The 144,179-nt window shown below is 32.7% G+C and overlaps 1 protein-coding gene across 1 annotated transcript; it reads right to left on the bottom strand.

Moving 5' to 3' along the window:
• Positions 1 to 140,418: 140,418 nt before the first annotated feature.
• Positions 140,419 to 141,591, bottom strand: LOC139890168 (uncharacterized mitochondrial protein AtMg00810-like). The gene has a single exon (XM_071873064.1). The coding sequence runs from the start codon at positions 141,589 to 141,591 to the stop codon at positions 140,419 to 140,421; it is 1,173 nt and encodes a 390-aa protein (XP_071729165.1).
• Positions 141,592 to 144,179: the final 2,588 nt, after the last annotated feature.

Genomic DNA, 144,179 nt, shown 5'->3' with positions numbered 1-144,179 from the left:
AGGTCGGTTGAAATGTGTTCAATTAGTCCTATGGCTCGTTACGACTCGATTAATATTGTGAGTCAAATTGTCAAGTTTCATGCAAGATATAAGTATAAATGCAAGTTAGAACGATTGCAAACGTATTTGGTTAAGTTTGACTAAAAGTCAAACTTGGTCAAAGTCAAAGTCAAAATCAATGGGGTCAGGTCGGGTTTCTGACCATCACAGATAAAAATGTAGTCATATATAAGCATGTTGGCAAAATTTCATGTTAAACGGAGTTGCGAGTAAGCGGGAACGAAACTTGAAAAATAAAAAAAAATTGGACAGAAATATGCTCGCTATAGCGAGATTTTGTGCACACTAGGGCTCGCTATAGCGAGGCCCCTGGTTTCAGGTGCTGCTGCTGAATTTTCAAGTGCACGAACCAAGCTTCTTTCAAACACAACTAATGAACCGTCAATATTCAAAACACGTATCTTATATCGTTGGAAAGGTAATTTAACGAGGGATACAACTAAACACATTTCATCAACCAAAAACATCATTTACAATAACCGAAATCTCGTCGAATGATCATTGGATGTTCATTATCAAAAGTTTAAAGTTCATAAACGCATAAGGTGATCCGGGAATCCAATTTACACATACTATATGCCGTTTCGAAGGTAATTACGCATACAATGCAACTAAACACTTACTAACAACGTTTCATAGCATTCAAAGCATCAAAAGTTCATTTTAAAGTTCATCAAACCCTAACCAAAAATCATGAATTCAACAATTTTGTAAATGGAGTTTTTCTAAATCAACCTACATACCAAAACGAAGCTAATGATGCTAGTAACACATTTAATACATGATCTTTAACATTTAAACAACATTTACTCAACCAAAATCAAGGATTAAACTAACTCATTTCAAGTGTTCATGCTAGTTACTCAAAACATCAAGAACAAGCAAACAAATCACATATTCATGTTATAAACGAGCCATAGACACTAACTAACACTATTTCAATTCTATAAAATGAATTAGAGAAATCTAAAGTTTTTATAAAGTTACCCAAAAGTGATGAAGTTAGTAACAAAATGTAGAGGACGAAGAGAGAATTCCAAATATGCAATCGAATTTGTTGTAAGCTTCCTATATGTGAAATAGATGATGAATCTTTGTTGAAGATGAAAAAGATGCAAAAAATAGAAGTATTATATGAAACAAAATGGAAAAGAGAAAAAGAAATGAAATGAATGGAGGAGATGAAGTGGTTGACTAGTTGACCTAGTCACCACTTTGGCCACTTGACAATATCAGTCCCTCAAGTTTAAAAGCGGGTGCGTGAATTTACCGAACGAATTATTTTAAACACGTGAGAGTAAACGGAAAATGTTATAATCCAATAACGGGAATATTAAGAACGTTAGTTAATCAAAGATACGAATTTAGATAACGAAAGATATTATAAAAAAAGACGGGCGTTAAAATAAATTAACGAAAAAATGCGGGTCATTACATTACCAACACCTTAAAAGAAATTTCGTCCCGAAATTTAGTTGGAAGTAGTAGTTGTTGATTCTTCCTCGAGACCTTGCGTTACCAATTCTATGAATAAGCGAAGGCACCTCCTTTGGCATTCCAACGAGCTTGACCATCGGGATTTTACGTTGTTTTAAAATTTTGATTTCACGATTCATAATTTCAACCGGTTCCCCTATGAGGTGGAGTTGGTGATCGATAATAAGCTCATCGAAAGGAATAACAAGTTCTTGTACCGCAAGACACTTCCTTAAGCTTGATGCATGGAATGTAGGATGAACGGAATTCGATTGAGTTGGGAGTTCGAAACGGTAAGCAACGGGTCTAATACGCTCTCAGATTTCAAAAGGATCAAAAATATCGTGGTTTAACTTTCTACGTTTCTCGAAACGGATTACACCTTTCCAAGGTGCGACTTTTAACATTACGCGATTTCCCACTAGGAATTTGAGGGGTTTACGTCTAACATCGGCATAGCTCTTTTGGCGACTACGAGCCGTCTTGAGCCTTTCTTGGGTTTGAACGATCTTAACGGTTATTTCATGAATGAGTTTGGGTCCAGTGGTTTGATTGTTGCTTACTTCGGCCCAACAATTTAAGAGAACGACATTTGCGGCCACATAAAGTTTTGAAAAGGTGCGGCGTTAATACTCGAATGATAACTATCATTGTGAGAGGAATCAATTAAAGGCAACAATACAATTTCGTGATATGTTTTTCTAAGATTTGAATCGTACGTTTGCTTGGTCCGTCGGTTTGTGGATGATACGCGGTACTCATGAATAATCTGGTTTCCAAGGTTTATTGTAAGGCAACCGAGAATCTAGGAGTGAAACGCGCATCTCGATTCAAAATGAGGTACATTCCTTTAAGATATATTTGACCAAGTTTGCTAGGAATTGGAAACGTTTGTTAGAACAAGTTTCTTATTGGTTTCTGAAAACGTTCATTAGGACTATTCACCCTCGTGGCGAATACTAGTATAACGTAAATAGTCTCTCTCTCCATTGAGAATTTAGAATAAAGATTTCCTTGTACGGAAGTACGAGTGTAATGCAAGAGAAATTTCCGCCTCGATGTGAGCATATCAAGCATATTGTAGTTCGTCGATAAAACTGTGCAAAAACGAGATAGTATACACATGTAACATATGTTTGAAGTTGAAAGAATTTGTCATTCATTCGGAAGCATAAATATGGTTTGGCAATAATCAAATGTGTGTCCTTGGTATGGTTGTTATCAATATTCTCGGAGTTTTCGGATGTCAAACAAGAAAAATGAAGTCATGTACATGGCACATGGTGGTGATTAGGTTGATCGAGTCCAATCACCATCACGAGTCATTAGAACTTTGGTATGACTTACCATAATATAACCACATTGATCGAGTGTCGTTATATTGCGCTAACTCATACCTCCATTCCCACATTACTCCATAGAATCAAGTTCGTGTAATCGTGAAGATTTAAAATGAACAAAGTGTAACGACGTCTCCAACGTGACTCGTATTGAATCGAAAGAATCAGTGCAACTCTGAAGAAGCGTTTCCCAAGGGAAGTATATAAATGGTTGTTCACTTCAATGCGGTTCAAGTCAAACAATAATGTCCTTGGGTACGAAAAGAGTAACAAATTATGATAACGAGTAGTACGCAACCGTAGTGGGAAGCAGTGATGACGATTGTGACGACCCATCCAAATCCATTTGGACGAATACATCATTCATTGATTTCATAGTGAGGTTTTGACCTCTATATGATACGTTTTGTAAACATTGCATTCTTTTAAAAAGGCACACCATAAATGAATATATAAATCCAAGGTTTTCGACGTGATTTCTACGTATAGATAATTACCGTATATAATAGTTTACAATACTACATCCGTTGAAAATGTAGTCAAAATAAGATACATGGTGATGATTTTGTGAATGCAAAGTTTTCTTGAATAAAGCATGTATGACTCCATGCACATAGCTTGTATAACGCATAAGCAAATAGCGAAAGACTTCTAGAAACCTGAGAATAAACATGATAAAAAGTGTCAACACAAAGGTTAGTGAGTTCATAGTTTTAATGTTGCGCATAATCTGTATATAAATGTGGATCACAAGATTTCAGTTATTTCATCCGAAACGTTTATCAAAAGATTCTACGAAATTGAGCACCCTGGTAACTAAACTTAACGTATATATAATTTATACCCTTTTTATAGTCATCTTAATAATACACGCAAACAAACGTGTACGCTTCTCAAATAGCATACATCCGTTAAAAGGCTAGTGCTCTAGCTCGGACGGGGATATCAAGCCCTATGGATCCATATACTACTACTCGCGCCCACCAGTTCTTATAACCGGCAGTTACTAGTTACCAAAGCTAAGGGATTTTAGGTTTTAAACTCAGTGTAGAATTTAGTATGTACTTGTATCCATTGTTTTTAAAATAAAGTGCATGTATTCTCAGCCCAAAAATATAGATTACAAAAGCAATTAAAAAGGGAGCAAATGAAACTCACCTTAGCAGCACATAAGGCCATTCACTGAAAAGCGACCGAAACTCGGAATGCAAAATAACCGTAGATCTCAACCTAGAGAACATATGTTGGTCAACACATGTCTAGCAAGCTAGGTCAGGTCATAATGTATTACAATCCTAATGCTCGAGACTGACATGTGAAAGTTAACAAAAGTCATTTCAAAAGTTAACCTAACCCAATATGATCTTTAAATCTATACATGTTTATTATATTAACATAGTATAAGTCTTGATAGTTGAATGAATTTATAGTTTATCAAACTCAAAACATTATTTATTTCAAGAGTTATATTGTATTTGAATGATCATGGCAATTGGATATATTTTAACAATTTATATAGTTTTCCAATACTTGTAAAACTTGATTATGGTGTTTATAAAGCTTTAAAACATGATAAGACAGTCAACTTTGACAGTTGATCAACAAAACAAAACGTACCTTATATAGAAATTCATTTACTCGATTCATAATATCAAAAAATCCACTTTATCAATCTCATAGACAAGTTGTTTAAATATTAATTTACAGTTTCAAACACAATTTCAATTAACGTCAACCATAATTCAGTTGACCATATCTTTTAATCCGTTTATCGAAATCACGCGATTTCTAAATGAAAAGTTAATAATTTTTCGCCAGCTTTCCAAAACATGCATATCATATACTTTATATCAGTAGCATATGTATCAAATTCGTGATTCATCATAAACTATCTAACGACAAAACTAAAGCATACAAGCATGCATAACATAAATACTCGAGCACTAGTCAGGGGTACACTATTAATATATAAAAGTTAAGATATGAATGCTCACGTATCAATATTGAGATTCAATATTGCAGGAAAGCACGTAGACGCAACGGAGATGATAAACGCTAGGTTGACCTCACGAGCTATACCCCTGAACCATACCCATAACCTCCATAGCTATAACCCATAATTTCCTTAGCTCTATTACTCTCGAAAAATACGTTTGAAATAACTCGCTCGTACCCTTGTCGTAGTATTTTATGTATAATACTAATAATAATAATAATAATAACAATAATAAGATTAATAATAATAATATTAATCTTAATAATAATAATAATAATAATAATAATAATAATAATATTAATAATAATAATAATAATAATATAAATAAGTAAATGATTACGGAGTATATGAAAATGAATGAGACCAGAGCAGAATTCGATCAATTTATAGAACCTGGCCTCACCAACCCTGCCATGCGATCGCATGGCTTGAAGGGGTAAATCCCATGCGATCGCATGGGTGCCCATGACAGCTCACATGTTTTTGTTTCATAGCTCGTCGACATATTATTAAATTATATATAATATATTTAATTTATATAATTAATTATATATTATATTATATTCACGTGCATAGTTGACTTGTAATTTTTGGTCCGATGACTCGTACGTTGTCACTCGACTTATGTTCTGATTCCGGTTTCTCGAATGCATTTTCGTACGCTTAGAAAACTAGTACTTTTCGTTACGCGACGTGTACCTTTATCAAAAATTAAACTTAATCATTGATAAACTATGTCACTCAAAGTGTAGCTTTAATCAATTAAGTGTTTTGGTTATTTGCTTCTATAAATCATCGTCTCGTAGTATATATACATATACATATATACATTTTTATTTTGAAATAGTGTTTTACTGTAGCAAATAGTGATTTTCGAAAACACTGTAGCTTTTCGGGTACTGTAGCAATTCGAAAATACTGTAGTAAATTAGCGTTTTACTGGTTCATCTTAAACGCTTTAGTTAACTTATCTACATATCAATCGAATCAATAAACGAATGTTACTATCGTTTACTAAATAACTTGAAATTATATATATGTATATATCTTTATTTAATATACATAAATCAGTTTTTAATACACATTGCAAGTTATTTATGGATAATTTTAATAATTAATATTCCAACTTATTGTAAAAATATATATATATATATATATATATATATTTTTACAAATAGATGTTCGTGAATCGTCAGTCAATAGTCAAAGGTTAACTGAATATATAACATTAGTTCAAAAATTTTGAGAATCAATATTACAGACTTTGCTTATCTTGTCGGAAGCATTAAATCATTTAAAGATAAATTTTAAATTTGATCAGAAATTTCCAGGTTGTCACAACGATACTCACCTAGAGTAGTGGTAGTAGTAACAAGAAGTGGTAGATAGTAAGAAACACTGGTGTAATATCGGTAGTGGTTAATGATTGTCATAGTGGTGGAAACTTTATAGCACTTGTGGATAGTAAGCTGGGACGGTGGTGAATAACAACATGGGAGACAGAGTTCCTAAACTAGTGTGACTAATGAAGTCGTCGTCATCCTTACGCGTATGAATCTTGAATTCACGTGTGTTACCAGAAAGTGGCAGAGTACGGGTTCGTATGATAAAAATTTGGTACCATTAAGGAGTTCACCTAAGAAGATTCAAGTATAAATGCACAAGTAGTCAAGTAAGTGCTATCTATAGCAAATGCAAGTTAGAATGTAATGATTAACTATTCGGTTGTAGTCTAGATTCACTAATGCATCCTAACGACCCTGTCAGACACACTAATGCACATCCTAGATCTCTACAACTAACGCTCTGATACCATCTGTAACGACCCGACAAAATCTTCATTGACGGTGTCGTTAACTTAGGTCCCGTTACGTGGTCATAGTCCCTAAATGAGACACGTTTGACCAAAATTATGTCGCATTCATTTGAAACGTGTAAGACTTGTAAAGTTTAAGTTACCAAACGGTTCGACAACAAGTTTAAGTTTACAAAAGTTGTAAAGTATAAATGAAATAACTTGCGACATAATATAAGTTGAAAATCACAAATGCTATCAATAGCGTTTGCATATAAACATTAAGTTTGGATCCAAAGGTGCTATCACTAGCGTATGCATGTATGCTTGACCCCAAGCAAGTAATCAAAGTGTGTGGAAGCATGTATCAAGTAGCCAAGTATGAACCTGAGAAACATATAGAAAACTGTCAACGAAAAACGTTGGTGAAATCATATGTGTATTTGTAAACGTATGTTTTTGAACCACAAGATTTTATATAGTTGATTATCCAAATCATTTGCATCCCAAAGTTGTTGTACGTTTGTGGAGCACCCAATTATCAAAACTTAACTGTTTACGAACCCCGTTATCATAGTGTTAGAACCTATACTATATACTCAAAAATATATTTCATCCGCTAACGGTAGCGAACCGTCCGAATGAGGGCTTGTCAAGCCCGTATGGATCCACACAACATAAGTTCACGTTTACACCCTGCAAGTGTAACTAATGATAATTGAATTGAGGCCTTTTTGTTCTAACCCCACGTGGAATGTTTGTTTTCATACTTGTGTTCAAAGCATAAAAGTATGATACGTATATGTTTCTCATCCCATAATTTAAAGAGTAAAAGTTGTTGAAAAGGTGGGACTATGATCTCACCGTAGTTGCATGCCAAAGTACTTGTAATTTAAACGTTGTACAATGAATATTGCTTAGCCTTGACCTAAACAAATAAGTTGTATCAATTACCGGTTACGACACAAGGTCGGTCAAAATGTGTTCAATTAGTCCTTTGGCTCGTTACGACTCGATTAATATAGCATGTGAGTTAAATTGTCAAGTTTCATGCAAGATATAAGTATAAACGCAAGTTAGAACAATTGCATACGTATTTGGTTAAGTTTGACTAAAAGTCAAACTTGGTCAAAGTCAACGTCAACGGGGTCGGGTCGGGTTTCCGACCATCATATATAAAAACGTAGTCATATATAAGCATGTTGGCAAAATTTCATGTTAAACGGAGTTGCGAGTAAGCGGGAACGAAACTTGAAAAATAAAAAAAAATTGGGACAGAAATATTCTCGCTATAGCGAAATTTTGTGCACACCAGGGCTCGCTAGAGCGAGGCCCCTGGTTTCAGGTGCTGTTGCTGAATTTTCAAGTGCACGAACCAAGCTTCTTTCAAACACAACTAATGAACCGTAAACATTCAAAACACGTATCTTATATCGTTGGAAAGGTAATTTAACGAGGAATACAACTAAACATATTTCATCAACCAAAAACATGATTTACAATAACCGAAATCTCATCGAATGATTGGATGTTCATTATCAAAAGTTCAAAGTTCATAAACGCATAAGGTGATTCGGGAATCCAATTTACACATATGATATGCCGTTTCGAAGGTAATTACGCATACAATGCAACTAAACACTTACTAACAACGTTCCATAGCATTCAAAGCATCAAAAGTTCATTTTAAAGTTCATCAAACCCTAACAAAAAATCATGAATTCAACAATTTTGTAAATGGAGTTTTTCTAAATCAACCTACATACCAAAACGAAGCTAATGATGCTAGTAACACATTTAATACATGAGCTTTAACATTTAAACAACATTTACTCAACCAAAATCAAGGATTAAACTAACCCATTTCAAGTGTTCATGCTAGTTACTCAAAACATCAAGAACAAGCAAACAAATCACATATTCATGTTATAAACGAGCCATAGACACTAACTAACACTTTTTTAAGTCTATAAAACGAATTAGAGAAATCTAGAGTTTTTAGAAAGTTACCCAAAAGTGATGAAGTTAGTAACAAAATGTAGAGGACGAAGAGAGAATTCCAAATATGCAATTGGATTTGTTGTAAGCTTCCTAGATGTGAAATAGATGATGAATCTTTGTTGAAGATGAAAAAGATGCAAAAAATAGAAGTATAATATGAAAGAAAATGGAAAAGAGAAAAAGAAATGAATTGAATGGAGGAGGTGAAGTGGTTGACTAGTTGAGCTAGTCACCACTTTGGCCACTTGGCAATATTAGTCCATCAAGTTTAAAAGCGGGTGCGTGAATTTACCGAACGAATTATTTTAAACACACGAGAGTAAAAGGAAAATGTTATATCCAATAACGGGGTTATTAAGAACGTTACTTAACGAAAGGTACGAATTTAGATAACGAAAGATATTATAAAAAAAGACGGACGTTAAAAAAATTAACGGAAAAAGGCGGGTCATTACATAAGGCCTGACAAACACTCATTTTAGTGCTTCACTATATTTCTGTTGAGTGCGCCGATGTTAGCATCTCTGAATCAGAACTTGCTCTTGATTTGCATTTCGGAATCACACCCTTTGACGAGAACTACTAAGTTAGAAACCTCGCATAGTCGTGAAGACAAAACACCCCCATCGAACACCTTCCTTTCCATTTTCACTCCAAGCCACCAAAATTCCATCCATTACTACCTATTCCATTCACTTCATAAATAAAGGATAAATCCCGTCATACTTTCAGAAAATTCTCTATAAAACCGCATTAGAAAATGCGAGCATCCAAGTCAAATATCAAAGAGACCGCCAATAAAAAGGAGACCTCGAAGAGAAAAGCAAAAGATGCTTGCTAATATATATATATATATATATATATATATATATATATATATATATATATATATATATATATATATATATATATATAGGTTCTGAGAAAAGGAGCAGAACCATAAAGTTTCGAGAAAAGAACTCCTGGCAGTAAAAAAGAAGGATGCTCAACCTGAAACTCCCGACAAAAATATGAAAGCATTTCAAAAATTGATCCTTAAAAGAACTCCTTTCTATTCAACCCTTTTTCACCCTTTACACCTCCAAAGCCACCATTGCTTCACGATATAAGCTGAGCCTCTACCTAAAAATTCTCTCAAATATGTGATGGAGATTTGAGTCTTGATCAAGCCTATGACGAAGAATGTAAATGAAATGTCCCGTTCTTATTGATTAAAAACGTTCCATATTAATTGATTTCGTTGCGAGGTTTTGACCTCTATATGAGACGTTTTTCAAAGACTGCATTCATTTTAAAACAAACCATAACCTTTATTTCATCAATAAAGGATTAAAAAGCTTTATGTAGATTATCAAATAATGATAATCTAAAATATCCTGTTTACACATGACCATTACATAATGGTTTACAATACAAATATGTTACAACAAAATAAGTTTCTTGAATGCAGTTTTTACACAATATCATAAAAGCATGGACTCTAAATCTCGTCCTTATTTAAGTATGCGACAGCGGAAGCTCTTAATAATCACCTGAGAATAAACATGCTTAAAACGTCAACAAAAATGTTGGTGAGTTATAGGTTTAACCTATATATATCAAATCATAATAATAGACCACAAGATTTCATATTTCAATACACATCCCATACATAGAGATAAAAGTCATTCATATGGTGAACACCTGGTAACCGACATTAACAAGATGCATATATAAGAATATCCCCATCATTCCGGGACATCCTTCGGATATGATATAAATTTCGAAGTACTAAAGCATCCGGTACTTTGGATGGGGTTTGTTAGGCCCAATAGATCTATCTTTAGGATTCGCGTCAATTAGGGTGTCTGTTCCCTAATTCTTAGATTACCAGACTTAATAAAAAGGGGCATATTCGATTTCGATAATTCAACCATAGAATGTAGTTTCATGCACTTGTGTCTATTTTGTAAATCATTTATAAAACCTGCATGTATTCTCATCCCAAAAATATTAGATTTTAAAAGTGGGACTATAACTCACTTTCACAGATTTTTACTTCGTCGGGAAGTAAGACTTGGCCACTGGTTGATTCACGAACCTATAACAATATATACATATATATCAAAGTATGTTCAAAATATATTTACAACACTTTTAATATATTTTGATGTTTTAAGTTTATTAAGTCAGCTGTCATCGTTAGTAACCTACAACTAGTTGTCCACAGTTAGATGTACAGAAATAAATCGATAAATATTATCTTGAATCAATCCACGACCCAGTGTATATGTATCTTAATATTGATCACAACTCAAACTATATATATTTTGGAATCAACCTCAACCCTGTATAGCTAACTCCAACATTCACATATAGAGTGTCTATGGTTGTTCCGAAATATATATAGATGTGTCGACATGATAGGTCGAAACATTGTATACGTGTCTATGGTATCTCAAGATTACATAATATACAATACAATTTGATTAAGTTATGGTTGGAATAGATTTGTTACCAATTTTTACATAGCTAAAATGAGAAAAATTATCCAATCTTGTTTTACCCATAACTTCTTCAATTTAAATCCGTTTTGAGTGAATCAAATTGCTATGATTTCATATTGAACTCTATTTTATGAATCTAAACATAAAAAGTATAGGTTTATAGTCGGAAAAATAAGTTACAAGTCATTTTTGTAAAGGTAGTCATTTCAGTCGAAAGAACGACGTCTAGATGACCATTTTAGAAAACATACTTCCACTTTGAGTTTAACCATAATTTTTGGATATAGTTTCATGTTCATAATAAAAATCATTTTTCCAGAATAACAACTTTTAAATCAAAGTTTATCATAGTTTTTAATTAACTAACCCAAAACAGCCCGCGGTGTTACTACGACGGCGTAAATCCGGTTTTACGGTGTTTTTCGTGTTTCCAGGTTTTAAATCATTAAGTTAGCATATCATATAGATATAGAACATGTGTTTAGTTGATTTTAAAAGTCAAGTTAGAAGGATTAACTTTTATTTGCGAACAAGTTTAGAATTAACTAAACTATGTTCTAGTGATTACAAGTTTAAACCTTCGAATAAGATAGCTTTATATGTATGAATCGAATGATGTTATGAACATCATTACTACCTAAAGTTCCTTGGATAAACCTACTGGAAATGAGAAAAATAGATCTAGCTTCAAAGGATCCTTGGATGGCTTGAAAGTTCTTGAAGCAGAATCATGACGCGAAAACAATTTCAAGTAAGATTTCCACTCGAAATAAGATTGTTATAGTTATAGAAATTGAATTATAGTTTGAATATGATTATTACCTTGTATTAGAAAGATAACCTACTGTAAGTAACAAAGGTTTCTTGATCTTGGATGATTACTTGGAATGGATTTAGAAAACTTGGAAGTAAACTTGCAATCTTGGAAGTATTCTTGATTTTATGAAACTAGAACTTTTGGAATTTATGAAGAACACTTAGAACTTGAAGATAGAACTTGAGAGAGATCAATTAGATGAAGAAAATTAAAGAATGAAAGTGTTTGTAGGTGTTTTTGGTCGTTGGTGTATGGATTAGATATAAAGGATATGTAATTTTGTTTTCATGTAAATAAGTCATGAATGATTACTCATATTTTTGTAATTTTATGAGATATTTCATGCTAGTTGCCAAATGATGGTTCCCACATATGTTAGGTGACTCACATGGGCTGCTAAGAGCTGATCGTTGGAGTGTATATAGCAATAGTACATACATCTAAAAGCTGTGTATTGTACGAGTACGAATACGGGTGCATACGAGTAGAATTGTTGATGAAACTGAATGAGGATGTAATTGTAAGCATTTTTGTTAAGTAGAAGTATTTTGATAAGTGTCTTGAAGTCTTTCAAAAGTGTATAAATACATATTAAAACACTACATGTATATACATTTTAACTGAGTCGTTAAGTCATCGTTAGTCGTTACATGTAAATGTTGTTTTGAAACCTTTAGGTTAACGATCTTGTTGAATGTTGTTAACCCATTGTTTATTATAACAAATGAGATTTTAAATTGTTATATTATCATGATATTATGATATATAATATATCTTAGTATGATATATATACAGTTAAATGTCGTTACAACGATAATCGTTACATATATGTCTCGTTTCGAAATCATTAAGTTAGTAGTCTTATTTTTACATATGTATTTCATTGTTAATACACTTAATAATATATTTACTTATCATTTAACATAATTAACCAAGTGTATCAATATCTTAATATGATTCATATGTACCTAGTAAGACGTTGTTATAACGATAATCGTTATATATATCATATTCGAGTTTCTTAAATTAATAGTCTCATCTTTATGTATATAACTCATTGTTAAAATACCTAATGAGATACATACTTATAATAAAATCATGTTAACTATATATATAACCATATATATGTCATCGCATAGTTTTTACAAGTTTTAACGTTCGTGAATCACCGGTCAACTTGGGTGGTCAATTGTCTATATGAAACCTATTTCAATTAATCAAGTCTTAACAAGTTTGATTGCTTAACATGTTGGAAACATTTAATCATGTAAATATCAATCTCAATTAATATATAGAAACATGGAAAAGTTTGGGTCACTACAGTACCTACCCGTTAAATAAATTTCGTCCCGAAATTTTAAGCTGTTGAAGGTGTTGACGAATCTTCTGGAAATAGATGCGGGTATTTCTTCTTCATCTGATCTTCATGCTCCCAGGTGAACTCGGGTCCTCTACGAGCATTCCGTCGAACCTTAACAATTGGTATCTTGTTTTGCTTAAGTCTTTTAACCTCACGATCCATTATTTCGACGGGTTCTTCGATGAATTGAAGTTTTTCGTTGATTTGGATTTCATCTAACGGAATAGTGAGATCTTCTTTAGCAAAACATTTCTTCAAATTCGAGATGTGGAAAGTGTTATGTACAGCCGCGAGTTGTTGAGGTAACTCAAGTCGGTAAGCTACTGGTCCGACACGATCAATAATCTTGAATGGTCCAATATACCTTGGATTTAATTTCCCTCGTTTACCAAATCGAACAACGCCTTTCCAAGGTGCAACTTTAAGCATGACCATCTCTCCAATTTCAAATTCCAGCGTAGCTCTTTTGTCGACTTTGGGCGGTTTTCAACCGTTGTTGAATTTGGATGATCTTCTCGGTAGTTTCTTGTATAATCTCCGGATCCGTAATCTGTCTATCCCCCACTTCACTCCAATAAATCGGAGACCTGCACTTTCTACCATAAAGTGCTTCAAACGGCGCCATCTCAATGCTTGAATGGTAGCTGTTGTTGTAGGAAAATTCTGCTAACGGTAGATGTCGATCCCAACTGTTTCCGAAATCAATAACACATGCTCGTAGCATGTCTTCAAGCGTTTGTACCTTCCTTTCGCTCTGCCCATCAGTTTGTGGATGATAGGCAGTACTCATGTCTAGACGAGTTCCTAATGCTTGCTGTAATGTCTGCCAGAAACTTGAAATAAATCTGCCATCCCTATCAGAGATAATAGAGATTGGTATTCCATGTCTGGAGACGACTTCCTTCAAATACAGTCGTGCTAACTTCTCCATCTTGTCATCTTCTCTTATTGGCAGGAAGTGTGCTGATTTGGTGAGACGATCAACTATTACCCAAATAGTATCAAAACCACTTGTAGTCCTTGGCAATTTAGTGATGAAATCCATGGTAATATTTTCCCATTTCCATTCCGGGATTTCGGGTTGTTGAAGTAGACCTGATGGTTTCTGATGCTCAGCTTTGACCTTAGAACACGTCAAACATTCTCCTACGTATTTAGCAACATCGGCTTTCATACCCGGCCACCAAAAATGTTTCTTGAGATCCTTGTACATCTTCCCCGTTCCAGGATGTATTGAGTATCTGGTTTTATGAGCTTCTCTAAGTACCATTTCTCTCATATCTCCAAATTTTGGTACCCAAATCCTTTCAGCCCTATACCGGGTTCCGTCTTCCCGAATATTAAGATGCTTCTCCGATCCTTTGGGTATTTCATCCTTTAAATTTCCCTCTTTTAAAACTCCTTGTTGCGCCTCCTTTATTTGAGTAGTAAGGTTATTATGAATCATTATATTCATAGATTTTACTCGAATGGGTTCTCTGTCCTTCCTGCTCAAGGCATCGGCTACCACATTTGCCTTCCCCGGGTGGTAACGAATCTCAAAGTCGTAATCATTCAATAATTTAATCCACCTACGCTGCCTCATATTCAGTTGTTTCTGATTAAATATGTGTTGAAGACTTTTGTGGTTGGTATATATAATACTTTTGACCCCATATAAGTAGTGCCTCCAAGTCTTTAATGCAAAAACAACCGCTCCTAATTCCAAATCATGCGTCGTATAATTTTGTTCGTGAATCTTAAATTGTCTAGACGCATAAGCAATTACCTTCGTTCGTTGCATTAATACACAACCGAGACCTTGCTTTGATGCGTCACAATAAATCACAAAATCATCATTCCCTTCAGGCAATGACAATATAGGTGCCGTAGTTAGCTTTTTCTTCAATAACTGAAACGCTTTCTCTTGTTCATCATTCCATTCAAATTTCTCCCCTTTATGCGTTAATGCAGTCAAGGGTTTTGCTATTCTGGAAAAGTCTTGGATGAACCTTATGTAGTAACCAGCTAGTCCTAAAAACTGGCGTATGTGTTTTGGAGTTTTCGGAGTTTCCCACTTTTCAACAGTTTCTATCTTTGCCGGATCCACCTTAATACCTTCTTTGTTCACTATGTGACCGAGGAATTGAACTTCTTCCAACCAAAATGCACACTTTGAAAACTTAGCTTACAATTCTTCCTTCCTCAATACTTCTAACACCTTTCTCAAATGTTCACCGTGTTCTTGGTCATTCTTTGAGTAAATAAGTATGTCATCAATGAAAACAATGACAAACTTGTCAAGGTATGGTCCACACACTCAATTCATAAGGTCCATGAACACAGCTGGTGCATTAGTTAAACCAAACGGCATGACCATAAACTCGTAATGATCGTAATGTGTTCTGAAAGCAGTATTTGGAATATCATCTTCTTTCACCCGCATTTGATGATACCCGGAACGTAAGTCAATCTTTGAATAAACAGGCGAGACTTGTAGTTGATCAAATAAGTCGTCGATTCTCAGTAGTGGGTAGCGGTTCTTGATGGTAAGTTTGTTCAACTCTCGGTAGTCGATACACAACCTGAATGTACCATCTTTCTTCTTGACAAACAAAACAGGAGCTCCCCACGTTGATGTGCTTGGTCGAATGAAACCACGCTCTAAAAGTTCTTGTAATTGGCTTTGCAGTTCTTTCATCTCGCTGGGTGCGAGTCTGTAAGGAGCACGAGCTATTGGTGCAGCTCTTGGTACAAGATCTATTTGAAATTCAACGGATCGATGTGGGGGTAATCCCGGTAATTCTTTCGAAAATACATCGGGAAATTCTTTTGCAATGGGAACATCATTGATGCTCTTTTCTTCAGTTTGTACTTTCTCGACGTGTGCTAGAATAGCATAGCAACCTTTTCTTATTAGTTTTTGTGCCTTCAAATTACTAATAAGATGTAGCTTCGTGTTGCCCTTTTCTCCGTACACCATTAAGGGTTTTCCTTTTTCTCGTATAATGCGAATTGCATTTTTGTAACAAACGATCTCTGCTTTCACTTCTATCAACCAGTCCATACCGATTATCACATCAAAACTCCCTAACTCTACTGGTATCAAATCAATCTTAAATGTTTCGCTAACCAGTTTAATTTCTCGATTCCGACATATATTATCTGCTGAAATTAATTTACCATTTGCTATTTCGAGTAAAAATTTACTATCCAAAGGCGTCAATGGACAACTTAATTTAGCACAAAAATTTCTACTCATATAGCTTCTATCCGCACCCGAATCAAATAAAACGTAAGCAGATTTATTGTCAATAAGAAACATACCCGTAACAAGCTCCGGGTCTTCCTGTGCCTCTGCCGCATTAATATTGAAAACTCTTCCGCGGCCTTGTCCATTCGTGTTCTCCTGGTTCGGGCAGTTTCTAATAATGTGGCCCTGTTTTCCACATTTATAACAAACTACATTGGCATAACTTGCTCCGACACTACTTGCTCCACCATTACTCGTTCCGACACCATTTGTTCCTTTCGTTCTGTTAACCCCTGGTCCGTAGACCTCACACTTCGCCGCGCTATGACCATTTCTTTTACACTTGTTGCAAAATTTGGTGCAGAACCCCGAGTGATACTTTTCACACCTTTGGCATAGCTGCTTCTGATTGTTGTTGTTGTTGCGGTTGTTATTGTTGTTGGGATGATTGTTGTAGTTGCTTTTGTTGTTGTTGTTGTTGTTGTTGTTGTTGTTGTTGTTGTTGGGCCATTTGTTGTAGTTGCGATTGATGTTGCGATTGTTGGGATAATTGTTGCGATTATTATTGTAATTGCTGTTGTTGTTGTATTGGTGATTCTTATCACCGTTTTCCTCCCACTTTCTTTTGACTTGCTTCACATTGGCCTCTTCAGCCGTCTGTTCTTTAATTCTTTCCTCCATCTGGTTCACTAGTTTGTGAGCCATTCTACATGCCTGTTGTATGGAGGCGGGCTCGTGTGAACTTATATCTTCTTGGATTCTTTCCGGTAATCCTTTCACAAACGCGTCGATCTTCTCTTCCTCATCTTCGAACGCTCCCGGACACAATAGGCACAATTCTGTGAATCGTCTTTCGTACGTGGTAATATCAAATCCTTGGGTTCGTAACCCTCTAAGTTCTGTTTTGAGCTTATTGACCTCGGTTCTGGGACGGTACTTCTCGTTCATCAAGTGCTTGAATGCTGACCACGGTAATGCGTACGCATCATCTTGTCCCACTTGCTCTAGATAGGTATTCCACCATGTTAACGCAGAACCTGTGAAGGTATGCGTAGCGTACTTCACTTTTTCCTCTTCAGTACACTTACTTATGGCGAACACCGATTCGACCTTCTCGGTCCACCGTTTCAATCCGATCGGTCCTTCGGTTCCATCAAATTCCAAAGGTTTGCAGGCAGTGAATTCTTTGTAGGTGCATCCTACACGATTTCCTGTACTGCTAGATCCAAGGTTATTGTTGGTATGTAGCGCAGCCTGTACTGCGGCTATGTTTGAAGCTAGAAAAGTACGGAATTCCTCTTCATTCATATTCACGGTGTGTCGAGTAGTCGGTGCCATTTCCTTCAAAATAGTCAAATGGAACAAGTTAATCATACAGAATATTAAGAGTAGTTAATAGTATTTCGTAGCATAATATGAACTCATTTATAAAAGCTTTTTCTTCATATTAGCGTTTTATAAGTTTAAATTCGGGTAGTACCTACCCGTTAAGTTCATACTTAGTAGCTAATATATAATTCAACTACTACAATTCTATATGAAAAACTGATTATAATAATATTTCGCGTTCAAACTTTTATACAATATTTTACAAACTTACAATACCGCTTATTTTACATAAAGCATGAAATATAGCACACAATAACTTTGATGCAAGATAGTTGTGAAGATAATTCTAGCTAGTACACAAGTCGTTCAGCAAAGGCAATAAAGACACGTAATTCATACGTCCAGAAACAAGTCATGCATTCTGGTTTTACTATGACTACTTCCCATCCTTGGTCTTGTGGAACATAACTGTTATGGTCGTTGATAAGACAGCGTGTTGTAACGTCGTCAAAGGGACGAGGGTTACGTAATGACCAACAGTCTCGTAATAACCTAAAAACCTCATTTCTTACCCCAATTACCGACTCCGTCACTTGTGGGAACGTTTCGTTTAATAGTTGTAGCCCGATGTTCTTTTTCTCACTTTGGTGAGAAGCGAACATTACTAACCCGTAAGCATAGCATGCTTCTTTATGTTGCATGTTAGCCGCTTTTTCTAAATCATGAAGTCCTATATTCGGATACATTGAGTCAAAATAATTTCTTAACCCGTTGCGTAAAATAGCATTTGGGTTCCCCGCAATATAAGCGTCAAAGTAAATACATCGTAACTTATGGGTTTCCCAATGTGATATCCCCCATCTTTCAAACGAAAGTCTCTTATAAACCAAGGCATTCTTGAAACGTTCTTCGAATGTCTTACAAACTGATTTCACTGTAAATAGTTGTGCCAAAGAATTCTGACCGACTCTAGACAAGATTTCATTAATCATGTCTCCGGGTAGGTCTCTTAAAATATTGGGTTGTCTATCCATTTTGTGTTTTTATACTGTAAAATAGACAAGAGTTAGATTCATAAAAAAAATACTTATCAATACAAGCAATTTGTACATATATTATAAAGCATAAGCACACTATATTACATATATTACACCACACGAATATAACTATCTTATTCCGACTCGCTCGTTTCTTCTTCTTCGGTTTTGGTTCATTTTTCCAAGTTTCTAGGGATATATGATGTTTCCCTAATACGAGCTGTCGTTTTCCACAACGGTTTAGAAAAACCTGGTGGTTTAGAGGTTCCCGGGTCATTGTTACAACTTAAGGGCTTCGGGGGTTGACGATACATATGAAGTTCATCGGGGTTGGAATTAGATTTCTCTATTTTTATGCCCTTTCTCTTATTATTTTCTTTTGCCTTTTTAAATTCAGTTGGGGCAATTTCTATAACATCATCAGAATTCTCGTCGGAATCCGATTCATCGGAGAATTGATAGTCCTCCCAATATTTTGCTTCCTTGGCGGAATCACCATTGACCATAATTAACCTTGGTCGGTTGGTTGAGGATTTTCTTTTACTTAACCTTTTTATTATTTCCCCCACCGGTTCTATTTCCTCCTCCGGTTCATCCTCTTCCGGTTCTGATTCTTCTTCCGGTTCTTCTTCGGGAACTTGTGAATCAGTCCAATATATATTCGACTCTTCGTTATTATTAGGTGAGTCAATGGGATTTGTGATAGCAGTAGACATCTATCACACAATATCAAACATGTTAAGAGATTAATATATCACATAATATTCACATGTTAAAAATATATAGTTTCCAACAAAATTTGTTAAGCAATCATTTTTCAAGTAAACACGGTCGAAGTCCAGACTCACTAATGCATCCTAACAAACTCGATAAGACACACTAATGCAAAATTCTGGTTCTCTAAGACCAACGCTCGGATACCAACTGAAATGTCCCGTTCTTATTGATTAAAAACGTTCCATATTAATTGATTTCGTTGCGAGGTTTTGACCTCTATATGAGACGTTTTTCAAAGACTGCATTTATTTTAAAACAAACCATAACCTTTATTTCATCAATAAAGGTTTAAAAAGCTTTATGTAGATTATCAAATAATGATAATCTAAAATATCCTGTTTACACACGACCATTACATAATGGTTTACAATACAAATATGTTACAACAAAATAAGTTTCTTGAATGCAGTTTTTACACAATATCATAAAAGCATGGACTCCAAATCTCGTCCTTATTTAAGTATGCGACAGCGGAAGCTCTTAATAATCACCTGAGAATAAACATGCTTAAAACGTCAACAAAAATGTTGGTGAGTTATAGGTTTAACCTATATATATCAAATCATAATAATAGACCACAAGATTTCATATTTCAATACACATCCCATACATAGAGATAAAAGTCATTCATATGGTGAACACCTGGTAACCAACATTAACAAGATGCATATATAAGAATATCCCCATCATTCCGAGACACCCTTCGGATATGATATAAATTTCGAAGTACTAAAGCATCCGGTACTTTGGATGGGGTTTGTTAGGCCCAATAGATCTATCTTTAGGATTCGCGTCAATTAGGGTGTCTGTTCCCTAATTCTTAGATTACCAGACTTAATAAAAAGGGGCATATTCGATTTCGATAATTCAACCATAGAATGTAGTTTCATGTACTTGTGTCTATTTTGTAAATCATTTATAAAACCTGCATGTATTCTCATCCCAAAAATATTAGATTTTAAAAGTGGGACTATAACTCACTTTCACAGATTTTTACTTCGTCGGGAAGTTAGACTTGGCCACTGGTTGATTCACAAACCTATAACAATATATACATATATATCAAAGTATGTTCAAAATATATTTACAACACTTTTAATATATTTTGATGTTTTAAGTTTATTAAGTCAGCTGTCATCGTTAGTAACCTACAACTAGTTGTCCACAGTTAGATGTATAGAAATAAATCGATAAATATTATCTTGAATCAATCCACGACCCAGTGTATACATATCTCAATATTGATCACAACTCAAACTATATATATTTTGGAATCAACCTCAACCCTGTATAGCTAACTCCAACATTCACATATAGAGTGTCTATGGTTGTTCCGAAATATATATAGATGTGTCGACATGATAGGTTATTCCGAAATATATATAGATTTGTTACCAATTTTCACATAGCTAAAATGAGAAAAATTATCCAATATTGTTTTACCCATAACTTCTTCATTTTAAATCCGTTTTGAGTGAATCAAATTGCTATGGTTTCATATTGAACTCTATTATATGAATCTAAACAGAAAAAGTATAGTTTTATAGTCGGAAAAATAAGTTACAAGTCATTTTTGTAAAGGTAGTCATTTCAGTCGAAAGAACGACGTCTAGATGACCATTTTAGAAAACATACTTCCACTTTGAGTTTAACCATAATTTTTGGATATAGTTTCATGTTCATAATAAAAATCATTTTTCCAGAATAACAACTTTTAAATCAAAGTTTATCATAGTTTTTAATTAACTAACCCAAAACAGCCCGAGGTGTTACTACGACGGCGCAAATATGGTTTTACGGTGTTTTTCGTGTTTTCAGGTTTTAAATCATTAAGTTAGCATATCATATAGATATAGAACATGTGTTTAGTTGATTTTAAAAGTCAAGTTAGAAGGATTAACTTTTATTTGCGAACAAGTTTAGAATTAACTAAACTATGTTCTAGTGATTACAAGTTTAAACCTTCGAATAAGATAGCTTTATATGTATGAATTGAATGATGTTATGAACATCATTACTACCTCACGTTCCTTGGATAAACCTACTGGAAATGAGAAAAATAGATCTAGCTTCAAAGGATCCTTGGATGGCTTGAAAGTTCTTGAAGCAGAATCATGACGCGAAAACAATTTCAAGTAAGATTTCCACTCGAAATAAGATTGTTATAGTTATAGAAATTGAATTATAGTTTGAATATGATTATTACCTTGTATTAGAAAGATAACCTACTGTAAGTAACAAAGGTTTCTTGATCTTGGATGATTACTTGGAATGGATTTAGAAAACTTGGAAGTAAACTTGCAATCTTGGAAGTATTCTTGATTTTATGAAACTAGAACTTTTGGAATTTATGAAGAACACTTAGAACTTGAAGATAGAACTTGAGAGAGATCAATTAGATGAAGAAAATTAAAGAATGAAAGTGTTTGTAGGTGTTTTTGGTCGTTGGTGTATGGATTAGATATAAAGGATATGTAATTTTGTTTTCATGTAAATAAGTCATGAATGATTACTCATATTTTTGTAATTTTATGAGATATTTCATGCTAGTTGCCAAATGATGGTTCCCACATATGTTAGGTGACTCACATGGGCTGCTAAGAGCTGATCATTGGAGTGTATATAGCAATAGTACATACATCTAAAAGCTGTGTATTGTACGAGTACGAATACGGGTGCATACGAGTAGAATTGTTGATGAAACTGAACGAGGAAGTAATTGTAAGCATTTTTGTTAAGTAGAAGTATTTTGATAAGTGTCTTGAATTCTTTCAAAAGTGTATGAATACATATTAAAACACTACATGTATATACATTTTAACTGAGTCGTTAAGTCATCGTTAGTCGTTACATGTAAATGTTGTTTTGAAACCTTTAGGTTAACGATCTTGTTGAATGTTGTTAACCCATTGTTTATTATAACAAATGAGATTTTAAATTGTTATAATATCATGATATTATGATATATAATATATCTTAGTATGATATATATACAGTTAAATGTCGTTACAACGATAATCGTTACATATATGTCTCGTTTCGAAATCATTAAGTTAGTAGTCTTATTTTTACATATGTATTTCATTGTTAATACACTTAATAATATATTTACTTATCATTTAACATAATTAAGCAAGTGTATCAATATCTTAATATGATTCATATGTACCTAGTAAGACGTTGTTATAACGATAATCGTTATATATATCGTTTTCGAGTTTCTTAAATTAATAGTCTCATCTTTATGTATATAACTCATTGTTAAAATACCTAATGAGATACATACTTATAATAAAATCATGTTAACTATATATATATAACCATATATATGTCATCGTATAATTTTTACAAGTTTTAACGTTCGTGAATCACCGGTCAACTTGGGTGGTCAATTGTCTATATGAAACCTATTTCAATTAATCAAGTCTTAACAAGTTTGATTGCTTAACATGTTGGAAACATTTAATCATGTAAATATCAATCTCAATTAATATATAGAAACATGGAAAAGTTCGGGTCACTACAGTAAACATGATTGGCTATGAGCAATTTCATTTCTTAGAACTATAGGACACTCGAAACACTTTAGTGAATTGAGTGACCCGAGTGAGATAGCCTCAGTTATGTAACCTCCTCTCATGCTTGCGGAAAAAGGTTTGGGAATAACATAAAGAATAAAGCCAAGTTTTCACTCTTACATCTTGCGAAACAAAGATCGCTTGATCACTACGAATAAAAATCTTCGGTGCTAAAAGCTCGAAAGTTTGCTTAAGGATAAGCAAAGTCTAAGTGTGAGATATTTGATATCGACTAAAAAGTCACGTTTTTACCCTCGATATTGAGTCCCAAAAGCATAAAGTTCCAAACTTTGTCGGCAAAATAATCACTTTTTCGGTTATTTTTCTAGATAAAGTAATTACGATGATGATGCAAAAGAATCAAGAGAATCGGAGCTAAAACGAAGATTCTAGAGCGAAAACGGTGAAAGACAAGAAATCAAGTTACGATCCAGGAAACAGGTAGGCCAAACGGCTTGCCAAACGGCTTGACAAATGGCTTGGTAAATGGCCTGCCAAATGACCTAGACAAAAGGGCATCACAAACGGGCAGCCTGGTCAAACGGGCCGTGCAAACGGCCTGCCAAACAGCCTGCCAGCCGTTTGCAGGCACTTTTCACTTCTGTTTAAATTCTTTTTGTCATCCATATTCAAAACACCTCTCTTCACTCACTCACTACAACACACCTCCTTCGATTCCATCAAATTCCAAAGGTTTGCAGGCAGTGAATTCTTTGTAGGAGCATCCTACATGATTTCTTGCGCCGTTAGCTGCATTGCTAGATTCAGAGTTATTGTTGGTATGTAGCGCAGCCTGTACTGCGGCTATGTTTGCAGCAAGAAATGTACGAAATTCCTCTTCGCTCATATTCATGGTGTGTCGAGTAGTCGGTGCCATTTCCTTCTAAATATCCAACTGAATCGAGTTAATCATACAGAATATTAAGAGTAGTCAATAGTATTTCGTAGCATAATATGAACTCAATTATAAAAGCTTTTTCTTCGTATTAGCGTTTTATAAGTTTAAATTCGGGTACTACCTACCCGTTAAGTTCATACTTAGTAGGTAATATACAATTCAACTACTACAATTCCATATGAAAAACTGATTATAATAATATATCACATATAAATATTCTTCAAACTTACAACATCGCTATATTACATATAACATGAAATATAGTACATTTTGATACAGGACAGTTTTGAAGATAAATCTAGTTAATACGCAAGTTGTTCAGCAAAGGAAATAAAGACACGTAATTCATAAGTCCAGAAACAAATTATGCATTCTGGTTTTACTAAGACGACTTCCCATCCTTGGTCTTGTGGAAAATAACCGTTATGACCATTGGCTAGGTAGCATGTTGTAATGTCGTCAAAAGGACGAGGGTTTCGTAATGTCCAACAGCCTCGTAATAATCTAAAAACCTTGTTTCTCACCCCAACTACTGAATCCATCACTTGTGGGAAGGTTTTATTTAAAAGCTGCAATCCGATGTTCTTTTTCTCACTTTGGTAAGAAGCGAACATCACTAACCCGTAAGCATAACATGCTTCTTTATGTTGCATGTTAGAAGCTCTTTCTAATTCACGAAATCCTATGTTAGGATATGTTGAGTCAAAATAGGTTCTTAACCCGTAGCGTAAAATTGCATTTGGGTTCCCCGCATTTAACGCTTTAAAGAAAACACGGCATAACTTACGGTCTCTCCAATGTGATATACCCCACCTATCAAAGGAAAGCCTTTTATAAACTAAGGCATTTCTGGAAAGTCTTTCAAATGTTTGACAAGTTAATTTTGCCATAATTAATTGTGCTGCTGAATTCTGACCGATTCTAGACAAGATTTCCTCAATCATATCCTCTGGTAGATCTTCTAAAATATTCGGTTGTCTACCCTTAACGTCCATTTTGTTTTTATACTGTAAAATAGACAAGGATTAGATTCGTAAAAGATAATTAACAAACAATACAAGCAATTTTTACATAGAACATAAAAGTACAAGCACACTATAATACATATAATACACAACATGATTACAACCCTCTAATCTAAATCACTGGTTTCTTCTTCTTCGGACTTGGTTCGTTTTCCTAATTGTCTAGGAATATATGGTGTTCCTCTAATACGAGCCGTCGTTTTCCATAGTGGTTTAGAAAAACCTGGTGGTTTAGAGGTTCCCGGGTCATTGTTACATTTTAGAAAATACGGATGTTGCCGATACATATAAAGTTCATCGGGGTTGGAATCGGGTTTCTCTATTTTTATACCTTTTCCCTTATTATTTTCTTTCGCTTTATTAAATTGGGCCGAGGTAATTTCTATAACATCATCGGAATCCTCATCGGGATCCGATTCATCGGAAAATTATTAATCTTCCCAATATTTTGCTTCCTTGGCGGAAACACCATTGACCATTATTAACTTTGGTCCGTTGGTTGAGGATTTTCTTTTATTTAATCGATTTACTATAGGTATCAATATTTCTTCATTCGGAACCTCTTCTTCTTCCGGTTCCTCCTCTTCCGGTTCCTCCTCTTCCGGTTCCTCTTCCGGTTCCTCCTCTTCCGGTTCCTCCTCTTCCGGTTCCTCTTCTTCCGGTTCCTCTTCTTTCGGTTCCTCCTCTTCCGGTTCCTCTTCTTCCGGTTCCTCTTCTTCCGGTTCCTCCTCTTCTGGTTCCTCTTCTTCCGGTTCCTCTTCGGGAATTTGTGAATCTTCCCAAAATATATTCGACTCTTCATTATTATTAGGTGAATCGATGGGATTTGTACTAGTGGTAGACATATATCACACAATATCCAACACATTAAGAGGTTAATATATCACATAATATTTACATGTTAATAATATATAGTTTCCAACAAAAGTGTTAAGCAATCGTTTTTAAAGAAAACACGGTCGAAATCCAGACTCACTAATGTATCCTAACAAACTTGATAAGACACACTAATGCAAATTTCTGGTTCTCTAAGACCAACGCTCGAATACCAACTGAAATGTCCCGTTCATATTGATTATAAACGTTCCATATTAATTGATTTCGTTGTGAGGTTTTGACCTCTATATGAGATGTTTTTCAAAGACTGCACTCATTTTTAAAACAACCATAACCTTTATTTTATCTATAAAGGTTTAAAAAGCATTACGTAGATTATCAAATAATGATAATCTAAAATATACCATTTACACACGACCATTACATAATGGTTTACAATAAGAATATATTACATCAAAAATAAGTTTCTTGAATGCAGTTTTTACATAATATCATACAAGCATAGACTCCAAATCTTGTCCTTATTTTAGTATGTAACAGCGGAAGCTCTTAATAATCACCTGAGAATAAACATGCTTAAAACGTCAACAAAAATGTTGGTGAGTTTTAGGTTTAACCTATATATTATCGAATCATAATAATAGACCACAAGATTTCATATTTCAATATACATCCCATACATAGAGATAAAAATCATTCATATGGTGAACACCTGGTAACCGACATTAACAAGATACATATAAGAATATCCCCTATCATTCCAGGAAATCCTTCGAACATGATAAAAACGAATTCGAAGTACTAAAGCATCCGGTACTTTGGATGGGGTTCGTTAGGCGCAATAGATCTATCTTTAGGATTCGCGTCAATTAGTAGATCGGTTTACTAATTCTTAGGCTACCAAGCAAAAGGGGCATATTCGGCTTCGATCATTCACCCATATAATGTAGTTTCATTTACTTGTGTCTATTTCGTAAAACATTTATAAAACTGCATGTATTCTCATCCCAAAATATTAGATTTTAAAAGTGGGACTATAACTCACTTTCACAGATTTTTACTTCGTCGAGAGTAAGACTTGGCCACTGGTCGATTCACGAACCTATAACAAATATATACATATATATATATATATATATATATATATATATATATATATATATATATATATATATATATATATATATATATATATATATCAAAGTATGTTCAAAATATATTTACAACATTTTTAATACATTTTGATGTTTTAAGTTTATTAAGTCAGCTGTCCTCGTTAGTAACCTACAACTAGTTGTCCATAGTTAGATGTACAGAAATAAATTGATATATATTATCTTGAATCAATCCACGACCCAGTGTATACACGTCTCAGGCTAGATCACAACTCAAAATATATATATTTTTAGAATCAACCTCAACCCTGTATAGCTAACTCAAACACTACTGCATATAGAGTGTCTATGGTTGTTCCAAATAATATATATACATGGGTCAATATGATATGTTAAAACATTTGCATACGTGTCTATGGTATCCTAAGATTACATAATATATTAGAATACATGTATAATACAATATAAGTTAGCTAGGATATGATTTGTATAGAATTGTTACAATATTTCCCGTAGCTACAACAATCAAAAAATATCCAATCTTGTTTTACCCATAACTTCTTCGTTTTAAATCCGTTTTGAGTGAATCAAATTTCTATGATTTAATATTGAACTATTTTATGAATCTAAACAGAAAAAGGATAGGTTTATAGTCAGAAATATAAGTTACAAGTTGTATTTGTAAGAGGTAGTCATTTCAGTCGAAAGAACGACGTCTTGATGACCATTTTGAAAAACATACTTCCACTTTTAGTTTAACCATGATTTTTGGATATAGTTTCATGTTCATAAGAAAAATCATTTTCCCAGAAGAACAACTTTTAAATCAAAGTTTATCATAGTTTTTAATTATCAAACCCAAAACAACCCGCGGTGTTACTACGACGACGTATGTCCGGTTTTACGGTGTTTAGTTAGCATATCATATAGATATAGAACATGTGTTTAGTTGATTTTAAAAGTCAAGTTAGAAGGATTAACTTTTGTTTGCGAACAAGTTTAGAATTAACTAAACTATGTTCTAGTGATTTCAAGTTGTAACCTTCGAATAAGGTAGTTTTATATATATGAATCGAATGATGTTATGAACATCATTACTACCTTAAGTTTTATGGATAAACCTACTGGAAATGACAAAAATAGATATAGCTTCAAAGGATCCTTGGATGGCTTGAAAATTCTTGAAGCAGAATCATGACACGAAAATAAGTTCAAGTAAGATTTCCACTCGAAATAAGATTGTTATAGTTATAGAAATTGAATCAAAGTTTGAATATGAGTATTACCTTGTATTATAAATACATATTACTGTAAATAAGAAAGATTTCTTGAGGTTGGATGATCACTTTACAAGATTGGAAGTAAGCTAGCAAACTTGGAAGTATTTTTGATTTTATGAAACTAGAACTTATAGAATTTATGAAGAACACTTAGAACTTGAAGATAGAACTTGAGAGAGATCAATTAGATGAAGAAAATTGAAGAATGAAAGTGTTTTTAGGTGTTTTTGGTTGTTGGTATATGGATTAGATATAAAGGATGTGTAATTTTATATACATGTAAATAAGTCATGAATGATTACTAATATTTTTGTAATTTTATGAGATATTTCATGCTAGTTGCCAAATGATGGTTCCCACATGTGTTAGGTGACTCACATGGGCTGCTAAGAGCTGATCACTTAAGTGTATATACCAATAGTATGTACATCTAAAAGCTGTGTATTGTACGAGTACGAATACGGGTGCATACGAGTAGAATTGTTGATGAAACTGAACGAGGATGTAATTGTAAGCATTTTTGTTAAGTAGAAGTATTTTGATAAGTATCTTGAAGTCTCTCAAAAGTGTATGAATACATATTAAAACACTACATGTATATACATTTTAACTGAGTCGTTAAGTCATCGTTAGTCGTTACATGTAAATGTTGTTTTGAAACCTTTAGGTTAACGATCTTGTTAAATGTTGTTAACCCATTATTTATTATATCTAAAGAGATGTTAAATTATTACATTATCATGATATTATGATATATTAATATATCTTAGTATGATATATATACAGTTAAATGTTGTTACAACGATAATCGTTACATATATGTCTCGTTTCGAAATCATTAAGTTAGTAGTCTTGTTTTTACATATATAGTTCAATGTTAATACACTTAATGACATGTTTACTTATCATTTATCATGATTAAACATAGTGTATCAATATCTTAATATGATTCATATGTATTTAGTAAGACGTTGTTATAACGATAATCGTTATATATATAGTTTCGAGTTTCTTAATTCAATAAGCTCAATTTAATGTATATAACTCATTGTTAAAATACCTAATGAGATACTTACTTATCATAATATCATGTTAACTATATATGTCATCATATAGTTTTTACAAGTTTTAACGTTCGTGAATCACCGGTCAACTTGGGTGGTCAATTGTCTATATGAAACCTATTTAAATTAATCAAGTCTTAACAAGTTTGATTGCTTAACATGTTGGAAACACTTAATCATGTAAATAACAATTTCAATTAATATATATAAATATGGAAAAGTTCTGGTCACTACAGTACCTACCCGTTAAATAAATTTTGTCCTGAAATTTTAAGCAGTTGGAGGTGTTGACGTATCTTCTGGAAATAAGTGCGGGTATTTCTTCTTCATCTGATCTTCTCATTCCCAGGTGAACTCGGGTCCTCTACGAGCATTCCACCAAACTTTAACAATTGGTATCTTGTTTTGCTTAAGTCTTTTAACCTCACGATCCATTATTTCGACGGGTTCTTCGACGAATTGAAGTTTTTCGTTGATTTGGATTTCGTCTAACAGAATAGTGAGATCTTCTTTAGCAAAACATTTCTTCAAATTTGAGACGTGGAAAGTGTTATGTACAGCCGCGAGTTGTTGTGGTAATTCAAGTCGGTAAGCTACTGGTCCGACACGATCAATAATCTTGAATGGTCCTATATACCTTGGATTTAATTTCCCTCGTTTACCAAATCGAACAACGCCTTTCCAAGGTGCAACCTTAAGCATGACCATCTCTCCAATTTCAAATTCTATATCTTTTCTTTTAATGTCAGCGTAGCTCTTTTGTCGACTTTGGGCGGTTTTCAACCGTTGTTGAATTTGGATGATCTTCTCGGTAGTTTCTTGTATTATCTCCGGACCCGTAATCTGTCTATCCCCCACTTCACTCCAATAAATCAGAGACCTGCACGTTCTACCATAAAGTGCTTCAAACGGCGCCATCTCAATGCTTGAATGGTAGCTGTTGTTGTAGAAAAATTCTGCTAACGGTAGATGTCGATCCCAACTGTTTCCGAAATCAATAACACATGCTTGTAGCATGTCTTCAAGCTTTTGTATCGTCCTTTCACTCTGCCAATTAGTTTGTGGATGATAGGCAGTACTCATGTCTAGACGAGTTCCTAATGCTTGCTGTAATGTCTGCCAGAATCTTGAAATAAATCTGCCATCCCTATCAGAGATAATAGAGATTGGTAATCACTGTCTGGAGACGACTTCCTTCAAATACAGTCGTGCTAACTTCTCCAGCTTGTCATCTTCTCTTATTGGCAGGAAGTGTGCTGATTTGGTGAGACGATCAACTATTACCCAAATAGTATCAAAACCACTTGCAGTCCTTGGCAATTTAGTGATGAAATCCATGGTAATGTTTTCCCATTTCCATTTTGGGATTTCGGGTTGTTGAAGTAGACCTGATGGTTTCTGATGTTCAGCTTTGACCTTAGAACACGTCAAACATTCTCCTACGTATTTAGCAACATCGTCTTTCATACCCTGCCACCAAAAATGTTTCTTGAGATCCTTGTACATCTTCCCCGTTCCAGGATATATTGAGTATCTGGTTTTATGAGCTTCTCTAAGTACCATTTCTCTCATATCTCCAAATTTTGGTACCCAAATCCTTTCAGCCCTATACCGGGTTCCGTCTTCCCGAATATTAAGATGCTTCTCCGATCCTTTGGGTATTTCATCCTTTAAATTTCCCTCTTTTAAAACTCCTTGTTGCGCCTCCTTTATTTGAGTAATAAGGTTAGTGTGAATCATTATATTCATAGCTTTTACTCGAATGGGTTCTCTGTCATTTCTGCTCAAGGCGTCGGCTACCACATTTGCCTTCCCCGGATGATAACGAATCTCAAAGTCATAATCATTCAATAATTCAATCCATCTGCGCTGCCTCATGTTCAGTTGTTTCTGATTAAATATGTGTTGAAGACTTTTGTGGTCGGTATATATAATACTTTTGACCCCATATAAGTAGTGCCTCCAATTCTTTAATGTAAAAACAACCGCGTCTAATTCCAAATCATGCGTCGTATAATTCTGCTTGTGAATCTTCAATTGTCTAGACGCATAAGCAATTATTTTCGTTCGTTGCATTAATACACAACCGAGACCTTGCTTTGAGGCGTCACAATATATCACAAAATCATCATTCCCTTCAGGTAATGACAATATAGGTGCCGTAGTTAACTTTTTCTTCAACAATTGAAACGCTTTTTCTTGTTCATCCTTCCATTCAAATTTCCTCCCTTTATGCGTTAATGCAGTCAAGGGTTTTGCTATTTTGAAAAAAATCTTGGATGAATTTCCTGTAATAACCAGCTAGCCCTAAAAATTGGCGTATCTGTTTCAGAGTTTTCGGGGTTTTCCACTTTTCAATGGTTTTAATCTTTGCTGGATCCACCTGAATACCTTCTTTGTTCACTATATGACCGAGGAATTGAACTTCTTCCAACCAAAATGCACACTTTGAAAACTTAGCGTACAGTTTTTCTTTTCTCAGCAACTCTAACACTTTTCTCAAATATTCTTCGTGCTCTTGATCATTCTTCGAGTAAATAAGTATGTCATCGATAAAAACAATGACAAACTTGTCAAGATATGGCCCACACACTCGGTTCATGAGGTCCATGAACACAGCTGGTGCGTTAGTCAATCCAAACAGCATAACCATAAACTCGTAATGACCGTAACGCGTCCTAAAAGCAGTCTTCGGAATGTCATCCTCTTTCACCCGCATTTGGTGATATCCAGAACGTAAATCGATCTTCGAATAAACTGACGAGCCTTGTAGTTGATCAAATAAGTCGTCGATTCTCGGTAATGGGTAACGGTTCTTGATGGTAAGTTTTTTTAACTCTCGGTAGTCGATACACAACCTGAATGTACCATCTTTCTTCTTGACAAACAGAACAGGAGCTCCCCATGGTGATGTACTTGGTCGAATGAAACCACGCTCTAAAAGTTCCTGTAACTGACTTTGTAATTCTTTCATTTTGCTGGGTGCGAGTCTGTATGGAGCACGAGCTATTGGTGCAGCTCCTGGTACAAGGTCTATTTGAAATTCAATGGATCGATGTGGGGGTAATCCCGGTAATTCTTTCAGAAATACATCGGAAAATTCTTTTGTTACGGGAAAATCACTGATGTTCTTTTCTTCAGGTTTAACTTCCTCGATGTGTGCTAGAATGACGTAACAACCTTTTCTTATTAGTTTTTGCACCTTCAAACTACTAATAAGATTTAACTTCGCGTTGTTCTTTTCTCCGTACACCATTAAAGGTTTTCCTTTTTCACGCATAATGCGAATCGCATTTTTATAACAAACGACCTCTGCTCTTACCTTCTTCAACCAGTCCATGCCAATTATTACATCAAAACTCCCTAACTCGACTGGGATTAAATCAATCTTAAACGTTTCATCACCCAGTTTAATTTCTCTATCCCGACATATAATATCTGCTGAAATTAATTTACCATTTTCTAATTCGAGTAAAAATTTATTATCCAAAGGCGTCAATGGGCAACTTAATTTAGCACAAAATTCTCTACTCATATAGCTTCTATCCGCACCCGAATCAAATAAAACATAAGCAGATTTATCGTCAATAAGAAACGTACCCGTAACAAGCTCCGAGTCTTCCTGTGCTTCAGCCGCATTAATATTCAAAACTCTTCCACGGTTCTGCCCATTAGTATTCCCTTGATTCGGGCAATTTATAATAATGTGGCCTGGTTTTCCACATTTATAACAAACAGCGTTGGTATTACTTGCTCCGACACTATTCATTCCGGCATTACTTGTTCCGACACTATTTGTTCCTTTAGTTCTGTTAAACTTTGGTCCGTAGACCTCACACTTTGTCGCGCTATGACCATTTCTTTTACACCTGTTGCAAAATGTCGTGCAAAACCCCTGATGATTTTCTTCACACCTATGACATGGCTATTTTTGGTTTTTGTTGCCGTTGTTGTTATTGAAATTGTTGTTGGGATTGTTATTGTTGTTGAAACGGTTGTTGTTGTTGTTGGGATGTTTGTTGTAGTTATTGTTAGGATTGCGGTTATTGTTGCAATTGTTGTTGCGGTTGTTGGGATAGTTGTTGCGATTGTGGTTGTAATTGTTATTGTTGTTGTACTGGTGACTCTTATCACCGTTTTCCTCCCACTTCCTCTTGAGTTGTTTCATGCTGGCTTCTTCGGCCGCCTGCTCTTTAATTCTTCCCTCAATCTGATTTATGAATTTATAAGCCATTCGACTTGCCTTTTGTATGGAAGCGGGCTCAGGTGAACTCACATCTTCTTGAATCCTTACTGGTAACCCTTTTACAAACGCGTCGATCTTCTCTTCTTCATCTTCGAATGCTCCCGGACACAATTGGCACAACTCTGTGAATCGTCGTTCATACATGGTAATGTCGAACCCTTGTGTTCGTAACTCTCTAAGCTCTACCTTGAGCTTATTGACTTCGTTTCTAGGACGGTACTGCTCGTTCATCAATTGCTTGAATGTCGACCACGGTAGTGAGTAAGCAGCATTTTATCCTACCTGTTCAAGATAGGTGTTCCACCACGTTAACGCAGTACCTGTGAAGGTATGTGTAGCGTACTTAACTTTGTCCTCTTCAGTACACTTACTTATGGCAAACACCGATTCAACTTTCTCGTTCCACCGTTTCAATCCAATTGGTCCTTCGGTTCCATCAAATTCCAAAGGTTTGCAGGCGGTCAATTATTTGTAGGAGCATCCTACACGATTTTTTGCACCGTTAGCTGCATTGCTAGATTCAGAGTTATTGTTGGTATGTAGCGCAGCCTGTACTGCGGCTATGTTTACAGCAAGAAATGTACGAAATTCCTCTTCGCTCATATTCATGGTGTGTCGAGTAGTCGGTGCCATTTCCTTCAAAATAGCCAACTGAATCGAGTTAATCATACAGAATATTAAGAGTAGTCAATAGTATTTCGTAGCATAATATGAACTCAATTATAAAAGCTTTTTCTTCGTATTAGCGTTTTATAAGTTTAAATTCGGGTACTACCTACCCGTTAAGTTCATACTTAGTAGGTAATATACAATTCAACTACTACAATTCCATATGAAAAACTGATTATAATAATATATCACATATAAATATTCTTCAAACTTACAACATCGCTATATTACATATAACATGAAATATAGTACATTTTGATACAGGACAGTTTTGAAGATAAATCTAGTTAATACGCAAGTTGTTCAGCAAAGGAAATAAAGACACGTAATTCATAAGTCCAGAAACAAATTATGCATTCTGGTTTTACTAAGACGACTTCCCATCCTTGGTCTTGTGGAAAATAACCGTTATGACCATTGGCAAGGCAGCATGTTGTAATGTCGTCAAAAGGACGAGGGTTTCGTAATGTCCAACAGCCTCGTAATAATCTAAAAACCTTGTTTCTCACCCCAACTACTGAATCCATCACTTGTGGGAAGGTTTTATTTAAAAGCTGCAATCCAATTTTCTTTTTCTCACTTTGGTAAGAAGCGAACATCAATAACCCGTAAGCATAACATGCTTCTTTATGTTGCATGTTAGAAGCTCTTTCTAATTCACGAAATCCTATGTTGGGATATTTGAGTCAAAATAGGTTCTTAACCCGTAGCGTAAAATTGCATTTGGGTTCCCCGCATTTAACGCTTTAAAGAAAACACGGCGTAACTTACAGTCTCCCCAATGTGATATACCCCACCTATCAAAGGAAAGCCTTTTATAAACTAAGGCATTTCTGGAAAGTCTTTCAAATGTTTGACAAGTTAATTTTGCCATAATTAATTGTGCTGATGAATTTTGATCGACTCTAGACAAGATTTCCTCAATCATATCCTCTGGTAGATCTTCTAAAATATTCGGTTGTCTACCCTTAACGTCCATTTTGTTTTTATACTGTAAAATAGACAAGGATTAGATTCGTAAAAGATAATTAACAAACAATACATGCAATTTTTAAATAGAACATAAAAGTACAAGCACACTACAATACATATAATAACAACATGATTACAACCCTCTAATCTGAATCACTGGTTTCTTCTTCTTCGGACTTTGTTCGTTTTCCTAATTTTCTAGGAATATATGGTATTTCTCTAATACGAGCCGTCGTTTTCCACAATGGTTTAGAAAAACCTGGTGGTTTAGAGGTTCCCGGGTCATTGTTACATTTTAGGAAATACGGATGTTGCCGATATATATACAGTTCATCGGGGTTGGAATCAGGTTTCTCTATTTTTATACCTTTTCCCTTATTATTTTCTTTCGCTTTATTAAATTGGGTCGAGGTAATTTCTATAACATCATCGGAATCCTCATCGGGATCTGATTCATCGGAAAATTGATAATCCTCCCAATATTTTGCTTCCTCGGCGGAAACACCATTGACCATTATTAACTTTGGTCCGTTGGTTGAGTATTTTCTTTTATTTAATCGATTTACTATAGGTATCAATATTTATTCATCCGGAACCTCTTCTTCTTCCGGTTCCTCCTCTTCCGGTTCCTCCTCTTTCGGTTCCTCTTCTTCCGGTTCCTCCTCTTCCGGTTCCTCCTCTCCCGGTTCCTCTTCATCCGGTTCCTCTTCTTCCGGTTCCTCCTCTTCCGGTTCCTCTTCTTCCGGTTCCTCTTCGGGAATTTGTGAATCTTCCCAAAATATATTTGACTCTTCATTATTATTAGGTGAATCGATGGGATTTGTACTAGTGGTAGACATCTATCACACAATATCAAACACATTAAGAGGTTAATATATCACATAATATTTACATGTTAATAATATATAGTTTCCAACAAAAGTGTTAAGCAATCGTTTTTAAAGAAAACACGGTCGAAGTCCAGACTCACTAATGTATCCTAACAAACTCGATAAGACACACTAATGCAAATTTCTGGTTCTCTAAGACCAACGCTCAGATACCAACTGAAATGTCCCGTTCATATTGATTATAAACGTTCCATATTAATTGATTTCTTTGCAAGGTTTTGACCTCTATATGAGACGTTTTTCAAAGACTGCATTCATTTTTAAAACAACCATAACCTTTATTTTATCTATAAAGGTTTAAAAAGTATTACGTAGATTATCAAATAATGATAATCTAAAATATACCGTTTACACACGACCATTACATAATGGTTTACAATAAGAATATATTACATCAAAAATAAGTTTCTTAAATGCAGTTTTTACATAATATCATACAAGCATGGACTCCAAATCTTGTCCTTATTTTAGTATGTAACAGCGAAAGCTCTTAATAATCACCTGAGAATAAACATGCCTAAAACGTCAACAAAAATGTTGGTGAGTTATAGGTTTAACCTATATATTATCAAATCATAATAATAGACCACAAGATTTTATATTTCAATATACATCCCATACATAGAGATAAAAATCATTCATATGGTGAACACCTGGTAACCAAAATTAACAAGATGCATATAAGAATATCCCCTATCATTCCGGGAAATCCTTCTGGCATGATAAAAACGAATTCAAAATACTAAAGCATCCGGTTCTTTGGATGGGGTTCGTTAGGCCCAATAGATCTATCTTTAGGATTCGCGTCAATTAGTATATCGGTTTACTAATTCTTAGGCTACCAAGCAAAAGGGGCATATTCGGCTTCGATCATTCACCCATATAATGTTGTTTCATTTACTTGTGTCTATTTCGTAAAACATTTATAAAACTGCATGTATTCTCATCCCAAAATATTAGATTTTAAAAGTGGGACTATAACTCACTTTCACAGATTTTTACTTCGTCGGGAGTAAGACTTGGCCACTGGTCGATTCACGAACCTATAACAAATATATACATATATATATCAAAGTATGTTCAAAATATATTTACAACATTTTTAATACATTTTGATGTTTTAAGTTTATTAAGTCAGCTGTCCTCGTTAGTAACCTACAACTAGTTGTCCATAGTTAGATGTACAAAAATAAATTGATATATATATTATCTTTAATCAATCCACGACCCAGTGTATACACGTCTCAGGCTAGATCACAACTCAAAGTATATATATTTTTGGAATCAACCTCAACCTTGTATAGCTAACTCAAACATTACTGCATATAGAATTAACTAAACTATGTTCTAGTGATTTCAAGTTTAAACCTTCGAATAAGGTAGTTTTATATATATGAATCGAATGATGTTATGAACATCATTACTACCTCAGGTTTTGTGGATAAACCTACGGAAAATGAGAAAAATAGATCTAGCTTCAAAGGATCCTTGGATGGCTTGAAAATTCTTGAAGCAGAATCATGACACGAAAACAAGTTCAAGTAAGATTTCCACTCGAAATAAGATTGTTATAGTTATAGAAATTGAATCAAATTTTGAATATGAGTATTACCTTGTATTAGAAAGATATCTTACTATAAATAAGAAAGATTTCTTGAGGTTGGATGATCACTTTACAAGATTGCAAGTAAGCTAGCAAACTTGGAAGTATTCTTGATTTTATGAAACTAGAACTTATAGAATTTATGAAGAACACTTAGAACTTGAGAGAGATCAATTAGATGAAGAAAATTGAAGAATTAAAGTGTTTGTAGGTATTTTTAGTCGTTGGTATATGGATTAAATATAAAGGATGTGTAATTTTGTTTACATGTAAATAAGTCATGAATGATTACTAAGATTTTTGTAATTTTATGAGATATTTCATGCTAGTTGAAAAATGATGGTTCCCACATGTGTTAGATGACTCACATGGGCTGATAAGAGCTGATTATTGGAGTGTATATACCAATAGTACATACATCTAAAAGCTGTGTATTGTACGAGTACGAATACGGGTGCATACGAGTAGAATTGTTGATGAAACTGAACGAGGATGTAATTGTAAGCATTTTTGTTAAGTAGAAGTATTTTGATAAGTGTCTTGAAGTCTTTCAAAAGTGTATGAATACATATTAAAACACTACATGTATATACATTTTAACTGAGTCGTTAAGTCATCGTTAGTCGTTAAATGTAAATGTTGTTTTGAAACCTTTAGATTAACGATCTTGTTAAATGTTGTTAACCCGTTCTTTATTATATCTAAAGAGATGTTAAATTATTACATTATCATGATATTATGATATATTAATATATCTTAGTATGATATATATACAGTTAAATGTTGTTACAACGATAATCGTTACATATATGTCTCGTTTCGAAATCATTAAGTTAGTAGTCTTGTTTTTACATATATAGTTCATTGTTAATACACTTAATGACATGTTTACTTAAAATTTATCATGATTAAACATAGTGTATCAATATCTTAATATGATTCATATGTATTTAGTAAGACGTTTTTATAACGATAATCGTTATATATATCGTTTCGAGTTTCTTAATTCAATAAGCTCAATTTTATGTATATAACTCATTGTTAAAATACCTAATGAGATACTTACTTATAATAATATCATGTTAACTATATATAATCATATATATGTCATCATATAGTTTTTACAAGTTTTAACGTTCGTGAATCACCGGTCAACTTGGGTGGTCAATTGTCTATATGAAACCTATTTAAATTAATCAAGTCTTAACACATTTTATTGCTTAACATGTTGGAAACACTTAATCATGTAAATAACAATTTCATTTAATATATATAAATATGGAAAAGTTCGGGTCACTACATCAGTTAGGTTCATAGCCAGTTGATTGAGATTTAGTGTTTATTCTAGGAAGTTTATGCAGTGACCCGAACTTTTTCATATTTATATAAATTAAATGAAATTGGTATATTTACATGAGTAAATGTTTTCAACATGTTAAGCAATCAAACTTGTTAAGACTTGGTTATTTGAAATGTTCTTCATATAGACAATTGACCACCCAAGTTGACCGGCGATTCACGAACGTTAAAAATTTGTAAAAACTACATGATATATATATATATATATATATATATATATATATATATATATATATATATATATATATATATATATATATATATATATATATATATATATATATATATATATATATATATATATGGTTAACATGAGATTATGATAAGTAAGTATCTCACTAAGTATATTAACAATGAGTGATATACATAAAAATGAGTTTATTGAATTAAGAAACTCGAAACGATATATATAAGGATTATCGTTATAACAACGTCTTACTAAATACATATGAATCATATTAAGATATTGATAAACTATGTTTAACATGATAAAATGATAATTAAGTATATCATTAAGTGTGTTAACAATGAACTACATATGTAAAACAAGACTACTAACTTAAGAATTTCGAAACGAGGCATATATGTCACGATTATCGTTGTAACAACATTTAACTGTATATATATCATACTAAGATATATTAATATATCATAATATCATGATAATATAATAATTTAACATCTCTTTAGATATAATAAACAATGGGTTAACAACATTTAACAAGATCGTTAACCTAAAGGTTTCAAAACAACATTTACATGTAACGACTAACGATGACTTAATGACTCAGTTAAAATGTATATACATGTAGTGTTTTAATATGTATTCATACACTTTTGAAAGACTTCAAGACACTTATAAAAATACTTCTACTTAACAAAAATGCTTACAATTACATCCTCGTTCAGTTTCATCAATAATTCTACTCGTATGCACCCGTATTCGTACTCGTACAATACACAGCTTTTAGATGTATGTACTATTGGTATATACACTCCAATGATCAGCTCTTAGCAGCCCGTGTGAGTCACTTAACACATGTGGGAACCATCATTTGGCAACTAGCATGAAATATCTCATAAAATTACAAAAATATTAGTAATCATTCATGACTTATTTACATGTAAACAAAATTACACATCCTTTATATCTAATCCATATACCAACGACCAAAAACACCTACAAACACTTTCATTCTTTAATTTTCTTCATCTAATTGATCTCTCTCAAGTTCTATCTTCAAGTTCTAAGTGTTCTTCATAAATTCTACAAGTTCTAGTTTCATAAAATCAAGAATACTTCCAAGTTTACTAGCTCATATACAAACTTTGATTCAATTCCTATAACTAAAACTATCTTAATTCGAGTGATAATCTTACTTGAACTTGTTTTCGTGTCATGATTCTGCTTCAAGAACTTTCAAGCAATCCAAGATCCTTTGAAGCTAGATTATTTCTTGTCACTTCCAGTAGTTTTACCTACTAAACTTGAGGTAGTAATGATGTTCATAACATCATTTGATTCATATATATAAAACTACCTTATTCGAAGGTTTAAACTTGAAATCACTAGAACATAGTTTAGTTAATTCTAAACTTTCTCGCAAACAAAAGTTAATCCTTCTAACTTGACTTTTAAAATCAACAAAACACATGTTCTATATCTATATTATATGCTAACTTAGTGATTTAAAACCGGAAAACACGAAAAACACCGTAAAGCCGGATATACGCCGTCGTAGTAACACCTCGGGCTGTTTTTGGTTAGTTAATTAAAAATTATGATAAACTTTGATTTAAAAGTTTTTCTTCTTGGAAAATGATTTTTCTTATGAACATGAAACTATATCCAAAAATCATGGTTAAACTCAAAGTATAAGTATGTTTTCCAAAATGGTCATCTAGACGTCGTTCTTTCGACTGAAATGACTACCTTTACAAAAATGACTTGTAACCTGTATTTCCGACTATAAACTTATACTTTTTATGTTTAGATTCATAAACTTAAGTTCAATGTGAAACCATATCAACTTGAAACACTCAAAACGGATTTAAAACGAAGAAGTTATGGGTAAAACAAGATTGGATAATTTTTCTTGTTGTAGCTACGGAAAATTGGTAACAAATCTATATTAATCATATCCTAGCTAACTTATATTGTATTACATGTATTCTAATATATTATGTAATCTTGGGATACCATAGACGCGTATGCAAATGTTTTGACATATCATATCGACCCATCTATATATATTATTTGGAACAACCATAAGCACTCTATATGCAGTAATGTTGGAGTTAGCTATACAGGGTTGAGGTTGATTCCAAAAATATATATACTTTGAGTTGTGATCTAGCCTGAGACGTGTATACACTGGGTCGTGGATTGATTCAAGATAATATATATCGATTTATTTCTGTACATCTAACTGTGGACAACTAGTTGTAGGTTACTAACGAGGACAGCTGACTTAATAAACTTAAAATATTAAAACGTATTAAAAATGTTGTAAATATATTTTGAACATATTTTGATATATATGTACATATTTGTTATAGGTTCGTGAATCGGCCAGTGACCAAGTCTTACTTCCCGACGAAGTAAAAATCTGTAAAAGTGAGTTATAGTCCCACTTTTAAAATCTATTATTTTTTTGGGATGAGAACACATGCGATTTTATAAATGTTTTACAAAATAGACACAAGTAATCGAAAATACTTTCTATGTTGGATTATCGAACCGAATATGCCCCTTTTAAGCTTGGTAGCCTAAGAATTAGGGAAATGGCCCCTAATTGACGCGAATCCTAAAGATAGATCTATTTGGCCCAACAAGCCTCATTCGAGTTATGGATGCTTTAGTACTTCAAAATTATCATATCCGATGAGAGTCTCGGAATGATGGGGATATTCTATATGCATCTTGTTAAGGTCGGTTACCAGGTGTTCAACATATGAATGATTTTTTATCTCTATGCAGTTTGCGAAATGCCTGATATGAGATGTGTTATAAAAATGAAATCTTGTGGTCTATTATTATGATTTGATAATATGTAGGTTAAACCTATAACTCACCAACAATTTTGTTGACGTTTTAAGCATGTTTATTCTCAGGTGATTATTAAGAGCTTCTGCTGTTGCATACTAAATTAAGGACAAGATTTGGAGTCCATGCTTGTATAATATTGTTTAAAAACTGCATTTGAAGACTTATGTTGATGTGTAATATTATTGTAAACCATTATGTAATGGTCGTGTGAAAAACGCTATATTTTAGATTATCATTATTTGATAATCGTCGTAATATTTTAAAGGTTATGGTTTGTTCTAAAATCGAATGTAGTCTTTGAAAAACGTCTCATATAGAGGTCAAAACCTCGCAACGAAATCAATTAATACGGAACGTTTATAATCAATATGAACGGGACATTTCAGTTGGTATCGTGTTCAACATATGAATGATTTTTATCTCTATGCAGTTTCCGAAATGCCTGATATGAGATGTGTTATAAAAATGAAATCTTGTGGTCTATTATTATGATTTGATAATATGTAGGTTAAACCTATAAATCACCAACAATTTTGTTGATGTTTTAAGCATGTTTATTCTTAGGTGATTATTAAGAGCTTCCACTGTTGCATACTAAATTAAGGACAAGATTTGGAGTCCATGCTTGTATAATATTGTTTAAAAACTGCATTCGAAGACTTATGTTGATGTGTAATATTATTGTAAACCATTATGTAATGGTCGTGTGAAAAACGCTATATTTTAGATTATCATTATTTGATAATCGTCGTAATATTTTAAAGGTTATGGTTTGTTCTAAAATCGAATGCAGTCTTTGAAAAACGTCTCATATAGAGGTCAAAACCTCGCAAAGAAATCAATTAATATGGAACGTTTATAATCAATATGAACGGGACATTTTAGTTGGTATCCGAGCATTAGTCTTAGAGAACCAGAAATTTGTATTAGTGTGTCTTATCGAGTTTGTTAGGATACATTAGTGCGTCTGGAGTTCGACCGTATTTTCTTTAAAAACGATTGCTTAACACTTTTGTTGGAAATTATATATTATTAACATGTAAATATTATGTGATATATTAACCTCTTAATGTGTTTGATATTGTGTGATAGATGTCTACCACTAGTACAAATTCCATTGATTCACCTAATAATAATGAAGATTCAAATATATTTTGGGAAGATTCACAAATTCCCGAAGAGGAACCAGAAGAGGAGGAACCGGAAGAGGAGGAATCGGAAGAAGAAGAGGTTCCGGAGGAAGAAATATTGATACATATAGTAAATCGATTAAATAAAAGAAAATCCTCAACCAACGGACCAAAGTTAATAATGGTAAATGGTGTTTCCACCGAGGAAGCAAAATATTGGGAAGATTACCAATTTTCTGATGAATCGGATTCCAATGAGGATTCCGATGATGTTATAGAAATTACCTCGACCCAATTTAATAAAGTGAAAGAAAATAATAAGGGAAAAGGTATAAAAGTAGAGAAATCCGATTCCAACCTCGATGAACTTTATATGTATCGGCAACATCCGTATTTCCTAAAATGTAACAATGACCCGGGAACCTCTAAATAACCAGGTTTTTCTAAACCATTGTGGAAAACGACGGCTCGTATTAGAGGAACACCATATATTCCTAGAAAATTAGGAAAACGAACCAAGTCCGAAGAAGAAGAAACCAGTGATTCAGATTAGAGGATTGTAATCATGTTGTGTATTATATGTATTGTAGTGTGCTTGTACTTTTATGTTCTATGTAAAAAATTGCTTGTATTGTTTGTTAATTATCTTTTATGAATCTAACCCTCGTCTATTTTTACAGTATAAAAACACAAAATGGACGTTAAGGGTAGACAACCGAATATTTTAGTAGACCTACCAGAGGATATGATTGATGAAATCTTGTCTAGAGTCGGTCAGAATTCATCAGCACAATTAGTTATGGCGAAATTAACTTGTCAAACATTTGAAAGGCTTTCCAGAAATGCCTTAGTTTATAAAAGGCTTTCCTTTGATAGGTGGGGTATATCACATTGGGGAGACCGTAAGTTATGCCGTGTTTTCTTTAAAGCGTTAAATGCGGGGAACCCAAATGCAATTTTACGCTATGGGTTAAGAACCTATTTTGACTCAACATATCCCAACATAGGATTTCGTGAATTAGAAAGAGCTTCTAACATGCAACATAAAGAAGCATGTTATGCTTACGGGTTAGTGATATTTGCTTCTTACCAAAGTGAGAAAAAGAACATAGGATTGCAACTTTTAAATAAAACCTTCCCACAAGTGACGGATTCAGTAGTTGGGGTGAGAAACAAGGTTTTTAGATTATTACGGGGCTGTTGGACATTACGAAACCCTCGTCCTTTTGACGACATTACAACATGCTGTCTTGTCAACGGTCACAACAGTTATGTTCCACAAGACCAAGGATGGGAAGTAGTCTTAGTAAAACCAGAATGCATGACTTGTTTCTGGACGTATGAATTACGTGTCTTTATTGCCTTTGTTGAATGACTTGTGTATTAACTAGAATTGTCTTCGCAACTGTTTTGTATCAGAGTTTTTATGTGCTATATTTCATGCTATATGTAAAATAGCGGTATTGTAAGTTTACAAAATATTGTATAAAAGTTTGAATGTGAAATATTATTATAATCAGTTTTTCATATAGAATTGTAGTAGTTGAATTGTATGTTAGCTACTAAGTATGAACTTAACGGGTAGGTATTACCTGAATTAAAACTTATAAAATGCTAATATGAAGAAAAAGCTTTTATAAATGAGTTCATATTATGCTACGGAATACTATTGACTACTCTTAATATTCTATATGATTAACTTAATTCTTTTGGCTATTTTTGAAGGAAATGGCACCGACTACTCGTCAGAACTTGAACATGAGTGAGGAAGACTTCCGTGCTTTCCTTGAAGCAAATATAGCCGCAGTACAGGCTGTAATGCAAAACAACAATAACTCAGGGTCTAGCAGTGGAGTTAACTCCACAGGAAACCGTGTAGGATGCTCCTACAAGGCTTTCACTGCCTGTAAACCTCTGGAATTCGATGGAACTGAAGGACCAATTGGACTGAAATGATGGACCAAAAAGGTCGAATCTGTGTTTGCTATAAGCAAATGTGCTGAGGAAGATAAGGTAAAGTAAGCTACGCATACCTTCATAGGTACTGCGTTAACATGGTGGAACACCTATCTTGAACAAGTGGGACAAGATGTTGCTTACGTACTACCGTGGTCAGCATTCAAACATTTGATGAACGAGCAGTACCGTCCCAGAAATGAAGTCAAGAAGCTCAAGACAGAGCTTAGAGAATTACGAACGAATGGATTCGATATCACCACATACGAACAACGATTCACCGAGTTGTGTTTATTGTGCCCAAGAGTGTTCGAAGATGAAGAAGAGCAGATCGATGCATTTGTAAAGGGGTTACCAGAGAGAATTCAGGAGGATGTGAGTTCAAGCGCACCCATTTCAATGCAAAAGGCACGCCGAATGGCTCACAAACTTATAAACCAGATCGAGGGAAGGATTAAAGAGCAGGCGGCCGAGGAGGCTAAAATGAAACAAGTCAAGAGAAAGTGGGAAGAACCCAGTGAAAAGAGTCACAATTTCAACAATCAACACCACAATCACAACCACAATCGCACCATTTTTCGCAACAGCAAATGCAACAAAAACCATTCCAACAATAACTACTACAACTATCATCCCAACAATAATACCAACCGCAACAACAAAAATCCCAACAACAATCTCAATAACAACACTGGTAATCAAAATCAGAAAATTCCATGTCTGAGGTGTGAAGGGTACCATCCAACTACTTTTTGTCCAGCAACATGTACTAAATGTAATAGAAAGGGTCATGATATAACGAAGTGTGAAATTTATGGACCATCGGGTAAAGGAACAAGTAATGCCCACATTATTTGTTTTGGATGCAGGAAGAAGGGCCACTACAAAACTGCGTGTCGAAACCAGGGAAATAATAATGGGCAAAACCGTGGGAGAGTTTTTAACATTAATGCGGAAGAAGCGCAGGAAGACCCGGAGCTTATTACGGGTATGTTTCTTATCGATGAAAAACCTGCTTATGTTTTATTTGATTCGGGTGCGGATAGAAGTTATATGAGTAGAGATTTTTGTGCTAAATTAAGTGGTCCATTGACGCCTATGAATAATAAATTTTTACTCGAATTAGCAAACGGTAAATTAATTTCGGCGGATAAAATATGTCAGAATCGAGAAATTAAACTGGTTAGCGAAACGTTTAAGATCGATTTGATACCAGTAGAGTTAGGGAGTTTTGATGTGATAATCGGCATGGACTGGTTGAAAAAGGAGAGAGCAGAAATCGTATGTTACAAAAATGCAATTCGCATTGTACGAGAAAAAGGAAAACCTATAATGGTGTACGGAGAAAAGAGCAACGCGAAGCTAAATCTTATTAGTAATTTGAAGGCGTAAAAACTAATAAGAAAAGGTTGCTATGCCATTCTAGCACACATCGAAGAAGTCAAACCCGAAGAAAAGAACATCAATGATGTTTCCGTCGCAAAAGATTTTCCCGATGTAGTTCCGAAAGAATTACCGGGACTACCTCCACATCGATCTGTTGAATTTCAAATAGATCTCGTACCAGGAGCTGCACCAATAGCTCGTGCTTCATACAGACTCGCACCCAGTGAAATGAAAGAACTCCAAAGCCAACTAAAAGAACTTTTAGAGCGTGGTTTTATACGACCAAGTACATCACCATGGGGAGCTCCTGTTTTGTTTGTTAAAAAGAAGGATGGTACATTCAGGTTGTGTATCAACTACCGAGAGTTGAACAAACGTACCATCAAGAATCGTTATCCACTACCAAGAATCGACGACTTATTTGATCAACTACAAGGCTCGTCAGTTTATTCGAAGATTGATTTACGTTCTGGGTGTCATCAAATGCGGTTGAAGGAGGATGATATTCCAAAGACTGCTTTCAGGACGAGTTACAGTCATTACGAGTTTATGGTTATGCCGTTTGGGTTGACTAACGCACCAGCTATGTTCATAGACCTCATGAACTGAGTGTGTGGACCATACCTTGACAAGTTTGTCATTGTTTTTATCGATGACATACTTATTTACTCAAAGAATGATCAAGAGCACGAAGAACATTTGAGAAAAGTGCTAGAGTTGTTGAGGAAAGAAAAACTGTACGCTAAGTTTTCAAAGTGTGCATTTTGGTTGGAAGAAGTTCAATTCCTCGGTCACATAGTGAACAAAGAAGGTATTCAAGTAGATTCGGCAAAGATTGAAACCGTTGAAAAGTGGGAAACCCCAAAAACTCCGAAGCATATACGCCAATTTTTAGGACTGGCTGGCTACTACAGAAGGTTCATCCAAGATTTTTCCAAAATAGCAAAACCCTTGACTGCATTAACGCATAAAGGGAAGAAATTTGAATGGAAGGATGAGCAGGAGAAAGCGTTTCAATTGTTGAAGAAAAAGTTAACTACGGCACCTATATTGTCATTGCCTGAAGGGAATGATGATTTTGTGATATATTGTGATGCCTCAAAGCAAGGCCTCGGTTGTGTATTAATGCAACGAACGAAGGTAATTGCTTATACGTCTAGACAATTGAAGATTCACGAGCAAAATTATACGACTCAAGATTTGGAATTGGGCGCTGTTGTTTTTGCATTAAAGACTTGGAGGTACTACTTATATGGGTCAAAAGTATCATATATACCGACCACAAAAGTCTCCAACATATATTTAATCAGAAACAACTGAACATGAGGCAGCGTAGGTGGATTGAGTTATTGAATGATTACGATTTCGAGATTCGTTACCACCCGGGGAAGGCAAATGTGGTAGCCGACGCTTTGAGTAGAAAAGACAGAGAACCAATGCGGGTAAAAGCTATGAATATAATTATTCGTACTAACCTTACTACTTAAATAAAGGAGGCGCAACAGGGAGTTGTAAAAGAAGGAAAGTTGAAGAATGAAATACCCGTACCTATTTCCAGAAGATTCGTCAACACCTTCAACAGCTTAAAATTTCGGGACGAAATTTATTTAACGGGTAGGTACTGTAGTGACCCGAACTTTTCCATGTTTATATAAATTAAATGAAATTGGTATATTTACATGATTAAATGTTTTCAACATATTAAGCAATCAAACTTGTTAAGACTTGATTATTTGAAAGGTGCTTCATATAGACAATTGACCACCCACGTTGACCGGCGATTCACGAACGTTAAAAATTTGTAAAAACTACATGATGATATATATATATATGGATATATATATGGTTAACATGATATTATGATAAGTAAGTATCTCACTAATTATATTAACAATGAGTGATATACATAAAAATGAGTTTATTGAATTAAGAAACTCGAAACGATATATATAAGGATTATCGTTATAACAACGTCTTACTAAATACATATGAATCATATTAGGATATTGATAAACTATGTTTAACATGATAAAATGATAATTAAGTATATCATTAAGTGTGTTAACAATGAACTACATATGTAAAACAAGACTACTAACTTAAAAATTTCGAAACGAGACATATATGTAACGATTATCATTGTAACAACATTTAACTGTATATATATCATACTAAGATATATTAATATATCATAATATCATGATAATGTAATAATTTAAGATCCCTTTAGATATAATAAACAATGGGTTAACAACATTTAACAAGATCGTTAACCTAAAGGTTTCAAAACAACATTTACATGTAACGACTAACGATGACTTAACGACTCAGTTAAAATGTATATACATGTAGTGTTTTAATATGTATTCATACACTTTTTAAAGACTTCAATACACTTATCAAAATACTTCTACTTAACAAAAATGCTTACAATTACATCCTCGTTCAGTTTCATCAACAATTCTACTCGTATGCACCCGTATTCGTACTCGTACAATACACAGCTTTTAGATGTATGTACTATTGGTATATATACTCCAATGATCAGCTTTTAGCAGCCCATGTGAGTTACCTAACACATGTGGGAACCATCATTTGGCAACTAGCATGAAATATCTCATAAAATTACAAAAATATTAGTAATCATTCATGACTTATTTACATGTAAACAAAATTACACATCCTTTATATCTAATCCATATACCAACGACCAAAAACACCTACAAACACTTTCATTCTTCAATATTCTTCATCTAAGTGATCTCTCTCAAGTTCTATCTTCAAGTTTCAAGTGTTCTTCATAAATTCTACAAGTTCTAGTTTCATAAAATCAAGAATACTTCCAAGTTTACTAGCTCACTTCCAATCTTGTAAAGTGATCATCCAACCTCAAGAAATCCTTGTTATTTACAGTAAGATATCATTATAAATCAAGGTAATACTCATATACAAACATTGATTCAATTCCTATAACTATAACTATCTTAATTCGAGTGATAATCTTACTTGAACTTGTTTTCATGTCATGATTCTGCTTCAAGAACTTTCAAGCCATCCAAGATCTTTTGAAGCTAGATCATTTCTTATCACTTTCAGTAGGTTTACCTACTAAACTTGAGAGAGTAATGATGTTCATAACATCATTTGATTCATATATATATAACTACCTTATTCGAAGTTTTGAACTTGAAATCACTATAACATAGTTTAGTTAATTCTAAACTTGTTCGCAAACAAAAGTTAATCCTTCTAACTTGACTTTTAAAATAAATAAAACACATGTTATATATCTATATGATATGCTAACTTAATGATTTAAAATCGGGAAACACGAAAAACACCGTAAAACCGGATATACGCCGTCGTAGTAACACCGCGGGCTGTTTTGGGTTAGTTATTTAAAAACTATGATAAACTTTGATTTAAAAGTTGTTCTTCTGGAAAAATGATTTTTCTTATGAACATGAAACTATATCCAAAAATCATGGTTAAACTCAAAGTAGAAGTATGTTTTCCAAAATGGTCATCTAGACGTCGTTCTTTCGACTGAAATGACTACCTTTACAAAAATGACTTGTAACCTGTATTTCTGACTATAAACTTATACTTTTTATGCTTAGATTCATAAACTTAAGTTCAATATGAAACCATATCAACTTGAAACACTCAAAACGGATTTAAAACGAAGAAGTTATGGGTAAAACAAGATTGGATAATTTTTCTTGTTGTAGCTACGTGAAAATTGGTAACAAATCTATATTAATCATATCCTAGCTAACTTATATTGTATTACATGTATTCTAATATATTATGTAATCTTGGGATACCATAGACACGTATGCAAATGTTTTGACATATCATATCGACCCATCTATATATATTATTTGGAACAACCATAGGCACTCTATATGCAGTAATGTTGGAGTTAGCTATACAGGGTTGAGTTTGATTCCAAATATATATATACTTTGAGTTATGATCTAGCCTAAGACGTGTATACACTGGGTCGTGGATTGATTCAAGATAATATATATCGATTTATTTCTGTACATCTAACTGTGGACAACTAGTTGTAGGTTACTAACTAGGACAGCTGACTTAATAAACTTAAAACATTAAAACGTATTAAAAATGTTGTAAATATATTTTGAATATATTTTGATATATATGTACATATTTGTTATAGGTTCGTGAATCGACCAGTGACCAAGTCTTACTTCCCGACGAAGTAAAAATCTGTGAAAGTGAGTTATAGTCCCACTTTTAAAATCTATTATTTTTTTTTTGGGATGAGAATACATGCGATTTTATAAATGTTTTACAAAATAGACACAAGTAATCGAAAATACTTTCTATGTTGGATTATCGAACCGAATATGCCCCTTTTTAGCTTGGTAGCCTAAGAATTAGGGAAATGGCCCCTAATTGACGTGAATCCTAAAGATAGATCTATTTGGCCCAACAAGCCTCATCCGAGTTATGGATGCTTTAGTACTTCGATTTATCATATCCGATGAGAGACCCGGAATGATGGGGATATTCTATATGCATCTTGTTAAGGTCGGTTACCAGGTGTTCAACATATGAATGATTTTTATCTCTATGCAGTTTGCGAAATGCCTGATATGAGATGTGTTATAAAAATGAAATCTTGTGGTATATTATTATGATTTGATAATATGTAGGTTAAACCTATAACTCACCAACAATTTTATTGATGTTTTAAGCATGTTTATTCTCAGGTGATTATTAAGAGCTTCCGCTGTTGCATACTAAATTAAGGACAAGATTTGGAGTCCATGCTTGTATAATATTGTTTAAAAACTGCATTCGAAGACTTATGTTGATGTGTAATATTATTGTAAACCATTATGTAATGGTCGTGTGAAAAACGCTATATTTTAGATTATCATTATTTGATAATCGTCGTAATATTTTAAAGGTTATGGTTTGTTCTAAAATCGAATGCAGTCTTTGAAAAATATCTCATATAGAGGTCAAAACCTCGCAACGAAATCAATTAATATGGAACGTTTATAATCAATATGAACGGGACATTTCAGTTTAACTCTTGTGATAGCTCCCCATCAGGATTCTATTCTTCATACCTATCCCTTTTTACTCTTTCTATTTTATATTACCTTTAGTTAATCTTAATCTATCACCACTTGTCACTAGGGTTAACTATATAGGCACTTTTGTCCCACATTACTGAACAAACATAGAAAAATATGAACCTGAGTTATATTTACCACTTAATCGTTAAAAGGAAGACAAGTAGGTGAACTATAGCTAGGAAACCCAGCTAAATACAAATAATAAAACCACTACTCTCTTTTGATAACTGATTCTGACGTTTTGCGACCTGATGACACAAATAAAACCGTCTTTTTTATTCATATCATAGGCTTCTATGAACTTGTTTTCAGTAGCATAATCAGAAGTTTGATACGATGCTTGGAAAAAATATCATACCGAACTTGGGACACTTGATGACGTAAGGTTTACCCAATTAAGGCCTATGTAGTGACCCGAACTTTTCCATGTTTATATATATATTAAATGAAATTGTTATTTACATGATTAAGTGTTTCCAACATGTTAAGCAATCAAACTTGTTAAGACTTGATTAATTGAAATAGGTTTCATATAGACAATTGACCACCCAAGTTGATCGGTGATTCACGAACGTTAAAACTTGTAAAAACTATACGATGACATATATATGGTTATATATATAGTTAACATGATTTTATTATAAGTATGTATCTCATTAGGTATTTTAACAATGAGTTATATACATAAAAATGAGACTATTAATTTAAGAAACTCGAAAACGATATATATAACGATTATCGTTATAACAACGTCTTACTAGGTACATATGAATCATATTAAGATATTGATACACTTGGTTAATTATGTTAAATTATGAGTAAATATATTATTAAGTGTATTAACAATGAAATACATATGTAAAAATAAGACTACTAACTTAATGATTTCGAAACGAGACATATATGTAACGATTATCGTTGTAACGATATTTAACTGTATATATATCATACTAAGATATATTATATATCATAATATCATGATAATATAACAATTTAACATCTCATTTGTTATAATAAACAATGGGTTAACAACATTCAACAAGATCGTTAACCTAAAGGTTTCAAAACAACGTTTACATGTAACGACTAACAATGACTTAACGACTCAGTTAAAATGTATATACATGTAGTGTTTTAATATGTATTCATACACTTTTGAAAGACTTCAAGACACTTATCAAAATACTTCTACTTAACAAAAATGCTTGCAATTACATCCTCGTTCAGTTTCATCAACAATTCTACTCGTATGCACCCGTATTCGTACTCGTACAATACACAGCTTTTAGATGTATGTACTATTAGTATATACACTCCAATGATCAGCTCTTAGCAGCCCATGTGAATCACCTAACACATGTGGGAGCCATCATTTGGCAACTAGTATGAAATATCTCATAAAATTACAAAAATATGAGTAATCATTCATGACTTATTTACATGAAAACAAAATTACATATCCTTTATATCTAATCCATACACCAACGACTAAAAACACCTACAAACACTTTCATTCTTCAATTTTCTTCATCTAATTGATCTCTCTCAAGTTCTATCTTCAAGTTCTAAGTGTTCTTCATAAATTCTAAAAGTTCTAGTTTCATAAAATCAAGAATACTTCCAAGATTGCAAGTTTACTTCCAAGTTTTCTAAATCCATTCCAAGTAATCATCCAAGATCAAGAAACCTTTGTTACTTACAGTAGGTTATCTTTCTAATACAAGGTAATAATCATTTTCAAACTTTAATTCAATTTCTATAGCTATAACAATCTTATTTCGAGTGGAAATCTTACTTGAAATTATTTTCGTGTCATGATTCTGTTTCAAGAACTTTCAAGCCATCCAAGGATCCTTTGAAGCTAGATCTATTTTTCTCATTTCCAGTAGGTTTATCCAAGGAACTTTAGGTAGTAATGATGTTCATAACATCATTCGATTCATACATATAAAGCTATCTTATTCGAAGGTTTAAACTTATAATCACTAGAACATAGTTTAGTTAATTCTAAACTTGTTCGCAAATAAAAGTTAATCCTTCTAACTTGACTTTTAAAATCAACTAAACACATGTTCTATATCTATATGATATGCTAACTTAATGATTTAAAACCTGGAAACACGAAAAACACCGTAAAATCGGATTTACGCCAACTTAGTAACACCGCGGGCTGTTTTGGGTTAGTTAATTAAAAACTATGATAAACTTTGATTTAAAAGTTGTTATTCTGGGAAAATGATTTTTACTATGAACATGAAACTATATCCAAAAATTATGGTTAAACTCAAAGTGGAAGTATGTTTTCTAAAATGGTCATCTAGACGTCGTTCTTTCGACTGAAATGACTATCTTTACAAAAACGACTTGTAACTTTTTTTTCCGACTATAAACCTATAATTTTTCTGTTTAGATTCATAAAATAGAGTTCAATATGAAACCATAGCAATTTGATTCACTCAAAACGGATTTAAAATGAAGAAGTTATGGGTAAAATAAGATTGGATAATTTTTCTCATTTTAGCTACGTGAAAATTGGTAACAAATCTATTCCAACCATAACTTAATCAACTTGTATTGTATATTATGTAATCTTGAGATACCATAGACATTTATACAATGTTTCGACCTATCATGTCGACACATCTATATATATTTCGGAACAACCATAGACACTCTATATGTGAATGTTGGAGTTAGCTATACAGGGTTGAGGTTGATTCCAAAATATATATAGTTTGAGTTGTGATCAATACTGAGATACGTATACACTAGGTCGTGGATTGATTCAAGATAATATTTATCGATTTATTTCTGTACATCTAACTGTGGACAACTAGTCGTAGGTTACTAACGAGGACAGCTGACTTAATAAACTTAAAACATCAAAATATATTAAAAGTGTTGTAAATATATTTTGAACATACTTTGATATATATGTATATATTGTTATAGGTTCGTGAATCAACCAGTGGCCAAGTCTTACTTCCTGACGAAGTAAAAATCTGTGAAGGTGAGTTATAGTCCCACTTTTAAAATCTAATATTTTTGGGATGAGAATACATGCAGGTTTTATAAATGATTTACAAAATAGACACAAGTACGTGAAACTACATTCTATGGTTGAATTATCGAAATCGAATATACCCCTTTTTATTAAGTCTGGTAATCTAAGAATTAGGGAACAGACACCCTAATTGACGCGAATCCTAAAGATAGATCTATTGGGCCTAACAAACCCCATCCAAAGTACCGGATGCTTTAGTACTTCGAAATTTATATCATATCCGAAGGGTGTCCCGGAATGATGGGGATATTCTTATATATGCATCTTGTTAATGTCAGTTACCAGGTGTTCACCATATGAATGATTTTTATCTCTATGTATGGGATGTGTATTGAAATATGAAATCTTGTGGTCTATTGTTATGATTTGATATATATAGGTTAAACCTATAACTCACCAACATTTTTGTTGACGTTTAAAGCATGTTTATTCTCAGGTGAATACTAAGAGCTTCCGCTGTTGTATACTAAAATAAGGACAAGATTTGGAGTCCATGTTTGTATGATATTGTGTAAAAACTGCATTCAAGAAACTGATTTCGATGTAACATATTTGTATTGTAAACCATTATGTAATGGTCGTGTGTAAACAGGATATTTTAGATTATCATTATTTGATAATCTACGTAAAGCTTTTTAAACCTTTATTTATGAAATAAAGGTTATGGTTTGTTTTAAAAATGAATGCAGTCTTTGAAAAACGTCTCATATAGAGGTCAAAACCTCGCAACGAAATCAATTAATATGGAACGTTTTTAATCAATAAGAACGGGACATTTCAGTTGGTATCCGAGCGTTGGTCTTAGAGAACCAGAAAATTTGCATTAGTGTGTCTTATCGAGTTTGTTAGGATGCATTAGTGAGTCTGGACTTCGACCGTGTTTTCTTTAAAAATGATTGCTTAACATTTTTATTGGAAACTATATATTATTAACATGTATATATTATGTGATATATTAATCTCTTAACATGTTTGATATTGTGTGATAGATGTCTACCTCTAGCACAAATCCCATTGACTCACCTAATAATAACGAAGAGTCGAATATATATTGGACTGATTCACAAGTTCCCGAAGAAGAACCGGAAGAAGAATCAGAACCGGAAGAAGAATCAGAACCGGAAGAGGAGGAACCGGAGGAGGAAATAGAACCGGTGGGGGAAATAATAAAACGGTTAAGTAAAAGAAAATCCTCAACCAACCGACCAAGGTTAATTATGGTCAATGGTGTTTCCGCCAAGGAAGCAAAATATTGGGAGGATTACCAATTCTCCGATGAATCGGATTCCGATGAGAATTCCGATGATGTTATAGAAATTACCCCAACTGAATTTAAAAAGGCAAAAGAAAATAATAAGGGAAAGGGCATAAAAATAGAGAAATCTAATTCCAACCCCGATGAACTTTATATGTATCGTCAACCCCCGAAGCCCTTAAGTTGTAACAATGACCCGGGAACCTCTAAACCACCAGGTTTTTCTAAACCGTTGTGGAAAACGACAGCTCGTATTAGGGGAACATCATATATCCCTAGAAACTTGGCAAAACGAAACAAAACTGAAGAAGAAGAAACGAGCAAGTCGGAATAAGATAGTTGTATTCGTGTGGTGTAATATATGTAATATAGTGTGGTTATGCTTTATGATATATGTAAAAATTGCTTGTATTAATAAGTAATTTTTTTTTATGAATCTAACTCTTGTCTATTTTACAGTATAAAAACACAAAATGGATAGACAACCCAATATTTTAAGAGACCTACCCGGAGACATGATTGATGAAATCTTGTCTAGAGTCGGTCAGAATTCTTCGGCACAACTATTTACGGCGAAATCAGTTTGTAAGACATTCGAAGAACGTTCCAAGAATGTCTTGGTTTATAAGAGACTTTCGTTTGAAAGATGGGGGATATCACATTGGGAAACCCATAAGTTACGATGTGTTTACTTTGACGCATATATTGCGGGTAACCCAAATGCTATTTTACGCAACGGGTTAAGAAATTATTTTGACTCAATGTATCCGAATATAGGACTTCATGATTTAGAAAAAGCGGCTAACAAGCAACATAAAGAAGCATGCTATGCTTAAGGGTTAGTAATGTTCGCTTCTCACCAAAGTGAGAAAAAGAACATCGGGCGACAACTATTAAACAAAACGTTCCCACAAGTGACGGAGTCGGTAATTGGGGTAAGAAATGAGGTTTTTAGGTTATTACGAGACTGTTGGTCATTACGTAACCATCGTCTCTTTGACGACGTTACAACACGCTGTCTTATCAACGGCCATAACGGTTATGTTCCACAAGACCAAGGATGGGAAGTAGTCCTAGTAAAACCAGAATGCATGACTTGTTTCTGGACGTATGAATTACGTGTCTTTATTGCCTTTGCTGAACGACTTGTGTACTAGCTAGAATTATCTTCACAACTATCTTGTATCAAAGTTATTGTGTGCTATATTTCATGCTTTATGTAAAATAAGCGGTATTGTAAGTTTGTAAAATATTGTATAAAAGTTTGAACGCGAAATATTATTATAATCAGTTTTTCATATAGAATTGTAGTAGTTGAATTGTATATTAGCTACTAAGTATGAACTTAACGGGTAGGTACTACCCGAATTTAAACTTATAAAACGCTAATATGAAGAAAAAGCTTTTATAAATGAGTTCATATTATGCTACGAAATACTATTAACTACTCTTAATATTCTGTATGATTAACTTGTTCCATTTGACTATTTTGAAGGAAATGGCACCGACTACTCGACACACCGTGAATATGAATGAAGAGGAATTCCGTACTTTTCTAGCTTCAAACATAGCCGCAGTACAGGCTGCGCTACATACCAACAATAACCTTGGATCTAGCAGTACAGGAAATCGTGTAGGATTGATAATGCTAAAAACGAACATATATTTCATAGCATTATTCCTCAAGAAAGACAAGCTTTTAGTTGCAATTGTTCTATTTACAAGTGATATTCGTTTAAATAATAAAAGGTGAAGACAAAAGACAGATTCGACGAATTGAAGACGCAAACGACCAAAAAGCTCAAAAGTACAAAAGACAATCAAAAAAGTTCCAATTATTGATAAGAAACGTCTCGAAATTACAAGAGTACAAGATTCAAAACGCAAAGTACAAAATATAAAATTGTACGCAAGGACGTTCGAAAATCCGGAACCGGGACCAGAGTCAACTCTTAACGCTCGACGCAACGGACTAAAATTTACAAGTTAACTATGTATATAAATATAATATAATATATAATTAATTATATTAATTATATATATATTATAAAACCGTCGGCAGAGAAAGACTCCAAGGGTGTGAGCTGTAAATACATTCTCCGCGACTCGCGGAGTTTGAAGAGGATTTTGCCGCGAGTCGCGGAGCCCCAAAAAACGAAAATCCCTATAAAGCCAACCGAATTCTGATCACAATTCATAATCTATTTCTCTCTTCTCTCATATATACGACATATATATATATATATATATATATATATATATATATATATATATATATATATATATATATATATATATATATATATATATATATATATATATATATAATTTATATTTTAATTTTAATTTTAATTATAATTCTAATAATAAGGGTATGTTAGCGAATGTTGTAAGGGTGTAAGTCGAAATTCTGTCCGTGTAACGCTACGCTATTTTTAATCATTGTAAGTTATGTTCAACCTTTTTACATTAATGTCTCGTAGCTAAGTTATTATTATGCTTATTTAAAACGAAGTAATCATGATGTTGGGCTAATTACTAAAATTGGGTAATTGGGCTTTGTACCATAATTGGGGTTTGGACAAAAGAACGACACTTGTGGAAATTAGACTATGGGCTATTAATGGGCTTTATATTTGTTTAACTAAATGAAAGTTTGTTAATGTTAATATAAAGATTTACAATTGGGCGTCCCTATAAATTACCATATACACTCAATCGGACACGATGGGCGGGGTAATTATATGTACGAATAATCGTTCATTTAACCGGACACGGGAATGGATTAATAGCCACTAGAATAATTAAAACAGGGGTGAAATTACATTCAAGGGTAATTGGTGTAATTGTTAACAAAGTAGTAAAACCTTGGTTTACACGCAGTCGATAACCTGGTGTATTCATTAAACAAAGTATTAAAACCTTGTTACAATTCGAATTCCCAATTAGTTGGAATATTTAACTTCGGGTATAATAATAATTTGACGAGGACACTCGCACTTTATATTTATGACTGATGGACTGTTATGGACAAAAACCAGACGGACATATTAAATAATCCAGGACAAAGGATAATTAACCCATGGGCATAAAACTAAAATCAACACGTCAAACATCATGATTACGGAAGTTCAAATAAGCATAATTCTTTTATTTCATATTTAATTTCCTTTATTTTATATTTAATTGCACTTCTAATTATCGCACTTTTATTTATTGTTATTTAATCACACTTTTAATTATCGTACTTTTTAATTATCGTAAGTTTATTTTATCGCACTTTTATTATTCGCAATTTCATTATCGTTATTTACTTTACGCTTTAATTTAAGTCTTGTATTTATTTTATATTTTACATTAGGTTTTAACTGCGACTAAAGTCTTAAAATCGACAAACCGGTCATTAAACGGTAAAAACCCCCCTTTATAATAATAATATTACTTATATATATATTTGTATTTTTATAAAAGTAAACTAATATAGCGTTGAGCTTTGTTTAAAGATTTCCCTGTGGAACGAACCGGACTTACTAAAAACTACACTACTGTACGATTAGGTACACTGCCTATAAGTGTTGTAGCAAGGTTTAAGTATATCCATTCTATAAATAAATAAATATCTTGTGTAAAATTTTATCGTATTTAATAGTGTTTTCTGCTAAAATTAATAACTATTTTATATACACCTCGCATAACATCAAGTATTTTTGGCGCCGCTGCCGGGGACTCTCTTAAACGCCGGAAGCGCAACACTAATATAAAAAAAAAAGATTTTTTTGTTTACTTTTATTAAAATTCGCTTTTGTAAAAATACGTTTTAAATATTCAAAAATATAAAAAGAAAAACAAAAATATAAGTATTTTAAAGATTTTGTAAAATATTTAAGTTTTATAAGTTTCTTTATTTCTATTTTAGTTTATAAAAATATAAGTTTTATTAACTATCTTTTATTTATAGAAAAAAATTAAAAACAGAAAATAAAAAAAAATAAATAAAGAAAAAACGCGTCGAATTTAAAGCTGTCATCTGAATTTTTGAACCCCGCGACTCGCGGGGTTTGATGCAATAATTACCGCGACTCGCGGAGGGTACCTGACACACGGACAGAAGCCCTAATTCAGCATTAATTACGGGTATTAATTAATTATTATTATTATTTAACCCTAATTATTATTATTATTATTATTAGTTTTATTTTAAGATTTACTTTTTATTTAATTTATGTATTTAGTATTAATTAGTTTTAATTAAATTGTAAAATTAGTAGTTTTATTAAAAAAATAAATAATATAAATATAATATTTTTATAAAAATTGTACTTTTTACAACTTTTTATATATTTTTATATTTTGTCCCTTTTTAATCGTTGTAGCATAATATTTGTATTTTTAGCTCATATTTAATTTTAAACTTAGTTTTTGCTATAGTTATTTTTACTCCTAGATTTTTAGGCTTTGCCGTAGAATTCCTTAAGTGCTTTTTCTTTAGACTAAGATTTAGGTACTTTAAAATTTTGCGACGCCTTTTTAAGTTTTAGTTTCTTTTTAAGTTATTTCCATTTGGGATTTAGTTTTTCCTGTAATCTTTAATATTTTTAGACCTTTTACTATGTATCAATTATCATTTCAATTAGTAATCTCAATTTGCGATTATAATTTTAAGTTAGTTGTAGTAATAAGGTTAGGTTAGTCAAGTATTTTTAAGTTTTTATAAGTTTCTTTTATTTTTCCGTCACCTTTTATTTTTCAACCATTTTTTCTTTTTCGAACTTTTTCGACGAACTCTTTTTATCTCTTATTTCTCGCTATTCTAGTTTTAGGATATAGATTTTTATTCTACTTCTTATCTAAATTTCTTAAAATTACGAAAATTTATTTTAAGTGGTTAAATTAATAGACATCAAAATTTTCTGGTTCGTAGTAATAGTTGGATTTGTACGTGGACCGGGTTATTGGAGCCAAACAGTCCTCAATTATATTGAGACCAAACGAATCCTGCCCCTCTACTGCATCTTTTGGCTATTCGAAACGTGGGCAAAATCAGAAAAGTCTATTGATTGGATAACTTATTATAATTTTTCTTTCCTTTTTAAAAACTAATAGGATATTCAGCGAATGCACCGAGCAAGACGTTCATCACCTTTTGTACGTTCACCACCTGTAACTAGATCAAGACATTTAGCAAATATAACCGCCGTTGATTTTTCTTTAGAATCGTCATCCAGTCGACCAAGTACTTCAGTTCAAATTTCCGATAATCCATTTTTTGAACCCAACATCACAATTGAGAATCCGGAAAATATTCAGGAACGGTTCGTAGATCCTGAACCACTAAACCTTCCTCCGGAACCACCAATCATTCAAACAGAGATTGTTGAGGAACGAACCATTAAATCAGAATCATCTAGTGATACCGATTCAACAAATCCAATTATGGAGAATCTGGAACCTTTAAGTATGGAAGACCAAATGAGAGCTAAACGCACTGGCCAAGGTCACGCAATTACTCATCCAGACATTAATGCGCCAGATTATGAAATCAAAGGACAAATTTTACACATGGTGACTAATCAATGCCAATTTAGTGGTGCGCCGAAGGAAGATCCAAATGAACATCTACGTACCTTTAATAGGATCTGCACACTATTTAAAATCCGAGAAGTGGAGGATGAACAGATATATCTCATGTTATTTCCCTGGACTTTAAAGGGAGAAGCCAAAGATTGGTTGGAATCATTACCTGAAGGGGCGATCGATACATGGGATGTTTTAGTTGACAAATTTCTTAAACAATTCTTTCCTGCATCTAAAGCCGTAAGACTTCAAGCAGAAATTGTTACGTTCACACAGAAGCCAAATGAAACTCTATATGAGGCGTGGACAAGATATGGAAAGTTGTTAAGAGGATGTCCACAACATGGTTTAGACACCTGTCAAATAGTACAAATATTCTACCAAGGATGTGACATCACTACAAGAAAAGACATAGATATAGCAGCTGGTGGTTCTATTATGAAGAAAACCGAAACTGATGCTTACAAAATTATTGATAACACTGCTTCCCACTCACATGAGTGGCACCAAGAAAAAGATATCATTAGATTATCTAAAGCAGCTAGAGCCGATTCTAGCCATGACTTAGATTCCATTTCCGCAAAGATAGATGCTGTGGAGAGACGAATGGAAAAGATGACTAAAGATATTCACTCAATACGAATTAGTTGTGAGCAGTGTGGAGGACCACATTTGACAAAAGATTGTCTCAGTATTGAATTAACAATGGAACAAAGAGAGAATATTTCATACATAAACCAAAGGCCTGGAAATAATTATCAGAATAATTATCAACCGCCGAGACCGATTTACAATCAAAACCAGAATTATAACCGAAATATTCCATACAACAACCAACAAGGTCCTAGCAATCAACAAGTATCCAATAATACTTACAATCAGCAAAGACCGAATTTTCAAAACAAACCACCACAACAAACCGATGATAAAAAACCAAATTTAGAAGATATGATGACGAAGCTAGTTGAAACTCAAACGCAGTTTTTCACATCTCAAAAACAAACTAATGAACAAAATGCTCAAGCATTTAGAAATCAACAAGCTTCTATTCAAAATCTGGAACAAGAAGTGAGTAACCTAGCAAGGTTAATAGGTGAAAGAAAACCGGGAAGTCTACCTAGTGATACAAATGCTAACCCCCGGAATGAAACAGCTAAAGCCATTACCACAAGAAGTGGTACAACACTTAAACCACCTGAAATACCTGTAACTTCTGATGAAACTATTCCTACTCCACAAGAACCACAACCTGATCAAGATAAGGAAAAAGAACCGGTAGTTGAAAAAGTTAATAAAGATAACACAGTTAAGGATAAACCTTATGTTAAACCATACCAACCACCACTTCCTTACCCGAGTAAAATGAAGAAAGAGAAACTTGAAGCCGAGCAATCCAAATTCTTGGATATGTTTAAACAGATAAATGTAAATCTTCCTTTCATTGATGTGATTTCAGGAATGCCAAGATATGCTAAATTCTTGAAAGATCTAATCTCAAATAGAAAGAAAATGGAAGAACTCTCGGCTGTTACTATGAATGCTAATTGTTCAGCAGTGCTGTTGAATAAGATACCAGAAAAATTATCTGATCCAGGAAGTTTCACAATTCCATGTTTTCTGGGTAGTCTTAGTTCAATAGAAGCATTGGCAGACTTAGGTGCTAGTATAAATCTAATGCCGTATTCACTATACGCTAAACTAGACCTTGGAGAATTGAAACCAACCAGAATAAGCATACAACTAGCCGATAGATCAATAAAATATCCTAGAGGGATAATGGAGAACATGCTAGTTAAAGTTGGTACTTTAGTATTTCCAGTAGATTTTGTTATTTTGGACATGGAAGAAGATTCTCAAGTTCCTCTCATATTAGGAAGACCATTCTTAAACACGGCTAAAGCAATGATAGACGTGTTCGGTAAGAAACTGACCCTAAGTATAGAGGATGAGAGTGTTACCTTTTCAGTTGATAGAGCAATGCAACAACCACAATCTGCAGATGATACATGTTATTATATTCAAACTATAGATGCACATGCAGAATTATTAGAAGAATTTCCAGAATTACAAGGAACAGGAGAATGTTCTTTAGGAGAAGGTAATGAACCAATTGATGAAGCTGAAATGTTAGCTACACTTATAGCTAATGGATATGAACCAACAACAGAAGAAATTCAAATGCTAAAAGAAGAAGACGGATATCGATATAAATCATCGATAGAAGAACCTCCGAAATTAGAGTTAAAGCCACTTCCAAACCATTTGGAATACGCTTATTTACATGGTGAATCTGAATTACCTGTAATAATATCGTCTTCTCTTACTGAAAATGAGAAATCACAACTCATTTCTGTGTTGAAAGCTCATAAACCAGCCATTGCATGGAAGATTCATGATATTAAAGGAATAAGTCCTTCGTATTGCACACATAAAATCCTTATGGAAGAAGGTCATAAAACGTATGTGCAACGCCAACGAAGACTAAATCCTAATATGCAAGATGTAGTTAAGAAAGAGATTATTAAACTGCTAGATGCAGGTTTGATATATCCAATTTCTGATAGTCCATGGGTAAGCCCACTTCAATGCGTACCTAAGAAGGGTGGCATGACTGTCATTACAAATGAGAAAAATGAGCTTATTCCTACTAGGACTGTAACAGGATGGCGTGTATGTATTGATTATAGAAAATTAAATGACGCCACCAGAAAAGATCACTTTCCCTTACCTTTCATAGATCAAATGTTGGAAAGATTAGCCGGAAATAGTTACTATTGTTTTCTAGATGGATTTTCCGGATATTTTCAAATTCCAATAGCACCCGAGGACCAAGAGAAAACCACATTCACGTGCCCTTATGGTACTTTTGCTTACAAACGCATGCCATTTGGACTTTGCAACGCCCCTGCAACCTTTCAAAGGTGTATGATGGCGATTTTTCACGACATGATAGAAGAATGCATGGAAGTATTCATGGATGACTTTTCAGTCTTCGGTGATACATTTAAATCATGTCTAGTTAATCTGGAACGAATGCTAATTAGATGCGAAAAATCAAATCTAGTACTTAATTGGGAGAAATGCCATTTCATGGTCAAAGAAGGCATCGTTCTTGGACATAAAATTTCAAAAGAAGGAATTGAAGTGGATAGAGCTAAAGTAGATGTAATTGCTAAACTTCCACATCCCACAAATGTTAGAGGAGTTAGGAGTTTTCTAGGGCATGCCGGTTTTTACCGACGTTTCATAAAAGATTTTTTTAAAATTGCCACTCCTATGAATAAACTCCTAGAAAAGGATGCTCCATTCATCTTTTCAGATGAGTGTATCAAATCTTTTAATATTCTTAAAGAGAAACTCACTAATGCACCAATCATGATAACACCAAATTGGAATCTACCATTTGAACTAATGTGCGATGCAAGTGATTTTGCAATGGGAGCCGTTTTAGGACAAAGGATTGAAAAACGATTTCAACCTATATATTATGCTAGTAAGACGTTACAAGGAGCACAAACGAACTATACAACTACTGAAAAAGAACTCCTTGCTATTGTCTTTGCTTTTGACAAATTTCGATCATATCTCGTTCTAGCAAAAACGGTGGTCTATACCGACCATTCTGCTCTTAGATACCTATTTTCAAAACAAGATGCTAAACCAAGATTAATCCGTTGGATCTTACTCTTACAAGAGTTTGATATTGAAATCCGAGATAAAAGAGGAGCAGAAAATCTCGCCGCTGATCATCTTTCTCGTCTTGAAAATCCTGAGTTAGAAGTTCTAAATGAATCGGCCATACAAGACAACTTTCCTGATGAATATCTATTGAAGATAGATTATAAAGAAATCCCATGGTTTGCAGACTATGCAAACTACTTAGTTTGTGGATTCCTTGAAAAAGGATTATCGTACCAAAGACGAAAGAAATTCTTCAGTGATATAAAACACTATTTCTGGGAAGATCCACATCTGTTTAAAAGTTGTCCCGATGGAATAATATGCCGATGTGTATTTGGAGATGAAGCTAGTAAAATTTTAAACCATTGTCACACAGGACCAACAGGAGGGCATTATGGGCCTCAACTAACAGCAAGAAAAGTTTATGAAGCTGGATTCTATTGGCCTACAATTTACAAAGACGCACACCTTCTTTGCAAATCCTGTGATGCTTGTCAAAGGGCCGGAAAAATAAGTCAACGTGATGAAATGCCACAAAATGTCATCCAAGTATGTGAAGTATTTGACATTTGGGGTATTGACTTTATGGGTCCATTTCCAAAATCTCATAATAATCTAGATATACTCGTAGCCATTGATTATGTATCTAAATGGGCGGAAGCACAAGCTCTCCCAACTAACGATGCACGAGTTGTAGTCAACTTTTTAAAACGTCTTTTTGCAAGGTTTGGAACACCGAAAGCTTTAATAAGTGATCGGGGTACTCATTTCTGTAATAATCAAATTGAGAAAGTTCTTAAAAGATATGGAGTAACTCATAAAATCTCCACCGCATATCATCCACAAACAAGTGGACAAGTTGAAAATACAAACCGAGCTTTAAAACGTATTCTAGAGAAAACCGTAGGATCAAATCCGAAGGAATGGTCCATTAAATTGGAGGATGCACTCTGGGCTTTTAGAACAGCCTACAAAACTCCAATTGGAACCACACCTTTTAGACTTGTTTATGGAAAAGCATGTCATCTTCCAGTAGAAATTGAACACAAAGCATTTTGGGCTTTGAAGACATGTAATCTTGATTTACATGAAGCCGGACGTCTACGATTAAGTCAACTAAACGAATTAGAAGAATTAAGACATGAAGCATACGAAAATTCGTTAATCTATAAAGAAAGAACGAAGAAATGGCATGATAAAAGAATCAGAAGTTCAAAAGAATTTAAAGAAGGAGACAGAGTTCTTCTTTTCAATTCACGATTCAAGCTATTTCCTGGAAAATTGAAATCAAGATGGTCTGGACCATTCATAGTCAAAAGAGTTTTCCCATACGGAACGATAGAATTGATAAATTCAAATGGGATTGAATTTAAAGTTAATGGTCACAGAGTTAAACATTACATACATGGTCCGATGGAAGTCGACAACGAAGTTAATCACAATTTCGACACCACAGCTAACTAAGTGTGGGGAGAATCAAGTCTTTAAAGGATAATATGTATTTCTGTTAGAGTTAGATTGTCTGTTTTCGTGTAGTTCTCGAAAATGGAACCCGAATGGTCTTTCCCTAGCAGACCCTAAAGAACTAGTCTTCTCCTCCCATTCTGAATTTTTATTTTTTTTAGGTTTTTACGAAATGAAGACTGCCTGTGAACTAAACCATGGTCTAATGCTACACGCTTTGATCACTAAACGTAATAATGACATACTCCCGAGTGAAATAGTATCAGTAATCAGAGAAAGAATGGACGGAGTTAGAAAAGAATCCAGATGCGAAGATAATAAGTTACAATTTGGTAAAGGAAAATCAAAATCCGCAGTGAAAAGAAGAGCACGACACCTAGAACGATGTCACAAATGCGGAAAATGGTCACATGGAGGTAAATGTTCAAATAATCAAACCTATTCAAATACCGAATTTGTTACTTTATGCAGAGACGGACCGTTCATATGTTTAGAAGAAAAGATACTGAATGCTCGAGGTTACGCCTATGTAGCCATGGAAAATCAATTAAACCGACTATCTTATGAATGGAATAGATCATATAACTAAGAAATCTATTTCACAGGTATGTCTGTACAGTTTTTATTTTTATTTTTATTTTTAACCTTTTGATAATAAACGCTAATTTGTTCGCTAAAAAGTATTAAATTGGTATTAAATAAAATTAGGTTTGGCAACCGAAATTATTGATATCATTCAAAAATTTATTACATCACTGCGAAATTTAACGTTTATTCTTAAGGTATAAATATCTTTAATCAATCAACACAAAATATTTCAAAAATTCGTCATGAGTTAAATTAGGTCTTGGAACCGAAATTACTTTACCGAAAAGAGGGGCGCATATTTTTGATAATATTTGATTGATTAAAGTGGGATAAAAAGACAAAAAGATTTTTAATTTTATTTTTACCATTTTTTTTAAAATTAATATTTGAACCCTTTATAAATATTGTAAACTTTGTAATATCAATATTTTTAAAATTGTAAATATTTGAAAAATTAATATAAGTTTGATATGAATTTATGAATTTTTAAATTAAGTTTGGTGTGAATTTTTAAAATATAAATTTTTAATTTTATGCATTTCAAATTTTAAGTTTGGTGTGAATTTTTAATAATAATTTTGAATTTTATATTTAAGTTGTGTGAATTTAAAAACAAAAATTTACTTTATCTCATTAAGTTAAGAATATGATTTTTAAAATTCATCGTAAGTTGAAGACTAGGTCTTTGAACCGAAATTGCTTTACCCGAGGGAGGGACGAGAACTTTTATTATCATTATTTTTAATCTTATTGAATTAAAGTATGCCAAAAACATTGAAAAAACCCAAAAATCTTAGCTTTTAAAACAATCGCTACAAAAAGACAAATTTTAAAATTTTGTCGAGAGACGGACTAGGACATCGATCTGAAACGACCTCGTCCTAAATAACAAGGGAAACAAAATTTTAAAATTAATTTCTTAATTGTTTTCAAAAGTTAATGATTATAAAAAAAAAACTAAAAAAAAAAAAAATAAACTCCGCGAGTCGCGGAGTTTGAAGAGTATTTCACCGCGACTCGCGGAGGGTCTAAAAATCAGAAAAAAAAATATACCCGCAGAACAGATCAGTCCCCAACCCAAACCAAAAACATACTGCGAATTCTGCACGAAAAAACCCCGAAAATACACCCAAAAACACCCCAAAAATCCCAATTTTTAACCGTTAATCACCAAATCTTTTGCTAGAATCATGTTGAGAAGGATGCTATCTAAGAATTACTCAAGAAAAACGGTAAATTTCTACACCTAAACACCATTTAATCCGAAATTTAATGTTCTTGAGTCATTTTTTTTCCAATTTGATTTTGATGCTTTTTAGTGTAATTATGCTTAAATTGTTTATGTATTATGCTTGTATAACCTAGATTGATGCTGTTTAACATGATTAGAAGCCTTAAACTTCAAATTTTGAATAATCTAGGGTTTGTGTTCTTGAGCAATTTGGGGCTTTTTGATATAAACTGGTTATGGCCGATTTTTGTCATGAATTGTTGCTAAATTGAGTAGTGTAACATGTCTAGGTAGTTAAATGATCCAAACTTTGAGCCTAAACATGATTTTGAGAATTAAAGTGGACTTTTTCAAGTCTAAAATTCATGAACTTGATTTTTGAAAGATAATGCCATTTGAGACTTGTTTGATTGCTAGTAATGATTATTTTGACATATTATTTGAGTTGAATGCTTATGAACTTGGCGAAAATTTTCGTATATGCTTATTTGAAAAGGTGTATATTTGATAAAAATGTGAAAATAAGCTTAAGTTTGATATAAATTGATAATGTCATTGTAATTATTTTGATTGATGATTTTGCTGACACTAATGCATATTTGGATGCACAAAAATTGTGTTTGATGTGTTTTGCAGAATGAAAGGGGTGAATCTTCATCCCAAGCCCGCAATGCTCCTGCTGAGAATTTGGAACAACAGGAGGTGGATAACTACTACAAGCAGGATATACCTCATCCAGTCATGACCTTTTCTGATATGCACTTGGAAGAGTTGCACCCGAACCTGAGATTTGACAGACTTTGGATAGATTATCCAAAATATCAACGGGGTTTGCATACTCTTCATTCTAAGGTTGTTGAGGTACCGAGGGTCATAGAATGGGGACCCTTAGAAGCTGTAGAATTGGCCGGGCCAATTAGGGAATTACTTGTACAGAAGTATGGTAATTCTTCTTTTAATGACTGGATATATTTATTCACTGATAATGCTAAAAACGAACATATATTTCATAGCATTATTCCTCAAGAAAGACAAGCTTTTAGTTGCAATTGTTCTATTTACAAGTGATATTCGTTTAAATAATAAAAGGTGAAGACAAAAGACAGATTCGACGAATTTTAGACGCAAACGACCAAAAAGCTCAAAAGTACAAAAGACAATAAAAAAGGTTCCAATTATTGATAAGAAACGTCTCGAAATTACAAAAGTACAAGATTCAAAACGCAAAGTACAAGATATTAAATTGTACGCGAGGACGTTCGAAAATCCGGAACCGGGACCAGAGTCAACTCTTAACGCTCGACGCAACGGACTAAAAATTACAAGTTAACTATGTATATAAATATAATATAATATATAATTAATTATATTAATTATATATATATTATATTTATAAATAAAAAACCGTCGGCAGAGAAAAACTCCAAGGACTGAGCTGTAAAAGTAACCTCCGCGACTCGCGGAGTTTGAAGAGCATTTTGCCGCGAGTCGCGGAGCCCCAAATTTGAAAACTGCCTATAAAGCCAACCGAATTCTGATCAAAAACCATCATCTTTTTCTTCCTCATTCATACGTAAAATTTATATTTATATTTATAATTTATATTTTAATTTTAATTTTAATTCTAATAATAAGGGTATGTTAACGAATATTGTAAGGGTGTAAGTCGAAATTCTGTCCGTGTAAAGCTACGCTATTTTTAATCATTGTAAGTTATGTTCAACCTTTTTATCTTAATGTCTCGTAGCTAAGTTATTATTATGCTTATTTAAAACAAAGTAATCATGATGTTGGGCTAATTACTAAAATTGGGTAATTGGGCTTTGTACCATAATTGGGGTTTGGACAAAAGAACGACACTTGTGGAAATTAGACTATGGGCTATTAATGGGCTTTATATTTGTTTAACTAAATGATAGTTTGTTAATGTTAATATAAAGATTTACAATTGGGCGTCCCTATAAATTACCATATACACTCGATCGGACACGATGGGCGGGGTATTTATATGTACGAATAATCGTTCATTTAACCGGACACGGGAATGGATTAATAGCCACTAGAATAATTAAAACAGGGGTGAAATTACATTCAAGGGTAATTGGTGTAATTGTTAACAAAGTAGTAAAACCTTGGTTTACACGCAGTCGATAACCTGGTGTATTCATTAAACAAAGTATTAAAACCTTGTTACAATTCGAATCCCCAATTAGTTGGAATATTTAACTTCGGGTATAATAATAATTTGACGAGGACACTCGCACTTTATATTTATGACTGATGGACTGTTATGGACAAAAACCAGACGGACATATTGAATAATCCAGGACAAAGGACAATTAACCCATGGGCATAAAACTAAAATCAACACGTCAAACATCATGATTACTGAAGTTTAAATAAGCATAATTCTTTTATTTCATATTTAATTTCCTTTATTTTATATTTAATTGCACTTCTAATTATCGCACTTTTATTTATTGTTATTTAATCGCACTTTTAATTATCGTACTTTTTAATTATCGTAAGTTTATTTTATCGCACTTTTATTATTCGCAATTTCATTATCGTTATTTACTTTACGCTTTAATTTAAGTCTTGTATTTATTTTATATTTTACATTAGGTTTTAACTGCGACTAAAGTCTTAAAATCGACAAACCGGTCATTAAACGGTAAAAACCCCCCTTTATAATAATAATATTACTTATATATATATTTGTATTTTTAATAAAAGTAAACTAATATAGCGTTGAGCTTTGTTTAAAGATTTCCCTGTGGAACGAACCGGACTTACTAAAAACTACACTACTGTACGATTAGGTACACTGCCTATAAGTGTTGTAGCAAGGTTTAAAGTATATCCATTCTATAAATAAATAAATATCTTGTGTAAAATTGTATCGTATTTAATAGTATTTCCTGCTAAAATTAATAACTATTTTATATACACCTCGCATAACATCAAGTATTTTTGGCGCCGCTGCCGGGGAATATCTTAAAAGCCGAAAGCGCAACGCTAATATAAAAAAAAAAAGATTTTTAGTTAACTTTTATTAAAATTTGTTTTTGTAAAAATACGTTTTAATTATTCAAAAATATAAAAAAGAAAACAAAAATATATGTATTTTTAAGATTTTGTTAAATATTTAAGTTTTATAAGTTTCTTTATTTTTATTTTAGTTTATAATAATATAAATTTTATTAAACATCTTTTATTTATATAAAAATAGAAAACAGAAAATAAAAAATAAATAAATAAAGAAAAAACGCGTCGAATATTTAAATCTGTCAACTGAATTTCTGAACCCCGCGACTCGCGGGGTTTGATGCAATAAATGCCGCGACTCGCGGAGCCTTTCTGACAGGCGACAAAAAACCCTAAACCAGCATTATTTACGGGTTTTAATTAATTATTATTATTTAAACCTAATTATTATTATTATTATTATTAGTTTTATTTTAAGATTTACTTTTTATTTAATTTGTTTTATTTAGTATTAATTAGTTTAATTAATTTGTAAAATTAATAGTTTTATTAAATAAATAATATAAAAATAATATTTTTATAAAAATTGTAATTTTTACAACTTTTTGTATATTTTTATATTTTGTACCTTTTTAATCGTTGTAGCGTAATATTTGTATTTTTTAGCTCATATTTAATTTTAAACTTAGTTTTTGCTATAGTTATTTTTACTCCTAGATTTTTAGGCTTTGCCGTAGAATTCCTTAAGTGCTTTTTCTTTAGACTAAGATTTAGGTGCTTTAGAATTTTGCGACGCCTTTTTAAGTTTTAGTTTCTTTTTAAGTTATTTCCATTTGGGATTTAGTTTTTCCTGTAAGCTTTAATATTTTTAGACCTTTTACTATGTATCAATTATCATCAATTTCAATTTGCGATTATAATTTTAAGTTAGTTGTAGTAATAAGATTAGGTTAGTCAAGTATTTTTAAGTTTTTATAAGTTTCTTTTATTTTTCCGTCACCTTTTATTTTTCAACCATTTTTTTTCTTTTTCAACCTTTTGCGACGAACTCTTTTTCTCTCTTATTTCTCGCCATTCTAGTTTTTAGGACTTAGAATTTTTTCTACTTCTTATCTAAATTTCTTAAAATTACGAAAATTTATTTTAAGTGGTTAAATTAATAGACATCAAAATTTTCTGGTTCGTAGTAATAGTTGGATTTGTACGTGGACCGGGTTATTGGAGCCAAACAGTCCTCAATTATATTGAGACCAAACGAATCCTGCCCCTCTGCTGCATCTTTTGGCTATTCGAAACGTGGGCAAAATCAGAAAAGTCTATTGATTGGATAACTTATTATAATTTTTCTTTCCTTTTAAAAACTAATAGGATATTCAGTGAATGCACCGAGCAAGACGTTCATCACCTTTTGTACGTTCACCACCTGTAACTAGATCAAGACATTTAGCAAATATAACCGCCGTTGATTTTTCTTTAGAATCGTCATCCAGTAGACCAAGTACTTCAGTTCAAATTTCCGATAATCCATTTTTTGAACCAGACCTCACAATTGAGAATCCGGAAAATATTCAGGAACGGTTCATAGATCCTGAACCATTAAACTTTCCTCCGGAACCACCAATCATTCAAACAGAGATTGTTGAGGAACGAACCATTAAATCAGAATCCTCTAGTGATTTCGATTCAACAAATTCAATTATGGAGAATCTGGAACCTTTAAGTATGGAAGACCGAATGAGAGCTAAACGCACTGGCCAAGGTCACGCAATTACTCATCCAGACATTAATGCGCCAGATTATGAAATCAAAGGACAAATTCTACACATGGTGACTAATCAATGCCAATTTAGTGGTGCGCCGAAGGAAGATCCAAATGAACATCTACGTACCTTTAATAGGATCTGCACACTATTTAAAATCCGAGAAGTGGAGGATGAACAGATATATCTCATGTTATTTCCCTGGACTTTAAAGGGAGAAGCCAAAGATTGGTTGGAATCGTTACCTGAAGGGGCGATTGATACATGGGACGTTTTAATTGACAAATTTCTTAAACAATTCTTTCCTGCATCTAAAGCCGTAAGACTTCAAGCAGAAATTGTTACGTTCACACAGAAGCCAAATGAAACTCTATATGAGGCGTGGACAAGATATGGAAAGTTATTAAGAGGATGTCCGCAACATGGTTTAGACACCTGTCAAATAGTACAAATATTCTACCAAGGATGCGACATCACTACAAGGAAAGACATAGATATAGCAGCTGGTGGTTCTATTATGAAGAAAACCGAAACTGATGCTTACAAAATTATTGATAACACTGCTTCCCACTCACATGAGTGGCACCAAGAAAAAGATATCATTAGATCATCTAAAGCAGCTAGAGCCGATTCTAGCCATGACTTAGATTCCATTTCCGCAAAGATAGATGCTGTGGAGAGACGAATGGAAAAGATGACTAAAGATATTCACTCAATACGAATTAGTTGTGAGCAGTGTGGAGGACCACATTTGACAAAAGATTGTCTCAGTATTGAATTAACAATGGAACAAAGAGAGAATATTTCATACATAAACCAAAGGCCTGGAAATAATTATCAGAATAATTATCAACCGCCAAGACCGATTTACAATCAAAACCAGAATTATAACCGAAATATTCCATACAACAACCAACAAGGTCCTAGCAATCAACAAGTATCCAATAATACTTACAATCAGCAAAGACCTAATTTTCAAAACAAACCACCACAACAAACCGATGATAAAAAACCAAATTTAGAAGATATGATGACGAAGCTAGTTGAAACTCAAACGCAGTTTTTCACATCTCAAAAACAAACTAATGAACAAAATGCTCAAGCATTTAGAAATCAACAAGCTTCTATTCAAAATCTGGAACAAGAAGTAAGTAACCTAGCAAGATTAATAGGTGAAAGAAAACCGGGAAGTCTACCTAGTGATACAAACGCTAACCCCCGGAATGAAACAGCTAAAGCTATTACCACAAGAAGTGGTACAACACTTAAACCTCCTGAAATACCTGTAACTTCTGATGAAACTATTCCTACTCCACAAGAACCACAACCTGATCAAGGTAAGGAAAAAGAACCGGCAGTTGAAAAGGTTAATGAAGATAACATAGTTAAGGATAAACCTTATGTTAAACCATACCAACCACCACTTCCTTACCCGAGTAAAATGAAGAAAGAAAAACTTGAAGCCGAGCAATCCAAATTTTTGGATATGTTTAAACAGATAAATGTAAATCTTCCTTTCATTGATGTAATTTCAGGAATGCTAAGATATGCTAAATTCTTGAAAGATCTAATCTCAAATAGAAAGAAAATGGAAGAACTCTCGGCTGTTACTATGAATGCTAATTATTCAGCAGTGCTGTTGAATAAGATACCAGAAAAATTATCTGATCCAGGAAGTTTCACAATTCCATGTTTTTTGGGTAGTCTTAGTTCAATAGAAGCATTGGCAGACTTAGGTGCTAGTATAAATCTAATGCCGTATTCACTATACGCTAAACTAGACCTTGGAGAATTAAAACCAACCAGAATAAGCATACAACTAGCCGATAGATCAATAAAATATCCTAGAGGGATAATGGAGAACATGCTAGTTAAAGTTGGTACTTTAGTATTTCCAGTAGATTTTGTTGTTTTAGACATGGAAGAAGATTCTTAAGTTCCTCTCATATTAGGAAGACCATTCTTAAACACGGCTAAAGCAATGATAGACGTGTTCGGTAAGAAACTGACCCTAAGTATAGAGGATGAGAGTGTTACCTTTTCAGTTGATAGAGCAATGCAACAACCACAATCTGCAGATGATACATGTTATTATATTCAAACTATAGATGCACATGCAGAATTATTAGAAGAATTTCCAGAATTACAAGGAACAGGAGAATGTTCTTTAGGAGAAGGTAATGAACCAATTGATGAAGCTGAAATGTTAGCTACACTTATAGCTAATGGATATGAACCAACAACAGAAGAAATTCAAATGCTAAAAGAAGAAGACAGATATCGATATAAATCATCGATAGAAGAACCTCCGAAATTAGAGTTAAAGCCACTTCCAAACCATTTGGAATACGCTTATTTACATGGTGAATCTGAATTACCTGTAATAATATCGTCTTCTCTTACTGAAAATGAGAAATCACAACTCATTTCTGTGTTGAAAGCTCATAAACCAGCCATTGCATGGAAGATTCATGATATTAAAGGAATAAGTCCTTCGTATTGCACACATAAAATCCTTATGGAAGAAGGTCATAAAACGTATGTGCAACGCCAACGAAGACTAAATCCTAATATGCAAGATGTAGTTAAGAAAGAGATTATTAAACTGCTAGATGCAGGTTTAATTTATCCAATCTCTGATAGTCCATGGGTAAGCCCAGTTCAATGCGTGCCTAAGAAGGGTGGCATGACTGTCATTACAAATGAGAAAAATGAGCTTATTCCTACTAGGACTGTAACAGGATGGCGTGTATGTATTGATTATAGAAAATTAAATGACGCCACCAGAAAAGATCACTTTCCCTTACCTTTCATAGATCAAATGTTGGAAAGATTAGCCGGAAATAGTTACTATTGTTTTCTAGATGGATTTTCCGGATATTTTCAAATTCCAATAGCACCCGAGGATCAAGAGAAAACAACATTCACGTGCCCTTATGGTACTTTTGCTTACAAAAGAATGCCATTTGGACTTTGCAACGCCCCTGCAACCTTTCAAAGGTGCATGATGGTGATTTTTCATGACATGATAGAAGAATGCATGGAAGTATTCATGGATGACTTTTCAGTCTTCGGTGATACATTTAAATCATGTCTAGTTAATCTGGAACGAATGCTAATTAGATGCGAAAAATCAAATCTAGTACTTAATTGGGAGAAATGCCATTTCATGGTTAAAGAAGGCATCGTTCTTGGACATAAAATTTCAAAAGAAGGAATTGAAGTGGATAGAGCTAAAGTAGATGTAATTGCTAAACTTTCACATCCCACCAATGTTAGAGGAGTTAGGAGTTTTCTAGGGCATGCCGGTTTTTACCGACGTTTCATAAAAGATTTTTCTAAAATTGCCACTCCTATGAATAAACTCCTAGAAAAGGATGCTCCATTCATCTTTTCAGATGAGTGTATCAAATCTTTTAATATTCTTAAAGAAAAACTCACTAATGCACCAATCATGATAACACCAAATTGGAATCTACCATTTGAACTAATGTGCGATGCAAGTGATTTTGCAATGGGAGCCGTTTTAGGACAAAGGATTGAAAAACGATTTCAACCTATATATTATGCTAGTAAGACGTTACAAGGAGCACAAACGAACTATACAACTACTGAAAAAGAACTCCTTGCTATTGTCTTTGCTTTTGACAAATTTTGATCATATCTCGTTCTAGCAAAAACGGTGGTCTATACCGACCATTCTGCTCTTAGATACCTATTTTCAAAACAAGATGCTAAACCAAGATTAATCCGTTGGATCTTACTCTTACAAGAGTTTGATATTGAAATCCGAGATAAAAGAGGAGCAGAAAATCTCGCCGCTGATCATCTTTCTCGTCTTGAAAATCCCGAATTAGAAGTTCTAAATGAATCGGCCATACAAGACAACTTTCCTGATGAATATCTATTGAAGATAGATTATAAAGATATCCCATGGTTTGCAGACTATGCAAACTACTTAGTTTGTGGATTCCTTGAAAAAGGATTATCGTACCAAAGACGAAAGAAATTCTTCAGTGATATAAAACACTATTTCTGGGAAGATCCACATCTGTTTAAAAGTTGTCCCGATGGAATAATACGCCGATGTGTATTTGGAGATGAAGCTAGTAAAATTTTAAACCATTGTCACACAGGACCAACAGGAGGGCATTATGGGCCTCAACTAACAGCAAGAAAAGTTTATGATGCTGGATTCTATTGGCCAACAATTTACAAAGACGCACACCTTCTTTGCAAATCCTGTGATGCATGTCAAAGGGCCGGAAAAATAAGTCAACGTGATGAAATGCCACAAAATGTCATCCAAGTATGTGAAGTATTTGACATTTGGGGTATTGACTTTATGGGTCCATTTCCAAAATCTAATAATAATCTATATATACTCGTAGCCATTGATTATGTATCTAAATGGGCGGAAGCACAAGCTCTCCCAACTAACGATGCACGAGTTGTAGTCAACTTTTTAAAACGTCTTTTTGCAAGGTTTGGAACACCGAAAGCTTTAATAAGTGATCGGGGTACTCATTTCTGTAATAATCAACTTGAGAAAGTTCTTAAAAGATATGGAGTAACTCATAAAATCTCCACCGCATATCATCCACAAACAAGTGGACAAGTTGAAAATACCAACCGAGCTTTAAAACGTATTCTAGAGAAAACCGTAGGATCAAATCCGAAGGAATGGTCCATTAAATTGGAGGATGCACTCTGGGCTTTTAGAACAGCCTACAAAACTCCAATTGGAACCACACCTTTTAGACTTGTTTATGAAAAAGCATGTCATCTTCCAGTAGAAATTGAACACAAAGCATTTTGGGCTTTGAAGACATGTAATCTTGATTTACATGAAGCCGGACGTCTACGATTAAGTCAACTAAATGAATTAGAAGAATTAAGACATGAAGCATACGAAAATTCGTTAATCTATAAAGAAAGAACGAAGAAATGGCATGATAAAAGAATCAGAAGTTCAAAAGAATTTAAAGAAGGAGACAGAGTTCTTCTTTTCAATTCACGATTCAAACTATTTCCTGGAAAATTGAAATCAAGATGGTCTGGACCATTCATAGTCAAAAGAGTTTTCCCATACGGAACGATAGAATTGATAAATTCAAATGGGATTGAATTTAAAGTTAATGGTCACAGAGTTAAACATTACATACATGGTCCGATGGAAGTCGACAACGAAGTTAATCACAATTTCGATACCACAACTAACTAAGTGTGGGGAGAATCAAGTCTTTAAAGGATAATATGTATTTCTGTTAGAGTTAGATTGTCTGTTTTCGTGTAGTTCTCGAAAATGGAACCCGAATGGTCTTTCCCTAGCAGACCCTAAAGAACTAGTCTTCTCCCCCCATTCTGAATTTTTATTTTTTTTAGGTTTTTACAAAATGAAGACTGCCTGTGAACTAAACCATGGTCTAATGCTACACGCTTTGATCACTAAACGTAATAATGACATACTACCGAGTGAAATAGCATCAGTAATCAGAGAAAGAATGGACGGAGTTAGAAAAGAATCCAGATGCGAAGATAATAAGTTACAATTTGGTAAAGGAAAATCAAAATCCGCAGCGAAAAGAAGAGCACGACACCTAGAAAGATGTCACAAATGCGGAAAATGGTCACATGGAGGTAAATGTTCAAATAATCAAACCTATTCAAATACCGAATTTGTTACTTTATGCAGAGACGGACCGTTCATATGTTTAGAAGAAAAGACACTGAATGCTCGAGGTTACGCCTATGTAGCCATGGAAAACCAATTAAACCGACTATCTTATGAATGGGATAGATCATATAACTAAGAAATCTATTTCACAGGTATGTCTGTACAGTTTTTATTTATTTTTATTTTTAACCTTTTGATAATAAACGCTAATTTGTTCGCTAAAAAGTATTAAATTGGGATTAAATAAAATTAGGTTTGGCGACCGAAATTATTGATATCATTCAAAAATTTATTACATCACTGCGAAATTTAACGTTTATTATAAGGTATAAATATCTTTAAACAATCAACCCAAAATATTTCAAAAATTCGTCATGAGTTAAATTAGGTCTTAAAACCGAAATTACTTTACCGAAAAGAGGGGCGCATATTTTTGATAATATTTGATTGATTAAAGTGGGATAAAAAGACAAAAATATTTTTTTTTTTTACCATGTTTTTATAATTAATATTTAAATCTTAAATTAATATTGTAAACTTTGTAAAAACAATATATTTAAAATTGTAAATATTTGAAAAATTAATATAAGTTTGATATAAATTGATAATGTCATTGTAATTATTTTGATTGATGATTTTGCTGACACTAATGCATATTTGGATGCACAAAAATTGTGTTTGATGTGTTTTGCAGAATGAAAGGGGTGAATCTTCATCCCAAGCCCGCAATGCTCCTGCTGAGAATTTGGAACAACAGGAGGTGGATAACTACTACAAGTAGGATGTACCTCATCCAGTCATGACCTTTTCCGATATGCACTTGGAAGAGTTGCACCCGAACCTGAGATTTGACAGACTTTGGATAGATTATCCAAAATATCAACGGGGTTTGCATACTCTTCACTCTAAGGTTGTTGAGGTACCGAGGGTAATAGAATGGGGACCCTTAGAAGCTGTAGAATTGGCCGGGCCAATTAGGGAATTACTTGTACAGAGGTATGGTAATTCTTCTTTTAATGTCTGGATATGTTTATTCACCATACGTAGACCTGTATATAAAGTATGGTGTGAAGAATTGTTATGTAGTATAGAGTTGAATGATCGGGTAGCTAGTTTAACCGATCGTTCTTTTATTAGATTTTTGTTAGGCGGTTCGATGTGCCACATGTCTTTACTGGACATGGCTCAGGCTTTACGTATATATACGCCTGAGGAGTTAGCGTCTGCCGATTGTAGAGGATTGATACTAAACGGTAGAAAGATAGATGAAAATTTTGATACACACGGTGTGTGGAGTCAAATGACAAGCCATCACCGTTTCAAAGGGGGAAATTACTCTTATTTGGATATAGATAGAGCCGAATTAAGAGTGATACATAGGTTTTTAGCTAATTCGATTACACAAAGGGGTAAAAACAAAGAAAAAGTAAATGAACAGGATTTGTTTTACCATATGTGTATTCGAGACCCACAAAGCGCTGTAAGTATACCATATTGTGTGGGTTATTATTTATCAGCTATGGTTCGGGGGATGCGACCACATAGCATAATAGGAGGTGGAATTTTTATTACTTTGATTGGTGAATATCTCGGTGTGGATATAAGTCAGGGGGGATTATTAGTAGAAGAACCAGAACCCCGCGACACTATAGGTTTAAATGTATACCATGGTGCGAAAGTTTTGAAGAGGCGAAATAACGCCGCAGTACGATACCATGGTAGACATCCACAGGTGGAGAGAAACCAGCAGCAAGGTAATGTAGGAGGGGGGAATGAGATGCAAGAAATGCATAGGTTTATAGCTTCTCAGGAATACGAAAATGCTAGACAGAGAGCATTTGAAGATTGGCAAGTTCATCAGAACCAAATCATAGCTCATTGCCAACATATAGGTAGAAACTATATTCCTACACCGAAACCCATCTTCCCTCCTTGGTCGATAGAGATGCAGCCACCATATCCTACGTATGACCCTGCCGAAGCATTCTATAGCACTTATGGTTATGCCTGGAACCCCTATTGGTACCAATATCATCCTTAGTTTACTTATTTTTTTTTTATTTTGTAATTTGTAATTATTGATACGTTTAATACTTTTGTTAATATTGTAATCGTTTTTATAATTATCTAACTTTTATTCTTAGATTTTAATAATTTTTGAATGTGGGGTAATATACCAAACTTCAAAAATATGTATATATGTTTGCAGTTTATCTTATGTACACAACAGGGTAAAACAACGCATTTTCAAAGACTGGCATTAAGTTCAGCAAAAGCAACTAATTTTGACGACAAGATGCAAAATATATGTGAAATAACAACAAGACGGAATGAACAAATGATGTGCACCATTTATCATTCAGCAAACAAACGCCAATATATTTGGAAACTTTGGTAAAATTTAATCATTTTCACACAAATCACCCTCAATAATTTAAATTGTTACTGATTTCTTGCAAATGAGGGCATTGCAAGATCTTAAGTGTGGGAAGGGGTTAAATTCTTTCGGATTTTAAAAGTTTTATATTAAACACTTGGTTACCATTAAAAATACTAGTAAAGCAATAGTTGTATTAGAATCTAGTGCTCTCTGATAAAAAAGAACAGCCCTAGTCTTATATACTGACTACCCAATTCTAGTAAAATTTTTTAAAAAAAAAAAAAAAAAATTTCAATTAAATGAATTCAAATCATGTTTATACATATTTATGAACGATAAAACTAGGTTTTAACACCGAAATTATTGTTACCTCGGAAAGGACATAAATTGAGAAACAAACTAAAATGTTAAAATTCATTTAAAATGGAATAGAGGACGATAAAAAGGAAAATAAAAGCCAAGTGTGGGAAAATTTACCAAGTTATCTTAACATATGTCACATATATCTGTAACAAATAACTGAAAATACTTTTGCTTTGGACTAAACTAAACTGTTTTTACCCGATGAAAGAAAAGAAGAGATGGATCTACATGATGAATCAATTCCATCATTAAAAGGAAGTAAAGTCTTCCGAAAAAGAAACGCGCTTCTTGATTTAGGTCATGAAGTTGTCGTCCAGACCAGCTGTAGGTTGACGAAAAATCTAGAAAAGTCATCACTAAAATCAGCAGGAAATCCACGGACCTCAGCATTAAACAGGGTCGCCAAGTGGTCAGATTTATCCTAACCATGAGAAGGATTTATCTCGTACAATGGGGGGGCACCATGCAAATTAGCTGGATAAGACTAATGAATCAGATCCCCAGAAAGGATAATCTCCTTAAAGATTAAAAATCAGCTTTTAAGACTGATATTACTCAATCCTAGAGATTGACCTTAAAGATTGAGAATTACAAACTCATGGAATTCGATGATATCTAAACTCGAGCTTAAACGAGAAAATATTTTGATCAAAATTATAAACCGATTTGTTTTCTGAAAACCCTATTTTCAATGCGTTCATTACCATTGAACGTAAAATCCTAGGAATTCACCTGGAATTCATTAGGTCACCTGAACTAAATCGGGTGTCAACCGTAAGAACGGTGGTTGCATAGTGGTCAAAGACAGGACCTTGTGCCAGACCGAAAAATTGTAAGGGTGAGCTTTACTATTGCTCCTACCAAGGATAGTAATTGCGTCCGACACGTTATAGACCATAATTAAAAGCATGTCAGGGGACATTGCCTTAACAGTTGCTTGTTCAACGCTTTCCTTTACAACCGGACGGTAGTTTGCCGAAAGGTAATATACGGGACAAGTAAACTGGACGTGTTGCTTTCCAAATACAAGGTTAGCAAGTGGGTGACACAAAACCGCAAGTTTTGAGCTAAAATTTTCAAATATGAAACCCACCAAACCCACAAAAATATTTTGCAAACACCGGTAAAGGGTTATTCCGGAAAACTTATCTAGGGTAAAAACTAGATTTCAAAAAAATCAAATGTTTTCATAAAGATCCAATTTCCTTAATGGATCTAAATTTTTATAGTCATGTGGGACTGTAAACCATATCGTTACTACCATTGTTTATACCGCCGTATAGAAATCACTGATGTACAAAGTGTGAAGAATAAAGAAGTGATTCTAGTATTTCAAGACGATATTGCTTGAGGACAAGCAACGCTCAAGTGTGGGAATATTTGATAATGCTAAAAACGAACATATATTTCATAGCATTATTCCTCAAGAAAGACAAGCTTTTAGTTGCAATTGTTCTATTTACAAGTGATATTCGTTTAAATAATAAAAGGTGAAGACAAAAGACAGATTCGACGAATTTTAGACGCAAACGACCAAAAAGCTCAAAAGTACAAAAGACAATCAAAAAGGTTCCAATTATTGATAAGAAACGTCTCGAAATTACAAAAGTACAAGATTCAAAACGCAAAGTACAAGATATTAAATTGTACGCGAGGACGTTCGAAAATCCGGAACCGGGACCAGAGTCAACTCTTAACGCTCGACGCAACGGACTAAAAATTACAAGTTAACTATGTATATAAATATAATATAATATATAATTAATTATATTAATTATATATATATTATATTTATAAATAAAAAACCGTCGGCAGAGAAAAACTCCAAGGACTGAGCTGTAAAAGTAACCTCCGCGACTCGCGGAGTTTGAAGAGCATTTTGCCGCGAGTCGCGGAGCCCCAAATTTGAAAACTGCCTATAAAGCCAACCGAATTCTGATCAAAAACCATCATCTTTTTCTTCCTCATTCATACGTAAAATTTATATTTATATTTTAATTTTAATTTTAATTCTAATAATAAGGGTATGTTAACGAATATTGTAAGGGTGTAAGTCAAAATTCTGTCCGTGTAACGCTACGCTATTTTTAATCATTGTAAGTTATGTTCAACCTTTTAACATTAATGTCTCGTAGCTAAGTTATTATTATGCTTATTTAAAACAAAGTAATCATGATGTTGGGCTAATTACTAAAATTGGGTAATTGGGCTTTGTACCATAATTGGGGTTTGGACAAAAGAACGACACTTGTGGAAATTAGACTATGGGCTATTAATGGGCTTTATATTTGTTTAACTAAATGATAGTTTGTTAATGTTAATATAAAGATTTACAATTGGGCGTCCCTATAAATTACCATATACACTCGATCGGACACGATGGGCGGGGTATTTATATGTACGAATAATCGTTCATTTAACCGGACACGGGAATGGATTAATAGCCACTAGAATAATTAAAACAGGGGTGAAATTACATTCAAGGGTAATTGGTGTAATTGTTAACAAAGTAGTAAAACCTTGGTTTACACGCAGTCGATAACCTGGTGTATTCATTAAACAAAGTATTAAAACCTTGTTACAATTCGAATCCCCAATTAGTTGGAATATTTAACTTCGGGTATAATAATAATTTGACGAGGACACTCGCACTTTATATTTATGACTGATGGACTGTTATGGACAAAAACCAGACGGACATATTAAATAATCCAGGACGAAGGACAATTAACCCTTGGGCATAAAACTAAAATCAACACGTCAAACATCATGATTACGGAAGTTCAAATAAGCATAATTCTTTTATTTCATATTTAATTTCCTTTATTTTATATTTAATTGCACTTCTAATTATCGCACTTTTATTTATTGTTATTTAATCGCACTTTTAATTATCGTACTTTTTAATTATCGTAAGTTTATTTTATCGCACTTTTATTATTCGCAATTTCATTATCGTTATTTACTTTACGCTTTAATTTAAGTCTTGTATTTATTTTATATTTTACATTAGGTTTTAACTGCGACTAAAGTCTTAAAATCGACAAACCGGTCATTAAACGGTAAAAACCCCCCTTTATAATAATAATATTACTTATATATATATTTGTATTTTTAATAAAAGTAAACTAATATAGCGTTGAGCTTTGTTTAAAGATTTCCCTGTGGAACGAACCGGACTTACTAAAAACTACACTACTGTACGATTAGGTACACTGCCTATAAGTGTTGTAGCAAGGTTTAAAGTATATCCATTCTATAAATAAATAAATATCTTGTGTAAAATTGTATCGTATTTAATAGTATTTCCTGCTAAAATTAATAACTATTTGAATGATCGGGTAGCTAGTTTAACCGATCGTTCTTTTATTAGATTTTTGTTAGGCGGTTCGATGCGCCACATGTCTTTACTGGACATGGCTCAGGCTTTACGTATATATACGCCTGAGGAGTTAGCGTCTGCCGATTGTAGAGGATTGATACTAAACGGTAGAAAGATAGATGAAAATTTTGATACACACGGTGTGTGGAGTCAAATGACAAGCCATCACCGTTTCAAAGGGGGAAATTACTCTTATTTGGATATAGATAGAGCCGAATTAAGAGTGATACATAGGTTTTTAGCTAATTCGATTACACAAAGGGGTAAAAACAAGGAAAAAGTAAATGAACAGGATTTGTTTTACCATATGTGTATTCGAGACCCACAAAGCGCTGTAAGTATACCATATTGTGTGGGTTATTATTTATCAGCTATGGTTCGGGGGATGCGACCACATAGCATAATAGGAGGTGGTATTTTTATTACTTTGATTGGTGAATATCTTGGTGTGGATATAAGTTGGGGGGGATTATTACTAGAAGAACCAGAACCCCGCGATACTATAGGTTTAAATGTATACCATGGTGCGAAAGTTTTGAAGAGACGAAATAACGCCGCAGTACGATACCATGGTAGACATCCACAGGTGGAGAGAAACCAGCAACAAGGTAATGTAGGAGGGGGGAATGAGATGCAAGAAATGCATAGGTTTATAGCTTCCCAGGAAAATGAAAATGCTAGACAGAGAGCATTTGAAGATTGGCAAGTTCAGCAGAACCAGATCATAGCTCATTGCCAACATATAGGTAGAAACTATATTCCTACACCGAAACCCATCTTCCCTCCTTGGTCTATAGAGATGCAGCCACCATATCCTACGTATGACCCTGCCGAAGCATTCTATAGCACTTATGGTTATGCCTGGAACCCCTATTGGTACCAATATCATCCTTAGTATACTTATTATTTTTTTTTATTTTTTTATTTTGTAATTTGTAATTATTAATACGTTTAATACTTTTGTTAATATTGTAATCATTTTTATAATTGTCTAACTTTTATTCTTAGATTTTAATAATTTTTGAATGTGGGGTAATATAACAAACTTCAAAAATATGTATATATGTTTGCAGTTTATCTTATGTACACAACAGGGTAAAACAACGCATTTTCAAAGACTGGCATTAAGTTCAGCAAAAGCAACTAATTTTGACGACAAGATGCAAAATATATGTGAAATAACAACAAGACGGAATGAACAAATGATGTGCACCATTTATCATTCAGCAAACAAACGCCAATATATTTGGAAACTTTGGTAAAATTTAATCATTTTCACACAAATCACCCTCAATAATTTAAATTGTTACTGATTTCTTGCAAATGAGGGCATTGCAAGATCTTAAGTGTGGGAAGGGGTTAAATTCTTTCGGATTTTAAAAATTTTTATCTTAAACACTTGGTTACCATTAAAAATACTAGTAAAGCAGTAGTTGTATGAGAATCTAGTGCTCTCTGATAAAAAAGAACAGCCCTAGTCTTATATACTGACTACCCAATTCTAGTAAAATTTTTCAAAATTTTCAATTAAATGAATTCAAATTATGTTTATACATATTTATGAGCGATAAAACTAGGTTTTAACACCGAAATTATTGTTACCTCGGAAAGGACATAAATTGAGAAACAAACTAAAATGTTAAAATTCATTTAAAATGGAATAGAGGACGATAAAAAGGAAAATAAAAGCCAAGTGTGGGAAAATTTACCAAGTTATCTTAAACATATGTCACATATATCTGTAACAAATAACTGAAAATACTTTTGCTTTGGACTAAACTAAACTGTTTTTACCCGATGAAAGAAAAGAAGAGATGGATCTACACGATGAATCAATTCCATCATTAAAAGGAAGTAAAGTCTTCCGAAAAAGACACGCGCTTCTTGATTTAGGTCATGAAGTTGTCGTCCAGACCAGCTGTAGGTTGACGAAAAATCTAGAAAAGTCATCACTAAAATCGGTAGGAAATCCACGGACCTCAGCATTAAACAGGGTCGCCAAGTGGTCAGATTTATCCTAACCATGAGAAGGATTTATCTCGTACAATGGGGGGGCACCATGCAAATTAGCTAGATAAGACTAATGAATCAGATCCCCAGAAAGGATAATCTCCTTAAAGATTAAAAATCAGCTTTTAAGACTGATATTACTCAATCCTAGAGATTGACCTTAAAGATTGAGAATTACAAACTCATGGAATTCGATGATATCTAAACTCGAGCTTAAACGAGAAAATATTTTGATCAAAATTACAAACCGATTTGTTTTCTGAAAACCCTATTTTCAATGCGTTCATTACCATTGAACGTAAAATCCTAGGAATTCACCTGGAATTCATTAGGTCACCTGAACTAAATCGGGTGTCAACCGTAAGAACGGCGGTTGCATAGTGGTCAAAGACAGGACCTTGTGCCAGACCGAAAAATTATAAGGGTGAGCTTTACTATTGCTCCTACCAAGGATAGTAATTGCGTCCGACACGTTATAGACCATAATCAAAAGCATGTCACGGGACATTGCCTTAATAGTTGCTTGTTCAACGCTTTCCTTTACAACCGGACGGTAGTTTACCGAAAGGTAATATACGGGACAAGTAAACTGGACGTGTTGCTTTCCAAATACAAGGTTAGCAAGTGGGTGACACAAAACCGCAAGTTTTGAGCTAAAATTTTCAAATCTGAAACCCACCAAACCCACAAAAATATTTTGCAAACACCGGTAAAGGGTTATCCCGGAAAACTTATCTAGGGTAAAAACTAGATTTAATTTTCAAAAGATCAAATGTTTTCATAAAGATCCAATTTCCTTAATGGATCTAAATTTTTATAGTCATATGGGGCTGTAAACCATATCGTTACTACCATTGTTTATACCGCCGTATAGAAATCACTGATGTACAAAGAGTGAAGAATAAAGAAGTGATTCTAGTATTTCAAGACAATATTGCTTGAGGACAAGCAACGGTCAAGTGTGGGAATATTTGATAATGTTAAAAACGAACATATATTTCATAGCATTATTCCTCAAGAAAGACAAGCTTTTAGTTGCAATTGTTCTATTTACAAGTGATATTCGTTTAAATAATAAAAGGTGAAGACAAAAGACAGATTCGACGAATTGAAGACGCAAACGACCAAAAAGCTCAAAAGTACAAAAGACAATCAAAAAGGTTCCAATTATTGATAAGAAACGTCTCGAAATTACAAAAGTACAAGATTCAAAACGCAAAGTACAAAATATAAAATTGTACGCAAGGACGTTCGAAAATCCGGAACCGGGACCAGAGTCAACTCTTAACGCTCGACGCAACGGACTAAAAATTACAAGTTAACTATGTATATAAATATAATATAATATATAATTAATTATATTAATTATATATATATTATATATATATTATAAAACCGTCGGCAGAGAAAGACTCCAAGGGTGTGAGCTGTAAATACATTCTCCGCGACTCGCGGAGTTTGAAGAGGATTTTGCCGCGAGTCGCGGAGCCCCAAAAAACGAAAATCCCTATAAAGCCAACCGAATTCTGATCACAATTCATAATCTATTTCTCTCTTCTCTCATATATACGACATATATATATATATATAATTTATATTTTAATTTTAATTTTAATTATAATTCTAATAATAAGGGTATGTTAGCGAATGTTGTAAGGGTGTAAGTCGAAATTCTGTCCGTGTAACGCTACGCTATTTTTAATCATTGTAAGTTATGTTCAACCTTTTTACATTAATGTCTCGTAGCTAAGTTATTATTATGCTTATTTAAAACGAAGTAATCATGATGTTGGGCTAATTACTAAAATTGGGTAATTGGGCTTTGTACCATAATTGGGGTTTGGACAAAAGAACGACACTTGTGGAAATTAGACTATGGGCTATTAATGGGCTTTATATTTGTTTAACTAAATGAAAGTTTGTTAATGTTAATATAAAGATTTACAATTGGGCGTCCCTATAAATTACCATATACACTCAATCGGACACGATGGGCGGGGTAATTATATGTACGAATAATCGTTCATTTAACCGGACACGGGAATGGATTAATAGCCACTAGAATAATTAAAACAGGGGTGAAATTACATTCAAGGGTAATTGGTGTAATTGTTAACAAAGTAGTAAAACCTTGGTTTACACGCAGTCGATAACCTGGTGTATTCATTAAACAAAGTATTAAAACCTTGTTACAATTCGAATCCCCAATTAGTTGGAATATTTAACTTCGGGTATAATAATAATTTGACGAGGACACTCGCACTTTATATTTATGACTGATGGACTGTTATGGACAAAAACCAGACGGACATATTAAATAATCCAGGACGAAGGACAATTAACCCTTGGGCATAAAACTAAAATCAACACGTCAAACATCATGATTACGGAAGTTCAAATAAGCATAATTCTTTTATTTCATATTTAATTTCCTTTATTTTATATTTAATTGCACTTCTAATTATCGCACTTTTATTTATTGTTATTTAATCGCACTTTTAATTATCGTACTTTTTAATTATCGTAAGTTTATTTTATCGCACTTTTATTATTCGCAATTTCATTATCGTTATTTACTTTACGCTTTAATTTAAGTCTTGTATTTATTTTATATTTTACATTAGGTTTTAACTGCGACTAAAGTCTTAAAATCGACAAACCGGTCATTAAACGGTAAAAACCCCCCTTTATAATAATAATATTACTTATATATATATTTGTATTTTTATAAAAGTAAACTAATATAGCGTTGAGCTTTGTTTAAAGATTTCCCTGTGGAACGAACCGGACTTACTAAAAACTACACTACTGTACGATTAGGTACACTGCCTATAAGTGTTGTAGCAAGGTTTAAGTATATCCATTCTATAAATAAATAAATATCTTGTGTAAAATTGTATCGTATTTAATAGTGTTTTCTGCTAAAATTAATAACTATTTTATATACACCTCGCATAACATCAAGGATGCACCTACAAAGAATTCACTGCCTGCAAACCTTTGGAATTTGATGGAACCGAAGGACCGATCGGATTGAAACGGTGGACCGAGAAGGTCGAACCGGTGTTTTCCATAAGTAAGTGTACTGAAGAGGACAAAGTGAAGTACACTACGCATACCTTCACAGGTTCTGCGTTAACATGGTGGAATACCTATCTAGAGCAAGTGGGTCAATATGATGCGTATGCACTACCGTGGTCAGCATTCAAGCACTTGATGAACGAGAAGTACCGTCCCAGAATCGAGGTCAATAAGCTCAAGACAGAACTTAGAAGGTTACGAACCCAAGGATTTGATATTACCACGTACGAAAGACGATTCACAGAATTGTGCCTATTGTGTCCGGGAGCGTTCGAAGATGAGGAAGAGAAGATCGACGCGTTTGTGAAAGGATTACTGGAAAGAATCCAAGAAGATATAAGTTCACACGAGCCCGCCTCCATACAACAGGCATGTAGAATGGCTCACAAACTAGTGAACCAGATTGAGGAAAGAATTAAAGAACAGACGGCTGAAGAGGCCAATGTGAAGCAAGTCAAAAGAAAGTAGGAGGAAAACGGTGATAAGAATCACCAATACAACAACAACAGCAATTACAATAATAATCGCAACAATTATCCCAACAATCGCAACATCAATCGCAACTACAACAAACGGCCCAACAACAACAACAACAACAACAATAGCAGCAACTACAACAATCATCCCAATAACAATAACAACCGCAACAACAACAACAATCAGAAGCAGCTATGCCAAAGGTGTGAAAAGTATCACTCGGGGTTCTGCACCAAATTTTGCAACAAGTGTAAAAGAAATGGTCATAGTGCGGTGAAGTGTGAGGTCTACGGACCAGGGGTTAACAGAACGAAAGGAACAAATGGTGTCGGAACGAGTAATGGCGGAGCAAGTAGTGTCGGAGCAAGTTATGCCAATATAGTTTGTTATAAATGTGGAAAATCGGGCCACATTATTAGAAATTGCCCGAACCAGGAGAACACGAATGGACAAGGCCGCGGAAGAGTTTTCAATATTAATGCGGCAGAGGCACAGGAAGACCTGGAGCTTGTTACGGGTACGTTTCTTATTGACAATAAATCTACTTACGTTTTATTTGATTCGGGTGCGGATAGAAGCTATATGAGTAGAGATTTTTGTGCTAAATTAAGTTGTCCATTGACGCCGTTGGATAGCAAATTTTTACTCGAATTAGCAAACGGTAAATTAATTTCAGCAGATAATATATGCCGGAATCGAGAAATTAAACTGGGTAGCGAAATATTTAAGATTGATTTGATACCAGTAGAGTTAGGGAGTTTTGATGTAATAGTTGGCATGGACTGGCTGAAGAAGGTGAAAGCATAGATCGTATGTTATAAAAATGCAATTCGTATTGTACGAGAAGAAGGAGAACACTTAATGGTGTACGGAGAAAAGGGCAACATGAAGCTACATCTTATTAGTAATTTGAAGGCACAAAAACTAATAAGAAAAGGTTGCTATGCTGTTCTAGCACACGTCGAGAAAGTACAAACTGAAGAAAAGAGCATCAATGATGTTCCCGTCGCAAAAGAATTTCCCGATGTATTTCCGAAAGAATTACCGGGACTACCTCCACATCGATCTGTTGAATTTCAAATAGATCTTGTACCAGGAGCTGCACCAATAGCTCGTGCTCCTTATAAACTCGCACCCAGCGAGATGAAAGAACTGCAAAGCCAACTACAAGAACTATTAGAACATGGTTTCATTCGACCAAGCACATCACCATGGGGAGCTCCTGTTTTGTTTGTCAAGAAGAAGGATGGTACATTTAGGTTGTGTATTGACTACGGAGATTTGAACAAACTTACCATCAAAAACCGTTATCCACTGCCGAGAATTGACGACTTATTTGATCAACTACAAGGCTCGTCGGTTTATTCGAAGATCGATTTACGTTCTGGATATCATCAAATGCGAGTAAAGGAGGATGATATTCCAAAAACTGCTTTTAGGACGCGTTATGGTCATTACGAGTTTATGGTTATGCCGTTTGGACTGACTAACGCACCAGCTGTGTTCATGGACCTTATGAACCGAGTGTTTGGGCCATATCTTGACAAGTTTGTCATTGTTTTCATCGATGACATACTTATTTACTCAAAGAATGATCAAGAGCACGAAGAACATTTGAGAAAAGTGCTAGAAGTATTGAGGAAAGAAAAACTGTACGCTAAGTTTTCAAAGTGTGCATTTTGGTTGGAAGAAGTTCAATTCCTCGGTCACATAGTGAACAAAGAAGGTATTCAGGTGGACCCGGCAAAGATCGAAACCGTTGAAAAGTGGGAAACCCCAAAAACTCCGAAGCATATACGTCAATTTTTAGGATTGGCTGGTTACTATAGAAGATTCATCCAAGATTCCTCCAAAATAGCAAAACCCTTGACTGCATTAACGCATAAAGGGAAGAAATTTGAATGGAAGGATGAACAAGAGAAGGCGTTTCAATTATTGAAGAAAAAGCTAACTACGGCACCTATATTGTCATTGCCTGAAGGGAATGATGATTTTGTGATTTATTGTGACACATCAAAGCAAGGTCCCGGTTGTGTATTAATGCAACGGACGAAGGTGATTGCTTATGCGTCTAGACAATTGAAGATTCACGAGCAAAATTATACGACGCATGATTTGGAATTAGGCGCGGTTGTTTTTGCATTAAAGACTTGGAGGCACTACTTATATGGGGTCAAAAGTATTATATATACCTACCACAAAAGTCTTCAACACATATTTAATCAGAAACAACTGAATATGAGGCAGCGTAGGTGGATTGAATTGTTGAATGATTACGACTTTGAGATTCGTTACCACCCGGGGAAGGCAAATGTGGTAGCCGACACCTTGAGCAGAAAGGACAGAGAACCCATTCGAGTAAAATCTATGAATATAATGATTCACACTAACCTTACTACTCAAATAAAGGAGGCGCAACAAGGAGTTTTAAAAGAGGGAAATTTAAAGGATGAAATACCCAAAGGATCGGAGAAGCATCTTAATATTCGGGAAGACGGAACCCGGTATGGGGCTGAAAGAATTTGGGTACCAAAATTTGGAGATATGAGAGAAATGGTACTTAGAGAAGCTCATAAAACCAGATACTCAATACATCCTGGAACGGGGAAGATGTACAAGGATCTTAAGAAACATTTTTGGAGGCCAGGTATGAAAGCTGATATTGCTAAATATGTAGGAGAATGTTTGACGTGTTCTAAGGTCAAAGCTGAACATCAGAAACCATCAGGTCTACTACAATAACCTGAAATCCCGGAATGGAAATGGGAAAACATTACCATGGATTTCATTACTAATTTGCCAAGGACTGCAAGTGGTTATGATACTATTTGGGTAATAGTTGATCATCTCACCAAGTCAGCACACTTCCTGCCAATAAGAGAAGATGACAAGATGGAGAAGTTAGCACGACTGTATTTGAAGGAAGTCGTCTCCAGACATGGAATACCAATCTCTATTATCTCTGATAGGGATGGCAGATTTATTTCAAGATTCTGGCAGACATTACAGCAAGCATTGGGAACTCGTCTAGACATGAGTACTGCCTATCATCCACAAACTGATGGGCAGAGTGAAAGGAAGATACAAACGCTTGAAGACATGCTACGAGCTTGTGTTATTGATTTCAGAAACAGTTGGGATCGACATCTACCATTAGCAGAATTTTCCTACAACAACAGCTACCATTCAAGCATTGAGATGGCGCCATTTGAAGCACTTTATGGTAGAAAGTGCAGGTCTCCGATTTGTTGGAGTGAAGTGGGGGATAGACAGATTACGGGTCCGGAGATAATACAAGAAACTACCGAGAAAATCATCCAAATTCAACAAAGATTGAAAACCACCCATAGTCGACAAAAGAGCTACGCGGACAGTAAAAGAAAAGATATAGAGTTTGAAATTGGAGAAATGGTCATGCTTAAGGTTTCACCTTGGAAAGGCATTGTTCGATTTGGTAAACGGGGGAAACTAAATCCAAGATACATTGGACCATTTAAGATTATAGATCGTGTCGGACCAGTAGCTTACGAACTGGAGCTACCTCAACAACTCGCGGCTGTACATAACACTTTCCACGTCTCAAATTTGAAGAAATGTTTTTCTAAAGAAGATCTCACTATTCCGTTGGACGAAATCCAAATCAATGAAAAACTTCAATTCATTGAAGAACCCGTCGAAATAATGGATCGTGAGGTTAAGAGACTTAAACAAAACAAGATACCGATTGTTAAGGTTCGATGGAATGCTCGTAGAGGACCCGAGTTCACCTGGGAGCGTGAAGATCAGATGAAGAAGAAATACCCGCATTTATTTCCAGAAGATACGTCAACACCTCCAACTGCTTAAAATTTCGGGACGAAATTTATTTAACGGGTAGGTACTGTAGTGACCCGAACTTTTCCATGTTTATATATATATATTAAATGAAATTGTTATTTACATGATTAAGTGTTTCCAACATGTTAAGCAATCAAACTTGTTAAGACTTGATTAATTGAAATAGGTTTCATATAGACAATTGACCACCCAAGTTGATCGGTGATTCACGAACGTTAAAACTTGTAAAAACTATACGATGACATATATATGGTTATATATATAGTTAACATGATTTTATTATATGTATGTATCTCATTAGGTATTTTAACAATGAGTTATATACATAAAAATGAGACTATTAATTTAAGAAACTCGAAAATGATATATATAACGATTATCGTTATAACAACGTCTTACTAGGTACATATGAATCATATTAAGATATTGATACACATGGTTAATTATGTTAAATTATAAGTAAATATATTATTAAGTGTATTAACAATGAAATACATATGTAAAAATAAGACTACTAACTTAATGATTTCGAAACGAGACATATATGTAACGATTATCGTTGTAACGATATTTAACTGTATATATATCATACTAAGATATATTATATATCATAATATCATGATAATATAACAATTTAACATCTCATTTGTTATAATAAACAATGGGTTAACAACATTCAACAAGATCGTTAACCTAAAGGTTTCAAAACAACGTTTACATGTAACGACTAACGATGACTTAACGACTCAGTTAAAATGTATATACATGTAGTGTTTTAATATGTATTCATACACTTTTGAAAGACTTCAAGACACTTATCAAAATACTTCTACTTAACAAAAATGCTTACAATTACATCCTCGTTCAGTTTCATCAACAATTCTACTCGTATGCACCCGTATTCGTACTCGTACAATACACAGCTTTTAGATGTATGTACTATTGGTATATACACTCTAATGATCAGCTCTTAGCAGCCCATGTGAGTCACCTAACACATGTGGGAGCTATCATTTGGCAACTAGCATGAAATATCTCATAAAATTACAAAAATATGAGTAATCATTCATGACTTATTTACATGAAAACAAAATTACATATCCTTTATATCTAATCGATACACCAATGACCAAAAACACCTACAAACACTTTCATTCTTCAATTTTCTTTATCTAATTTATCTCTCTCAAGTTCTATCTTCAAGTTCTAAGTGTTCTTCATAAATTCCAAAAGTTTTAGTTTCATAAAATCAAGAATACTTCCAAGATTGCAAGTTTACTTCCAAGTTTTCTAAATCCATTCCAAGTAATCATCCAAGATCAAGAAACCTTTGTTACTTAAAGTAGGTTATCTTTCTAATACAAGGTAATAATCATTTTCAAACTTTAATTCAATTTCTATAACTATAACAATCTTATTTCGAGTGGAAATCTTACTTGAAATTATTTTCGTGTCATGATTCTGCTTCAAGAACTTTCAAGCCATCCAAGGATCCTTTGAAGCTAGATCTATTTTTCTCATTTCCAGTAGGTTTATCCAAGGAACTTGAGGTAGTAATGATGTTCATAACATCATTCGATTCATACATATAAAGCTATCTTATTCGAAGGTTTAAACTTGTAATCACTAGAACATAGTTTAGTTAATTCTAAACTTGTTCGCAAATAAAAGTTAATCCTTCTAACTTGACTTTTAAAATCAACTAAACACATGTTCTATATCTATATGATATGCTAACTTAATGATTTAAAACCTGGAAACACGAAAAACGCCGTAAAATCGGATTTACGCCGTCGTAGTAACACCGCGGGCTGTTTTGGGTTAGTTAATTAAAAACTATGATAAACTTTGATTTAAAAGTTGTTATTCTGGGAAAATGATTTTTATTATGAACATGAAACTATATCCAAAAATTATGGTTAAACTCGAAGTGGAAGTATGTTTTCTAAAATGGTCATCTAGACGTCGTTCTTTCGACTAAATTGACTACCTTTACAAAAACGACTTGTAACTTATTTTTCCGACTATAAACCTATACTTTTTCTGTTTAGATTCATAAAATAGAGTTCAATATGAAACCATAGCAATTTGATTCACTCAAAACGGATTTAAAATGAAGAAGTTATGGGTAAAACAAGATTGGATAATTTTTCTCATTTTAACTACGTGAAAATTGGTAACAAACTGTGATGACCCAGAAATTTCCGACCAAATTTAAACTTAACCTTTATATGTTTCCGACATGATAAGCAGAATTTGTAAAGTTGAATCTCAAAAAGTTTGGAACTACATTCATGTAATCAATTACCCTTTGACCGTGTTCGACGATTCACGAACAATTATGAGTATATAGATATGTATATATAATATATAATATTAACTGAAAACATTAACAAAGTATTAGATATATGATACTTTACATGAACGTATTTGTTTCGATATATTTATAGACAGAATTAATGAAAGGACCCGTTCATATACATTATAAACGATTCACAATAGTTGATTACATTGCGAGGTATTTGACCTCTATATGATACATTTTACAAACATTGCATTCGTTTTTAAAAGACACACTTTCTTTACATCGAAAATTGACAGGCATGCATACCATTTCATAATATCCACTATCTAACTATAAATTGATTTAATAATAATCTTTGATGAACTCAATGACTCGAATGCAACGTTCTTCGAAATATGCTATGAAAGACTCCAAGTAATATCTTTAAAATGAGCAAATGCACAGCGGAAGATTTCTTTAACACCTGAGAATAAACATGCTTTAAAGTGTCAACCAAAAGGTTGGTGAGTTCATTAGTTTATCATAATCATTTATTTCCATCATTTTAATAGACCACAAGAATTTCATTTCCAGTTCTCATAAATATGCGTCCCATGCATAGAGACAAAAATAATCATTCATATGGTGAACACCTGGTAACCGACATTAACTAGATACATATAAGAATATCCCCTATCATTCCGGGATCCTCCTTCGGACATGATATAAATTTCGAAGTACTAAAGCATCCGGTACTTTGGATGGGGTTTGTTAGGCCCAATAGATCTATCTTTAGGATTCGCGTCAATTAGGGTGTCTGTTCCCTAATTCTTAGATTACCAGACTTTAATAAAAAGGGGAATATTCGATTTCGATAATTCAACCATAGAATGTAGTTTCAATTACTTGTGTCTATTTTGTCAAACATTTATAAAAGCGCATGTATTCGCAGTCCCAAAAATATAAAGGGTAAAAAGACAAATGAAACTCACGCATATAAATATTGTAAAATAGTTAATAAAGCATTTGCATGTATTCTCAGGCCAAAAATGTAAAGAGTAAAAAGGGTGAATGAAACTCACCATACTGTATTTCGTAGTAAAAATACATATAACGTCATTGAACAAGTGCAAGGTTGGCCTCGGATTCACGAACCTAAATTAATTATATATATTTATGTGTTGGTCAATATTTGTCTAACAAATTAGGTCAAGTCATAGTGTACCACAATCCTAATGCTCGAGACTAATATGCAAAAGTCAACAAAAGTAAATTTGACTCAAAATAATTTCCAAAAATCTATACATGATTAATATATAGTTTAAATATCGTCATTTTATATTTTTAAATATTTTTAAAAGATTTATTAGAGTAAATAATATAATTTATTTATTAATAAATAAAATTTTATATTAAATTTATATAATAAAATATACTTTTATATATATTAAGTAATAAAATTTATAGGCCAGGTTCATTTAATATCATAAAGATAATATGATAGGTATTATTAAAGTAAGTTATTACACGTAGTAAAATATGTTTGTATCACATATTTATTTGATAAAATAATATCTATAATGATAGTAAGTAAAAGTTGTATTATTTTGTAATAATAATTATTATTATAAAAATATCAATATTTATAATTACTAAGATGACATTATGATAAAACGATAATTCTAATTATGATAACTTTAATATTTACGATAATTTTTAATATTATCTTTAAAATAATAATTCTATTTAAAATAATAATAATAATAATAATATTTTATAGTAACAATGACATTTCTATTAAAATGATAATTTTTGTTAAAATGATAGTTTTAATACTAACGATACTTTTAATAATAATAGTAATGATAAAAATAATAAGAACGATAATTTTATCTAAATCAATATCTTATAATATTTTAATTTCATCATGATATTCTTACTCATTATTTCCTAATCGTTTCGTTTAATAGCTTTTAATCGTCTTTTATATCGTGTTCATAATAATGATAATAATAGTAATCAAAATAATTAGGTGTTACAAATATTTGTTTTAATTACACTAATATTAATAATGATAGTTACTATAACATTATTAACGATAATACTAATAATTATCTTAATGATAATATAGTAATAATAATAATAACAATAACAATAACCATTTTTAAATAATGATATATATATTAATAATGATAATAATAATAATAATACTAATAATAATAATAATAATAATTGGATAATAATAATAATACTAATTATAACTTTAACGATAATAATGATAGTAATAATAAAAAAAATAACAATTTTTAATGATAAATCCCTTTTACTGATAAAGATAATAATAATGATAATAATAAGATAAAACTAGAACGACGATAATAATAATCATTTTTAATAAAAATATCGAAAATTCAATTGATTATAACTTCTAATCCGTTCATCGAAACCATTCGATATCTAAAGGAAAAGTTCTTAATTTTTCGCTAGCTTTCCAAGGACATGCATATCTTATACCTTATCTCAACCGCAAGTGTAACTAATTCAAGATTCAACCTAACCTGTCTAAGGGCAATATCAAAAGTACAAGCATGCATAATCCTAAATACTCGAGCATTAGTCAGGGATACACTATTAGTATGTAAAAGTTAAATTATGAGTACTCACGTATCAATATTGAGATTCAATATTGCAGGAAAGGTACATAGACGCAACGGAAATGATAAACACTATATTGACCTCAAGAGCATACCCATGAACCATACTCAATCACCTCCATAGCTATAACCCATAATTTCCTTAATCCTATCCTACTCGAAAAACAATTTCGAAATCACTCGGACAGCACTCCGTCGTAATATTTTATGTATACTAATAATATCTTGAAATAATACGGAGTAAATATATATATATGTAAATCGATTGAGAGAGTTTAGAGAAAAATATTTTCAAGTTTCTATGAAATAATGAAACCTAATGAATTCTATTTATAATAGATTTTTGAATTATTAAAGTGAATTATTTAAGTATGAATTATTAAAGTGAATTATTAAAGTATGAATTATTAAAGTGAATTATTAAAGTGAATTATTAAAGTATGAATTATTAAAGTAAATTATTAAAGTTAAAGTAAAGTAAAGTAAAAATAAAGTAGAGGTAAAGTTTAAGTATAGTAAAAGTATAAAACTATGTACGTATAATACGCGTATAAATATATATAATATTAATTTAAATCGTTTAATAAAATAAAATATAAATATCGATATCTTTATCATACTAGTTAAGTAATGAGTTGTCAAAAGTGGTTCTAGATATTTATAAAAGTTATATACGTTTTAATAATAAAGTTCTTTTTAAACTGAAAACGTTTTTGTACGTTTGAAACTAAATAGATCAATCGAGTCTTTATGAGATTCAATCTTCCACTATCCTTTGTCTAGTTCTTAATGATTTACAATTTGTTCTTATTTATAAATCACTTTACCATTTTCCGAATATTGTTAAAATGGAAAGATTTCTCAAATCAACGTGGGCCTTTCAACAGAGACTTGTAATCATAATTCAATATATCTGATAATTCAATCATTTGATCTTATCTTCTAATTCCATTGATAAACATTTTGAAACAGATACAATCATATAAAGTATTTAATCTAATATTTTGTTTACGTTTCAAGTTATAATATATATACACATATACATATATAATCATATTCGTTTAATGGTTCGTGAATCGTTGGAACTTGGTCGAGGTTGAATGAATGTATGAACATAGTTTAAAATTCTTGAAATTTAACTTAACAAATATTGCTTATCGTGTCGGAAACATATAAAGATTAAAGTTTAAATTTGGTTGGAAATTTCCGGGTTGTCACAGTACCTACCCGTTAAAGAAATTTCGTCCCGAAATTTGAGTGGAAAGGTCGTGAATGATAATAAGTATGTTTTCATGATGCATACGGGCTGAAAATTAGAGTTTTATCATCAGCGAATAATTTGGATAAACAATCCATTTATATGAAGAGTACGAATGAAGCTAACATAGAAGAGTGAAATGAGTAAGTGTAGATTCATCTTATCATTTGACGTATATATGATTGATTCCCATATTTTAAGGGATTTGAAGAAAATCTTCTTAATAAGATTTGACTCTCCGGTACTCAAGGGAATTAGGATCCTCTTTAAATGTGATCGTCCATTTTAATTGTTCTTTCGGAGATTTTCTTATAAATTCACCTCCTTCGTTTCCTTACAACTCACACCTTCTGTTGATGCATTTTATGCAAGTCCCTAGACATCTACCCACGTCCATTGCAGGTACAACAGTTTACAGGTCACCATGATTGCTCATTATTATCCTATCCGTGTTTTTATGTGGTTACAGGAACTGCAGGAACGAGATTTAGATGTTTGACTATGTTAGACTTAGTCAGACGTACGAGTGAAGCCTCACTAGTACGGCTGACAAGCTCATACGCACGGTTGATGCTGAGCTAAGTCACAATTACAACCTAAATGAGAAGACATGAGTGAGTGATTACCCGTAAGGCTGATGAAGCCAACTCGTACGTGTGATGAATGAATCGTATGGGTGAGTCAACAGCAGGGGTATATAAAGTCTTATGTTCTTCATTTTAGGTTAAGCCTCTCATTTGTTACACACACTCAGATCTAGTGAGATCCTCTGATTCTCTCTCTCAGTCCAAATCACCCAGGTGGTGAATAATAGCTCTAGGTGTTGATCTAATCACACTTAATTTAGTTGTGGTTTGACTAAATTAGTCAAAAAAAAAAACTTAACCTATTCACTAGAGGGTTTGATTCACTTATTCCGCCATTGTGTGAGTTAAATCTATTGATTTCTAAGTTCCTAGTCATGTTTCATCACCTTCTATTCTTTCCCCCTCAACTCATATTTTAAAGTATTCATCAATATGCTCCATCCAGTTCTGATTCTCAATATACTTCTAACTTTCATATCGGTCATTCTTCTTTTTCATCTATCGCCGGAAGAATCTATTTACTTCTACTATACTCTTGGGTTTATAGTGTTTCTAGTTCTCCCGTGTCTTTATATTGCTATATGCATCGATATATATGGTTTATAATTTCTTGTTTGTCGTTGGACTTTATATGTTCCCTTATATTTCAAAGTCTCTGCTTCTGTCTTCTATAATCATTATCATTCACAGTTAATGCTCTCTTTTATTTGCTGCAATTTATACCCCAATTTCTATTTCGGAGTTTTGTCCTTTCGTTTCTTCTTCTTGCGATTAAGCACCGCTTGTAATGGTCCAGAATTCACAGATATGAATTTCGGAATGAACATTGTTAATGTTCTAGGAAGGAAATTGTGATGGCACGATCTTGACTTGTCAAATTACTAGAATACCTTGGAAAAGGCCGAATCATCAAGAAATATTTTCTTGATATTTTAGAGGTTAAATAGAATACAAGAGTCATATAACATGGCACATGATGATGTTATGATCTGTGAATCATCACGTTCCATTTAGAAACTCAGCATGACTTACTGTAATATAATCACATTGATCAAGTGTCATTATATTATACTAATTCATGCTTCAGTTCCCAACACTACTTCAAAATATTCCTATTTTAAACTTGAATGTTTCAGAATTTAGAAACTAAAATAGTTTCTTTTATGATGTAATACAGATAGCGCGAAGAGGTAAATGATTTCAAATAAGAAAAATTAAGAAAATATCTTCAGAAATATGGAGGATATTTATAATGAAAGATATGATGATATTTTAGAATTTCTAATATCAGAGGATGATGAAGAATATTGTCCGCAGGGGTTTAGAGTCAGGAGTAAGGTATTCATTAATGACTTCAGTAGGTACTGAATCATTTGAATCCTTTGAAGTCAGGTTCAGTCTTTATAATTTGTCCACAGCTTCCTTCCTACTTTGCTCAATCCGTTTTCCAGTTCCAAAACTTCTCTTTTTCTGCGCTTTGCCAGTACACTTCATCATTATCATCCAGCTTTTACCATTTAAAGTCGTTTATAGTTTTTGCTGCTTCATCTGCATTTTTTTCCATTTTCGGAGAACCAATTCGTAGTTCGGAGTGTTTTTCAGAAACTTCACATTCAAATTAAGTCCAGAAGATAGACGTTTTATATACACATATAACTGTTGGCGTAGACATGCTGCGAGATTTCAAAATACTGATTGCTAATTCCCAATGATTCGTATGGCAATTCTCATTACAAGATGCGAATGAGTAAATGATGGGGTTTCAATGAATAATTATAATGACTTTTTGGAGAGGCTAAAGTCAAAGGGTAATGAAGTTGTTGGTACATCTGCTAATAATGTGGTGGAATGTAAAAGGTTCCCTGGTAACGATGGTGTATATCTCAAGGTTATAATAAGGTTAGTCTGACTGAAAAGTCGAAGTTGACTTGCTGGAGCTGTGACAAAACTGGCTACTTTGAATAGGAGTCGCAAAGTTATTTTTGCTAATAAATGCCAAAGAATCTGACGCGGATACGTTGTTTAAACTTTTACTTTGGTTTCAAGAGTTTTTCGGGTACATAACTGTGGGTAACATGTGGTTGGATCATCATCTCGATTGCTCATCATTCGAAGTGTCTTCAGAAATTTTCGAAGGGTTTGAACACAGATTGTAATCGTTAATATACATTTGATATTCTAGCACAGTTTTGAAGTCAAAATATAGCTTGTGAAAGATGTAAGGATCTAAGAGTGATGATTTTGGTCATATCTCAAGTTGAATTTTGAGATTTCAAAATCAGAATATGTAATTAAATTTTGAATGAGTATGGTTGTTTTGATTTCTATAAAAGAATGTATATTGTTGTGAAAGTAGGGAGTATAATGGATGATTTGCTGAATCAGATTCGAAGAATGTAACATATTAATTGTGAATTTATATATCTCTCGGGTATTACCTACCCGTTAAAAAAAAAATTTCACAATTAATATTTTGTACAAAAGAATTTTATTACAGTCTTTATAAAAATATATATATGTATATTTTCTCCAGATGTAACATAGATTTAATGAGTTAATGTTAAATTAAACTCATTTGATTTACGGTTGAAACTAGAATTGAATAATCCCTAAAGGCTTTAAAAAGTACATAACTTTTACGCAGTATTTCTTTAATGACATTGAAATTATGAATCAATACTTCGTTATTTGTTGATGTATGATGTTCGGTTCGTGGAATTCTTGTGAATTTCGCAAAGTACGAATGATGTTATCTGAAAAGTTTCGGGTACATCGATGATGAAAGTGTAAAATCAAATATATACTTGATTTATTATGAATTGGAATTTGTTGAATTGCAACAGAGATTGTAGTTAACGCTGGTTAAGTTGCGGCCGAAGGACGTACATTATTGCATATTTGTAATATGAATTAATCGAGTAGTTAAGATTCACACACAATAGCTTAGCACGGAAAGATTTATTTCAAAAATATATATATATATATATATATATATATATATATATATATATATATATATATATATATATATATATATATATATATATATATATATATATAATATAATATACATATAATTTCTTTAGAGGGAATGAGTTAATTCTTCATAACTCGTTGATACAATATACACGTTATTGATTCGTAATGATGTCCACAGTGATTCTTGAACTGACGGAGTTTGTGATGTTATCGGTGTTGTTGATTCGGATGTTGACTGTACTGACGATGCTGGTAACGCTGACGGTACTGTTAATGCTATTGGTAAAGCAAGTTTAGCTTGTTAATCACACACCATTTTTGTCAGGGTTTCTACTCTTCCTTCTATCATTTTGGTTTGCTTAACTGATTTATGGTTAGGGCTAGATTAGATAATCTCTAAGACTTTAGAGATTACATAATCGCCGCGGAATGTTTCTCCAATGAAGTTATGAATTAATACTTCATCAGTTATTGTTGTTGGTACTCCTTGGTATCTATGGTGCGTATGACGTTGATGCTCGTGGGACAGATTGTGAAGTTGAGGTTTACGACGCGGTTGTGGTTGGAGGTGGTAATGGTACTGTTGGCGTTGATGATGGTGGTACTAGTTAAGCTGCTGATGCTGCTGCTAGTGTTTGTAATCTCTGCACCATATTCTCCAAAGCCACTACCCGAGCGCGAAGCTCGTTGACTTCTTCTATTACACCGGGGTGATTGTCGGTTCGGACGAGCGGATAAATAAAATCTAAAATTTGATGTAATATATAATCGTGACGAGATACTCTGGAAATGAGCGAGAAAATGGTGTTTCGGACAGGTTCGCCGGTAAGTGCTTCAGGTTCTTCGTCAAGAGGGCAATGTGGTGGATGGAAAGGATCACCTTCTTCTTGTCTCCAATGATTGAGGAGGCTACGAACCCATCCCCAATTCATCCAGAATAGGTGATGACTGATTGGTTGATCTATTCCGGTCACACTGCTTTCGGAGCTTGAATGGGATTCCATTTCGGAATCTGAGTGACTTGAACTGATGACGAATTCCATTTCGTACGATTGGATAAAGGATTTTTTTTTTTTTTGATATGAAATGATTTTGGCTAACGGATGGTATTCTAATTACATAGAATATATATATATATACATATATATATATATACATATATATATATATATACATATATATATATATATATATACATATATATATATATATATACATATATATATATATATATACATATATATATATATATGTCAAAAGATTTCGTAGATTACGGAGGACTTTGCGGGATATGTCAGGCAAAGTTTAAAGTAACAGATACGATAAGATATGATTTAGCAGATATGCTAAGATATGAATTTTTGTCTATACACTATTCATGCAATCAATGCAGCAAGACGTGTCTTAGACTAAAAATGATAAGCAGGTAATTTCCTGAGGATGATAAGTAGTTAATTTTCGACACAAAATGATAAACAAAACTTTTGACATGCAGACATGGTCGAAGTCCAGACTCACTAATGCATCCTATCGACTTATCAGTTAGACACACTAATGCAGACCTGGTTCGCTAAGACCACCGCTCTGATACCAACTGAAAGGACCCGTTCATATACATTATAAACGATTCACAATAGTTGATTACATTGCGAGGTATTTGACCTCTATATGATACATTTTACAAACATTGCATTCGTTTTTAAAAGACAAACTTTCTTTACATCGAAAATTGACAGGCATGCATACCATTTCATAATATCCACTATCCAACTATAAATTGATTTAATAATAATCTTTGATGAACTCAATGACTCGAATGCAACATTCTTCGAAATATGCTATGAAAGACTCCAAGTAATATCTTTAAAATGAGCAAATGCACAGCGGAAGATTTCTTTAACACCTGAGAATAAACATGCTTTAAAGTGTCAACCAAAAGGTTGGTGAGTTCATTAGTTTATCATAATCATTTATTTCCATCATTTTAATAGACCACAAGAATTTCATTTCCAGTTCTCATAAATATACGTCCCATGCATAGAGACAAAAATAATCATTCATATGGTGAACACCTGGTAACCGACATTAACTAGATACATATAAGAATATCCCCTATCATTCCGGGATCCTCCTTCGGACATGATATAAATTTCAAAGTACTAAAGCATCCGGTACTTTGGATGGGGTTTGTTAGGCCCAATAGATCTATCTTTAGGATTCGCGTCAATTAGGGTGTCTGTTCCCTAATTCTTAGATTACCAGACTTTAATAAAAAGGGGAATATTCGATTTCGATAATTCAACCATAGAATGTAGTTTCAATTACTTGTGTCTATTTTGTCAAACATTTATAAAAGCGCATGTATTCTCAGTCCCAAAAATATAAAGGGTAAAAAGACAAATGAAACTCACGCATATAAATATTGTAAAATAGTTAATAAAGCATTTGCATGTATTCTCAGGCCAAAAATGTAAAGAGTAAAAAGGGTGAATGAAACTCACCATACTGTATTTCGTAGTAAAAATACATATAACGTCATTGAACAAGTGCAAGGTTGGCCTCGGATTCACGAACCTAAATTAATTATATATATTTATGTGTTGGTCAATATTTGTCTAATAAATTAGGTCAAGTCATAGTGTATCACAATCCTAATGCTCGAGACTAATATGCAAAAGTCAACAAAAGTAAATTTGACTCAAAATAATTTCCAAAAATCTATACATGATTAATATATAGTTTAAATATCGTCGTTTTATATTTTTAAATATTTTTAAAAGATTTATTAGAGTAAATAATATAATTTATTTATTAATAAATAAAATTTTATATTAAATTTATATAATAAAATATACTTTTATATATATTAAGTAATAAAATTTATAGGCCAGGTTCATTTAATATCATAAAGATAATATGATAGGTATTATAAAAGTAAGTTATTACACGTAGTAAAATATGTTTGTATCACATATTTATTTGATAAAATAATATCTATAATGATAGTAAGTAAAAGTTGTATTATTTTGTAATAATAATTATTATTATAAAAATATCAATATTTATAATTACTAAGATGACATTATGATAAAACGATAATTCTAATTATGATAACTTTAATATTTACGATAATTTTTAATATTATCTTTAAAATAATAATTCTATTTAAAATAATAATAATAATAATATTTTATAGTAACAATGACATTTCTATTAAAATGATAATTTTTGTTAAAATGATAGTTTTAATACTAACGATACTTTTAATAATAATAGTAATGATAAAAATAATAAGAACGATAATTTTATCTAAATCAATATCTTATAATATTTTAATTTCATCATGATATTCTTACTCATTATTTCCTAATCGTTTCGTTTAATAGCTTTTAATCGTCTTTTATATCGTGTTCATAATAATGATAATAATAGTAATCAAAATAATTAGGTGTTACAAATATTTGTTTTAATTACACTAATATTAATAATGATAGTTACTATAACATTATTAACGATAATACTAATAATTATCTTAATGATAATATAGTAATAATAATAATAACAATAACAATAACCATTTTTAAATAATGATATATATATTAATAATGATAATAATAATAATAATACTAATAATAATAATAATAATAATTGGATAATAATAATAATACTAATTATAACTTTAACGATAATAATGATAGTAATAATAAAAAAAATAACAATTTTTAATGATAAATCCCTTTTATTGATAAAGATAATAATAATGATAATAATAAGATAAAACTAGAACGACGATAATAATAATCATTTTTAATAAAAATATCGAAAATTCAATTGATTATAACTTCTAATCCGTTCATCGAAACCATTCGATATCTAAAGGAAAAGTTCTTAATTTTTCGCTAGCTTTCCAAGGACATGCATATCTTATACCTTATCTCAACCGCAAGTGTAACTAATTCAACCTAACCTGTCTAAGGGCAATATCAAAAGTACAAGCATGCATAATCCTAAATACTCGAGCATTAGTCAGGGATACACTATTAGTATGTAAAAGTTAAATTATGAGTACTCACGTATCAATATTGAGATTCAATATTGCAGGAAAGGTACATAGACGCAACGGAAATGATAAACACTATATTGACCTCAAGAGCATACCCATGAACCATACTCAATCACCTCCATAGCTATAACCCATAATTTCCTTAATCCTATCCTACTCGAAAAACAATTTCGAAATCACTCGGACAGCACTCCGTCGTAATATTTTATGTATACTAATAATATCTTGAAATAATACGGAGTAAATATATATATATGTAAATCGATTGAGAGAGTTTAGAGAAAAATATTTTCAAGTTTTTATGAAATAATGAAACCTAATGAATTCTATTTATAATAGATTTTTGAATTATTAAAGTGAATTATTAAAGTATGAATTATTAAAGTGAATTATTAAAGTATGAATTATTAAAGTGAATTATTAAAGTATGAATTATTAAAGTGAATTATTAAAGTATGAATTATTAAAGTAAATTATTAAAGTTAAAGTAAAGTAAAGTAAAGTAAAAATAAAGTAGAGGTAAAGTTTAAGTATAGTAAAAGTATAAAACTATGTACGTATAATACGCGTATAAATATATATAATATTAATTTAAATTGTTTAATAAAATAAAATATAAATATCGTTATCTTTATCATACTAGTTAAGTAATGAGTTGCCAAAAGTGGTTCTAGATATTTATAAAAGTTATATACGTTTTAATAATAAAGTTCTTTTTAAACTGAAAACGTTTTTGTACGTTTGAAACTAAATAGATCAATCGAGTCTTTATGAGATTCAATCTTCCACTATCCTTTGTCTAGTTCTTAATGATTTACAATTTGTTCTTATTTATAAATCACTTTACCATTTTCCGAATATTGTTAAAATGGAAAGATTTCTCAAATCAACGTGGGCCTTTCAACAGAGACTTGTAATCATAATTCAATATATCTGATAATTCAATCATTTGATCTTATCTTCTAATTCCATTGATAAACATTTTGAAACAGATACAATCAAATAAAGTATTTAATCTAATATTTTGTTTACGTTTCAAGATATAATATATATACACATATACATATATAATCATATTCGTTTAATGGTTCGTGAATCGTTGGAACTTGGTCGAGGTTGAATGAATGTATGAACATAGTTTAAAATTCTTGAAATTTAACTTAACAAATATTGCTTATCGTGTCGGAAACATATAAAGATTAAAGTTTAAATTTGGTTGGAAATTTCCGGGTTGTCACAGTACCTACCCGTTAAAGAAATTTCGTCCCGAAATTTGAGTGGAAATGTGACGATCGCTCCAAATCCATATGGACGAACACGTCATTCATTGATTTCATTGCGAGGTATTTGACCTCTATGTGATACGTTTTGTAACATTGCATTCGTTTGAAAAGGTATTTCATAAATGAATATATAAATTCCAGGTTTTTTTACATCTGATGATTCCTACGTATAGACATTCACCATTTAAATGGTTTACAATAATACATCTGTTGACAATACAGTCAAAATAAGATACATGGTAATGGTTTGATGAATGCAAGTTTCTTGTATATAGCATGTATGACTCCAAGCACATAACTTGTATCACGTATGAGCAAACAGCGGAAGACTTCTAGAAACCTGAGAATAAACATGCTAACAAGTGTCAACACAAAGGTTGGTGAGTTCATAGTTTTAATATTACACATAATCCGTATATCAATGTGGATTACAAAAGTTCAGTTGTTTTATTCAAAACGTTTATCAATAGGTTTTACATAAAAGGTGGATCACAAGATTTCAGTTGTTTCATTCGAAACGTTTATCAATAGGTTTTACATAAAAGTTGGATCACAAGATTTCAGTTGTTTCATTCGAAACGTTTATCAATCGGTTTTACAAAATTGAGCACCCTGGTAACTAAACTTTAATGTTTATATAATTTGTACCCTTTGTATAATCATCTTAATAATACACGCAAACCAACGTGTACGCTTCTCAAATAGCATACGTCCGTTAAAAGGCTAGCGCTCTAGCTCGGACGGGGATGTCAAGCCCTATGGATCGCGCCCACCAGTTCTTATAACTGGCAGTTACTAGTTACCAAAGCTAAGGGATTTTCGGTTCAAACTCAGTGTAGAATTTAGTATGTACTTGTATCTACTGCGTTTAAAATAAAGTGCATGTATTCTCAGCCCAAAAATATATATTGCAAAAGCAATTAAAAAATGGATCAATGAAACTCACACAAAATCAGTTTTAGTATTTGTATCCATTTAGTAAAACAGTTTATAAAACTGCGCATGTATTCTCAGCCCAAAAATATAGTTTGAAAAAGGGATCATATGAAACTCACACATATAAATATTGTATATCGGTTAATAAAGCATTTGCATGTATTCTCAGCCCAAAAATGTAGAGAGTAAAAGGGATCATATGAAACTCACACAAATCAGTTTTAGTTTTTGTATTCATTTCATAAAACAGCGCATGTATTCTTAGCCCAAAAATATGTATAAAAAGGGATCAATGAACTCACGCATATAAATATTGTATATCGGTTAATAAAGCATTTGCATGTATTCTCAGCCCCAAAAATGTAAAGGGTAAAAGGGATCATATGAAACTCACAGTTTAATATTGATATACAATATTGCAGGAAAGCACGTAGACGCATCGGAGATGATAAACACGAGGTTTGATTCACAAAAATATCCCCGAACATTACCCATAATTTCCTTGGCAATAACTTATATTTTCCTTAGCTCTTTCCCGCTCGAAAACATATTTTGAAAATTACTTGGACAGCACTCCGTCGTAATATTTTTTGTACATTATTATTTTAGTATCGCAAAAATAATAACACTAATAATAATAAAAAAAATAATAAGATTAATAATAATCTTATTAATAATAATAATAATAATAATAATAATAAATAATAAATAATATTACGGAGTATATATATATTTGTGTATGTGTGTGATTTAAATCGAGCGAAAACACTGAAATTTATAGATGTGGCCTGAAATCTGGAGTCATGCGACTCGCATGGAAATGGCCTTCTGGCCATGCGACTCGCATGAGGACCAGGGACAGCTCACATTGTTTTGGCTCCTAGCTTGTCGACATAATTAAATATTAATATAATATATATAATTTAAATAATTAATTATATATTATATTAAATTCACGTGCATAGTTGACTTGTAATTTTTGTTCCGATAAGTCGTACGTCATCACTCAACTTATGTCCCGGTTCTGGTTTTTCGAATGTCCTTTCGTACGCTGAGAAAACTTGCATTTTACGTTTCGTGACACGTACCTTTGTCAAGATATAGCCTTAAGTTATCCATAAACTATACCACTCATAGTATATCTTAAACTTTCGAGTATTTTGGTCATTTACTTCTATAAATCATCGTCTCGTTATTTGTTAAAAATACATTTTAAAATAGTGTTTTACTGTAGCAAAGTTACTGTAGCAAAGACAAATTTTACTGTAGCAATTCACTGTAGCAAAGTCAATTTCACTGTAGCAAATAGTGATTTTCGAAAACACTGTAGCATTTTGAGTAATGTGGCAATTTGAAAACACTGTAGCAAATTAGTGTTTAACTGGTTCATCTTAAACGCTTTAGTTAACTTATCTAAATATCAATTGAATCAATAAACGAATGTTACTATCGTTTATTATATATATGTATATATCTTTTTAATATACATAAATCAGTTTTTAAATACACATTGGACGTTATTTATAAATAAATTTTAATAATAAATATTTCAACTTATCATATACATTCAAATAGATATTTAAACCAATAAGTTTAATGTACGGTATCAAACAATTAATACATTGTTACCTTTTCATGTTATAGTATATATGTATCTTTTTACATATAATTGTTCGCGAATCGTCGAAAACAACCGAAGGTATTTAAATATATAAAAGTAATTCAAAAATTTTGAGATTCAGTTTTACAGACTTTGCTTATCGTGTCGAAAATGTTAATCATACAAAGATTAAGTTTAAATTTGGTCAGAAATTTCCGGGTCATCACAGTACCTACCCGTTAAAGAAATTTCGTCCCGAAATTTGAGTGAGGTCGTCATGGCTAACAATAAAAATGTTTTAATGACGAATATGAGTTGATAATAGAGTTTTATCTATGTTTGAATAATATGGATAAAATAATCCAGTTACTCGAAGCGTATGAGAGAAGTTATCGTAATCAAGTGAAATGGAGAATAGAGATGCGTCTTATCACTTGATGTAGTAACGATTGATTTCCGGATTTTAAGGAATAGAAAATCTTCATAATTTAAATAAGATTTGATTTTTCGGAATTTGCGGAAATTAGGATTTTCTTTGATTAAATGCGTAATCTGACTCTATTACTGCGTCCGATATTTTGCTATAAATTGACCTCTTCCGTTTCATTTATTTTCAACACTCCTATAATTTTCTTTATTATTTCATACATCCCAATAGATTGTGAAAATGCTTAATCCAGTTCTGATTCTTGATATTTTCCTGGCTATCGTATCCTTCATTCTTCTTTTTCATCTGCCACCAGAGGAAGTTATTTTCTTCTACTATTACCTTGGGGTTATAGTGTTTTTCATTCTCCCGTGTCTTTATATTGCTATACGCATTGATATACACGGTTTGTAATTTCGGGGTTGTTTTCGGGCTTTATATTTTCCATTATATTTCGGAGCTTCATGCTTTCGTTTTCTTTTCCCGACTTTAAGTCAAGCGAATAATGGTCCAAAATTCGTAGGTATGGATTTTGAAATGAACATAATTAATATTCTAAGAAAGAAACGGTAATGGCACAATCTGACTTGTCAAATTACCAGAATACCTCGAAAAAGACCTTAATCATCAAGAAAAATATTTTCTTGATATGTTTAGAGGTTAAATAGAATGAAAGAGTTATGTAACATGGTTCATGATGAGGGTATGATCTGTGAACCTTTATCACGTTCCATTAGAAACTCAGCATGACTTACTGTAATATAATCACGTTGATCAAGTGTCATTATATTATACTAACTCATGCTTCAGTTCCCAACACTACTTCAAAAACATCCATTTTTCAAAATTTTCAGAAATTAGAAACTAAAATAGTTTCTTTTATGATGTAACACATATAGCGTGAAGAGATAAATAATTTCGGATGATAATAGTTATGAAGATATCTTCAGAAATATCGAAGATATTTATAATGAAAGATATGATAATATCTTAGAATTTCTAATATCGAAGGATGATGAAGAATATTGTCCGTAGGGGTTTAGTATCAGGAGCAAGGTATTCGTTAATGACTTCAGCAGATATTGAATCATTTGTATTCTTTAAAGGCAGGTTTAGTCTTTGTGATTTATCCACAACCCTCCTTCATACTTTGCTCAATCCGTTTTCCAGTTTCAAACCTTCTCTTTTTCTCAGCTTTACCACCATATTATTCTTTATCATCAAACTTTTGACTGTTAAGGTCGTTTATAGTTTTTGCTGCTTCATCAGCATTGTTCCAATTTCAGAGAACTAGTTTCATAGTTTGGGGTGTTTTTCAAAAACTTCACATTCGAAGTATGTAATTCGAGGAGGTAGACGTTATATGTACACATATAACTGTTGGCGTAGACGTGCTGCAAGATTTCAAAATACTGATTGCAAATTCCCGATAGTTGGAATGGCAACTATTGTTACAAGATGTGGATGAGTACATGATAGGGTTTCAATGTATATATAGTGATTTCCGGAGAGTTTCAAATAGCAGAGTGACGGAGTCGCTGGTACATTTACTGCTAATATGGTGGAACATAAAAGGTTCCCCAGTAACAAAAACGTATATGCCAAAGTTATAAGTCTGAAAGGTCGTCGTTGACTAGTTGAATGGGTGATAATACTGGATACTTTTAAAAAGGAATTGCAAGGTTACTTTCAGTAATAATAATGCCGAAGGATTTATCACAGATACGTGTTAAAGTTTTACTTAGGTTTCGAGAGCTTTCCAGATATATGATTATAAGTACAAATCTTTCTTCTCGTAGATATCGTGTAGTTGGTTTGTCTTCTCGTTTGTTCATTAGTTGAAGTGTTTCCAAGAATTTCGATGGGTTTGAACGCAAAATATAATCATATGATGTTCTAGTACTGTTCTGAATTCAAAGCATGGGTTTCGAAGCATGGTTTTGAAAGATGTAGGAATCTAAGAGTGATGTTTTTCGTTTAATCTTGACTTGGATTCTGATCTATCGAAATCAGAATATGAAATTGAATGAAAATGGTTATTCTGCGATGAACAGATACGTATATCTATAGGTTTGAGCAGTATAGTTAATGATTGTTGAATCAAAATTGAAGAATGTATAGTGTAACATATTAATGTGGAATTTATATATTTCTAGGGTATTACCTACCCGTTAAAATATTCTCATCATTAACAGTTTGTACAAAAGGATTTTCAATTACAATCTTTATGAAAATATATGTATGTATATTTCCTTCAGATGTAATATAAATTTAATGAGTTATTAAACTCATTTGATTTTCGGTTGGAACTAGAAACGAATAATCTCTTCTATATTAAAGATTACATAATCGTCGCAGGATATTTCTCCAATGAAGTTATGAATCAATACTTCATCGTTTATGGTTATTAGTATTCTTCGGTGCCTACGGTGCATATGAGGTTGATACTCGTGGAACAGATTGTGAGGTTGAGGTTTCCGGTGCGGATGTTGTTGTTGGTGGTAATGGTACTGTTGTTGGTTGTGCTGCTGGTACTGGTGGTGCTACCGGTGCTGCCTGTGATGCCTGCAAATTGTGCATCATATTCTCCAAAGCCACAACTCGAGCGCGAAGCTCGTTAACTTCTTCTATTATTCCGGGATGATTGGCGGTTGGTACGAGAGGATGAATAAAGTTTAAAATTCTAGTTATCATATAATCGTTGCGAAATATCCTGGAAATGAGGGTAAAGATAGTGTTTCGAACGGGTTCGCCGGTAAGTGCCTCAGGTTCCTCACCAAGAGGTGAATTCGGTTGGTGGAAAGGATCGCTTTCCTCTTGTCTCCATTGATTAAGTTGATTACGAACCCATCCCCAATTCATCCAGAATTGGTGGTGACTGATTGGTTGATTCATTCCGGTTACACTGCTTTCGGAACTCAGGTGGAAACTCATATCGGAATCCGAAGAACTCGAATTACTTGCAGAATTCATCTTACACGGTTAGATAAATAATTTTCGATGTGAAATGATTTTCGGATATCGGATGATATTTTAATTACATAGAATACCTTTATATAGTACAAAGGATCCGTAAATTATGGAGAAACTTTCGGAAACTGTCAAGTAAAGGTAACAATAACAGATACGCTAAGATATTCATTTTGTCTATACACTAGTCATGCAATCCATGCAATAAGGTGTGTCTAGACTACAAATGATAAGCAGGTAATTTTCCACACAAGGAATGATAAGCAGGTAATTCCTAACAAAAAAATTATAAGCAACAACTTTTATCATGCAGACATGGTCGAAGTCCAGACTCACTAATGTATCCTAACAATAACCGGTTAGACACACTAATGCAAATTCTGGTTCACTAAGACCAACGCTCTGATACCAACTGTGACGATCGCTCCAAATCCATATGGACGAACACGTCATTCATTGATTTCATTGCGAGGTATTTGACCTCTATGTGATACGTTTTGTAACATTGCATTCGTTTGAAAAGGTATTTCATAAATGAATATATAAATTCCAGGTTTTTTTACATCTGATGATTCCTACGTATAGACATTCACCATTTAAATGGTTTACAATAATACATCTGTTGACAATACAGTCAAAATAAGATACATGGTAATGGTTTGATGAATGCAAGTTTCTTGTATATAGCATGTATGACTCCAAGCACATAACTTGTATCACGTATGAGCAAACAGCGGAAGACTTCTAGAAACCTGAGAATAAACATGCTAACAAGTGTCAACACAAAGGTTGGTGAGTTCATAGTTTTAATATTACACATAATCCGTATATCAATGTGGATTACAAAAGTTCAGTTGTTTTATTCAAAACGTTTATCAATAGGTTTTACATAAAAGGTGGATCACAAGATTTCAGTTGTTTCATTCGAAACGTTTATCAATAGGTTTTACATAAAAGTTGGATCACAAGATTTCAGTTGTTTCATTCGAAACGTTTATCAATCGGTTTTACAAAATTGAGCACCCTGGTAACTAAACTTTAATGTTTATATAATTTGTACCCTTTGTATAATCATCTTAATAATACACGCAAACCAACGTGTACGCTTATCAAATAGCATACGTCCGTTAAAAGGCTAGCGCTCTAGCTCGGACGGGGATGTCAAGCCCTATGGATCCATATACTACTACTCGCGCCCACCAGTTCTTATAACTGGCAGTTACTAGTTACCAAAGCTAAGGGATTTTCGGTTCAAACTCAGTGTAGAATTTAGTATGTACTTGTATCTACTGCGTTTAAAATAAAGTGCATGTATTCTCAGCCCAAAAATATATATTGCAAAAGCAATTAAAAAATGGATCAATGAAACTCACACAAAATCAGTTTTAGTATTTGTATCCATTTAGTAAAACAGTTTATAAAACTGCGCATGTATTCTCAGCCCAAAAATATAGTTTGAAAAAGGGATCATATGAAACTCACACATATAAATATTGTATATCGGTTAATAAAGCATTTGCATGTATTCTCAGCCCAAAAATGTAGAGAGTAAAAGGGATCATATGAAACTCACACAAATCAGTTTTAGTTTTTGTATTCATTTCATAAAACAGCGCATGTATTCTTAGCCCAAAAATATGTATAAAAAGGGATCAATGAACTCACGCATATAAATATTGTATATCGGTTAATAAAGCATTTGCATGTATTCTCAGCCCCAAAAATGTAAAGGGTAAAAGGGATCATATGAAACTCACAGTTTAATATTGATATACAATATTGCAGGAAAGCACGTAGACGCATCGGAGATGATAAACACGAGGTTTGATTCACAAAAATATCCCCGAACATTACCCATAATTTCCTTGGCAATAACTTATATTTTCCTTAGCTCTTTCCCGCTCGAAAACATATTTTGAAAATTACTTGGACAGCACTCCGTCGTAATATTTTTTGTACATTATTATTTTTGTATCGCAAAAATAATAACACTAATAATAATAAAAAAATAATAAGATTAATAATAATCTTATTAATAATAATAATAATAATAATAATAATAATAATAATAATAATAATAATAAATAATAAATAATATTACGGAGTATATATATATTTGTGTATGTGTGTGATTTAAATCGAGCGAAAACACTGAAATTTATAGATGTGGCCTGAAATCTGGAGTCATGCGACTCGCATGGAAATGGCCTTCTGGCCATGCGACTCGCATGAGGACCAGGGACAGCTCACATTGTTTTGGCTCCTAGCTTGTCGACATAATTAAATATTAATATAATATATATAATTTAAATAATTAATTATATATTATATTAAATTCACGTGCATAGTTGACTTGTAATTTTTGTTCCGATAAGTCGTACGTCATCACTCGACTTATGTCCCGGTTCTGGTTTTTCGAATGTCCTTTCGTACGCTGAGAAAACTTGCATTTTACGTTTCGTGACACGTACCTTTGTCAAGATATAGCCTTAAGTTATCCATAAACTATACCACTCATAGTATATCTTAAACTTTCGAGTATTTTGGTCATTTACTTCTATAAATCATCGTCTCGTTATTTGTTAAAAATACATTTTAAAATAGTGTTTTACTGTAGCAAAGTTACTGTAGCAAAGACAAATTTTACTGTAGCAATTCACTGTAGCAAAGTCAATTTCACTGTAGCAAATAGTGATTTTCGAAAACACTGTAGCATTTTGAGTAATGTGGCAATTTGAAAACACTGTAGCAAATTAGTGTTTAAGTGGTTCATCTTAAACGCTTTAGTTAACTTATCTAAATATCAATTGAATCAATAAACGAATGTTACTATCGTTTATTATATATATGTATATATCTTTTTAATATACATAAATCAGTTTTTAAATACACATTGGACGTTATTTATAAATAAATTTTAATAATAAATATTTCAACTTATCATATACATTCAAATAGATATTTAAACCAATAAGTTTAATGTACGGTATCAAACAATTAATACATTGTTACCTTTTCATGTTATAGTATATATGTATCTTTTTACATATAATTGTTCGCGAATCGTCGAAAACAACCGAAGGTATTTAAATATATAAAAGTAATTCAAAAATTTTGAGATTCAGTTTTACAGACTTTGCTTATCGTGTCGAAAATGTTAATCATACAAAGATTAAGTTTAAATTTGGTCAGAAATTTCCGGGTCATCACAGGAAAGGTCGTGAATGATAATAAGTATGTTTTCATGATACATACGGGCTGAAAATTAGAGTTTTATCATCAGCGAATAATTTGGATAAACAATCCATTTATATGAAGAGTACGAATGAAGCTAACATAGAAGAGTGAAATGAGTAAGTGTAGATTCATCTTATCATTTGACGTAGATATGATTGATTCCCATATTTTAAGGGATTTGAAGAAAATCTTCTTAATAAGATTTGACTCTCTGGTACTCAAGGGAATTAGGATCCTCTTTAAATGTGATCGTCCATTTTAATTGTTCTTTCGGAGATTTTCTTATAAATTCACTTCCTTCGTTTCCTTACAACTCACACCTTCTGTTGATGCATTTTATGCAAGTCCCTAGACATCTACCCACGTCCATTGCAGGTACAACAATTTACAGGTCACCATGATTGCTCATTATTATCCTATCCGTGTTTGTATGTGGTTACAGGAACTGCAGGAACGAGATTTAGATGTTTGACTATGTTAGACTTAGTCAGACGTACGAGTGAAGCCTCACTAGTATGGCTGACAAGCTCATACGCACGGTTGATGCTGAGCTAAGTCACAATTACAACCTAAATGAGAAGACATGAGTGAGTGATTACCCGTAAGGCTGATGAAGCCAACTCTTATGTGTGATGAATGAATCGTATGGGTGAGTCAATAGCAGGGGTATATAAAGTCTTATGTTCTTCATTTTAGGTTAAGCCTCTCATTTGTTACACACACTCAGATCTAGTGAGCTCCTCTGATTCTCTCTCTCAGTCCAAATCACCCAGGTGGTGAATAATAGCTCTAGGTGTTGATCTAATCACACTTGATTTAGTTGTGGTTTGACTAAATTAGTCAAAAAAAAAAAATTAACCTATTCACTAGAGGGTTTGATTCACTTATTCCGCCATTGTGTGAGTTAAATCTATTGATTTCTAAGTTCCTAGTCATGTTTCATCACCTTCTATTCTTTCCCCCTCAACTCATATTTTAAAGTATTCATCAATATGCTCCATCCAGTTCTGATTCTCAATATACTTCTAACTTTCATATCGGTCATTCTTCTTTTTCATCTATCGCCGGAAGAATCTATTTACTTCTACTATACTCTTGGGTTTATAGTGTTTCTAGTTCTCCAGTGTCTTTATATTGCTATATGCATCGATATATATGGTTTATAATTTCTGGTTTGTCGTTGGGCTTTATATGTTCCCTTATATTTCAAAGTCTCTGCTTCTGTCTTCTATAATCATTATCATTCACAGTTAATGCTCTCTTTTATTTGCTGCAATTTATACCCCAATTTCTATTTCGGAGTTTTGTCCTTTCGTTTCTTCTTCTTGCGATTAAGCACCGCTTGTAATGGTCCAGAATTCACAGATATGAATTTCAGAATGAACATTGTTAATGTTCTAGGAAGGAAATTGTGATGGCACGATCTTGACTTGTCAAATTACTAGAATACCTTGGAAAAGGCCGAATCATCAAGAAATATTTTCTTGATATTTTAGAGGTTAAATAGAATACAAGAGTCATATAACATGGCACATGATGATGTTATGATCTGTGAATCATCACGTTCCATTTAGAAACTCAGCATGACTTACTGTAATATAATCACATTGATCAAGTGTCATTATATTATACTAATTCATGCTTCAGTTCCCAACACTACTTCAAAATATTCCTATTTTAAACTTGAATGTTTCAGAATTTAGAAACTAAAATAGTTTCTTTTATGATGTAATACAGATAGCGCGAAGAGGTAAATGATTTCAAATAAGAAAAATTAAGAAAATATCTTCAGAAATATGGAGGATATTTATAATGAAAGATATGATGATATTTTAGAATTTCTAATATCAGAGGATGATGAAGAATATTGTCCGCAGGGGTTTAGAGTCAGGAGCAAGGTATTCATTAATGACTTCAGTAGGTACTGAATCATTTGAATCCTTTGAAGTCAGGTTCAGTCTTTATAATTTGTCCACAGCCTCCTTCCTACTTTGCTCAATCCGTTTATATCTTTTATAAAAGAACTTTATTATTAAAACGTATATATCTTTTATAAATATCTAGAACCACTTTTGACAACTCATTACATAACCAGTATGATAAAGATAAAGATATTTATATTTTATTTTATTAAATATATATAACGATTTAAATTAATATTATATATATTTATACGCGTATTATACATATATATTTTTATACTTTTACTATACTTTAACTTTACCTTTACTTTACTTTTACTTTACTTTAACTTTAATAATTCACTTTAATAATTCATACTTTAATAATTCACTTTAATAATTCATACTTTAATAATTCACTTTAATAATTCATACTTTAATAATTCATACTTTAATAATTCACTTTAATAATTCATATTTTAATAATTCACTTTAGTAATTCATACTTTAATAATTCACTTTAATAATTCATACTTTAATAATTCACTTTAATAATTCAAAAATCTATTATAAATAGAATTGAATAGGTTTCATTATTTCATAGAAACTTGAAAATATATTTCTCTAAACTCTCTCAATCGAATTACATATATATATTTTCTTTGTATTATTTCAAGATATTATTAGTATACATAAAATACTACGACAAAGTTATACTCAGACGATTTCAAAATAAGTTTTCAAACGGGATAGAGCTAAGGAAATTATGGGTTATAGCTATGGAGGTTATGGGTATTGATCGAGGGTATTGCTCGTGAGGTCAACCTAACGTTTATCATTTTCGTTGCGTCTACGTACTTTCCTGCAATATTGAATCACAATATTGATACGTTCGTGAATCCGAGACAAACCCTGCACTTATTCAGTGCCGTCATATACATAATTGCTACGAAATACAGTATTGTGAGTTTCATTTGCTCCCTTTTTAATTGCTTTTGCAATATATATTTTTGGGCTGAGAATACATGCGCTGTTTTATAAATGTTTTACGAAGTAGGCACAAGTACTAAAACTAATTCTATGTGGGTTTAAACCAGAAATATACCCTTAGCTTGGTAACATTAAACTACTTGTCTATGTACGGTAGGCGCGAATCCTAAAGATAGATCTATTGGGCCTGACAAACCCCATCCTGACTATGGGATGCTTTAGTACTTCGAGGTTATTTTAAACACACCTGATCTGGTGTACTTCAAAGGGTAAAACATGAATGTTAAGGCTTGTTACCGGGTGCCTACAACTTATAGAATACTTTTAAACACTTGCGAGTGTACGGATATTTATGGAAACTGAAATCTTGTGGTCTATTACTATTACGGAAATGATTGATTATGATAAACTAATGAACTCACCAACCTTTTGGTTGACACTTTAAAGCATGTTTATTCTCAGGTATTAAAGAAATCTTCCGCTGTGTATTAGCTCATTTTAAGGATATTACCTGGAGTCATTCATGACATACTTTGAAAGACGTTGCATTCGAGTCGTTGAGTTCATCAAGATTAATATTAAGTCAATTATAGTTGGATGTAATATGAAATGGTATACATGCCTTCATTTTGTTGATGTAAAGAAAGTTTGTCTTTTAAAAACGAATGCAATGTTTGTAAAACGTATCATATTGAGGTCAAATACCTCGCGATGTAATCAACTATTGTGAATCATTTATAATATATATGAACGGGTCCTTTCAGTTAGTATCAGAGCGGTGGTCTTAGCGAATCAGGTTTTGCATTAGTGTGTCTAACTGATAATTGTTAAGATGCATTAATGAGTCTGGACTTCGACCGTGTCTGCATGTCAAAAGTTTTGTTTATCATTTTTAGTCGAAAATCATCTACTTACCATCCTTAGGAAATTACCTGCTTATCATTCTTAGTCTAGACACGTCTTGCTGCATTGATTGCATGAATAGTGTATAGACAAAATTCATATCTTAGCGTATCTGCTAAATCATATCTTATCGTATCTATTACCGTTAACTTTGCCTGACATATTCCGTAAATTCCTCCGTAATCTATGAAATCTTTTGATCTATATATATAGATATTCTATGTAGTTAGAATACCACCCGATAGCCAAAAAATTATTTCGTATCGAAAAATCCTTTATCAAATCGTACGAAATGGAATTCGTCATCAGTTCAAGTTCCTCGGATTCCGAAATGGAATCCCACTCAAGCTCCAAAGTAGTGTGACTGGAATGGATCAACCAATCAGCCATCATCTATTCTGTATGAATTGGGGATGGGTTCGTAGCCTCCTTAATCATTGGAGACAAGAAGAAAGCGATCCTTTCCATCCACCACATTGCCCTCTTGGCAATGAACCTAAAGCACTTACCGGCGAACCTGTCCGAAACACCGTTTTCTCTCTCATTTCCAGAGTATCTCGTCATGATTATATACTACACCAAATTCTAGATCTTATTTATCCGCTCGTCCGAACCGACAATCACCCAGGTGTAATAGAAGAAGTCAACGAGCTTCGCGCTCGGGTAGTGGCTTTGGAGAATATGGTGCAAATGTTACAAACACCAGCAGCAGCACCAGCAATATAACAAGTACCACCATCAACCACATCAACAGTACCATTACCACCACTAACAACAACCGCATCGCAAACCTCAACTTCACAATCTGTCCCATGAGCATCGACGTCATACGCCCTGTAGATACTAAGGAATACCACAACGATGAAGTATTGATTCATAACTTCATTGGGAAAACATTCTACGATGATTATGTAATTTCTAAAGTTTATAAATTATCTATCCTAGCCTTAACCATAAGTCAAGTGAGTTTAATTTAATATTAACTCATTAAATCTATATTACATCTGAAGAAATATACACATATATTTCCATAAAGATTGTAATAAAATTCTTTTGTACAAAATATTAATTGTGACATTTTTTTTAACGTGTAGGTAATACCCGAGAGATATATAAATTCACAATTAATATGTTACATTCTTCGAATCTGATTCAGCAGATCATCCATTATACTCCCTACTTTCACAACAATATACATTCTTTTATAGAAATCAAAACAACCATACTCATTCAAAAATCTAATTACATATTCTGATTTTGAAATCGCCGAATTCAATTCAAGTTATAACCGGTATCATCACTCTTAGATTCTTACATCTTTCAAAGCTATACTTTAACTTCAAAACTGTGTTAGAACATCGTATGTATATTAACGATTATAATCTGTGTTCAAACCCTTCGAAATACCTAAAGACACTTCAAATAATGAACAATCGAGATGATGATCCAACCACATGTTATCCACAGTTACGTACCTGAAAAACTCTTGAAACTAAAGTCATAATTTAACATGTATCCATGTCAGACCTTTTGACATTTACTAGCTAAAATAACTTTTCAATCCCTTCTAAAAATAGACGGTTTTGTCACAGCTCCAGCAAACCAACTTCAATTGTTCAATCGAATAAGCCTTATTATAATGATTACCCCTTCATCATTATTACCGGGGAACCTTTCATATCTCGCCACATTTGCATTAAACTTATTAACAACTTCATTGATCTTTGACTTTCCGAAAATTCTTTATATTTATCAAAACCCCATCATTTATTCATCTGCATCTTGTAACGAGAATTGCCATACGAATCATCAGAAATTGGCAATCAGTATTTTGAAATCTCGCAGCATGTCTACACCAACAATTATATGTGTCTATCTTCTGGACTTATATACTTTGAATGTGAAGTTTCTGAAAAACACCCTAAACTGCGAACTAGTTCTCGAAATACTGATGAAGCAGCAAAAACTATAAACGACCTTAATAGTAAAAAGTTTGATGATAAAGAGTAGTGTGTTAGCAAAGCTCAGAAAAAGAGAAGATTTGGTACTGAAAAATACGGATTGAGCAAACCATGAAGAAGGCTGTGGATAAATCACAAGGACGAAATCTACCTTCAAAGAATCCAAATGATTCCGTGTCTGCTGAAGTCATTATCGAATACCTTGCTCATGACTCTAAACCCTTACAGACAATATTCTTCATCATCCTCTGATATTAGAAATTTTAAGATATCATCGTATCTTTCATTATAAATATCCTCCATATTTCTGAAGATATTTCCATAATTATTCTTATCTGAAATCATTTACCTCTTCGTGCTGTCTGTATTACATCATAAAAGAAACTATTTTAGTTTCTAAATTCTGAAACTTTCGAATTTAAAATAGGAATATTTTTGAAGTAGTGTTGGGAACTGAAGCATGAACTAGTATAATATAATGACACTTGATCAACGTGATTATATTACAGTAAGTCATGCTGAGTTTCTAAATGAAACGTGATGATTCACAGATCATAACGTCATCATGTGCTATGTTACACGACTCTTGTATTCTCTTTAACCTCTAAAATATCAAGAAAATATTTCTTGATGATTCGGCCTTTTCCGAGGTATTCTAGTAATTTGACAAGTCAAGATCGTGCCATTACAATTTCCTTCTTAGAACATTAATAATGTTCATTCCGAAATTCATATATGCGAATTCTGGACCATTACAAGCGGTGCTTAATCGCAAGAAGAAGAAACGAAAGGACAAAACTCCGAAATAGAAATTGGGGTATAAATCGCAGCAAATAAAAGAGAGCATTAATTGGGGATGACAATGATTATAGAAGACAGAAGCAGGGACATTAAAATATAAGGGAAGATATAAAACCCAACAACAACCTAGAAACTATAAACTGTATATATCGATGCATATAGCAATATAAAGACACGAGAGAACTAAAAACACTATAAAACCAAGAGTATAGTATAAGTAAATAGATTCTTCTGGAGGTAGATGAAAAAGAAGAACGACAGATATGAAAGTGAGGAGTATATCGAGAATCAGCACTGGATGAAGCATATTGATGAATAATTTTAAAGTAAGAATTGAGGGAGAAAGAATAGAAGGTGTGAATTAAAAGGAAACGAAGGAGGTGGATTTATAGTGAAATATCCGACAGAAAAATCGAGATGAATCATCGCATTAAATCGAAGCGGATCATAATTTCCTTAATCACCGAAGAATCAAATCCTATATAGATTACAAAGATTTTCTTTAATCCGGAGATCAACCGTGATGACGTCAAAAGATAAGATGAATCCCTATTTTCTCATTTCACTCTTTTACGATAGCTTCATCATACGTTTCGAGTAATCGAAGTATTTTATCCATATTTCTCAATCATGATAAAACCCTATGAATCAACTTATATTTGTCATAATAACATTCTTATTGTTAGCCATGACGACCTCGATCAAATTTCGGGACGAAATTTCTTTAACGGGTAGGTACTGTGACGACCCGGAAATTTTCGACCAAATTTAAACTTAACCTTTATATGTTTCCGACACGATAAGCAGAATTTGTAATGTTGAATCTCAAAAAGTTTGGAACTACATTCATGTAATCAATTACCCTTTGACCGTGTTCGACGATTCACGAACAATTATGAGTATATAGATATGTATATATAATATATAATATTAACTGAAAACATTAACAAAGTATTAGATATATGATACTTTACATGAACGTATTTGTTTCGATATATTTATCGACAGAATTAAGAGGTAATATCAAATGATTGAATTATCAGATACATTATGATATGATTACGGGCCTATGTTATGAGGTCCACTGTGATTTAAGAAATCTATTCTTTTTGACAACATTCGGAAAATGGTAAAGTGATTTATAAATAAGAACAAATGTGTCAATTAACGAGAACTAGACAAGGGTTAGTGGAAATTCCTGTTTAATTTCCAAGGCATGTTTTATAATATTTTCCTCGTGACCTTGATAAGATAACTATGTTAACTTTCATTTTATTTAATATGAAAATAAGAACGTGGAGTGTAAATAACTTAGATGTTGAATATAGACAAGTTAAGTAACTCGACATTTTTCATTAAGATGATTTCATACGTTTATTTAACCTTTGGACTTTATCCCATGCTTCACCAACAGACTGTAATTTAAAAACTTGAAACCTATTATGAATATATATAATTCTACTTTTCTAAAATATTTTATGATATAACGATTTCCATTATTTTAACCTTTTAACAAAATGATTCTTAAATATATTTAGTTTTGGAAAACAAAATTATCATATTTATTTGATTTAGTTTCAAAAGTACAAAAAACGTTTTCAGTTTAAAAAGAACTTTATTATTAAAATGTATATATCTTTTATAAATATCTAGAACCACTTTTGACAACTCATTACTTAACCAGTATGATAAAGATAAAGATATTTATATTTTATTTTATTAAATATATATAACAATTTAAATTAATATTATATATATTTATACGCGTATTATACGTATATATTTTTATACTTTTAGTATACTTTAACTTTACCTTTACTTTACTTTTACTTTACTTTAACTTTAATAATTCATACTTTAATAATTCACTTTAATAATTCATACTTTAATAATTCACTTTAATAATTCATACTTTAATAATTCACTTTAATAATTCATACTTTAATAATTCACTTTAATAATTCATACTTTAATAATTCACTTTAATAATTCATATTTTAATAATTCATACTTTAATAATTCACTTTAATAATTCATACTTTAATAATTCACTTTAATAATTCAAAAATCTATTATAAATAGAATTGAATATGTTTCATTATTTCATAGAAACTTGAAAATATATTTCTCTAAACTCTCTCAATCGAATTACATATATATATATTTTCTTTGTATTATTTCAAGATATTATTAGTATACATAAAATACTACGATGAAGTTATACTCAGACGATTTCAAAATAAGTTTTCAAACGGGATAGAGCTAAGGAAATTATGGGTTATAGCTATGGAGGTTATGGGTATTGATCGAGGGTATTGCTCGTGAGGTCAACCTAACGTTTATCATTTTCGTTGCGTCTACGTACTTTCCTGCAATATTGAATCACAATATTGATACGTTCGTGAATCCGAGACAAACCCTGCACTTATTCAGTGCCGTCATATACATAATTGCTACGAAATACAGTATTGTGAGTTTCATTTGCTCCCTTTTTAATTGCTTTTGCAATATATATTTTTGGGCTGAGAATACATGCGCTGTTTTATAAATGTTTTACGAAGTAGGCACAAGTACTAAAACTAATTCTATGTGGGTTTAAACCAGAAATATACCCTTAGCTTGGTAACATTAAACTACTTGTCTATGTACGGTAGGTGCGAATCCTAAAGATAGATCTATTGGGCCTGACAAACCCCATCCTGACTATGGGATGCTTTAGTACTTCGAGGTTATTTTAAACACACCTGATCTGGTGTACTTCAGAGGGTAAAACATGAATGTTAAGGCTTGTTACCGGGTGCCTACAACTTATAGAATACTTTTAAACACTTGCGAGTGTACGGATATTTATGGAAACTGAAATCTTGTGGTCTATTACTATTACGGAAATGATTGATTATGATAAACTAATGAACTCACCAACCTTTTGGTTGACACTTTAAAGCATGTTTATTCTCGGGTATTAAAGAAATCTTCCGCTGTGCATTAGCTCATTTTAAGGATATTACCTGGAGTCATTCATGACATACTTTGAAAGACGTAGCATTCGAGTCGTTGAGTTCATCAAGATTAATATTAAGTCAATTATAGTTGGATGTAATATGAAATGGTATGCATGCCGTCATTTTTTTGATGTAAAGAAAGTTTGTCTTTTAAAAACGAATGCAATGTTTGTAAAACGTATCATATTGAGGTCAAATACCTCGCGATGTAATCAACTATTGTGAATCGTTTATAATATATATGAACGGGTCCTTTCACAAATCTATTCCAACCATAACTTAATCAACTTGTATTGTATATTATGTAATCTTGAGATACCATAGACACGTATACAATGTTTCGACCTATCATGTCGACACATCTATATATATTTCGGAACAATCATAGACACTCTATATGTGAATGTTGGAGTTAGCTATACAGGGTTGAGGTTGATTCCAAAATATATATAGTTTGAGTTGTGATCAATACTGAGATACGTATACACTGGGTCGTGGATTGATTCAAGATAATATTTATCGATTTATTTCTGTACATCTAGCTGTGGACAACTAGTTGTAGGTTACTAACGAGGACAGCTGACTTGATAAACTTAAAACATCAAAATATATTAAAAGTGTTGTAAATATATTTTGAACATACTTTGATATATATGTATATATTGTTATAGGTTCGTGAATCAACTAGTGGAAAAGTCTTACTTCCCGACGAAGTAAAAATCTGTGAAGGTGAGTTATAGTCCCACTTTTAAAATCTAATATTTTTGGGATGAGAATACATGCAGGTTTTATAAATGATTTACAAAATAGACACAAGTACGTGAAACTACATTCTATGGTTGAATTATCGAAATCGAATATGCCCCTTTTTATTAAGTCTGGTAACCTAAGAATTAGGGAACAGACACCCTAATTGACGCGAATCCTAAAGATAGATCTATTGGGCCTAACAAACCCCATCCAAAGTACCGGATGCTTTAGTACTTCGAAATTTATATCATATCCGAAGGGTGTCCCGGAATGATGGGGATATTCTTATATATGCATCTTGTTAATGTCGGTTACCAGGTGTTCACCATATGAATGATTTTTATCTCTATGTATGGGATGTGTATTGAAATATGAAATCTTGTGGTCTATTGTTACGATTTGATATATATAGGTTAAACCTATAACTCACCAACATTTTTGTTGACGTTTAAAGCATGTTTATTCTCAGGTGAATACTAAGAGCTTCCGCTGTTGCATACTAAAATAAGGACAAGATTTGGAGTCCATGTTTGTATGATATTGTGTAAAAACTGCATTCAAGAAACTGATTTCGATGTAACATATTTGTATTGTAAACCATTATGTAATGGTCGTGTGTAAACAAGATATTTTAGATTATCATTATTTGATAATCTACGTAAAGCTTTTTAAACCTTTATTTATGAAATAAAGGTTATGGTTTGTTTTAAAAATGAATGCAGTCTTTGAAAAAGTCTCATATAGAGGTCAAAACCTCGCAACGAAATCAATTAATATGGAACGTTTTTAATCAATAAGAACGGGACATTTCAGCCTACACGATTGAATTGACCCACAAGTCATTTAAACCCTAATTTCCATCTATAAATATGGGGTTAAACCTCCATTAATTTCACAACCCGTGTCGTGCGTACACTCTTACTTCCTCAAAGCAATGCGCACGACTCTGTTGTTGGATCTTTTATATCACGATCGTCTCTACGATCGGAGCGCCACAATTAATACTAGGGTTTTTACATACAGATCTCGTAGGGGTTTCTCCCTTTCGCCGTCGATAGATTCCGACTGTCAGTCAGTGGGCAATTCGTTAGCCACCCTCACGAGATATAATGGTAACCGGATCGGGGGTTAACGACTTTGATGCCTAAAAAACTCTCTCATATTGTTGTTCGTGGATATATTTTCCCTCAGAAAATATATGCTTGAATGCCGAAACCTAGCAAAATAACACAAAAAGAAATCAACACGTTAATCCAATTAACCTAAGACCATCTCCAATGGTGATGGATAAAATTGACGTGTTAGAGGATGGGGTGGGGTGCTTTGCGCTGACGTCGCAGACATGCTGGTAAACTGGAAAATAATGGGGTGGCGTGTTGAGTGGTGTGTTGAGTGATGTGTTAAAATATGATTAGAAGTTGAGTTAAATAGGATATAAAATATTAAAAGTGTATTAAATAGTATTTATATGGTATTCTAATACAATAAATAACTGTGCACGCCATTTGATTTCCATGTGCTCAACTTAGCACACCACTTTGATTTGTAGGAAAACACAACGCGTTAAAGGCATGTAATTGGCGTGTTGAGCGTCAAACATGCGCGTTAAATGGTCTAAGCAAAGACTAAAGACAAACCAAGGGACCAAAGCAATGAAACAAGCAACACACGATCAACGACAAAAGAAAACCCTAAAACCACAATACCAAAAAAAGATCAAATCAAACCAAAATCAAACGACGACGAATATTTATTTGAGATTTTTAGAGCCCGCTCTATGAAACCTTGCATCGACCTTATCAAGATTAATCGTCTTTCTCGGTCTTGATGCAAAGGAATACGAAATCACATTGGACAATTTGTTACTAACTAGAGTAGCCGAAGAAAGAGGTAAAAGACAACCTTGTAAAGAAACCTTGGGCGCTATTACCAAACTGAATCTTCATCATAGTCCTAGAAAGAAAAGTCACCACCACCAACCATGTCTTCATTTTACACTTATTCTTAGATTTAACCCCACTAATGCCAACCCCGGCCCCAATTCCACTTGTAGAAGCCATCTATGGATCGACCTGATATTGAGACTTACCACAAACGGGGGTTTTAATGAAACGTTACTCGTATCAGTCACCTAATTCGCAACTAGCACCTATTCATAAATCGATGGGGCTTTTAAACTAGAAACATAATCTGACTAGGAGCTAAACCCAAAACAAAATTAGATACATTAGTATGTCCGGGAGTTGAATCCTAAACAAACACTTTATACCACAACCAATGGTCCCGCAGTCCACCGAATCATCATTTCCTCGACAACGTCATCCATACGTTCACCGTGATCAAACCTGAATCTTGAAGTACATCTTTATAAGATTCATAGTGCTTCGAATATACCTTGGAATGAGGAAAGGAAGCACCCGAATGGAGTCCCTTAGCAGCAGCTATGTTTGATTCATCAACACAAAGTACATTTAGATTCGAAGACGAAATTCAATCTGAAAAAATGCCATCATCTCGCATCAGAACTATACCCAACTAATCAATGACATCGTTCACCGACATTTGCATGTTTAAACTACCATCCCTAGCCTATAACACGACGTTCAGTAACTCATGAATATATTTAACAGATGCGGACTTTATATTTACAAGTATAAACAATGATTTAGCCAAGTAGATAACATCACCGAAATGAGAAGTGATTTAATTAGCATTATCCCTGATGCATTCTTGATCGGGACTCTACGAATCTGGAACCAAACATAACAAAGAACTCATTCGCTTTGTTCGCCAACCGAGCAACCAAATCAAAGTAATCAGGGTTGTTTGAAGGAGTAAGAACTCGCTCCGCAGTCGTAAATCTACAAAGATTTGTTAGTATGTGTATAACGTGTGCATCCCTGCCAAATATATTTAACCATATAATATAAGAGAAAATTGCGCGGTTGGTCCATGTGGTTTACCTGAAATGGGGTGTGTAGTGACCCGAACTTTTCCATGTTTATATATATTAATTGAGATTGATATTTACATGATTAAATGTTTCCAACATGTTAAGCAATCAAACTTGTTAAGACTTGATTAATTGAAATATGTTTCATATAGACAATTGACCACCCAAGTTGACCGGTGATTCACGAACGTTAAAACTTGTAAAAACTATATGATGACATATATATGGATATATATATATAGTTAACATGATACTATGATAAGTAAACATATCATTAAGTATATTAATAATGAACTACATATGTAAAAACAAGACTACTAACTTAATGATTTTTAAACGAGACATATATGTAACGATTATCGTTGTAAAGACATTTAATGTATATATATCATATTAAGAGATATTCATACATGATAATATCATGATAATATAATAATTTAAAATCTCATTTGATATTATAAACATTGGGTTAACAACATTTAACAAGATCGTTAACCTAAAAGTTTCAAAACAACACTTACATGTAACGACTAACGATGACTTAACGACTCAGTTAAAATGTATATACATGTAGTGTTTTAATATGTATTTATACACTTTTGAAAGACTTCAATACACTTATCAAAATACTTCTACTTAACAAAAATGCTTACAATTACATCCTCGTTCAGTTTCATCAACAATTCTACTCGTATGCACCCGTATTCGTAATCGTACAATACACAGCTTTTAGATGTATGTACTATTGGTATATACACTCCAATGATCAGCTCTTAGCAGCCCATGTGAGTCACCTAACACATGTGGGAACCATCATTTGGCAACTAGCATGAAATATCTCATAAAATTACAAAAATATGAGTAATCATTCATGACTTATTTACATGAAAACAAAATTACATATCCTTTATATCTAATCCATACACCAACGACTAAAAACACCTACAAACACTTTCATTCTTCAATTTTCTTCATCTAAGTGATCTCTCTCAAGTTCTATCTTCAAGTTCTAAGTGTTCTTCATAAATTCTACAAGTTCTAGTTACATAAAATCAAGAATACTTTCAAGTTTGCTAGCTCACTTCCAATCTTGTAAAGTGATCATCCAACCTCAAGAAATCTTTGTTTCTTACAGTAGGTTATCATTCTAATACAAGGTAATAATCATATTCAAACTTTGGTTCAATTTCTATAACTATAACAATCTTATTTCAAGTGATGATCTTACTTGAACTTGTTTTCGTGTCATGATTCTGCTTCAAGAACTTCGAGCCATCCAAGGATCCGTTGAAGATAGATCCATTTTTCCCTTTTCCAGTAGGTTTATCCAAGGAACTTAAGGTAGTAATGATGTTCATAACATCATTCGATTCATACATATAAAGCTATCTTATTCGAAGGTTTAAACTTGTAATCACTAGAACATAGTTTAGTTAATTCTAAACTTGTTCGCAAACAAAAGTTAATCCTTCTAACTTGACTTTTAAAATCAACTAAACACATGTTCTATATCTATATGATATGCTAACTTAATGATTTAAAACCTGGAAACACGAAAAACACCGTAAAACCGGATTTACGCCGTCGTAGTAACACCGCGGGCTGTTTTGGGTTAGTTAATTAAAAACTATGATAATCTTTGATTTAAAAGTTGTTATTCTGAGAAAATGATTTTTATTATGAACATGAAACTATATCCAAAAATTATGGTTAAACTCAAAGTGGAAGTATGTTTTCTAAAATGGTCATCTAGACGTCGTTCTTTCGACTGAAATGACTACCTTTACAAAAACGACTTGTAACTTATTTTTCCGACTATAAACCTATACTTTTTCTGTTTAGATTCATAAAATAGAGTTCAATATGAAACCATAGCAATTTGATTCACTCAAAACGGATTTAAAATGAAGAAGTTATGGGTAAAACAAGATTGGATAATTTTTCTCATTTTAGCTACGTGAAAATTGGTAACAAATATATTCCAACCATAACTTAATCAACTTGTATTGTATATTATGTAATCTTGAGATACCATAGACACGTATACAATGTTTCGACCTATCATGTCGACACATCTATATATATTTCGGAACAACCATAGACACTCTATATGTGAATGTTGGAGTTAGCTATACAGGGTTGAGGTTGATTCCAAAATATGTATAGTTTGAGTTGTGATCAATACTGAGATACGTATACACTGGGTCGTGGATTGATTCAAGATAATATTTATCGATTTATTTCTGTATATCTAACTGTGGACAACTAGTTGTAGGTTACTAACGAGGACAGCTGACTTAATAAACTTAAAACATCAAAATATATTAAAAGTGTTGTAAATATATTTTGAACATACTTTGATATATATGTATATATTGTTATAGGTTCGTGAATCAACCAGTGGCCAAGTCTTACTTTCCGACGAAGTAAAAATCTGTGAAAGTGAGTTATAGTCCCACTTTTAAAATCTAATATTTTTGGGATGAGAATACATGCAGGTTTTATAAATGATTTACAAAATAGACACAAGTACGTGAAACTACATTCTATGGTTGAATTATCGAAATCGAATATGCCCCTTTTTATTAAGTCTGGTAATCTAAGAATTAGGGAACAGACACCCTAATTGACGCGAATCCTAAAGATAGATCTATTGGGCACAACAAGCCCCATCCAAAGTACCGGATGCTTTAGTACTTCGAAATTTATATCATATCCGAAGGGTGTCCCGGAATGATGGGGATATTCTTATATATGCATCTTGTTAATGTCGGTTACCAGGTGTTCACCATATGAATGATTTTTATCTCTATGTATGGGATGTATATTGAAATATGAAATCTTGTGGTCTATTGTTACGATTTGATATATATAGGTTAAACCTATAGCTCACCAACATTTTTGTTGACGTTTAAAGCATGTTTATTCTCAGGTGATTATTAAGAGCTTCCGCTGTCGCATACTTAAATAAGGACGAGATTTGGAGTCCATGCTTGTATGATATTGTGTAAAAACTGCATTCAAGAAACTTATTTTGTTGTAACATATTTGTATTGTAAACCATTATGTAATGGTCGTGTGTAAACAGGATATTTTAGATTATCATTATTTGATAATCTAAGTAAAGCTTTTTAAACCTTTATTGATGAAATAAAGGTTATGGTTTGTTTTAAAATGAATGCAGTCTTTGAAAAACGTCTCATATAGAGGTCAAAACCTCGCAACGAAATCAATTAATATGGAACGTTTTTAATCAATAAGAACGGGACATTTCAGGGTGTTTGGTCCCTGAACTTCATTTTCGGGATTGTTGGTCCCTGTGATTTTCAAAACACGCATGGTTGGTCCCTGTCAGGGACCAACCACCCCGAAAATGAAAGTTCAAAACAGGTGTAGTTGGTCCCTGTTAGGGACCAACCACGCGTGTTTTGAAAATCACAGGGACCAACAACTTCGAAAATGAAGTTCAGGGACCAAACACCCCATTTCATGTAAACTACAGGGACCAACCGCACAATTTTCTCATAATATAATTATGTGTTGTACCTTACGCATAAATCTTACCGCTAGGGTTTTACGTGTGAATGTTTTTCATTCCACGCTTTGATTAGAGAGAACATATTTTGCCTCATTGATTATTAATTGATTTTTCTCCATCATGGACAGTGATCGATTCATCGGTGACTAATTTACTCTCATGTGACTTGCAAAAGACTAGCTAAATTAACGGCTGTTAATTTCGGACACCTCGCAAAACGAGTGTAAACTATAGGACCCCGCACATCACAAAAAAGTTTGGAGACCTCGCATGAAATCTTGATTAAATCATAGTCGCCCCATGAAATTCTTTCTTTAAAAAATGTAATGAACTATGAACTATATTTAATATTTAATACGGAGTATTAATTAAAAATATTTTGTTTTATTTCAATTTATTAAAAATTTTATTTTTTCAAACAACTCAAAAATTTCCAGCTGTTACTACTTGTTGATTCAGAGTGTTTCCGCTGAAAAATATCCGTGATACGGCCCGGACTCCTCGATATTTTGAAGTTAATGCCACCTCATAATAACCCATTCACTCGTTACCATTACAGCTGTATCTTACTATAAACTTTACAACCGTTTTTACCTTGATTAATTGACCATTTCATATTCATATTCATATTACCGGCGCGTTGTTACCCACCAACATCACCATTTTAATTCTGCTCTTTTTTCACATTCTTTCTTGGCATAAAAATAAAAACTTCTAAATAAAAAAAGAACATAATCCCATCTCATTTTCTAAAAGAATAATGAATTCAATAACAAATCAATATCACTTACTTTTACAATCTAGAAAAACCAAAAATAAAAAATATAAATATAAATGAAAATGAAACAGAGGTTGTTACTATTACTTAAACTAATGATAGCTTCAATTCTTCAGCAGGGGTTGGTTACAGAATGAGTAAAAAAATCACAATCAAGTTTATTCCTACAAACAGGACAAACCGGGTTTTTTGCGAGCCATGTATCCGCACATTGTAAATGAAACCCGTGATTACAACCCGGAAAAATTCTAGCACGTTGTTCGGGATCAACATCATCCAAACAAACCGCACATTCCGTCCCTAACACCAAATCCTTCCCGGTTGTAACCGGTAGTTTCTCGAGTTGACCCGTGGATAGTCCGTTTTGCGTTACGGGTTTCAACGGAGCATCGGTTTGTTGTTGGTGTCGATGAGCCGCGTAACAGAGCAAGGAAATGTAGATAATGAACACGACACTCATACCGGCACAAGGTAAGAATAGTGCAAGGAAAATGGACATTAACATGGTTGGTAGTTTATGTTTGTTAATATTTATTTTTACAAAAACGGGTTAATTAATTTACTAACTAGCGAGAAGCTAGAACGAGATTAGGGTTGGGAGAATGAGATGGGAAAGAAGGGTTTATATTGTGAGGGTTTTGAGGGTGTTGTGCGCTCCGAGGCCCACGGTGTATGTTTCCTAGAAAAGATGATGCAAATAGTAGTAGTTTAGCAGTAAACATCTGGGGACGTTATTTATCGAATCATGGGCTCTGTTTCTGTTACTCTGTTTTCAAATTTTCTTTACTAGTTTGGTAAAAATACTTTGATGAAAAACTTTATAAGAGTATTTGACATTCTTTTTAACAATAATTCGTTTGGGAAATGAATTGATTTATTACTTAAAAAATTAAAAAAAAAAAAAAAACTTGATTATTAAAATAATGATAAATAAAATGAATAGTAAAAAAAAGTAAAACTTTTTTTTTAGGGTAAAAAAAGTAAAACTTTACATGTAAGCATTTTCGGAAATTGGTAAAATGAAAGATTTTGTGAGAGAGAATATTAATGATTTTATAGAAAGAGGTGTCTTTGAGCATATGCAAGATAGACAACCGTTTAGGGCTCAAAATTTTGAATATATAAATATTTTTTTCAATATATTTAATTAAATCAAATAAAAAATTGTCAATTAAAGTTAAAATACTTTATTTTTAATAGTTAAATACAATGTAAGTAAATAAATAGATAAATTAGAATATTACTTTTTTATGCGTAGTAAAAAAAATTAACATATATGTTGGCCCATTTTTATTTTCGTCTAGGGCCTTTAAATTGTTGAGACGACCCTGTTTATACATGACATTCTAATATTTCATATCAAGTATCAAATACTTGAATTATAATTTATATGCTCTTGTAATGTTGATATAAATAAATTAATGTGATAAGGTCACTTCATGATCAGGGGCGATTTTATGAAGGGACAAGCGGGGGCAGCCGCCCCCCAGTGGATTTCCAATTTTCAGTGTAAAAATTTTGGAATTTTCGACTTTGCCCCTGGTGAATTTTTTTTTTGCTCCAAAACCTTAATATTTTGCCCCAAAACCTTCAAATTTTGTCCAAAAATCTCTAAATTTTACCCCAAAACCTTCAGATTTTGCTCACAAACATTCAAATTTTGCCCCAAAACCTCCATAATTTGTCTAATAACCTTCATTTTTTCTCCCAAAACCTCCATATTTTGCCCAAAAAAATTGCTACGGTTTAAAAAATTTTTTTTGCCCCCGATGAAAAGGAATCCTGGTACCGCCACTGTTCATGATCATATGAAATTTACCTTAAAGGATGCCAAATAAGCTGAATGAAATCAGTTTTATTTTCTAAATATATTGTATAAACAATCGATATTTTTTTTACCATAAAAGACGTGGGAAAAAAGAAAAGAAAAAGGGGGTCGATATACTATCATTTTGGAATAGAATCCATGTAATAAAGTTGTAGAATTGTTCATACTTTATCGTACATGGGAAGTTGTACATACTCTTCCAATAGTAAACAAAAAATTTTGTGATGTCTGAGAGTGCAACAGTGATCGTGATACACTACCCATAACATTGTTTCTCATGTAGTCCACGTACCGATATGCCTTTCACTTAACTGTACGATGGTAAATGTTACGAAGTACCATGTTATTAGGGTCTGATACTTTTTCTAATAACATGCCTAATATATGTGTAGTTGATATTATATTTTAAAATTATTCAGTTGTTAAATGAGTAGCACATGAGTAGCACGTGAACTTATATACATGCAACATTTTCGTTCATTATTCGTTGTGAAAATGAAATTGTACCCAACAATAACAATTAATCAAACGAGCGTTAAGTTCAAGTGTCAATTTTTAGTAGGGTTATGATTTGAAAAAAAAAAAATCGGTTTATATTTTTAAAGAAAAGGAGAATTGGTCACGGTACTATTTATGTGTGATGAACACAAGTATAACTATATTCGAAACATACCACATCAATTAGTTTACTTTTGGTTTACTTGGGTATCAATTGTGATAATTAAAGAATCCAACTCAAGAATGATTATTAAAGCTTGGGAATGTTGTCGGGTTCAAATGGTTAATAGTATATATAACTAAACAATTTAAGGGTGTGTAATTTATTTCAACGGTCTTGAAGAAAGATCCTTCAGTACCATGTCTCAAGCTTATAGCCCTAGCTTCTAATTATGGTTAAACATTTGTAACCAATGAGTTAAATTAATCAAAAATTTAGAACCAATGAAATAGTATGTGGTTGGTACGTTGTGAAAAAAGTAAAAAGGAATAATATATTTAGTGTGCGTTTTGCGTTTTAAAATTTAATTATGCGTTTTAGATAATTATAATAAAATGATTAATTAGATGTTTAAATTTAATTATGTAGATTTCTAATGTAATAATCAACAATCAGGTGTTTAATAAATTAGATTATGTCATAACTTATATGCGTAATTAGTGAAAAAATAGTACTGGTTACTGTATACATGTTGATGATGAATTGATGATACGCGCTGCAAATAAGAGTAGGGGAAAGGGGGTGTTTGGTGATTGGGGTAAAAAGGGTGTTGGAATATAGCTGTAAGGATGGATGGATGGTGATTGGTGGGTGCGTTAAAAAGTTTAATATTATTATTGTTGACATTAACATCATAGTTCAAGTCAGATTCTTTTCTTCATGGCCTATTTAATCGATATTCATTCATAATAAAATAATAAATAATTTAAGAATTATGGACAAGTACAATTGTAAGTTTGGAACGTGATAAGATCATAAGACATAAAAATAACTGAAATATGTGATGTTTTATTTAGAGTCTTATATGTTTATAAAAATTCTTAAAAAGTTTTTATTATAAGACAGAATTTATATTTATATTTTATATTAATTAAAGTAAGAAGTTTTAGAGCTGGTGACGTGTTGCCTAGTTCATAAACATTGTTAAGTTTTAGAAAAGTTGAAGACTGGATGGCAATGTTCAGGGTTAACTTTTTTATTTTATAGAAATTAAAATTTAAAATATGTTAGTAAAAATTAAAACAGAGAAGAAATAAAACACAATTAGATCATTAATATTTAAAAAATAATACAATTTCTAAGAACAAAATAAAAAAGCTTTAAACAAATAAACAAGTACATTCGTAGTTTTTTTTTTGTTGATCGATAGGTGTGACCAGTTGTAAACCCAAATGATTTGTTAGATTGATTGATAATCATGTACAATGAAATCCTACTGCATAAATAGAAGATACCTAAACCTAATAAGAACATACTAGAATATGGGCCCTTATAGATGTGGGCTTACATAAAAGATAATATCCTACATCTAAATATAATGTGGGCTAACATCCTCCCGCAGTTGGAGCGGGAGCCGCGCGAACGTTCAGACTGGTGCGAAACTCATCTAAGAGAGCAGTAGGGAGACCTTTGGTGAAGATGTCGGCATACTGATAGCGGGAGGGTACGTGAAGAACACGAACATGACCTTTTGTGACGAGGTCACGAACAAAATGAATGTCAATCTCGATATGCTTGGTTCGCTGATGTTGAACCGGGTTACCAGACATATAAACAGCACTAACATTGTCACAATAGACAAGAGTAGCAGAGAACAGTGGACAATGTAGCTCACGGAGAAGGTTGTGAATCCAGCATGTCTCCGCTACAGCGTTTGCGACACCACAATATTTCGCTTCAGCACTGGAGCGGGAAGGAGTCTGTTGTCGTTTGGAGGACCATGACAACAGGTTATCACCAAGAAAAACACAGTAGCCAGAGGTAGAGCGGCGAGTGGTCGGATAATCGGCCCACTCGGCATCCGAGTATGCTGTCAGAGATGTAGTTGGTGAGGTATGCAACTGTAGACCGAGATCAATAGTACCCTGAACATACCGCATAATACGGCGTAGAGCGGCAAGATGAGTCTCTCGGGGATCGTGCATAAAGAGACAAACCTGCTGAAATGCATATGAAATATTCGGGCAGGTAAATGTAAGATACTGAAGGGCTCCTGCGAGGCTGCGATATAAGGTGGGATCCTTGATAGGAGGACTGAATGCTGTGAGTTTGGAGCAGGTGTCAACTGGTGTTCTGCTGGGGTTACAATTAGCCATGTCTGCACGCTCAAGAATCTCAGTGGCATACTTCTTCTGAGAGAGATACATCCCAGAAGTGGTGCGTGTAACATAAATGCCAAGAAAGTAATTTAGTGGCCCAAGGTCTGTCATGGAGAACTCTGAGTGAAGAGATGCAATGACCTGCTGAAGAAAAACAGGAGTTGATGCAGTCAAGATAATAGCATCAACATATAATAGAAGGTAGGTTGTGTATGAAACCTGCTTATAGATTAACATAGAGGGATCACATATGCTGTGTTGAATACCGACACGCTGAGCATAACCAGCAAATCGCTGAAACCAGGCACGAGGTGCCTGCTTAAGTCCGTAAAGCGACTTATGAAGAAGACATACATAATCAGGGCGAGTGGGATCCCGAAAACCAGGTGGATGATGCATGCATACTATAGAGACCCGTCCTAATCCATCTGGATGAAGTCCATGTCGATTACAAACGATTCATAATAGTTGATTTCATCGCGAGGTACTTGACCTATATATAATACATTTTACAAACATTGCATTCGTTTTTAAAAGACAAACTTTCATTTCATCGAAAGTTGACGACGTGCATACCATTTTCTAATATATCCAACTATAAATGACTTAATAATAATCTTGATGAACTCGACTACTCGAATGCAACGTCTTTTGAAATATGTCATGAGTGACTCCAAGTAATATCTCTAATGAGTAAATGCACAGCGGAAGATTTCTTTCGTACCTGAGAATAGACATGCATTAAAGTGTCAACCAAAAGGTTGGTGAGTTCATTAGTTTAACATAATTATTTCATAATTTTAATAGACCACAAGATTTCATATTTCCATTTCTCATAAATATACGTCTAATGCATAGAGACAAAAATATCATTCATATGGATTGAACACCTGGTAACCGACATTAACAAGATGCATATAAGAATGTCCCCTATCATTCCGGGAAATCCTTCGGACATAATAAAACAACATCGAAGTACTAAAGCATCCGGTACTTTGGATGGGGTTCGTTAGGCCCAATAGATCTATCTTTAGGATTCGCGTCAATTAGTAGATCGGTTTACTAATTCTTAGGTTACCAAGCAAAAAGGGGCATATTCGGCTTCGATCATTCAACCATATAATGTAGTTTCGATTACTTGTGTCTATTTCATAAAATATTTATAAAAATTGCGCATGTATTCTCAGCCCAAAAAAAAATATAAAGGGTAAAAAAGGCAAATGAAACTCACCTAATGTATTTTGTAGTAAAAATACATATGACTATATTGAACAATGCAGGGTTGGCCTCGGATTCACAAACCTATATCAATTGTATATCTATTAAAACTTATAATAGAAAACTCATAACCTCATTTATTAATTATATAATATTTATGTGTTTATAGTTATATGAATTTAATATTAATATTTATTTTATACATATACTTTGTTTATATATATTATAACTTAATTTATATGTTATATATCTATTTTGTATATATATACATTGAAAATAATTAATATTTATTCATTTAGTTATATTAATATATCTATATATATAAAAATATGTTTTAGTATTATATAAAAAAATATAGTTTGTTATATGTAATATTGTTCATAATAATAATACTAATCTGAATGAAATTTTAATAATTATAATAACTTTATTAAAAATGTTAATTTTTGATAAATAAAAAAAAATAGTTTCAATATAATGGTAGTGATAATCATATTAATAAAAATGATGATAATATTAATGATAATACTTTATATTAATAATAATAATAATATTAATATTAATAGTAAAAATAACAATAATAATTATAACTTGATATTAATACAATATTAGAGATAATAATAATAGTGATAATAATAATGATACTAATTATAATAACTATCTTAATAATAATAGTGGTAACGTAATAATACTTACAACAATGATAATAATAATAATACTAACAATTGTAATTATAACGATATTACTAATATTTAATAAATTTTAGTATGTTAGTAATCATAATAGTTAACTTAACAATACTAATAATAATAATAGTAATACTTACTAATAATAACATTAATAACTAATAACAATAACAATAACAGTAATAATAATAATAATAATAATAATAATAATTATAATAATAATAATAATAAAAATAATAATAATAATAATAATAATAATAATAATAATAATAATAATAATAATAATAATAATAATAAAAATTTAAATTTAAATTTGAAAACTACCTTTGGAAAGCCCATTTTAAAAAAAAAATGTACCAAGTGAGGATTGAACCCAAGACCTCTCGAAACCCGTCACTACCTCTTAACCACTACTCTGCCTTCCCATTTCTGTTTTATTACGCCCAAATAAAAAATATAACCCGTAATCCAGTGTCATCTTCTTCATCATATATAAGTCGACCAGATACACCATTTTTAACAATTGGTGATTTAATTCAATTATTTTAGGATACTAAATTAGTTCCTAATCGTTTATAAATGGGATAACAAATTAAAAAACGCGAAAAAAATAAAAAATAAAAATATACAGCGACCTGCTGTTCGCAAAAAAAGAAAGAAACAAAAAATTTGATTTGGAGATTAACAATGTTTTAGGCAGAAGTTATAAAACGAAATAAATTTCAATTCACCTTTTGAAACTATTGGGGTCGTTAATTGCAGGTAATTCTTAACAACAAACTCAAATTTTTGCAAGAACAAATTCGTTGACTTTTGAAAATAAAACTTTGACTTCGAAATTCTTACCCAATATGAAGAATTTTGTAATCAAATTTTGCAGATAGTTTGGTTAGATAATTCTTAACAAAACTGCAATTTTAGATTTGGTTAATTGGTTGGGATGCAGCTGTTGTCTAAAACGGTTCACGAAGAGAAGAACCAAAGTGGTTCTTAATTTTTGGGTTCCTTTTTTGATTAGCAACAGATAGTAGCAGTATATACAAATGATAAGATGATAAATGAAATAATTTGAGCAGTAAACAT

The sequence above is a fragment of the Rutidosis leptorrhynchoides genome, chromosome 2, assembly GCF_046630445.1.
Source record: "Rutidosis leptorrhynchoides isolate AG116_Rl617_1_P2 chromosome 2, CSIRO_AGI_Rlap_v1, whole genome shotgun sequence".
NCBI lineage: Eukaryota > Viridiplantae > Streptophyta > Magnoliopsida > Asterales > Asteraceae > Rutidosis > Rutidosis leptorrhynchoides.
The sequence above is the reverse complement of the archived record's forward strand: the minus strand, read 5'-3'. Positions and strand labels throughout refer to the sequence as shown.

Bases quoted from the DNA above. Each gene is read 5' to 3' on its own strand.
- LOC139890168 (XM_071873064.1), bottom strand. From the start codon at position 141,591: ATGCATCATCCACCTGGTTTTCGGGATCCCACTCGCCCTGATTATGTA.